The sequence below is a fragment of the Esox lucius genome, chromosome 4 (genome assembly GCF_011004845.1).
Source record: "Esox lucius isolate fEsoLuc1 chromosome 4, fEsoLuc1.pri, whole genome shotgun sequence".
Classification (NCBI taxonomy): Eukaryota; Metazoa; Chordata; class Actinopteri; order Esociformes; family Esocidae; genus Esox; species Esox lucius.
Window position 1 is genome coordinate 6064799 of NC_047572.1, and position 141236 is coordinate 6206034.

Here is a 141236-nt window from a genome sequence, read left to right on the forward strand (position 1 = left end):
CTTCCTTACCTGACTTAAATTCTGTTGAGAACTTGTGGACCCTTCTCAAACGTGAGATTTACAGTCAGGGAAGACAATATCTTTGAAAAGCATTTGAGAGCTGTGGTTGCTGCTTCAGCGATAGTTGATCATGAACAGTTCAAGAAACTGCCAGACTGTGTGTATGGAAGGCTCATGGCAGTTATTGAAAAGAAGGGTGGCTATATTGGTCACTGAATATTTTTGAAAGGCCAGACATTTTATTTAATTTTCATTTTGTGTTACTTATTTGCTGCACATCTCAAAAACAGTAGAATAAACAAGTGAGTTGGAGAAATTATTTTTGTAATTTAATTGTTGCCTAATAATTGTGCACACTTATGTATTCCCCTTTGTTAAACATTAAGGTTTGAGATTCAGTGGTATTTTGCATTGACTGAAAGCATTGTGTTTGTTCAACAATAAAATAAATCTTAACCTTTCACTTATCTGTCTATTTATGTTGAATTGTCTTAACCTTTATTTAAAAATTGCTTTCAAAATGTACATTGTACGAATAAAGTATGTGGAGTTCAGGGGCTTCAGCCAGACCCATTGCTCGCAGGTGCATGAAATCCAGGCATAACCATGAAATCTCCACAGACACACATTGGCAGTACAATGGGTTGCTCTTTTGGTTGACTGGCACAAATTCCCAGAGAGACACTCCAAAATCTTGTGGAAAGCCTTCCCAGAAAAGTGGTGGAATGGGATGTCCAACAAGCTCACCTAGGTGTGATAGTCTGGTGTCCACATACTTTTGGCCATAGAGTGTATTTTGTAAAAATAGCATTATGGGCTCTGAATCTTTAGTTTAAGCTGAAAAACTGGTTGGAATACTGTGTTTTTCTGTACTATAAATCACTAGTCAGTAAAAAACACAAGCGCAGTGAGCAACAATTGTATACTTAGGCCAAATTTTCTAGCAGCACCTTTAGATGTAGACTTTTATATATTTTCCATATACTGATACCAATATTGTTTCTATATCTGATAGAAACAGAATTAGGCTATTTATATTACAACAGATGATTGTAGAGGCTCACAAGGGCTACCAATGAGTGAGATATACAAAGTTTCCTCCAGAATTGTTGGCACTCTTAGTAAAGATAAGCTAAAATGGTGGTGAAAATGTTTAATTGCCTTTTCTTTTTTTCTTTTCTTAAAAACACGATAATTGTTACCCTTGAATTTAGTACTTTAGTAATCTAATACCCCTTGCTAAGATCGGGACACTTTCCTATGTTGGGTTAACCAGGAGAACACAAAGCAGACTTGAAACTATTCAACTATGCAGAATTTACTAAGATTATTCTACCTATGTGAAGTCATCCCTCCACCCAATGGAAAACTTCACAAAATAGGCTCAATCACTAGTGCTCCATTTGTTCTGGTGTGTGCCGTGACATTTTTTGTTTGTGTGGCTATTATTTCGTCAGTATTAAAGAATATTTTGTAAGTCATTCTGAGGACACTCAGTCCCCCAATATGTTTCAAATTCAACCGAAACAGTCACGTTTATTTGTGCTCCGTTTGTGCCGGTTTGTGTTGTTAAAAGTTTTGTTTATCTTTGACATTTTATTATAGGTGATGGCATCACAAGTTCCCCAACCTGCTCCAAATTGAGTCAAAATAGGCTCAGTTGTTTTTGCTGGTACTGTTTTTGGTATATAACCTACTTTAAGGGAAGTGGGAGCCTGTTGGGGGGCTGGTGACGCCATTCCATATATTAAAACATCTAATATTTAAAACACTGAAGTGGCACAAATGAAACTTTTTACGACACAAACCGGCACAAACGAAGCACAAACAAACAAGACTATTTTGGTTGAATTTGGAGCATGTTGGAGTGGGGTGAGTGTCCTCAAAATGACCTATACAATTTATTTTAATATCTAAAAAGTGACAGCAGTGCAAACGAACATTTTAACAGCACAAACCAGCACAAGCAAAGCACAAATGGATGAGCCTATTTTGAGTCCATTTTGAGCATTTTTGGGGCCTGAGCGACATCATCGCCTCCAATGAAATGTCTGTTATTTAAAACACCTAACTAAGCTCATACATTTGAGTGATTCAACTGAGTCCTTGGCCATTGCTGGTGGACTCTCATTAGTCATCCCATAAGTTTTCAATGGGGTTTAGTTGAAAGGACTTGGAGAGCTAGTGCAAAAGCTTGATTCTGTCTTCAGAGAAATTTTTTTGTGGATGTGGAGGAATACTTTGGATAATTGACCTCCTGGAAGATTCACACCAACCCAGTTTTAGCCTCCTGCTAGAGGCAAACAGATATATCCTGGGACTTGACATGACTGCATAATGCCATGTATTCTAACAAGGTTCACAAGTCTTTTGGAAATCAAAACATCTTCACAGCATCTCATATCCACCACCAAAATGTAAGCGAGGCGTATATTTTTTTCTGCTTGACCATCCAACTCTTGATGTCTTGATAAGAGTAAAAGTTTTCTTCAGCCAAGACCTCCAAGTATCTTGTTGGCATTGTGGTTGCATTTATGTATGTAGATTCAAAGACTTAGTGACTTCAAAATTCAACCAGCTTCTGCAGTTCTCCCAGCTGTAATCATTATTTAAAAAAATTAACTGTCTGTGTTTTATAGAAAAATACTGTGGTTTATAATAATTTCTATGTTGCCTTTTTTTTCCATAGAAAAATGTTACCTGCATTTAAGTTCAATTTCTGTCATATGTGTAACATCAAGTTGATGAACAACAATGACATTGTGGTTAACAAATCAAGAAATAATCTTAATGTGGACAAGATCAGAGACGTTATAACTGGGTGTAAATAAATCCTATGTGATCTCAAAGGAGGTTAAGATTGATAGATGAGATGTGGGAGACTGGTGAAAAGGGTTCCCTCTCTTTACTGATGATTGGTTGGACACATGCAGTATACATACCATGGAAATAGAATTTCTGCTTCTGTAACAGTTACGTATTGTGGAATCTCTGCTGTTGGACTGACCACACAGTTGAATTGAGAAAAGAACAAAGAAACAGAACTTGTATGGACACATTACCTTTAATGTGATTGCAGATTAGGTAAAATCATTAGCTGCTTATCTGTAGGAAACCATTTTCTTTCTGGGTCTGTTGTTATGATAGTATTTATTTAGCTGCAATGATTAGTTTGCCCCCGACTTCTCTACACAGAATTGTCAGTGTTTTTCCCTCCAAGGAGAGTCCTGATCATTCTGTTTATTGTAGTTGTAAGCATTGTAGGTAAGACAAACCTTGCCTTGTGTGAAGGGACACCTTGTGTGAAGGGACACACTCCTGTGTCTTGATTCACTGTGCATTTATATCTATATTTAAAGTGCCTGATGCCATTTTTAAGTTATGCATTAAAAACCATGCTTAAAACATTATTTTTGCACAATACTTTTTACAGTGTGTAAACGTGAGAGAGGGAGAGTGGTTTGATAAGCACATATTTATGTGTGTTTGTGTGTGAAGACCTAAAAGGCATTCATTCAAAAGGCAACAGTATTGATCTAAACCATCCCAAGACGCTCCATGGTTGCTCACACATCAGTTTTACTAGTGGCTTCCACTGACATTCTTCTCAGATAAAGTGGGGAAAGCATGTTGATGAAGTGGGGAAAGCATTATTCCCAAGGGGCAAAAGCAAGGGCATGTCTTGACCATTGCTGACCAGGACATCCATCAATCCAACAGCTCTGTCTTCTGCTTACCTGTCCTTTAATGCTAAGGTTCAAGCCTGCTTTTAAAAGAAAACAAAGGGAACTGGTCCACATGGTCATATCCTATTCTTAATTGCCTTGTTGGCCCAAACCGGCTTTTGTCAATGGAATAAAGCAAAAATATGCTTTGCTACAAAAGTAATCAGAGTCAATTGACACCAGGGGCGATGCAACATCGTTAAGCGGATTTTACGTTCAGGCAAATTAGTATTCTAATTTGAAGCCATCATTCCAGTGGACAATTAGGTTATTGATTTGACTGTTAAAGCGCTCAGCAGTTGTGTCTTTACCCATGACACCCATCAGGAGAAAAAACCTATGGGCTACCTTGCCAAGATAAACTCTCACGCTCCTGGGGATTTAGTGCATGATGTTGTCTTACAAATCCCACATGTGAGGTCCATTGGGCTGTCTTACATTGGCATCCATGAGATTATGCTTTATTGGCATCCATTAGAGATGTCTATATCTCAGTTTCCCCCCATTGCTTGTGCAAAAACACCCTCAAGATAAATCTTCCCTTTGGGAGACAGGGATAGAAATAAGACAAGTGGGAGCGATCCACCAAAAAGAACAGGCCTATATTTTTTGCGTGTCAGTCATGGATTTAGCAAAACCTCTTAAACTGACACAAAAGAACTGTTTCCACAAAATTAGACTCTACCTTATGTTATTCGGAGCTGTAATTAAAACAAATTGAGACATTATTTATATAAGGTTGTTATACTCAATGATAGCAATCTTAATTTTGGATCAAGAGCCTTTCCTGTTGCACTTTCTCCCCTATGGGTTTAGACTGCTGTGAAGAAATTGTGGTACAGACCCTCTTTGTTAATGATCAGTCGCCATTCTGGGGGAAATATTCCCATTATTGCACACTAGTCAATCTTTTTGACATTTTGGCTATTGTCCTCAGATTTCCTTCTGAGAAATCTACTTAAGCTGTCAGATACGAGTGCGCAGGGCTTAAGTGAGTGTCAACCCACTATATGTTCAGAAACACTTTAAATCTCTCAGGCGGTATGCCTTCCTCCACTTGCAATATTCAGGAGTATTCAGGAATATTTAGGAATATTCAGGAATACATCATACATCAGGAATTGAGCTCCTGTCAGTAACTTTTAATAATAATAAGTCAGGACATGTTTTTGGACCAGCTTGTATCAACTTTGCAGAATGCATGTAGAAGAGTATACACATTAATTTATCCTTTGGATGTCCCTAAGAAAATCTGATGATATGGAGACTATACGCTGTATGCTTCTCCCAGTCCAATTCAGTTGGACTGGTAGTTCACTGAATTGGTGCTAATAAGTATTTTCGTATGCATCGATTAACAATGATTCATCAAGGGTGCACAGCACAGCCACGTCCACCCACCAAACACCCATTTCTACATAATTTTTAAACCAATTAGTTGATAAAACAATCTCTGATTTAACATTAAAATAACCATGCATTTCCGACTTTATTTGCCCATCACCACACTACAGTAGCCACACTGGGAACACAAACATGAATGGTAGTTTTTCAAACATTTGGCTTAAGGATTCTGTTAGTTATGCGTCAATAGAGAAAAACATCAGAGCGATGCATGTTTTTGCTTGTGACTATTAATGCTCCAGGGTGAAAAAGCCTTGAAAAACTTTTGATGTGAGCTGTTCACTAATTTGCTGTGAGGTCAAATTGTATATTTTGATGAAATAGTGGCATTGCTTTTCTATTTGTATATTTGCCTAATGTAATTTAGGCCACCATTGGTGTAAGACTATAACAGAAAGCAATTCTCTATGATGTAAAACTTTTGGGGAATTTCCTGAGTTGTCAAACTTAAATCTTCTGTGTATTATGACTCGGCATTTCTTTAAAGGAAGCAATTTCTATCTCCCACCAACAACTGATTTAGGGACAAAGGAGTGAAAGCAATTTCGATTTCCTGGCAGAATATCCATTTATTCAAATTTTAGACAAAAAGAAATGCACATTTGTTCTGTGTGTAATCGATGAACAACTCTGTTTATGTACAGTTTATACATTTGAATATATATCTCATCATATGTAGTTAAAACAACATATTACCACCCATTAAATATCCAGAAATATCTAAGACCCAATTCCCTCCCTCACACCCTCTAATTGCTCTGGCAATTTAAAGCTGTAAAAAAGCCATTATAATTTTTTTAATTTTAAAAACATTCGTTCAAAGATGCGTTGTAAGGTTTCAAGTTAGTATTACTCATCCAGCCACGGCTATTATTCCTTTAAGGTCACTGATGCCTTTAGCCATCGTTCAGAGTTCACAAAAAATTTCATGACGAGTGCAATTACAGTACACTTCTCAAAATCCAGTCGAAACAAGATGGGTAAGTAGGGTGGCTAATTTCAGGGACATTTTTATAAATTCCCTGGTGTCCCTAAAAGTCCTGGTTGGAGAATTCATTATATCCTAGTAATTCAGGACTAAAATGGAATTTGAGTAAAACCAGAGAATGTATCAAAGGTTTCTGAAATGTTGCAACCCTATGAGTAAGATAAGAGAATGCATTAACAAACAGCATTTTTAACACCAGTTTGAATCCACATGGATACTGTATCTTTTTCTTCTCTGTTCACACTCTACACATAGCTCTTTTGCTGTGATATCCTGAACACCTACCTGAGCACAGTTTTGAGCATCAATGGCAACGGTAACGAAGCATACGCCTCTTAAACACTACATCCTCTTTTATAAATGTAGATCTGACAGGCAGTTCCGGTTGAAAGAAGAAAAACAAACAGAAAAAGTAGCAAGAAACAATGAGCATGTCGCCGGGGGTAGAGCAGAGAGCTTATTACAAGTTTGCGTGGATGTCCTCATGTCGAAGCACTTTGTATGTAATCCAGTAGAAGATGTTGAAGAAGAGGAAGCTCAGGGGGAAGACTGCCCGGGATACTGTGTCGATGCGCTTGGCCCGGTCCAGGAAGCGCTTGCGGACCATCTCGCCGTCGTACACGGTGGACACGGGCGGAAGTGGTGGGGCGAAAACAGTGGCGCCCTCCACAGCGGTTCCATCCTTGGTCTGCAGGCAGTGACCGAGCCCATAACCACGGAAGTAAAACCCACGGCTGTCTCTCACCAGTTCTTCTTCCTGGAGAATGGAAGACAAGAAAAACAGATTGGTTTCCTTGTGTCAACTGGCCTCTGCTCACATTTTTGCCTTGTCAATAATTGTGAAATATAGGCATTTAGGGTGTAAGGTACTGACTTTTCTACAAAAAACACCAAGCATGCCTGAAACTATAACTTAAAGGGTAGAGCAATCGCCATTCTCTCTTCTTTTGCCTTAGTGTGATAGATATGGAGACTGAATGCTGCTCCCAGACCCATTCAGTTGGAATGGTAGTTCACTGAGTTGGTGCTAATAGGGGTGTCAAACCAAGGAGGGAAATTGTGTTCATCCTCTTTTGCTAACCTACATCTATGACGCCCTCTTGTTGTTGCCAAAGAATCTGGCAATCTCAACATTCAATTTGCAGCCAAAATGATGGTGGAGATGCTCATTTGTTTGTCAATGACAACATGAAAATCCTTGAAAATATATTATAAAAAAAGTTAAAAGTTGCTTTGTTTTGTGGTTGGAATTAAAAATGTTCTCTATTTAGCTTAACTATTTAGAACTGAGCTAGACATTTTTGAAATACCGGTCTTGTCTGGACAAAAAATGCAAAACAATTGGACACCAAGGTGTTCAGTGAAAGAGGAAAATAATATTTTATCAATATTTGCATCATTTGAATTGGAGGATAGCTTGTTATTCATTCAGGATCAAATCGTATGCTCTCCTCAAGCACTCTCTTGAACGAATGTTTATATTTCAAGGCTGAAGAAATGCCAGTCTGTTTGGCACCTGACTTAAGAGTACTGTACATGGAATGTAATAAATTATTAAAAAGTTTGTTTAATCAAGCCAGCGGCCTAAACTCAAGTTGTGATATTATCTGGCAATTCTGGAGTATTTTTTCCCAGAGGAAGGGAGGCGGGAGGGGAACCACATAATTTGAACGAATGACATTTTAAGTACCTTCATTTTGAAAATATACATCCATTGATCTTTGTAGGTTAAATAACCTTCTGAAATTATGGGCCACTCAAGGTGCATAAATGAAATGTGATCTTGAGGAAAAACTCACAATGGGCATTGCCATTTGATGCATAGCAAGGCCCTCTTTTCATGCAGTGTGAGATGCCCTATTCTCCGTCTTTGTGACGATTATTAATAGACATGTAGCTTAAGGCTGGCAGTTCACTGACACCATGAGAGATGCACTTTGGCAGGGGGAAAGTGAAGATATGGGATCTAAATTGGGTGATTAGTAGTAGTCTGTGTGAAGACAGTGAGTGACTTTACCCTCTACGTTTCTCCCTAACACTTTGGTTTCTGAGACTCTGACTAGCTATTGCTATCTCATTGCGGGTTAGTGAAAAACATCTAAACATCTAAGGTCAATAACCACTTCTGATCTAGCTGTACAATGGTTCTGAAGAGAGTTTGCATGAGACATCATAGTACTAGTGGTTTATTTGAAAGCTCTATCTTCTGGAAAAAATCTGGGTATAGGGCAACTGGCAATATTCCCCCATTTAAAGCCCAACCTTTGCTCTACTCCAACTTCCTTTCTGCAGTTACATGCATTGACGTCCCTGCCTAACTTTCCTGCCTTAATTTCTTGGCTATGAGTGATCTCGATGAAGCAAACCGTTTACCGGTTGCACAAAGACAAATATACAGCATACAAAAGAAGGATTTGTCTCTCTTTATGCTCTTAATTATCGCTCTTACTTCCTCTTACACTAGTCAGTACATCATCTTGCATTAAGTTCTGATGATTGGTTTTGACAAAAATAATAGGTACTCATCCTAATTGGCCCTTGCTCACAGTCCCAGTCAGGAAATTTCTGTAAAAACAGATTTTTTGTAGATCTAACCACTGTGAACAACAACATGCCACATTGTGACTTTACAGAACAGGGCTGGACTGGCATCCAAAAGGATAGCCCCTGTGCCAGTCCATTTAGGGTCTGAGTCTATTTAACTTAATTTTAACAGCAGTAAATTAGCCAAAAGATTTTTATTCTGAGCAAAAATCTTAAAATATGCAGACATACTGGCATCAACTGCTACCAGTTTACACCATGTTTTACATTATTGATGTTGGCTTGGGAGGCACTGCCAAAGTAGAAAAGCAAGTAGTTTTTAAGACTTTGAAATCAAAGGTCTCTACAGGGCCGGCCTTGGATGTTCTGCTGCCCTTGGCAAGACAAAAAAATACAGCAGATCAGGGGCGCCGAAGGGTGGCAGTCAAATGCTAACACTGGAGGGAGGCAGCCAATTGTCAAAATGGCGCCTCAAATTCAAGAGCCGCCATAGTTGGCTGTCTAATTTTGCCTAATGGGAGGGTCGGCACTGGGTCTTTAAGAACTAAGCAATCAAACACCCTCTCAGTGCAGGGGACGTCCTGAAAAATATGTTTTTGTGCAGGCAAGACAGGGAAGGTGAAACACATTTCCTCCTCCCTGACAAAGTGATAACAGAAGAGCGAGAAAACACCTGGAGTTAAAGACACACAAAGACATTAGACTTCAAATAAACCTTAGGAATTAGGAGGGAGTGAACAATATGAGCAAAAACCAGTGGGGAGAAGAGTGACTAAGGTCGAAAGGGGCTTGTTTCAGGACAGCACTTGCACTTGGTGGAGCAGGGGTAGAACAAGTTTTGTTTCGGGACCAGAGGTTGTGCTCACTGGTCACAACCCATTCAGTTTAGAGGGAAAGAGGTGACAAGACGTTGGTGTCGGGGGGGGGGGGGGTGTTGGTTTTACCCTGGCACAGGCGCTGCAGTGCTGATTCAGGTTCCCATGGGAGCTGGTGGTGTGGTTTCCAGGCAGGTCATTTACTTTCCTCAGTGACTCTATACTTCCCTGTTGATTTAACAACGCCATGGCCTCCATAGGGAAAGGATCAAGTAAATAGATTGTAATAATGCCATTGAAAACCATACTTCATAATTCTTTAGTGTAATTCAGACATTTGTAAATACAGTGAACTTCTAGCAAATTCATTTCTATAGTTGGTTGATTTTCAACTTGATTTTTGCATGCAGTTGCCCAATGGATCACGCACTTATTTGCCCAGCTTTTGTCCATAGGCTTCTGAGAGAAAAGTTGCACTCAGTTCCAGCAAAACATAATTCCTCAGAAAGGCTAATCTGCTTTTGGTGTAGATTCAAATTCAGCCAAATAACTTTCTTTAAACGAAAAATGACGATGAACGATGTGGTCATAAAACTGATCAAACATGTTGGTGCGTTAATAAAGAAAATCTAAGCTATACTATTTAGCCTTTATTTCAGAGAACCACTCAAGCAAAAAAGTAGAACATATGGTACTGTAGATCATCCACAACTGTAGCCTAGGGAGTAGCTCAAGAAAATGAATTGTAGCTCAAGAGAATGAACAAAAACATGCAGCATTTTAGCACTGTGCCACGTTTTCTTTCCTCTGTGATGCTAGCTGTAGCGTACATCTACACAGGAACATGGGGTCAGAGAGTGAATTCTCTCTGTTGTTTTCCTAAGCTAAGCTGTAGACCATGGATGTACAGCAGATATTGATTAATCCTGGTAAGATATTATGCTTGCAAGGTGTACTCCATCAGCCCAAGGCCTTGCATCGATACTGCCCTAGATGGATAACATGCAAGCCAAAATGCCTAGAAAGGAGTGATTGCACTACAGATGTGGAGAGTCTGAGATTCCTTCTCGTTGTCGCTGAGAATCATCTTATTCTCCCATTATTGATTTGGGTCCAGTAGAGTCCACTAAATCTCTGGGATTTTTCTGGTCTGGACAGTGGGAGCTATGCTACAAGTCTGGGCCTGCAGCCCAACCATTTGGAAGCACCTGTTAAGGCCATTTATTTATGTTGTCCCTACTCTTGATTTAATTCTTTTGCTAAAGGTTCGCCCATGTGTTCATTAGACCTCAGCAGCACTGCTCTCCACAAATGAGTACATGGTGGAGTTGTTGTTTGCCTGGATATAGTATCACACCGGAACTGTAATATTATACTCCCAGTCCCCCCCCCCCCCCACTATGTTGGTCTCCCAGATTTCCTGTGATGTGAGGCCAGAGGACAAGTTGTTGGCCTCTGTTACCTAGCTGGGGAATGGAGTGGGGGGAGGGGGAGAGACGGGAGCACACGGACCTGTGTGCAGGTCAGTGCTTACCATGGAAATGAGCTGAGTCTGAAACGAGCTGATCTCCCTCATGTAATGTGACGGCCAGCTGTAGCGTGTTGCTGTTGTCAGTCCCTGAATATACAGCGACGCACAATAACAAGGGCCGTAAGTCACCTTGATAGGAAGTGACAGGTCTGTGTGTGCATGTGTGTGTGCATGTGTGTGTGTGTGCGTGTGTGTGCGTGTGTGTGATTAATACTAACTATTCTCTGCCGTCGCTGCCTCTTCCTCAGTCTGATGAACTCCTTGTGCTGCCGCGAGACAAAGTTGACCGCTGCATACTCGAGCAGTGCAGCAAACACAAACAGTAGGCACACAGCCATCCAGATGTCGATGGCCTTCACATAGGACACCTGAAGGAGGAGGGGGCACAGAGTCAACAGGTCATTAATGGCCAAAGGTGTTGGTTGACATAATGAGGGGGCGTGGCATAATGCCTCTAACCCAATCCCTCAAACAGGGAGACTAATGACCCTAAAATGTGACAATTATGCTAGCATATGCAACTATAATTGTCTGTGCACAAATTAAGAAAATAATGTACCTAGTCATGCATGAGTGCCTAATTCAATTCCAAAAACTACAGCCAAGATGCTGTTTCATACTACCTTATGCAATTGAAAGGAAGCCCGCACTGTGGAAACTAAGCGCTCATCTGCTCTCGTTATGTGTGATTCACTGACACCATCCCAGCTGCAGTAATGTCATGTAATGAGTTTGTTTTGAATTTATTTTGTATTCATTGTAATACCTTAGTCACAAACCTTTATAGGGTTGCTCTTTTAAGAGTGGGAGTGTTACGGATACAGGTATGTGTGTGTATTTTTGTTTTCCCCCTAGATTTGGTCGCGCTACCAACCACCCTAGACTTTTAAGCCTAGGGGTTCATAATAGTAGCTCACTAAACTATTCTGAAATAAATGCAGTTTCCACGTGTTCTGCCACATGCTTTCATGTTGTGTTACCCTGCAAGTTTCTTGCCCTGTCTGTGGTGCTTGCATTTTATTATCAGCTGATAGGACCTACTGGACTTTAATGTGCGCAATCCATGAACGTTACCTCTGAGCAACAGTTTTACCGGCTACACTGAAAATGTATATTCAGAATATCAATTGGATCTATCTGTTATTTGTGTGAAATATCCGCAGCAGTACACTACATTAATCTATTAAATATTCTATTAATTAATCTATTAAATATTAGATATGCTATTAAAGGACAATTACACTGGAAAAATAAAATGTTCCACTCCTACATTTGTTTTATTCTGATTTAAATTAAACATTCAAATTGAATTAAATTTAATCTCTATGGGAATTTGTAACATTAGTAAATAAGAAACCTTACAAAGGAAAAATACTACTGAGAAAAAAAAAAAGGGACTAGGCAAGTTCTGCCGGTCCCCAATTAGAAGCGATGAATGTTGTTCTATGTGGCAGCCTGTGTCTTTAACTACTATGCTATTTAAACAGCGGGTATTGTTGCGTGTGTTACGTGTGTAGAGATGTGGTGTCTGTTTACTTCTAGCAGTGTCAAACTAATTAGTTGAAACTCCACAGTTCTCCAAACTAGTTCCCTACATTATTAGCTGACATCCAAACCAACAACACGTATATAACAGGGTCGCTACACTGCATTCAATGCGTTCAATTGGAAAGAGATCACTGTAGAATGCTAGCTTTTAGCTATAATGAAAACAATGACAGCTAACAAAATCGAGAGCAATATGTTTGTTGTCGGTGCAGTTCGTCTATCACAATATAACTGTAAACAGTTTTACTTTATACTTAATATAATGTAGCAACTGAGGCTTGTAGCCAGCAATTTTTTATACTGTCCTAAACAAATCCAAATGCCTAATTAGTTTTTTTCACTGCAAGGATAGAACACCGGTCGCCTAGGTCACAGTCCGCGTCTCTAACCACTACGCTATTTAACAAGGGGTAGTCAGACACTTTCTCTTCTTGGCCGACTCCGCTTAGGCGGTCCGGCAAAAATGATTTATAGGGCCCCATTTAAAGTTTTTTATTAACCCAGGTATATTGGCATAAAACATAGTGCAGTACAAGGTAAAGTTGCAGGGGAGAGAAGACTGGGCAAAATATATATATATATTTTTTAAAGAAGCTCTATTCCCAAAATTGTTGAAGATACTTAAAGGAATTTTTTGGAATGTATGTTTTCAGCTCTCTGTTTTTGTCCATAATTGTTGTAGTTAAATTTCAGCAAACAATTAAAACTACATTTATTTGAGAGCATATAAATATTTCAGTTAAGGAACACATGCTCTTTGTAAAACAAGCCAGTGTATAGCCCTGCCATGTTCTTAGAATTCAAACGAAAAATGCTAAAATACATGTAGACATATTAGAGTCGAGGTCACAAAATGCACTGAAAGTCCATGCTCTATTTAGGGAGACACTGAGGTCAAAACAAATGTCAAAAGCTTGTTAAACAAGAACTCCTGTGGAGTTCAATCCATATTGATATCTGTGTGGTGGTTTTCCAGTTGTGAAACACATTGGGGACCAGGAGAAGGGATTTAAAAACACATCCATATTGAAAACAACCCAATGTGCTGGTGGACTCTTATCTACTCACCTTGGGTAGAGAAGCTCGAGACCCGGAGCTCTGGGTAGTCATAGTGAGCACTGTGGTGATACCCAAGCCCACTCTTGCCGGCGCAGCATCCATGTTGATCCAGAAGGAAACCCAGGAAAGTATGACAATTAGCAGGCTGGGGATGTACATCTGGATCAGGTAGTAGCCCATCTGTCTCTCCAGGTGGAACTTAACCTCAATGCAGGTGAATTTACCTGCCACCAGAAATTATAGATTGGACAAATGTCAATTATAGATTGTTCTCAAATTCTGTAATATTTGAATTGTTGTAAGTGTGAACATTCGAAGATGTTCCAACTTTCTTTTTTCTATAAATGTAATTTCATTAATGATTCTGTAGCATAATTGATACATTTCTGTTTGACTTCGAGTGATCAGAAAGGATGTTCATCCACATCAAGCTATGCCCTTAACTTCTATTCAACTTGGAGTAAATCCCCAACCTTTGTACTGTATTTTCTGTTCTTGTCATTAGAACAATGTGCTCTTCCACTAGACTTTCACCCAGCTCCCACCTGTGTTGTAGTGCTTGGTACAGTAACCTAGATCCTGCTCATCCTTCAGGACAAACTGTGGGAGTGTCAGATCATCAGCCACCTGCACTGGGTTCACTGTCAACCACTCGAAGATCAGATCATTCATGGTATACCCAACTGGAGAGAGAGATAGAATGTTAGAAATGCCTTTATTTTTTAACATTTATGCAGTTTACATTTCTGATTTCTGTTAACGATTATACATTTTTCACTTCCTCTGGCAATGTAAATATTTCCCATGCTAATTAAGCACTTTAAACTGAATTGAGAAAAGAAAGCAAGGGATGGAACAAGAATGAGAGAACATTTTCTTCTGTTGGCAACTTAGCTGAGCCATAGAACAGGCTGAACATTTTATAAGATGGTTAACTGAGATCTGTATTAACCACTGATTTACTTAAATCTAACATATACCAAATCTTCTGAGCAAATAATGTCAGACAATATTTAGATATGTAATAAACAGGTATAGCAAAGTTTTGGTATTCATCCTTGTCTTGAAAGTTGGAATTTGCCCCAGAAAGAGTAGTGAGAAGTTAGTAGGAATAAATTCAGGTTTTATTACGTAATTTAGCAGACAGTAATTTAGATTTACAGAAGTTTGTGCATACACTTTTGTACTGATTCTCATAGGAATCATACTCACAACCCTATAACATGAACAGAGTTTTTTTCTCCTCTGAACGAGGAGTACTTTTAGCGGAGCAGTAGGTATAGACATGTCGTAGTGGTGTGAAAAAAACTATCTGAGAGCAATGAGCGGGGTTTCCAACAGCTCATATCTGCTCTCATACACTAGAACGAAAGAAAAATATATTGTTTTCTGATGTCCTTTCTCATGACAAATGTACATCATTAGTATTAACACCGCAGAAATATGTGATTGGATTGCACATGGAACCTTCTAGCGTCAGGTTTAAAAGGGGTTTGCACATAGAAAATGTGATATGAAAAAGAACCACATAAATAGCAACTTCGTAAAAGGATGTTTGACCAAAATGTCAGAAGCTTCTAGTCCCAAGGTCTCAATAGCTATCCCTGCCTCTTTGTCAAGGTAAAGGTCATATGCCAAAGCTTTCAAAGCGGTAGACCGGTGGCTTGAAGGTCGAATGCAAAGGCCATACGTGAGGTGCATTGCATCCTAGACAGCCGGAGATGTTTGAGCACACATTCAGCTGATAGCTTAATGAATGCAGAGTTGCCCTTGCTTTTGCATAAATGTTTTTGCCACACTGAAGAACTGCTAAGCCGGTCGGTTTGGCAAGGTAACTGTATGCAAACATACAGTACCTCACAAAAGTGAGTACTCACTTTATGCAAATACTTGATTATATATTTTTTAACACTGAGGAAATTACACTTTTCTACAATGTAAAGTAGTGAGTGTACAGCTTGTATAACAGTGTACATTTGCTGTCCCCTCAAAATAACTCAGCACACAGCCATTAATGTCTAAACCACTGGCAACAAAAGTGAGTACACCCCTAAGAGAAAATGTCAAATTTTGTCATGTGTCATGTGACTCGTTAGTGTTACAAGGTCTCAGGTGTGAAAGGGGAGCAGGTGTGTTAAATTTGATGTTATCATTCTCACACTCCCTCATACTGGTCACTGGAAGTTCAACATGGCACCTCATGGCAAAGAACTCTCTGAGGATCTAAAAAAAAGAATTGTTGCTCTACATAAAGATGGCCTAAACTTTAAGAAGATTGCCAAGACCCTGACACTGAGCTACATACAGCGGTTTAACAGGACAGGTTCCACTCAGAACAGGCCTCGCCATGGTCGACCAAAGAAGTTGAGTGCACATGCTCAGGCGTCATATCCAGAGGTTGTCTTAGGGAAATAGATGTATGAGTGCTGCCAGCATTGCTGCAGAGGTTGAAGTGGTGGTGGGGGGTCAGCCTGTCAGTGCTCAGACCATATGCCTCACATTGCATCAAATTGGTCGTCCCAGAAGGAAGCCCCTTCTAAAGATGATGCACAAGAAAGCCCGCAAACAGTTGGCTGAAGACAAGCAGACTAAGGATATGGATTACTGGAACCATGTCCTTGTGGTCTGATGTGACCAAGATAAACTTATTTGGTTCAGATGGTGTCAAGTGTGTGTGGCGGCAACCAGGTGAGGAGTACAAATACAAGTGTGTCTTGCCTACAGTCAAGCATGGTGGTGGGACTGTCATGGTCTAGGGCTGCATGAGTGCTACCAGCACTGGGGAGCTACAGTTCATTGAGGGAATCATGAATGCCCCCATGTACTGTGACATACTAAAGCAGAGCATAAACCCTCCCTTCGGAGACTGGGCCGCAGGGCATTATTCCAACATGATAACTACCCCAACACACCTCCAAGATGACAACTGCCTTGCTAAAGAAGCTGAGGGTAAAGGTGATGGACTGGCCAAGCATGTCTCCAGACCTAAACCCTATTGAGCATCTGTGGGGCATCCTTAAATGGAAGGTGGAGGAGCGCAAGGTCTCTAACATCCACCAGCTCTGTGATGTCATCATGGAGGAGTGGAAGAGGACTCTAGTGGCAACCTGTGAAGCTCTGGTGAACTCCATGCCCAAGAGGGTTAAGGCAGTGCTGGAAAATAATGGTGACCACACAAAATATTGACACTTTGGGCTCAATTTGGACATTTTCACTTAGGGGTGTACTCACTTTTGTTGCCAGCGGTTTAGACATTAATGGCTGTGTGTTGTGTTATTTTGAGGGGAAAGCAAATCTGTACACTCATTACTTTACATTGTAGCAAAGTGTTGTTTCTTCAGTGTTGTCAAATATAATCAAATATTTACAAAAATGTGAGGGTTGTACTCACTTTTGTGAGATACTGTACATCAACTTCGACCAAGCAGACATACAGGACCACTCAAGATGAAATGAATTGCTTTGCACACATTCATACGCAGCATATACACCATAAAGACACACACATACTCCGTACAATGACTGATGACAAAGAATGTAATCTACTCAGCCTTGTTCGATGTCTTGCCCAAGAAGCCAATCATGTTACCTAACTGTTGGTCTTGAAGGCTCAATTTCCCCGTAACAGGGACCTGATTACAAGACCACAGAAATATCTACACAAATATATACTTTTTATTGGCCACCTGCTCATTATAGCAGGTGTTGCAGTATCACACCCTCTACTGGATCCGTACCCTCATTCAGCTCACCACCACACCAACCTGTCCAACCACACCCCTCATCACCTGAATACTAGTCACCTGTGTTTGTTACCAACTGCATTCACTCAGTCATATTCTGTTTTCTTTCCACCTTTCAGTTTGTTTGTTTGTTTCGTGCAACATACAGCTCCGGAGAAAACTCAGAGACCACTGCACCTTTCCAAAAAAGCTGAGAAGGAAGGTTTTGAGTGAGGAACAGAAGAGTTAAAATTAAGGGACCACTGCAAATTGAACGAGTCTGTTCCTCACTCAAAACCTTCCTTTTCAACTTTTTGGAAAGGAATGAAAAAGGTGCAGTGGTTTCTTAATTTTTTCCGGAGCTGTACTAAGCCTGTTTTGAGATTCCAAGTTCATATTTATTAACGTGCTCCAGACCTTTAGCTTATTCTTTGTTTTGACCATCTCTCTTAGCATAGCCCTTCTGGCACCTATACTTTGCTATTTTTGTCTTATTGTGTACCGACTTTCTGTGCCTGGCCTTTGACCTTATTTTGGACTTTGGACTTTTGTGTTAATAAACATAAGAATGCTCTGTGCTTTGATCTGCAACCTATTCAGGTGTATTTCTGACATTGTGGTAGACATTTTGTTATTCACTAGTCCAATCAAATCATATTTCTTATTCTAAGTATAATCAAATAATTAAGAAAGGCCATTGTGTGTTTCGGCTCCGCTTACTTTTATAGGGTGTGCCTACAGAAGATAGGTATAGCTTTGGCTAACTTCTCAAGGGCTGTAGACATCTTGTTATGTTGTTGCCGAAGTTCACAACAACGTGCATGGGAGGGGGACACAGTGGCCTGTACTGAATGCACATAGGCCTGAGTTCAACCTTCAACAGGGAGCTCTTGTCCTGACTCTGCTGAGAGTATTGTTAACTGCTCTAGATTTGTATATCTTGAATAAAGCTTTACTTGTGAAAATAATCTACAGTCTCTGTGCCTTTCCCATTTAGGGATTTCTATGACAACATGCAGAGGTGCAGATCCAACAGTTTAACAGATATATGGCCCTGAGGTGATACTTTTTATCAGTGTCTTTGCCCTGGTAATGATCCTCCTGAACGTCTCTGTTTGCTAGGTGGTATCAGCGTGGACAGCGCATGGCCCCGAAGGCTGAGGTCCAACATGACGGGCCTTTCTCTGACACCATGTGGAGTAAATCTCCTGGAGGGAAAGCCATTCGCCTCTGGTGGGGATGACTTCACCACCCTCTGAAGAGCTATGCGATTGCATGCGGTGCAGTTGCCATACTAGGCAATAATGCAGCCTAAGTCTATGCCCTAGATCTTCAGCTGAGTATGGAAGTGTAGTGATACTGGAGTCGAGCAAGGAGTGGAGTGCGTGTAATTTGGCTAGAGGGCAAAGTGGGGTTTACAATTTTTTGGAATGATGGCCATCTGTCCCACTCCCAATTAAACTCTGCTACTGTTCAGCCATGAGCTCTGGGCATGATGTGCCCAGTATAGTCAGTTTCCTTAATAACCCGTTTTTGGCATAGCCTACGACATGCTGTTGAAATGTCAAGTGTACACAACCACAAAAGTAGAAAGGTTATTTACTGATTACTGTTTTTAAACGAAAAATGTATGATGAGTGGGATGAGTGGGATGTTAATGGGAACTTCATTAACATATTCTGATCTTGAGAAGTTATCGAGGGAAATTGGAGGATATATCAATTTCCTTTAGCTGCTTGAGGTTTATGAGGGACTACTGTTCCTTCCTTGCTATGGTGTTGGTGGATACTAGGATAAGTTTGCGTAATATGTAATGGGCACACTGAAGAACCAGACACTTTTTACACTATGAACTGCAGCTTTTTGATGTGTAGGTGTTACCATGCTCTTATCTCTTCAAGCCCACGATCTGCTCTTTTGTTGTTGTGTATTTACATTGACAGAGTTTTTTTTTTTTTACCTTGGTACCATTCCTCCAGGGCTCAAACATCATTCATAGGTTGAAGGTTACCACAGGATGTCATCAGGTGTCGGCCCACCAGGGAGTTGATAATCCACTTGTGCAGGAACCCTGAGGCCACGACTAGGGTTCCCATCCAACTTCCAAGCAATGCTTTGTTGTCCACAGACAACATGTGCCCACATTAACAGCAGTCTTGATTCTATGTTGCCCTCCTCTAATTAGCAATGATGTTGTGTTACTTGTCTGTGACTGAGGCGCTCGTGTCCGTGACACATTCTTCTTATGTCAGAACGATTGAGTTGAGACTCTAATTGCTTCGAATTGCTATGCAAAGGTAATTAATATTGCTTAAAGGTTGTCATGTAATGTGACATGCTTAAAGTTTCGCAATGATGTAGCCATTAATCCAAAGCTTTAGATTTGGCTCCATTTTTACATTTGGTATAAGAATAAACAGCATGACCAAGCTTTTTCTCTAAGCTTGTGCCACAGGAGATGTTTTGGGAGCACCTTCCTTAAATTCTGTTTTGTTAATCTCCAATCACAAGGCCCCTGAGTTTTTGGTTAGAGGTTGACTGAGAATAAAACAAACACTAAAACATTAGTACCTGATGAGTAGCCATTGGCAGATGCACCTTGGAAAGGAAGGAGAATATCAATGTCTTCTTAAGGGGGAAAACATTTGTGATACACTAACAGGAGTCTAAAACAAAACCCTGATCCTCAAAGTGGAATTTATTAGGTGCACTGTCTGGACTTGTTCAATGCAATGACCTAGCTGAGGATAGTATCTGATGTGGTCTGCCCACATTTTTAAAGTGTTTGTTGGTGTGCCACATTTCAAAGCTTGAATTGGTCAAGCCTCTAATGAACTTTCTAACTGTCCCATAGATTTACTTTATGTGTGTCTACTCACTGAGTTAATGATAACAAATTAGGTCACCAGAACGCATGAGGGTGTTAAAAGACTGCAGGAACTAGGGTAGCTACAATGCATGCAGTATATTACTTTGATCTGTCAGAACAAGGGAAATGTTATGATTTGAGAATCTATTTATATCTACTAAAGCTCAAGAATATGGTTAATGAAGAGTGTGGGCCTGGACTTCCTCTCTCAGAAGTCTCAGGCCCTAAAGATTTATTGCTCCTGCGCTTCCACTACATGCTTTTGCTCTTAACTTGGCAGTATTGGCAGTAGGCACAGTTTGTGATAATTAAACCTGCAACAGTGTGGTCACAATGTCTATGCCAGACATCAAAGGTCCTACCCTTGGGCAGTGTACTAACACATGTTGAAACAGAGCTGGCCAGCCACTTAAAAGCCACAGAGACTGACCTCAGGCATTATCTTATTTTAATGAGAAAGTATTAGAACTTCTCTAAAGGTCCTGTAATAACTCCTGGAATAATAAACCTGCTGGCTGGCACTCTTTCTGCAGCTGGCCATCATTTCTGGCCTTACCTACTCTGAACACTTCAGGAGTGTAGATGTAATAGTAGACATGGGGTGGGGGGATTCTTTGAGGTAGACATCTCTGCAGGTCTAATTGGAAAGTCAATTGGTTACTCATAGTAGGCAATGCTGAGTATAGTGACCCCAATAACCAACATTCATCTGAACATTGATTCACACAAATACATACCATGTCTGGCATGGAAAAAAGGAGTCAATGCTCAAAGCCACTTTCCACGAAAGCAAACATATTCCAATCAAAACATAAAGTGAAAAGGCAATATAAATAATATACACAAACCAACACACCATTGATAGGTTTGAAATGCCTACCGCCATTTCTGTGAGAATTTTTCTTTTCTTCCAGATTTACTCCAGTTCTTATCTCATCTTTTCTAAGTTATTTTTTCTGAACTGGCAGAGATGGAATTTAGCTAGCTCAGGGCACAAGGTGAGTCTCATAGTAAACGAGGACATAAAATGAAAGTTTCATTATTGATATCCTGGAAATTGGATGGGGGGGCAGCAGGCAGATGAAATCATTGCTGGGGGCAAAAGGATAGTGAATAGACCCCCCTCCTCCTTCTCCAGATAATAAGGATATGCTATGTCATAGGATTTATTTATATTTTTATAAAGAGATTCCTGCATATTTGATACACCACACAGGAATTCCATTACCTTCATGCGATATTACTGACTAAACCATTCATCTTTTATTTTACGCAGCATGCACAAGCAACTGTCATCAGACAATGTTTGATAGTAGCTGCAACACAAAATCCAGCATGCCACATTCAGGCATTTAATATCAACTCAATCAATGTCACTTGTCGGTGGTGATAATATTGCTTTAGGAATCCACAACGCTCCATCAATAGGTTTGTACCCAGTGTTATAAAATAATAAGAACAAAAGGAGAAAGAGGAAGGACAGAAGGAGACTCACAGCTTTCGAGCTGCATGGTACAGGTCTGAATATCCATAGGGAAATTCTTTAGGTCCATAGGGCAGGACAGGATAAGAGTCAGTCTGAGATAGAAACAGAAGAGAAACAAAGAGAGACAGAAAAGAAAGAACAGCTTTAGGTGAAGGCGAAAGCAGAGTGTGAAAGAAGCGAATTATATCATACTGGGAGAAAATAACAAAGGCATACAGAAGCAAAGGGCAGTTAAGGGAATTCGTAGGGATGTCTGATTCAAAACTTGCCAAATGAGTTGACGGCAACCAGTTTTATGGCTTACCCCAGCATAATGTCTCTATTATACATTATGCAAAGCACTGTGTGTTTTCCCTGGTTATTAGAAAAAGGAAAACTGTGATTCCATGCAATTTGGTTGAAATTCACTGCTGTAATAGAACACTAATTGGGAGACACAACGTTGCTGTAAGTTATTGCGACGTTGATACATTATGCATTCAAGGAGTAGGAGCTGTTAGGGAGTTTGGCTTGTAAGAGAATCGGTGCAATTACCTGCTGTAATGAAACGTCCATTGGAGAGGTGAGACACAATGCAACTCGTAGGAGCCCAACTGCCATTGTTCTCCAATACATGGCCCCAAATATATTGCCCATAAATACAGAGATCAATGAGTCCTTAAAAAAGAGGATCTTGGGACGTTACTGTAAATGCATTCCCCAGGTGTCCCAGGTATAAATCTGTACATTGCGTTGGAGTAAAAAAATAAAATAAAGCTGCGTGTTGTGGAATGCCTTTTGGATTGGAGTGTTATGATTGGTGGCGAACAAATCTGCTCTTCTGTCAACAAGTTTTTTTTTTTATAATTGTTGTTGAAGGAAAGATGGGGCAAGCTTTGCTCACCTGATGCTGTACAATACGCTGCCATCTTGGAAAATCCGCAGTAGTTTGTTGTCAGTGGTAACCTCGTGAAAGTTAGCTCCCTTCTCATTGGCAAAAAACAGGTCAGGCTTCCAGATGGAGTCCAGCATGGAAGGATCTAGGTCCAAGGAATCATCCGGATACTCCTGGTACGCCAATCGGGGATCATTCCATTTTTGCCGTAGGAACACATTGAGTCTGTAATCCTGTGGATGGACTCATGGTTAGTTAGAGATTCTGTGTCATCACATTGCTAAGTTACCAATTCTGATGCAGGTGTACTTCACTGATATAATTAGGTAATTCACTGCAAAGTGGGAAGTCTGATTGAAAATCTAACCAGTCATGTTATTTTTTATAACCAACAAAGATAAAAGGAGGCTTATTATCAATAAGTACTTTGAAGTACTTATAAATACATACAGTAAGGATATACACCGATCAGGCATAACATTATGACCACTGACAGATGAAGTGAATAACACTGATAATCTCATTATCATGGCACCTGTCAGTGGGTGGGATCTGAGTGACTTTCACAAGGGCCAAATTGTGATGGCTAGACAACTGGGTCAGAGCATCTTCAAAACTGCAGCCCTTGTGGGGTGTTCCCGGTCTGCAGTGGCCAGGACCTATCAAAAGTGGTCCAAGGAATGAAAAGCGGTGAACCGGCCAAGGCTCATTGATTCGGGTCAGATCCAACAGACAAGTTACTGTAGCTCAAATTGCTGAAAAGGTTAATGCTGGTACTGATAGAAAGGTGTCAAAACACACAGTGCATCGCAGCACCTACAATGAGCATGTGAGCATCAGAACTGGACCATGGGTCAATGGAGGAAGGTGGCCTGGTCTAATGAATCACGTTTTCTTTCACATCACGTGGATGGCTGGGTGCGTGTGTGTCGCTTACGCGAAGAACGCATGGCACCAGGATGCACTATGGGAAGGAGGCAAGCCAGCGGAGGCAGTGTGTTGCTTTGGCCAAAGTCCTGCTGGGAAAACTGGGGTCCTGCCATTCATGTGGATGTTACTTTGACACGTACCACCTACCTGAGCATTGTAACAGACCATTTGCACCCTTTCATGGCAACGGTATTCCCTGATGGCATTGGCCTCTTTCAGCAGGATAATGAGCCCTGCCACAAAGCAAAAATGGCTCAGGAATGGTTTGAGGAACACAACAATGAGTTCAAGGTTGTCAAAGTTTACCAGATCTCAATCAAATCGAGCAGGATGTGCTGGACAAACAGGTCTGATCAATGGAGGACCCACCTCGCAACTTACAGGACTTAAAGGATCTGCTGCTAACGTCTTGGTGCCAGATACCACAGCACACCTTCAGAGGTCTAGTGGAGTCCAGGCCTAGACGGGTTAGGGGGACCCACACAATATTAGGTAGGTGGTCATAATGTTATAGCTGATGAGTGTATTTGCACTTTGCAAGTGTGTATTCATAAGCTAAGGGTTAAATTAGCAGCAACTCATGTGGCCACCATTTTCATTGAAGTTAACATTTTCCCCTTTTATAAAGACCAACAGTGCCAGCTGAAGTACCATAACCAGGGTTAATCAAAGTTGGGTATAGTGGCTGTTTAAATAAATCACACCAATCAGCTTTCCGGGAAGCAAAATCAATGAATAGCTACTTTGATTTTGGGGCAATTCCAAAGTACACATGCTCATTTAATCACAGGAATTCTTCAAGTAAATAATTCAAGTGTATCCTCCAGGTAATGAGACTCAGGTGTTCCTGGCAGTTCTCAATTGTCATTCTCAGTCCCCATGAGGTATCACAAATAAACAAGGACAGTGCAAAACATTTATCACAATATATGCTGGGCTTTGCCACAGTGTCCAGTGACATTATTAGTGTCCTATCTGGCTATGCTGACCTAAACTGGTGTCAAGCCCTCTGGGCCTATTAACCTTTAACTACTACTGACCAAGCACTTTCACCATGTATAGGATAAGCTTACAGAAGAGATTATTTCTCTCCCTCTTTTTTTCTTCAATCCATTTCACGCGTTTCCACTCTAATTTCTCATTTGAATTGCAGAGCAGACAGTTCATTATCTGAACATCACTGACCCACTGTTTTCTTAAGGTTGTTCAGATAAGCTTGAGGATATTGAAGGGAGCAAGGTGAGGGAATTATTTAAATACTAAGTGGGCCAAAGGAGAGGAATTAATAGGGCATTCAAACTTTTCTTTTGTAAATTTTCAAACTTAGCAAGTGTAAATCTACACTTACCACTATCGAGGTCATTCACAATTATAGAAAAATTACCCTGGCTTAAGGTTATCAGGTCACTATAAATAGCAGGTTGGTATTTTTTTGGTAAGTGAAAAGCAAATAGGTTTTTCATTTCACTTATCTACACATTTGCCTTTTTGAGATCCTACTTTAGGCGATGAATGGTTTCTCAATCCCCAATGTTAATTCACAAGGAAATTGAATTTACTCAGTTGACTTCGCTCAGATGTCTTCTCACCATTGTCGTCTCTGTGATTGACCCAAAGCTGTTAATAAAAATATTGCAGGTGACATTCACAGGCGGACCTGAAAACAAAAAACAAAAACAAAAATCAATCACTGCCTGTGTGGAAGGCAATTTCTTTTACCTGCAGTGAAAAACATTTATAGAAATTATAACTCTAAATGACTCTCGGATGGTTCTTGTACTTGCATGAAACAAGTGTGATATTAAATAAGTACGACACATTCTACAGTAAAGTATAATGATGAGCCAAAACATTATGACCACCTGTCTAAAATGCTGTTTGTCCCGCACGTGCCGTCAATACAGCACCGACTCGCTGAGGCATGAACTCTACAAGACCCCTGAAGATGTCCTGTGGGATCTGGTACCAAGACCAATGCAGTAGATCCTTCAAGTCCTGTAGGATCGAGGTAGAGCTGCGATGGATCAGACTTGGTCCCGCACATCCCACAAATGCTCAATCGGATTGAGATCTGGGGAATTTGGAGGCCAGGGCATCATGTGATGTAAAAGAAAATGGGATTCATCGGACCTGGCGACCTTCTTCATTGCTCCTAGGTCCAGTTCCTCACGCATCGATGAGCCTTGGGCACCCAACACCCTATCGCCTATTTGTGGTTTTTTCCTTCCACTGGTTTTAGGTATTAACCACTGCTGACCAGGAGCACCCCACAAGTCAAAGTTGCTCAGGTTTTACCTCCTGCCCATTTCTCCTGCATCCAACATGTTGACTATGAGAACTGATTGTTCGTATACCATCTAATCTACCCAGACCTTGACATGTGCCCTTGTTAGGAGGTGATCAACGTTATTCGCTGCACCTGTGAGTGGTCATGTTTTGGCTCATCAATGTATATGACACTACTCTTGTGTGTCATAGTCACAGACTTCTTTAGTAGAGTGCACTGACTTTTTAGGGAATACCACTCAGAAGGTTGACATATTGTCCATGAATCACTTTCTTTTTAGTTTTCAACAGAAGTAGAATCAGAAAATGCCTCACATTAGTATATGGGAAGCTGGTCTCAAAACTATTTATTTGAAGCAACAGTGTTGCTAATGATTTGTAAAGGTAGTTGCGTCGACTTTTAAACCTACTTTTCAACATACCTTTAAAATTGGGTCTGATCCGGGCATCGTAGCCAGACTTTTTACCCATGAGCTTGTCCAGGAAGTCTGACGGGGACTGTGAGGGTGGCACTGTCTTACTGGGTGACTTTATCTCGTCCTTACAGGAGCCCGGTCTAAAAAATTACAAAAATGAGTGCAAAAACAGACAAGAGAGAAAGACAGAGTGAGAGAAAGAGGATGAGAGAAAATAGAGTGAAAGTTAATAGATAGTGAGAACCTTTAACAAACAACCACTAAACAAACACCCATGTACTTTCACATGACGTTTGGCGTGTAACACCACGACTACATTAAAATGGCAAAAGGGGAAACGGGCACATCCACATCCAACCCTAGCTGTCTCACTGTGTTCTCCTGCCTGGCTTAGCAGCAGTAAGGCTTGACAGATTGATGGCTCAATTGAAATGCTGTGAATGTCACATCAGGGGAGGAAGGCTTTGATCCCGACTCCAGCATGGCTCAGTCTGCCACTGACAAGCCCGGCAGGCTAAAGAGAGGAGATTGAGAAAGGGAGGGGAGGCTCCGGGACCCCAGGGGACCCTGGCTTGTGTGATGGATCTCCCCTGGATGGTGCAAGGCTGATTTTGCTCCATACTTTAGAGGCAATTGTTAGTGCATCAGTTGTGACCTGGGCTCCATCCTGTGAATTCTATCTCACCCCAATCCCCACCACCCTGTGTGTCGTCTGCCTCGTGTAACCTGTGGGCTGTGAAGTTCCAGACAGACTGATCGCCAGATCTCGGAACTGTACAGATGTCTGCTTCTGCTGAGTCATAGACTATTGGCAGCAGGAAGCTTTTAAGTGCACTGGGTTTTGACTGACCAGTTTGCTAACTCCTGCGTGACACTAGCCTGAAACCAATTGGTCAAGGAGGTAACACAAATCAATTTACCTGAGCCCAGAAGACTCATCAAAAATGCAGTTCATTGGCCCAACATTATTTGATGTTTTGAAATGAGCCATGGTATTACAAAACAAGAGAGCCCAAATTTGACAAAACAGGGTTGTAGATGTACACAGATGAGATTTTTTTTTCACATGCTTGGGATGCTCTGGTGTTTCAAATGACTACAGTTAAACAGGAAATAAAAAAGGGAATATAAGCCTTGAGTAGTAATTAATAATTTGTTTGTTGGACAAATTCTACTTTGTTGTACAGGGTTGGGTACTGTTTGCATTTGAACCGATACCGGTACTTGGAATTCGTTACCGGTACCCAATGGGACCTTTTATCTTTACTTTTTTTCGCATATTTTAGCTGCGGTTGCTGAGGCAAACTTGGCTTTCATGCTATGAAATACATTACACGCTTTAGCTTTAAGAAATATTTTGTGTTTGAGCAGGTGTTTCCATGGACAGCTTTGCATTTTGCATCACAAATATTGCAGCGCGCGTTGTTTCTGTCAAGTAACCACACTTTGGACCACTTTTGGCTCACCATTGCCCTGACTCTGTTGGTGTTGAAAACTGAATAAGCTGTAGGGCTGAGGTAATCTCACTCACGTAGTCTGGCTCTCTCTCTTTCCTTCTACTTTCTCAACCAGATGCGCTCTCAGGTACCAAAATTTGGCACTAATTGATTTTACATGAATCAGTACTTGGTAGTACCGACGCACTTCAGTTGTTACCCTTAAAAGTACCAAGTTCGGTACCCAACCCTAGCCACTAGGATACCAAGTGATATGATGCAGAATGTCTTGGCAAGATGTGCACTGGAGAACATTTATCAATCTTCAACTCTCTCAAACACCCTGGGAATCAGTGAAGCACTTAAGCAAGTCCATAATCAGGTATTTGACATCCTGAAATTGAGGGAAGAAGATCTTTTGAAGAATGGTTATTTGCATTCTGCTTGGATGTAACCTACCTTTATCCCTAATGCCTAAAATGTATATGTCACTAAAGTGGAATTGCACCTTTTTGCCGGACCATGTAAGTGGAGCCGGTCTAGAAGAGGGAATGTCACTGACTGACTGACTGAACGTAAACTTAATAAGAGGCGTTTTTCAGTTTAACACAATGCTTAATGGTGTCTGGTGAAATATTCAAACTTTGAGTGACAGTAATTGGAGACAAAATGATCTACTATCAAGATGGTATACCGACACCAGCTATGCGTGCTGTTTTGTGGTGTAGTGGCTAAAGACATAGCCTCTCATGTGGGTGACCTTGGTTTGAATCCAGTATGGGCAACAATATTCATCACTTTCAATTGTGAGCTGGCTGAACTAGGCTTGCCTGGTTCCTTTTCAGGTTCTAGTGAGGACCAGGTAAAATATCTTTTAAGGGCCTAGATTGTCAGGTTTTGCTATCTTTGCGGTTTGGTCACCATATGTATAATAATCAAATTTATTTCAATCAATCAAATTTATTTATAAAGCCCTTTTTACAACAGCAGTTGTCACAAAGTGCTTTACAGAGACACCTGGCCTTAAACCCCAAGGAGCAAACAACAGTAGTGTTGGATTTCAGTGGCTAGGAAAAACTTCCTAAGAAGGCAGAATTTTAGGAAGAAACCTAGAGAGGACCCAGGCTCAGAGGGGTGACCAGTCCCCTTCTGGCTGTGCCGGGTGAGATATTAAGAGTCCAATTGGAATAATCAATACATTTCTCTGGGCTAAATCCAGGATAACACACACACACTCACCTGTAAATGGATGTTTAATGCCTGTCTGCTTTGAAACCAAGCCCCAAATTAAAGCACAAACAAAAAATTCTCACATTTTCATGGACAAAAGCAATCAGATTGTCTTGACAAGTTTGATACACTTGTTTTCTCTGAGCTGTGGCTTTGTGAATCGATTTTGCCACAAGCCTTCAAAATGAAAATAACAGTGACAGTCATCTCTTTAGGCTTCAATAAATATTGACACATGAGAAACTGGTGTCTTATACAATCCCAAAAGAGTGGGAACACAACTGACAATTAACCTGAGAAATGATAAAATCAATTCAGTCCATGTTATGACTCTCCTGTCAGTTAAGCAGCAAAAGTGTTCAGCCGAGTCAAATAAACTATGATTCATGTTGAGTGCATTCAACATACTTCCTTCCCATGTATCAGCAAGTCAATGTTCTGAAGCCAAAGCCATTAAGCAAAAGTGTCCATCTGACAGGAAGTTCGAGTGAATTTATGCCTAGAATCGTGGCGCTGTCGTCTATGTGTGACTCATTCTGTGTCTGGTGATGCTAATTAGCACTGAAAACATCCTCATCTGATGTTGTTACTGTTACTTTAATTAGCTGTTTTAATTAGCAGTCTCTCTTTTCCTTTCACATTATCTATCACCAATCAGGACTGAGAATATCTCCACACTGGCTGTCTAACCCAACCGTAGCCTACTGACTGCTACTACAATAAGTTATCCTTTAAATTCATTAAAAAGAAACAGTGAGTGGTCCTCCAGTTTGGATCCTAACTAACATTATATTGACTTCTTTTGTCCAGAACAGTTCAGCAGTTCTTAGGTCCTGTTTTTAATTGCCTTCAGCTCTGATGACCACAGCTGAATCTTTACCCATCTTTGCCCTTGAGAAGGCGGTGGGATTCCTTTTCATCCCCACAGGTCTTACATCAACTCTCAATAAACCCTCATGCATTGCTAATAGGTTTCTTGCCTACTCTGGGGCTGTCAAGAGGAGAAAAAAAGGTTCCTTATTTATCCAGAGAAACCTGACCACAACAACAATTAAGCAGCCAAACTAAGCAGCACAGCAAGTAGCATTCTCCAACAAGTTTGGGATTCTCCAACAAGTCCTAAACAAAATATATATTAGGTCTGGTCCTCAACTTAGTAGAGCATTCATGACTGTAAGTTGTTCGGGATAAATTACTCAAATGTAAACATAATAACTGGGACAGCACGAAAATCTTTACAGAGCATGGCATTCTGTAGGATTGAGTGATGGGTCTATCTTCAACCAATCAAAACATGCTCCCAGGCTGAATGTGGTTACTTCAGGTTGTGTATCTAGGGGCTTTTTTTTTGGCTATTGCTTTGGAATCAATCCAATTAAAATGTTAGTTTGTTACAGTTGGACCAATAATTTATAGAAACCAAATAAAATGTAGACTTATCCCATCTTTGCCAAATTGGTGAACTTGAACGCATTTGCATTCCACGTAGTTCTATGGTCACTACATGGCTTTCCTTTTCTTATCAAACAGGACAAAAATGACAAACACATTTGTTTTTGCCTTTCTAAATATTGAGTTTACAGGCACCAATAGCACACTACTTTCATTACACACACATATGCAGGGCTGTAGCTAATGAGGGGAACGGTGTTCCAGGGGCCATGGCGTGGCAGAGCCCACTGACCATAATAACATAAATGTAGTCTATAAGTGTAGAAGCCCAGGCATATACAGCTCCAGAAGAAATTAAGAGACCACTGTTTTCTTTACTTTCCAAAAAAGATGAAAAGGAAGGTTTTGAGTGAGGAACAGAAGGGTTAAAATTAAGAGAACACTGCAAATAGAACACTTCTGTTCCTCATTTAAAACTTTCCTTTTCAACTTTTTTGGAAAGGAAAGAAAAAGGTGCAGTGGTCTCTTAAGTTTTTCCGGAGCACTTTGGATAAAATTGATGGACAACCTCCAAATATTTCTGCCATAGCAGCTAGGTGATAAATGAAAGGTAAATAACCAGCTGGTGCGCAAAAGCTGTACAAAATGGACTGCTGGCTTTAACAGTTTAACATTGACAAAGAAGTAGCGTTACACTAGTGCCGCCTTAACTCCAGCTGAAGATTGAGCCCCTGATGTTAAATGTAAATTGGGCCACTTCTATCTGACATTACGAGTTGCGGCATTCAACAGGGCTTTACTGGTTGTGCCTTTGGAACTGTAATGATAGCTTGACTGTAATGATAGCTTTAAGAGAGGGAGCAAAAGTCAGTTAAATGAAATAGAAGGCCTCTTCCTCATTCAGATGCATGTTGGGGACATATAATGACCTTTTTCTGATCTCTTAATTCACATTGGAGCATCGCTAAGAATCTTTAAAGGGATATTTCCGTAATAAGTCTAATATTCCATATTTTTTGTGTCATATTCTTTGGCTAACTTAGTCACTTGAATGAACCACACGTCTTCACCACATGAAACTCACCCATCTCATGTCTTTGTGGCTATACGCCATATCAAAACATTTGTATATTGGGTGAATAAACGTTTATTACTTAAACTCTTTAACTGAAAGTGTCTAAAACAAAGACTAAAAAGGAAAAACAACCATTCAGAATTAAAAACTTTTGACATAATACATTTTCATTTCTGCAACAATCTCTGAAAAATAAAGGTTAACTGCGTTGCTGAGGAACAGTATGAAATATTTTTCACCTAAGATTTAAACCTTTAACCTTTTAATTACTGGTCAGATGTTCTTATGAGTATGCTTCCATGTTTCCCCTTTATTCCTGTAAAAGTGGTAACAGCCATGAGTTTTTATGTGTGTATACTCCATAAAGACATGACATGTGGCTGTGGAGTTTCTTGTGAGGCATTTTCTGAGCATTTTTTGAATAGTGCAATATGAATACAAAACACAGAACTGTCCAACTCAACAGCTGTACAAAACAACCAAGTCAATGCATTTTACTTGCATAACTTGACTATAAATTAATCTGCTTCCTAATTTGTACATTTCTTTTGGATCAGTTACAGGGATGGATGAACACATAGCGAGAATTTGTCTATCCAAATATCAAGAGGGCTTCATGTGACATGACTAATGATTATTAATGGGGTAAAGTATATAAATCTCCATGTCATGATTGTGAGATTTTGTTGAGCCTCACAAAAGGAATAGCATAATTTGTGAAGAAGGCAATATTTCATTACTAGCAGAAAATCAGGACACATTTTTCACATTTTAATAACAGTGGGACAGTTGCTCATCCTGTGTTGATATAGTGTCAAGCCAATGTAATGTGCTGACAGTCTGTGGTTTGAAAACGAAGTACTGTGTCCACTTTTGTCATCCTTGAAAGGAGGAGTGCACTGTCAGCAGAGCAACAGAATCTGACAGTCCTATAGATATTGGAAGTATCTTCAAATGTCTCTCGTTGTTGCTAGTAAGGCTTTCATCCATTACTGATTTGACATAAAACTAAATAAATCCATTTACTCAGAGAATCACCAGGTCACACAATAAAAGCTTTTGCTCGCAGGCGTAGAAGGATATTTTTAAATCGTCCCAATGACCTAATTTCTTTTCTCACACCCCAAGGCAAATGCAAAACATTTCACATACCACGGCTTGTTGTTAGATTGAAGAGGCCATGTTTACTGTCTTTATTGTTTTGTTGACTATGCAAGTCCGGTAGGGCTGAATATTTCAGCTCATTTGTGGAGTTTATCTCCAGTGAGCTTTGGCATTCAATGTTTGACAATGCTTCCAAGACAGTTCAGCCTTCTGCCTGAGTTTCACTTAGCAAAGGGTTTTCTGACCTTCTACCTAGTACTTCCATACATAATGCAGTTCTCTCTCCCACAAAAAAGGAGCATAGATTTTGGAGGCTAGAATCATTACAAGGAGCAATGAAACAGTGTGGATGAAGAAATAATAACAATAATATCACTAATCAATAATACACTGCGTGCACAATTATTAAGCAAATTGTATTCCTCAAGATTTCTTTTATTTTTGAAAAAACACAATGCTCTCAGTCAATCCAAAATATCATTGAAACTCAAATCTGAAAGTTTAACAAAAGAGAAATATTTTTTCTCTTTCTCAGGAGAATACATAAGTGTGCACAATTATTAGGCAACAATTAGTGTGCAAAAGTATTAGGCAAATACATTTAAAAAAGAATTGTGCAACTCCAATTTTTTCCAACTCCAATTATTTGAAGCAAATAAGTAATACAAAATGAAAATTAAATAACATTTATGGCCTTTCAAAAACATTCAGCGACCGATATAGCCACACTTCTGTTCAATAGGGTGCCACCCTTCTGTCTTTTCTTCTCCATGGATTGGTTGTACCCCAGTTGACTATTCGCAACAAAACGTTTTTGAGTGTCCGGTGGTCACGCCTCAATAGTTTAACTATTTCAAGAATGTTGCATCCATCTGAAAGGCATTTTACACTTTATTACTTTTCAGTGTCAGTTAATTCTCTTTTTGACTCATTTTACCCGAGGACATGAAGCTGCCTATTAATTATGCACACCTTGATATAAGGTGTTATTCACTGTTGCCACACCCTCCCTCCATACAAAAATATATAAAATGTGGATAGAAATAATATAATATTATCAGAATACTCACTTGCCTAATAATTGTGCATGCAGTGTAATAATGTATTGAACAATAACTTTTACAATTAATGCATTTTAGATAAGTAAGATAGGTAACAATTCCGGCACAGCCAGAAGAGGACTGGTCACCCCTCTGAGCCTGGGTCCTCTCTAGGTTTCTTCCTAAAATTCGACCTTAGGGAGATTTTCCTAGCCACTGAAATTCAACACTACTGTTGTTTGCTCCTTGGGGTTTAAGGCCGGGTGTCTCTGTAAAGCACTTTGTGACAACTGCTGTTGTAAAAAGGGCTTTATAAATAAATTTGATTGATTGATTGAATTGATGTTATCACAAAATACTGGCAGACAATTTGCATTCTTCTGTACAAAAGCTGCGCATGGGACGCTCTTGGACTTTCCAGCATGACAATGACCCTAAGAACAAGGCCAAGTTGACCCACCAGTGGTTACAGCAGAAAAAGGTGAAGGTTCTGGAGTGGTCATCACAGTCTCTTGACCTTAATATCATCGAGCCACTCTGGGGAGATCTCAAAGATGCGGTTCATGCAAGACGACCAAAGACTTTGCATGACCTGGAGGCATTTTGCCAATACGAATGGACAGCTATACCACCTGCAAGAATTCGGGGACAACTATTACAAAAGACTGTATGCTGTCATTAATGCTAAAGGGGGCAATACACAGTATTAAGAACTAAGGGTATTTAGACTTTTGAACAGGGGTCAGTTCATTTTTGCCAGACCGTGTAAGCAAATGTCTCTTACTGAGTGAGTGACTGACTGACTACCCTTTGTTAAATAGCTTAGTGGTTAGGGAAGCGGACTTGTGAACTACAGGCCCAGAGTATGTATCTCCTCGCAGGCAAAACAAAGTATGTGTTATGAATTATTCTGTATCAAACTTCGCTGGCATTATAGTAAGCCTGAAATAAAACATTTTACGGTTATATTGAGACTGTTTCTGGTGGATCTTCAAAGTAAGCATCCGTGCATGTGTTTTGGGTCAGGATAGACAAACACATTTGCTGCCTACAACATACAGTACTTACGTTAGGCTTAACTGAAACTGTATACGGTTATATAGCGACTGTTTCTGGCATGGAAAAGTTCATCATCAGTCTCAATTCTCAATTACTCAATTCTTATGATTATTCCTAGGACGTTGGTAGATACTAGTAAGCCTATTACTGGCTAATAAACTGTTAAAACGGCCAGTGGCAAAAGCCCATAGATGCTATGGTGGAGGTAAACGTAATAGGAAACATTAGTCAGTTTAACACAATTCTCAATGGAGTCCAGCAACTACTGGAACTTGTAGTCCCCTGGTGTAGTGGTTAAAGACAGTGCCTTTCATGTGGATGGCCAGAGATCAAATCTACTGAGAGCCACGTCATTTATTTATTATTTCTGGTAGATTCCATTAATCTTATTCATTCTCGTCTTTTCACTCGATGAATAAGTCAGTTATCTTGACCTTTATTGATAATTATTGTATTAATGTCATTCACGAATTGAAGAAAAAAGTATGTTGTTATGCCATGAAAGAAAAAAATATGTTCTTATGCCATGAAATTTAAATAGCTTTGGCAGACTCGCTAGCAATTGCTCAATTCTTATGACTATTCCAGTAAGTTAGTAGATAATAGTAAAGACTATTACTGGCAAATAAAACAGTTAACTTAGTAAGAAACGTTAGTCAGTTTAACTGTATCAATGTCATTCACGAATGGCCAATTAACTGCTAAAACAGCCAGTGGTAAAGGAGGATTTGTTCAAGATAAACACAAGAAGCTATACTGACAGCCCACAAATGTATAGCTCTGTATAACCCGTTTCTTTGTTGCCATGTTTTGTCATATGATTGTGCCATTCTGTTATGACCTACAGTTGAATGTGAATCCCATAAGAAATAAAATAAATGTGTTTTGCCTGCTCACACATGCTTCTTAACAAATGGTACATACATCTCTGGAAAAAATTAAGAGACCACTGAACTTTTTTCTTTGAAAAGGAATGTTTTGAGTGAGGAACAGAAGCATTCAATTTGCAGTGGTCTCTTAATTTTTGCTGGACCACGTAAGCGGAGCCGGCCTAGCAGAGCGAATGTTTCTTACTGAGTGAGTGCCCCTTGTTAAATAGCGTAGTGGTTAGAGATGAGGGCTCGGCATGTCCCGCGTTCGCCTCCTGTAACAGTCAAAATGCATTACGTGTGAGGTTCAGGACAGACAAAAACTTTGCTGTCTACAACCCTACATAGCTATGTAATAGGAAGCCTAAAACAAAACAGTTCTGGTGGATATTAGGATTTCTTCAGGATAGACAAACACTTCCCTGGCTACATGATTCTCGTGTCGTTTCACTTTTTTTTTTCACAAAAAAGTCAGTTATTGTTAGTCATTTGTGTAACGAGGACTCGCGCCCTGACGTGGTATTCGGCGCGCGTCATCGCTGGCCTTCTAGTCACGCCGCTCCTCCTCCCACGGCACTTTTATGTCTTGTTATTTCACACAGCTGGTGTCCATTCCCTCATTATGTTGCCGTTATTAGTTCCTGTGTTTCTGGGTGTCTTTATGTGGTATTGTTCTATGTCTTTCAATTGTGGAGAGAGGCACGTTCGTTTGAGCGCCGTGTTATAGCGCGTGCCTTTGAGTTTGATTATTCAAGAATACAGTTTCGTTATCACCTCCCTGCGTTTGGCTCAAAGTTTTTTCTACAAACTCCACTACACCTGCATCGTGACAGAATACCACACTAGAATGGAGTCAGCGGGAGTGACCTACTCCACCAGGAGGCCATGACCGAGATGGTCCAGTCTATGCGGCGGTTGGAGGCGAGGCTGCCACCTGAGCAGCAACCACCAACACAACCCGGCCGAAGTGCCCCTGCCATCGTCTCCACCGTCGCAGAGTAAGACCATTCAACTGAGCCTTCCCCAGGGATTCGGCGGGGACGCAGCCCAGTGCTCTGGGTTTTTGCTCCAGTTGGAGCTCATGGCCGGGACGCCATGTTGACGTTTGACCAGCTTGTCGACATGGCGATCCAGCTAGACAACCTGCTAGCCTCATCTACTGGGCCCACACCTCCCCTTCCACGGGTCACCCGGGCATAGACCGTACTGTGCGCTGCCTTACCGATAAGTACTGGTGGCCTGGCCTGGCCAAGGATGTGAGGGCGTACGTGTCCTCTTGTTTGGTGTGCGCTCAGTGTAAGGCACCTAGACACCTTCCGGTGGGTAAGTTACTCCCTTTGCCCGCTCCACAACGACCATGGTCTCACCTGTCCATTGATTTTCTGACCGATCTCCCCCCTCACTAGGCAATACCACGGTCCTGGTTGTTGTGGACCGGTTTTCAAAGGCCTGCCAGTTCCTTCCCCTCCCTGGTCTCCCAACGGCTCTGCAGACCGCAGAGGCGCTGTTCACCCATGTCTTCCGGCACTACGGGGTGCCGGAGGACATTGTTTCGGACCGGGACCCTCAGTTCATGTCTCGGGTCTGGAAGGCCTTTATGGGCCGATTGGGGGTCTCGGTCAGCCTCACCTCCGGGTTCCACCCCGAAGCTAATGGGCAAGTGGAGTGTGTGAACCAAGACCTGGGGAGGTTCCGGCGGTCCTATTGCCAGGACCGGCCGGGGGAGTGGTTGGAGTTCCTGCCCTGGGCAGAGTATGCTCAGAATTCACTCCGCCACTCCTCCACGTCCTTGACTCTCTTTCAGTGTGTCCTGGGGTACCAGCCGGTCTTGGCACCCTGGCAGAGCCAGCCCGAGATTGGGGTTCCGGCGGTGGACGACGCGCCGAGGAGGGGACCAGCCACCACTGGGGTTCCGGCGCGGGGTTCACAAGAAGTCCACTGCTGACCACCGGCGTCTACGCTGTGGGCGACCGGGTCTGGCTCTCGACCCGGAACCTCCCTCTGCCTGAAGCTGGGCCCGCGGTTTGTGGGGCCGTTCAAAGTCCTGGGGAGAGTGAATGAGGTAACCTATAAGTTACAACTTCCCCCTGATTACAGGATTAATGCCTCGTTCCATTTGTCTCTCCTCAGGCCGGTGGTGGCTGGTCCCCTCCAGCAGTCTGAGGTGCGGGAGGTCCCTCCGCCCCCTCTGGACATTCTTGATCCTGAGCTCCTGATCGTCCTGCACAGCGTCCTTCGGGTCGGCCTCGGGGCCGGTGGGGGTGCGCTGCCGGAGCCGCGTGTCGGGGGGGGGGTACTGTAACAAGGACACGCGCCACCCCCCCCCCCAACGTGGTATTCGGCGTGCGTCGATGCTTTAGGCCTTCTGGCCACGCCCCTCCTCCTCCTACGGCACTGTCATGTCTTGTTGTTGCACACACCTGGTGTCCTTTCCCTCATTATGTTGCCTATATTAGTTCCTGTGTTTCTGGGTGTCTTTGTGTGGTACTGTTCTGTCTTTCAATTGTGAAGAGAGGCATGTTCGTTTGAGCGCCGTGTTATAGCGTGCCTTTGAGTTTGATTATTCAAGAATACAGTTTCGTTATCACCTCCCTGCCTTTGGCTCCAAGTTTTTTCTACAAACTCCACTACACCTGCATCGTTACAATTTGAGGCTTCAATTTGAGCAGTGCTAACTCAGATTTCTTTCTAAATAAAAGCCATCATTGAAATATATAAGGTAATATAGGTAACAATCTAGTCTGTATATTTTATGTTTAATGTCCGTTCCAATGTTATTCTTGTCTGTTCTTTTTTACAGACTAGATTGTTAACTATATTGCCTTATATATTTCAAATGGTTTTATTGTGATTAAGAAAATCTGAGTGCTGCCAGCATAATATACTGCTGCTAAAATAACGCCAATGAAGCCTCGAATGGCCATCACTAGTCGTCCCCTATATTGATAGATATTGTATATATGACGACAAGCGGCCGCTCTGAGCTGTGGCCGTAAGGTCTCCGGTGCCTGTTGAGGCGGCAATCCCCGAACCCGGTGGTGGACACCGGAAGTAAGGGATGCCGTCAAGCTGAAGAAGGAGTCCTATCAGGCCTGGTTGGCTTGTGGGACTCCTGAGGCAGCTGACGGGTACCGACAGGCCAAGCGGGCTGCAGCCCGGGTGGTTGTGGAGGCAAAAACTCGGGCCTGGGAGGAGTTCGGTGAGGCCATGGAGAAGGACTATCGGCTGGCCTCGAAGAGATTCTGGCAAACCATCCGGCGCCTCAGGAGAGGGAAACAGTGCCCTACCAACGCTGTTTACAGTAGAGGTGGGCGGCTGTTGACCTCAACTGAGGATGTCGTCGGGCGGTGGAAGGAGTACTTCGAGGATCTTAAGTATCTAGGGGTCTTGTTCACGAGTGAGGGAAGGATGGAACGGGAGATTGACAGACGGATCGGTGCAGCTTCTGCAGTAATGCAATCGATGTATCGGTCTGTCGTGGTGAAGAAAGAGCTGAGCCGCAAGGCGAAGCTCTCGATTTACCAGTCAATCTACGTTCCTAGTCTCACCTATGGTCATGAGCTTTGGGTCATGACCGAAAGGACAAGATCCCGGATACAGGCGGCCGAAATGAGCTTTCTCCGCAGGGTGGCTGGGCGATCCCTTAGAGATAGGGTGAGAAGCTCGGTCACCCGGGAGGAGCTCAGAGTAGAGCCGCTGCTCTTCCACATCGAGAGGGGTCAGCTGAGGTGGCTTGGGCATCTTTTTCGGATGCCTCCGGAACGCCTTCCTGGGAAGGTGTTCCGGTCCCGTCCCACCGGGAGGAGACCCCGGGGAAGACCTAGGACACGCTGGAGGGACTATGTCTCCCGGCTGGCCTGGGAACGCCTCGGTGTCCCCCCGGAAGAGCTAGAGGAAGTGTCTGGGGAGAGGGAAGTCTGGGCATCCCTGCTTAGACTGCTGCCCCCGCGACCCGGCCCCGGATAAGCGGAAGAAGATGGATGGATGGATGTATATATGTCATTCACGAATGGCTAATTAGATGTTAAAACGGCCAGTGGCAAAAGAGCATTTGTTCAGGATATACAAAAACCATGCTGGCTACAATCTTGAGTAGCTACGTTATGGGTAGCCTAAAATGAAACTATTTAAAATGAAACTATTTGCTGGCTACATGATTATCTAGACTTCATCTAACGAAAACGTCAGTTATCGTCACCTATATTGATACAGTAGATATTGTATGGAGGTAAACTTGTGGTGGAGGTAAACTTAATAAGAAATGTTACTCAGTTTAACACAATAGTTAATGGTGTCTAACATAATATTTAAACTTGACGTGATGTTAATGAGTGACAAGTGTATACAGTAGATATAAAAAGTCTACACACCCCTTTTAAAATGCCAGGTTCTTATGATGTAAAAGAATGAGACAAAGATAAATCATGTCAGAACTTTTTTACCTTTTGATGTGACCTATAATGTAAACGATTCAATTGAAAAACAAACTGAAATCTTCGAGGGGGAAAAATTAAAAATACAAACCTTACAAATGTGCGCACCCTCTTATAACTGGGGATGTGACTGTGTTCAGAATTAACCAATCTCATTCAAACTCATGTTAAATAGAAGTCATTACACACCTGCCATCATTTAAAGTGACTCTGATTAATCACAAATAAAGTTCAGCTGTTTTAGTACGATTTTCCTGACATTTTCTTAGTTGCTTCTCAGAGCAAAAGCCATAGTCCGCAGAGAGCTTCCAAAGCATCAGAGGGATCTCATTGTTGAAAGATATTAGTCAGCTTCCAAGGGACTTACAGCAACATTAAAGGAACTGCAGGAATTTCAGCCAAGTACTGGCTGTGTGCTCCCGTATTCTTCACATGAATGGGCTATGGGGTAGGGTGGCAAGATTGAAGCCTTTTCCTACAAAGAAAAACATCCAAGCCCGGCTGAGGTTTGTAAAAACTCACATCAAGTCTCCCAAAAGCACATGCGAAAATGTGTTATGGTCTGATGAAACCAAGATTGAATTTTTTGGCCATAATTCCAAAAGGTATGTTTGGCGCAAAAACAACACTGCACATCACGCAAAGAACACCATACCCACAGTGAAGCATGGTGGTGGCATCATACTTTAGGGCTGATTATCTTCAGCTGGAACTAGTCAGGATGGAGGGAATTATGAACAGTTCCAAATACCAGGCAATTTTGGCATAAAACCTTCAGACATCCGTTAGAAAGCAGAAGATGAACTAAGTTCACCTTTCAGCATGACAATAACCCAAAGCACACATCCAAATCCACAAAAGCAATGCTTCGCCAGAAGAAGATTAACGTTTTGGAATGGTCCAGCCAGAGGCCAGACCTGAATCCAACTGAACATCTATGGGGTGATCTGAAGAGGGCTGTGCACAGGAGATGTATTCACCATCTGAAAGATTTGGAGCTCTTTTTCAAAAGAGAGGGCAAATATTGCCACGTCAAGATGTGCCATGCTAATAGACTCGTACCCAAAAAGATTGAGTGAGTGCTGTAATAAAATCAAAAGGTGCTTCAACAAAATATTAGTTTAAGGTGTGTACACTTACAACCAGGTTGTTGTGAGTTTTTTATTTTTCATTTTTCCCCTTCAAAGATATAAGTCTGTTTTTCAATAGAATTGTTAACTTTATAGGTCCGATTAAAGGTGGAAAAGGTTCTGACATGATTTATCATCATCTCATTCTTTTACATCATAAGAACGTGGCATTATAACAATGGTTCAAATATTATGTTAGACACCATTAACTATTGTGTTAAACTGAGTAACGTTTCTTATTAAGTATACCTCCACTACAAGTTTACCTCCATACAATAACTACTGTATCAATATAGGTGACGATAACTGACTTTATCATCAGGTGCATAGATGAGAGACTTTTTAAATCCACTGTAATGTCAAGAGGCTATACTGACAATCTGTGAATGTACAGGTTAGTGGTGTAGTGGTTAACAATGCTACCTTTCACCTGGGCAACCTGGGTTTGATTCTTGAAAGGTCATCCACAATAAACACTTTCTACTGCGGGCTGGCTGAACTAGGCTTGCATGGTTTCTTGTTTCCAGAGCTGTATAATACCAATTCTCCAAGGGTATGCAAACTTTTGAGCACAACTGTAACTTTAGAAGACCCATATAAAGCCAGCCGTTATGGAATATATACCATTCATTGTACATGTACTGTATACTGTATGATACCAACTTGAAAGAGGGTAAAGGGTATCAGGATCAGTGGTTACTTCACCAACTCATGTATTTCCTTTTCTTTCCTTAAATATCAGACTCCAAGGAGTTTAATACACACCCATTTACTACCTTTCCTCACATATCTATAAAGAAAAAAGGCATCCTTCCTGCTGGAACTATTTTAACAATGCAAGTCTCAAAAATATTTCACAAGGGCACTGTTAAAATAGAGTTGTTTGACAACAGAAAGTCTTTGTGCTGGCAATATTTTTATATTCAGCACTGTTGGCACCTTCTCTGTGTAGAATTCACCAAAATAGATTAGTTTCAATTAGCCCAAGCCTGTATTCGGTTCATGGATTATAAACATATGCTGCTAATTGCTTTTAATAAGCGAGCCAAGTGATTAGAAGCATATTAATTCGGAATAGTGGCCCCGTCGCTCCTTGGATTTGGCCCACGTCACATGGAAGTAATTTAGACAGCCATTCATGGAAGTCCAGGTTCTTGTTGTCATTAGCATAATTGGAAATGGAACAAAACAGGTCACACTGCCTACTGGATTAGTTAAACTACTGAATTTCCCCTAGCTGTGGAACTGTCCTTTATTTCTACACAAGCTTTCAATTTAGCTCTGAGACAAAGGCCACTCATTTATGGTAAATTATCAGCCGCCCAGATTGCTTTGGTAGTTCCGCAATACAAAGCTCAACTGACTGCTTAATTTATCATAAATGTTTTATGATCAATTTAACCTTGAACAAAATGAATAGAACCTTAAGAACTGCAGCAGCTGGCTTAGTGTATATTTAGGTTCTACAACTCTATCATAACATAATCAATAAATTGCATTAATTCTTGCTCCGTGTGTCCAATTATTACTTCTAATCATGTTTTTTAGATTTTTCCTCAGTGCAAGTAAAGCAATTTGTTGGTCAGGAGGCCTGTGCCGGAGGACCACTTCTGAATCTTACCAGGGATTCATAAAAACATTCATTATCATTCCTCACTCTATTCCTAGCCTAATTACGACTGTCATTTTTGGTCTAATAATTGTAATACACTGCGAGATCTTGCCGCCTGGCACAAGCATGTCATTTTTCCAACACATGAGCATAATTAGGTCTACTTTATATAATTTCTAGTGAGTAGCAGTAATTAATGCAATTTCAATAACTGCCAAAAAAATTGTGTCCAATGTTAATCAGTGGGTGAAGTTCTCTTTACAATAACAGGCAGCCTGCAGGTAGGTGATGAGAAATTTGCTTATCCACTGATGTTTTGCAAACTAGAACTGTGATCAATGTTCATGTCATCATTCTCTAACTGGTTCTTTGATGCCAGAATGGCACTCTGCCATGTTTTGTTATACGGCATACGCGCCTACAAGCTCCTTTTTATTTCTGATTTGATTATCAGAAAGTTCATTCCTAATAAAAAATAAAAAATAAGCCTTTATTAGCCTGCAACATATCAGAATTTGTGAAACTGGTTCATTTCCTGCATCCCTTTACATTTCAGCCATGCTGCTCAGGTTTGTTCCTCCTGATAACAAAGCTTCTGTGCTACACATTTCTGAACATTAAATAAAAATTAAAACATTTGTTCTTTTTGGACATAAAATAAAACAAACAGCCTAAAATAAACAGCCTATATTGAACATGAGACATGCAAAAGTGTTCTTAAACAAAAAAAGCTTAATTCAGTGTACCAGGCAATTCAGAACAAACAAGTCCACTGTCAAAGTCTGATACCTGGCTTTGGTGTGGCAGCTCTAGTATGCCAACTAGTCTACTTTGTAAATGGTATGTAAAGTACTGAGCAAAAATAAATAAATTAATCCACACATGCAAAGCTGAAAAACAGTGCATGCAAAAAACAGTGCAGCAACTGCTTTATTAAATCGAATCCAGGGAAGGTTCATGTAATTAAATACCAATATTGCTCAACATTTTTGAATATTTTGCACCTCAATGTGTGTGTCCGATGCTTTTCGTTATCCACAATGCTCTGCTATGCGTGCAATGTTAATCGTTTTTCAATATAAATAGAAATTGTGATTCAGTAAACAAAATTAATTTGACTCCTTAAAATTACTTTTTTGTAGGGTATTTCTAGAGTGAAACTTTTTTCAATAGATAGCATTGACAGAGCATTAATTCTGGTAATTATTCTTTTGAGAGTAGAGAAACATTGCTCATTGTCTTCAGTTGTCATATGCATTAGAATGAGGATCTGGAGCAGCTTCAAAGTCTCTGAGAACACCTTCAGCAGGTCATTACCCTGGATAAACTTGAACGGAGCCAGTGCTCTCTTCCAGCATCATAAACTGGGGCTGCCATAGATCAGAGAGCCCCAATGTAGAGCTCCACTATTGTCTTCAACGCTTCAATTGGAAAAGCTCTGGAATGGTCTGGAAAACGCTCCCTTTGCAGCTCCAGTAAAGGTGGTGGGTAAATATGAAGCAGCAATTTGCATTTTGAATGATTGTGTCACAAACCACAAAGATTAATAAAAAGATCAAAATGTGCAAATTGTATATTTTTGATTTCAATCTTTGGATTTAAAAAGCTTGATTTATGTACACAAAGATGGGTGGAAATTTAAGAAAAAAACCTGAATATATGAGTGGAGAAACATAATGAATGCAGATGCTTCCATACAAGTGTACTGCATGATACAATCAAGCAATTAACTATTATGCTCTGTGGCATATATTCAACTACTGAGCAGGCCCAGCTGACCTTGATTTTGAATAAAGATGGCAAGAGGAATAGATGTAAACGACTTTGAAAGAGGGTTTTTGGGTCTCTTCCAGGATGACAATGCCCTCATTCACAGGACACGAGGGGTCACTGAATGGTTTGATGAGTATGACAATTATGTTCTATTGGCTACATAGTCACCAGATCTGAACACAATTAAACACCTATGGGAGATTTGGACCAATGTATAAGACAGCAAGTAATAAGTAATAAAAGTGGTTCAGAATAACTATTGGTATTTGGACAAGGTCAGTAGGTAATGTTTTCAATATTTTTTCATCAAATTAGTTTGGAGTGTTTGGAGATATTCCTAATTTAAACGCTCTTGTATTAACGTGTAGTGTCTTCATACTTGCTGTAGACACTCGCAGTACTATCGGCCCCATCCTAATCAACTCTGGACTAGCTAAGAATTTTCCTGTCTCGTTCAGTAAGGGAAGAGGAGACAAGCTGTGCTAAAGTTTAAATTCAGTCTCGTAAATGTTTGAGGCAGGATTCTACAGTGCCCCTTTAAAACATTTTCTTATTTTAGAAATGTACAGGCGCTTTCAGTCTAGGCTTCCTTATAAAAAGAACAGTTTTACAAAGGGATTACTAGTCCCTGACATTCATCAATGTCATAGTTGATTTCTGTTGCTTGATGTTTGAATAATTTTTGGTAGTACTTTATTTGCAGAGTCCAAAGATTGTCTGTGTAGATAATCTACCGGTTATCAGTAACATTTCAATTAGCAACCTACTAACCCTAACATTTACCCTAAACCTAACCCTAATACTTATTCTAAACGTATCCCTAACTTTAGCAAGTAGATGCTTAGCAAATAGTATTACGATCAACAAACTATCAATAAAATATCTATTATGGAAACCAGGACTCTCATAATAAAGTGTAACCATATTTTCCACTGGGGCCCTAATGAATACATCCCATTATAGCAGATCTACTCCTTTAGTTTTCCTTTTAGCAGATCTACTCCTTCTTCATTTCTTAAAATGTTTGTTCCCTCTAATGTAAAGCTGATATCAGCTGTGTCCGGAATTTGCATCAAGTCTCTGAGCTTTTTTATCACATTGGGATACTTAAACACTTCATTGACACATCTGCTGTCAATTTCAACTGTTGTGCTGTCGCTTGGAGTGCCAACTCACAAAAACCCAGCAGCTGATGCTTTTTTGGCAATAAATCATCATGGCAGTTGTTTCTATTGCCTCTTTCCAGACATTCTGCATTGAACTCACTGACTCTGTAGAATATTGTTTACGCTCATACTGTACATGCAAAACAAATACAACAAAACATTTTACCTTAAATTTAAGGATTTACAAACCCTGTTCAATATTATTAAGTATTTGTAACTATTCTCCCCCCAAGTACATGTGTACATATTGTAGTGTTACAATCTGGAAATCTCTAATTTAATTTGAACCAAAAAGCCAACGATAACTCTGATGTGTTAAAGAGTTGCATGAAGCGGATGGGAAAATCTCTCCGTATGTCCACTAATCCCCATGCGCTCCACAAAGCTTGGCTACGGGGAAGAGTGGTGTAGATACAGCCATTTGCTGAAAATCCATGACAACAACATGGCCAACACAACTGAAGCGTGGAGTCGCGACGTCATACAGCCATGGTTGATACTCCACGCCCCTGACCAGCAGCTGATTGGATGAAGGCGTGATGTGGGTCTGGCTACTCGAGAATTTCAACAGTGTCATGGCGGCTCGTTGAGAATACGATCTCGTATTTTACAAAAATAGTTCACTGAAACGTGTTTCTGAAAACATTTTAAGCGAGAAATAGGCCATGCAGTTGTTGAATCTGTCTTCATTTCAGCTCAACAAAGGTTAGTTTGAAAGATATTCGTCCACTTCTACTGGATACTCTACAACTGTGAAACTTCAATTAATGTTAATATTTGTTTCAATCACTGAATGAAGCCTGCTATATTTGGGACAATAGTCGCGACCTAATATTGCTTGCACAAAACTCTTGATCAGCATTCAAAATGTGTTTATTGTTGTTCATTTTAAACCGTTATTGCGCAGAGAGCGTGAGGGCGAGAGAGAGAAAGTGCTTGAGCGAGCGAGCGTGTGGTCTGCGGTTTTGGTCATCATTTGATTTACTTGTTTTTGTGTAGGTAATACGTTGTCAAATATGTTTAAACTTAACTACTTTTATAGGTAGTCTATTCATGTCTCTTTGTATTAATTTGTCCTGTTATTGACGTAATGCGCGTCATTGACAAAATGCGCATGCGCAACCGGATGTTCGAATAATTCGAATATTATGTGTTTTTTTAGAGGGAATATTCGAACGTCATTTTTGAGGAATTTTGACAGCCCTAGAATGCAATGTGAAGTTCTTGCTCAATCCCCTGTTTAAACATTTACACATTACATAATGAATGTCATTTTGTTTATGGAACTAGGTTAACATACGTAGGATACAGCATCACATCACTAATGCATGCAGAAATTATGTAAAATGTGAGGTTCCTTTCACCCTTGAGATCAGACAGATTATATGAGTGTTAGAAAACAAATTAAAGAACAATTACACTACATACACTTTGGGCAGTAGTCGATTATAAGAAATGGGATGCTATTCAGAAAGCATACTTGGCATACAGTCAGCTCTGCTCAGGCCTAAGTCCTCAGTTCTCTTGTGTTCTCTGTATTCAACAAACCTTCCCACACGTCGCACAGATTTGATATCAGCACAGATTGCTGCCTGTCACCCTCACTGAAACACTGCTAGCCTGGACTTCTGATAGAAAGGGATTGTGCTGGCTATGAAAGATAACTTTGATGAGACTATTTAGAGCTGGACAAATATTGCACAAACAGGTGCATAAACATGCAACATTCTTTCACTGCTTCAATATCTCTTACTATTCTAGGTTTTCATCCACAATGCATTAGATCAGATAATTCAAAGCTGAAGTACATAACGTTCAAGAACAGGAAGAAATCTCACGTAGCTAGAGTGATGTAAGTTCACTCTTAAAGCCCCACACGTTATCTGTTCACTTCATTCGGTTCATCAAAAATAAATGCTTTCATCCGACCAGGTGTGTTGACATGCCATTCTTTAAATTGTATGCACACATTTTAGGGTATTCATATCCAAATTGGAGGAAGGGTTTAGGAATTACAGCACTTAAATATGTTGCTCTTTAAAGCTGTTTTATGGACAGGTTTGGGTTATTCCTTCATTATTTCTTCTTCAGTTCAAGCTAAAGGATGTAACATTCAAAACAGGAAGTATTTCCGCCTAATTTTCCCAGAAATCTTGGCGGTCTCTGGTGTGATGTCAAATCACTCTTCAAGCCCCACACAATATCGGTGCATTTCATTCAGCTCATCTAAAAAAAAATCTTAATCCAAGCAGGTGAGTGGTGTACTGCTGCTAAGTATAAAAGTGGTTGGCTCGCGCAGTGGGAAATGTATTCCTGCGTACAGGAAATTATACGTTTGATGTATCACATAAAGAGATGTGTTAATGTGGCTAGCTATACAGACAGAGCAGACATGGCAATATTTACTGACTTTACATCTAACCAGCAGACATTGTTTGCATTTCTTGCTACTACTACCAGCTTCTTATAACGTCCGCTTGCCAGCAAGGAGAATGTCAGCTGCCTAGAATAACCTCATACTGTTGTTAGTAATTGGCTATAACTAATTACCTGGCAAAAATAACTGGCCAATTTGGTTAACTAGCTAACTTTCTGTGGATAAAGAGGCGAGCAGTCCAGGTAATTATTTAGCAGTCTGTACATGCTGTTTGCTTCGTTCACCAGCCCAGCTAGTAGTATTGTACTTGGAAAATTTTACCAGGGCGAGTTTAGACTAGTAGATAGCTATTCTCACATGTTCTGGAATTAAAATTATATATATATATTTTCAGTTGCCAAATTGAGATACGTTCTAGCAACCGTTTTGGTTAAAAGTAAGATTCCCTAACCACTATGCTACCTGCACCTTGTACACTATACTGTTTTCTAATAGTAGACCACAGACCAAGGTTATACGTTACTGCCATATTTAATATTTGATGTTGATACAAAATTGGCAGGTATGCTTTAACCTGGGTTTTTTAACAGCAGCCTTTTAGGCATCAGTGCCTCCCTGTTACACCTTTGTCAGAGAGGTACCTTTGTAATTTCTGCTCCCAGCACTAACAAGAGGCCTCTGTTTCAAATCCTAATGGGAAATCACAATCTGCAGAATGAGTCCCAAATGGCAGTCTATTCCCTGCACTACCCATTGGGCTCTGATCAGAAGAGAAGCAGTCTGGTTGAGAAATATGATAAATGTCTTCTGTTTGCCACCTGGGCCATCATAAATATGGATGGAGGTGTCAGTCTCATTGATAATCACTTGGCTTGATGAAGGGGTGGTAAGTGTGTTGGCAGTCCTGTTTTTACTGTTTGGTCACAACCAGGCTAAGTCACAGGGTTGTTTGCCTAGCCTTCTTCAAGTGATTGTTTGAAACGGCAGGGTAAAACACAGATGGGTAAACTGAGGTCCCAGAGGGCAGGGGTTAAATTGGGGCGGAGGGGACCAGAACAGTGTTCAGGCACTTTAGAGGGAAAAAACTGTACAGTATGCACAAACTTCTTTAAAATGTATAATCTATTTAGTTAATTTTAACTGTGCTAGAGAAGTACATTTACTGTCCACCTAACCAACTTTTTATAATACATTTTAAATCGTATGGACAATTTTCCCCTCATAATGACCAAGTTGTTTATCAAATTATGTTCAAATGGTGTTTGCTAGCTACAGTAGTTGGTTTGCATGGCATAACATTAGCATGTGGCATGGTGATTAGGTCCATTGCTGTAGCCTACATCAGCCTACAGTTGAACACAACATTTTAATAATAAATATGATCATTCTATCTTTAACAAACAGTGTACTAGCACAATAGCTCATTTAGGCCAACTAACTTATCATTCCCACTTACTGTATCTTACAGAGAAGGGCAGAAGAGCAGCCAAGCAGAATTTGCTGACTGGTTATTTTCAAGGTTATTTCGTTGTGATTTTGTATTATTACTATAAAATAAGAGTGTAAGCTAATTAAATAAATTGGGAAAAACAAATAACATGAAAATATGTTGAGATATTAAATATACAGTATAGGCCTGTACTGTAATTTATTTAAAAAATGTGATTGTAGTTCTGTTTATTCTCTAAAATAAATCTGCTTTTAAATTGAACAGTTGCACAAAATAATATAATGGGTATATTCATGGTATTCTGGCACTGCTCTGGTGCTTAAGTGAAAAGGATTACAGTTCTTAGTGTTAACTTACCAAGTGCCTTAGTTGTTTATTAAACAAATGCAATCCCTTCAGCAAGATGGATGGCGATCTATTTATGGTAAGCTGCTGATCCTCCGCCCCTGTTAAGGGTCAACAGTTCCCTCACCTTCCAAATTCCAAATTATCAGACAGGCAGCTGGAATTGTCAGGTATCGTCTTGATCTGCAACACAGCCAGAAAGACTTTGGACAGTGGCAGCAACAAGTCTTTATAGCCTGGTACTTGGGAGGTGTAGGCCACGACCCTTGTGCCCTCCTCAGTTTGAATGGAGCAGGAAACAACAAAAATTTAGAAAGTGCATGCCTTAGGTTTACAAGGTTTTACAGTGGAGAAGGAGAACTGACCCTACTCCCTCCGGCACATTAATATAGCAGTGTAAAACCTTGGGGCAGAAACGGGGAGTCCAGTGACACTGCCAACAGGCAGGAAGTCAATCCAACTACATTGCCAAGCATTAACCAATGGGACACCAACCAAACGCAACCACCCTGAAATGAGGGCCGAGTACTGTCAGCAGAGTTCACCCCAACTGCACAATGGGCACAACAGAGAGACAACAACAAGCCAGTGACTCCGCCCCGGAATGGCATTGGAGAGAGGGCATCCCAGTGTTGATGAGAGCCCACCCGTCTAGACAGCAAGGGTGGACAGTATCAAGCCTTTCCATTCACCTTCACACCCCTGGGCCAGACTGCACTTAATCATAGACCATGCTGAAGAGAGTCTTTGGTAGACACTTGAAAGTTTGCACTGAGTCTGCATTTCTAACCTTAACACTCAAACCGCCAAGCCTTTCCAACGAACAATAACAGCCAGAGCCGAATGCCGTGTTTTTATCATATGAATCATCCCTACTACCATACACATTCTCCTCCACTGCATCACCATCCAGCCAGAGCATCAGTTAATCTACTGAGTCTTTATCAAACTATATCAGTAGAATAGTCAAAACAATACTGAATTACATTTTGTTTTCTTTTAAAAGGTTAATGAATTTGATAAAATACAAGAATGTGTTTCTATTGAAGGTCTCATCATACTAAAAAAAAAGACTGAAGAATGAAGAATACATACAACGATTATTTCTGAGAACACAAGTTATAGTATTTTTGTTTATTATGCCCTACGAATGTGTAAACACTTAAATTATTCAAAAATAAATCCATGAGAATTTAGTTTTCATTTTGATCTCATTTTGGTGATGTACAAAGTAAAATAACAGACATTATTGGCCAGTTTGCGACAACTAGAGAATATCTGCATCAATAGTCTACATAGGCCTAAAGTACGGTTGCTTGATTTCACTGCCAGTGCATAGCCCTAGTCTCCTAGATTACTGGCATATCTGATTTATCTATAGGTGAAAACAGTGGCATCGATAGGCATGGGCGTCCGGGGTTCAGTGGGGCTAAGCTCCAAACGTATTGTGATCCTAGCAACGCCTGGGTGACTTGAAAGTCTAGTGGTAAAGATTATCGTTGGTATTTTGTTTTGTGAATAATTATTTTGCCTAATACATTTGTAGAATATTAATCTTCAGTAAAATAAGCAGAGAATTTTCAAAGAGAGACGATATGATGTGTGCGATTTAGTTTCTCTTTCCTAAAATAAAAACAGTAACTTGTATGTTGAATTGGTAATTGGTGACAAGTAAATAATATCCTTGGTATTTCATAAGTTTGCATACCCTGGCAGAAATTGTGAAACTTTGGCATTGATTTTGAAAATTTGACTGATCATGCAAAATAAATGTATTTTATTCAAGGATAGTGATCATATGAAGCCATTTATTATCACATAGTTGTTTGCCTCCTTTTTAAATCATAATGATAACAGAAGTGACCCTGATCAAAAGTTTACATACCCTTGAATGTTTGGCCTTGTTACAGACACACAAGGTTACACACACAGGTGAAAATGTCAATTACAGGTGAATTTCCCACACCTGTGGCTTTTTAAATTGCAATTAGTGCCTGTGTATGAATAGTCAATGAGTTAGTTAGCTCTCTTGTAGATGCACTGAGCAGGATAGATACTGAGCCATGGGGAGCAGAACAAGGTAATGGATCTTCATAAAGATGGAAAAGGATATAAAAAGATATCCAAAGCCTTGCAAATGCCAGCCAGTCCTGTTCAATCACTTATTAAGAAGTGGGAAATTCAGGGATCTCTTGATACCAAGCCAAGTTCAGGTAGACCAAGAAAGATTTCAGATTGTTTGTATTTTTCGGGATACAAACAAAAACCCACAGGGTACCTCAGGAGAAATACAGGCTGCTCTGGAAAAAGACGGTTTGGTTGTTTCAAGGAGCACAATATGACGATACTTGAACAAAAAAGAGCTGCATGGTCGAGTTGCCAAAAAGAAGCCTGGTTACAATATGCCCGACAACACCCGACATGCCTCACAGCTTCTGGCACACTGTAATTTGGAATGATGAGACCAAAATAGAGCTTTATGGTCATAATTATAAGAATAGAATACCATCCCCACTGTGAAGCATGGTGGTGCCTCACTGTTTTGGGGGTGTGTGAATTTTGGGAATCTTGCGAAAATATATGGCAAGATTAATGCAGCATGTTATCAGAAAATACTGGCAGACAGTTTGCATTCTTCTGCAGAAAAGGTGCGCATGGGATGCTCTTGGACTTTCCAGCATGACAATGACCCTAAGCACAAGGCCAAGTTGACCCTCCAGTGGTTACAGCAGAAAAAGGTGAAGGTTCTGGAGTGGCCATCACAGTCTCCTGACCTTAAAACCTCAAGCCACTCTGGGGAGATCTCAAACATACGGTTCATGTAAGACGACCAAAGACTTTGCATGAACTTGAGGTATTTAATTATTAGAAAAGACTGCACGCTGTCATTGCTGCTAAAGGGGGCAATACACAGTCTTAAGAGCTAAGGGTATGCAGACTTTGGAACAGGCGGATGTAAAAAAAAATCTTTGTTGCCATGTTTTGTTTTATGATTGTGCCATTCTGTTATGACATTGAGTTGAATGTGAATCCCATAAGAAATAAAAGACGTGTTTTGCCTGCTCACTCATGTTTTCTTTACAAATGGTACATATATTACCAATTCTCCAAGGGTATACAAACTTTTGAGCACAACTGTATGAAGACACAATACCAACTGTGTTCAATTTTTTTTTCTCGGTTTTTTTGTTTCCTGAAAAGTTGCGATTTTGGTTTCCGCCCGACCACAACGATTTGAAAATCTCATCTTTGGCCGGTAGGTGGTGCTAGAACCATTGGCCTATTGGCAGGTAGAAGCAGTCCAAGGTCACTGTGGCAACATGATCTGATCATGTTAAACACAGAGCTGTTAGCACTTATCGGAACGTTTATGTCAATTAACCAGATTGGGTGTGTGCTATTCACGTCTTACCTGAGCAGACTTGAGAAATACACTGACTGGCACAAAAAAAGTTGCACACTCTAATATTCCATTGGACCGCCTTTAGCTTTGATTATAGCATGCATTCGCAGTGGCATTTTTTTCTACAACCTTGTGCAACGTCACATCATTGATTTCTGTCGAGAGTTGCATAAAGTCTTCTCCAGCACATCCCACATAATTTCAATGGGGCTAAGGTCAGGACTCTTTGGTGACCAATTCATGTGTTAAAATGATTCCTCTTGCTCCCTGAGACAATCTTGCAAAATTTGAGCCTGATGAATCCTGGATTTGTTGTCCTGGAATATGCCCGTACCATCAAGGAGGAAAAAAATTATTGATGGGATAACCTGGTCATTCAGTACATTGAGGTACTCAGCTGACTTCATTTTATTGCCACATAAAGTTGCTGAGTTTAGACCTGACCAATTGAAGCAACCCCATATCATAACACTGCCACCAGAGGCTTGTACAGTGGGCACCATGCATAATGGGTGCATTTTCATTCGCTTCCCTTCTTTCCCTGATATTCCTCTGGGATCGGGTAAACCCGGACTCATTAGACCACATGACCTTTCTCCATTGCTCCAGAGTCCAATCTTGATATTTCAAAGTTGACGGTTCACCATTATTCTTCCAGGTTTTAATAATGCATTTGACAGTTCTTAACTCAATTCCATTAATTTCAGCAATCTCCTGAGTTTTCTTTGCTTGAAGCAGGCCAAACAGGCCAAACTTCTGAACAACAATAACATTTTCCACAACCACAGGATACATCTTCCGACATGGTTCTAAAGAATGAGAAACTACTCACTGCATAAGTTAGGGCAATGGTTCCCAACCAGAGGTACTAGGACCCCTGGGGGCACTTGGCCTCTCCACAGGGGGTACTTGAAAACACTCATGACACCATAGGCTTACACCCCCTTCATGCAATTAACCTGAGGGGGTACTTCAGGGGTACTCTAAGCAGAGCAAAATCTTTTTGGGGGTACAGTAACTGAAAAAGTTTGGGAGCCACCGAGTTAGGGTAAAAATAATGGTAGCCAGCTGAAACATATTAATTATTACAGTAATAATTAAATCATAGGCTCTTAAGTATCTCCTTTAAATCCAAACAGTGATGTTTTTGGTCAGGTAGTGTAGACTAGAGGTTAGAGGTTTGTGGTAACTTCAAAGTGAGACGAAGTAGCAGTATGAGGCACTCAGAAGTCAAAATGTCTGGACCTGGTTTCGTGTTTGAGTCTGGCATGAAATAGACAATGTACCAGCATACCTTGAAGATGGTGAAATGACATCTGAAGTGAAGCTATATGCATCTGATATTATTGCATCCCTGACAGGTTTATGTCTGATTATTTTGCTTGTTTTAATCCTAGATGAAGTAAAGCGAACTGTGCCAAAGATAATTTACAATGCAATAACTGTTGAAATGAAACCCATGTAAGTATAGGACCCTGACTTTTCATACATTTGTGTATGTTTTATTCTAACATTGTTGTTTTATTAAAATTGCAAAACACGATTTCAGAGTTTTTCTAGCTTGAATGACGATAACGGTGACATTGACCATATGCATTAGGCAATAGACAGTATAATTTCTGTGTTTGCTCCTTTTTACCTCTCTTGAGAATGAGAGTCACAAAAACAAAGGACACTTTTGATACATGTCACAAGGTAGGCTAGTGTTTAGGAGCTGCACATGGAAGGTAGAGATTACTTGTATTGACTGTAAGTAATTGATCCACAAGCGTCAGTGAAATTGATGCGCATTGTTTGCCCCCAAAACAACCCAATGCTTTGTCCACGTTTGCCCACTTAGAGGAAAATATTTGATTATAATTTAACAGCATTAAAAATTTTACTCACTAAAACAAATATTGCTTTCTAAATCATTTTTTTCCCTGCAGTTCAGCGAGTTATGTTCTTTTCCTGTGACTGTCAGATTAACTGTTTTGGCCATCTTGGGGTTTATGCGTTTCATACGTGTCCATGTAACTTCGTACTATGCAGTGAAATGCATATTGGTGATGTTTTTATAAGTTATTGGATCCTAAGATCCAATTTGTTTGTTTAAAAAAAAAGATAATATCTACATGAATTCAAATTTGTATCTGTAATTACAATAGCATATTCTGTGGTTGTTGATTAACTAAAACATTTTAACATTCATTAGAAGAAAAACATTACCTATCCTAATATTACAGATCCATTTATTCTTATATTTTATCGTGATTATTGAAAAAATATGCAAATAATGTATAAACACTCAGAGTGAACGCTAGGGCCATTCTAGTAATATAATTACAGCAGTGTGTCTGTTCATGTCTCAGGTTTTGGCTTTGGGTGTGGAAATGTAGTAATACAATATGGTACCATGCATGTGGGACCATATTTTGAATGTGTCATTACAGTTTTTCTCAATTTCTTAAACACAAAAACGGTTTATGGAGCACAAAAACCCATACCCCTACATCATTCCCAAAAACACACACACATTTCCCATATCAGTAAACACTATTCACCTGTTTCCACATGTTTCAATATTCAAAACTCTTTCTGCAAAAGTGGACAAATAAAATATTTTATTGGACTATTTATTCATTGAGCAAACACATGCTCTCAGTATAATTAACTCAAGTCGTCACAACCTAAACTCAAAGACCACACCTTTCTCCAGGTGCAAACACTAAGCCTCAAATATATAAACACATTAATCAGAATTGCAGGATCAATAAATAGGGCCTAGTGGCATGTCCATGTGCTTTGGAACAATAGATCCTAACAACGCTGAAGTTGCAAGACAACAGAGAGCAAGAGGACTAAGATGAGGCAGTGGAGAGTGTATGACCGCAACCCCTATGCACAGCAAAACCTAAAAGAGGCAATGGTGGACACCTGTGGTGATGTGTTTGTGGAGTCTATCCGGGGTTTTCTATGGCTCACAAGGACATTTTACCCACGCTGCCTGGAAAGAGTAAACAATGTGTGGCATTGATAAGATTTTATGGCCTTACCCAGAGATGAGACGAGAAGATGGGAATACTGATGCTGAGTAACCTGACCGAGACATGAGATGAGATGATGAGAACACTGATGCTGAGTAACCTGACCGAGACATGAAATGAGATGAGGAGAACACTGATGCTGATTAACCTGACCCAGACATGATACGAGATGACGAGAACACTGATACAGAGTAACCTGTATATTTACTGCATTTGGAAATAAAGCTTTTGTAAATTGGGTATTTTAGTTATTATATGTTTTGTCAGTGTGACAGTTCAAATGTCAGGTTTTTGACCAAAACTGCATATGCAGTAGTATTCTCTTATCCAATTATGTCATTTATTACAGTACTGTTTTGAATTGCTGTGTTTTTGAATCTGTGATTAAAATGTTTAAGTTGCAAATTATTTATCTGAAAACCAATTATAAACATTTTATTCTGAATTAATCCCTCCAGTGTATAACAAACAGTCACGTATTCTCTGTTTTTGACAGCGTGTGTGTTTTCTGAGGGCAAAGTTTGTACTGGGACCCAGAAGTTAGATGTTTGTACCATTGTGTGTACGTTTTTCGATTTGTCTGTGAAGAAATGGTGCGTTGTTCCAGGAATAATGTGTAAGCAACTGAGAAAAACTGTAATGTGACAGACATCATCACTGGTTGAAGTAGCAGCCGACCGCCAACATTTTAAAGTTTAAGAGCAATTCCGACCATTGTTGATCATGGGAGTGTCGTTGATTTTGTTATGGTGTTTTCCAATATCTACCAGTTCTAAGTAGCCTGTGCAGGCTGAAATTAATCATTAGAGTCTTGCTTGGCGTTTGACAACCGTCTGGCATGAAATACACAAACTTTAGACCAGCACTACTCAAAGTCCGGACTCCGGTCCGGATCCGGACCCGGAGGGAATTCAATCCGGACCCGCCTCCGTTTCGTATTTCAACCATAGACTGTAAAAAAATATGGACTTGGTGTCCGTGACGTCACCCGTCGGTTTGTGAAGAGCAGTTTTGAAGCCAAAAGTGGGCGGAGCCAACCGTTGCCATTTTGGCAGCGCGTCAACGCACGTCACTCCCGGATAAACAGAAATGGGCAAAGAGGCGGGAAGAGCTCAGCGAGGAGCCTGGATGCTGAAACCTGAAACCTCGACGTGAACGAGTTTGCTCAGGCTAAGCTAATGCTATATGCTACTGGCCTCTCACTAAGTGACTAACAACAGCTGACTTGAAGTAAAGCCAAAAGTTAAAGTTCATGTTTTTGCCCTTCGAAATACTATTAAGACATAGCTAAAAGTGAGACTGTGTATCGTGATGCTGTATTATTCTACTAGTTAAAGTGTATTAACTTACAGTATTGCTGTGAGCTTGTGTTTCATGCACAAACATGTCATATCAGCCAGCGCGGCATTGCACATCAAGTTCATAGAGAGCTTTATTCAGTCCATTTTAAAATGTTATTTTGGCTGCCTCTCAAATCGGTCAAACCATATTTATTACCTAAGAAGTTCAAGTAAATGAGCTAGAAATCCGTGCTCATTCAGGTGTGCATTAGTTTATTGCATGGACGGAAAGCACTGACACCTCCAGGAATTTGCATCTGACGGTACATAAGCATATCTAACGTGTCTGTTCAGTGAGAGCAACGGTACCGCAGAACGAGTGTAGCCTCTATATCTATAGACGTTTTACACGTTTTTAAATCTGGAATCCACACACAAAAGCAACAAAATTGTCAGACATCCATGAGTACATGTTCACAGAGGAAAACAACAGAAAAACAGCCCTGGATGTTCTCTTGGTACTCGACAACGACGGAATACAAAGGCGTGGGCGAAGGTATAATGCGTGTATTAAATTGTATGAAATAATCCAGAAAAAAAAGCAAGAACATGGCCGATATGTCCAGTTCAGCAGCTTGAATTAGCTGAGGAAGAAACATGACAGCTGGCTAACAGCTAACAGCAGACAAACAGCTAGTGAGAGCGAGTGAGAGACCAACAGCATCGGCAATCCACCTGTCAGTTAACGGAGTTGACCACACCCTTAATTACGCAGAAATTTAAATATTAACTAAACAGATGAGTTATAAATAAATTCACCCCCCTCATAGTTGTCATGAAGGGGAAAATTTGTTGTATAGACCAAAACAACATACTGACTGCTCTGTATTTTGCACCATGCATGTTACTTTTGTGGTGTTTTGTTAAGAAAAATCCAGACACTTAAATTAATTGTTTTGCCACTTTTGCACTTGTTATCCATGTATTTTGAATGCAAAAGGCACCTTATTTTTTTTCATAAAATGAATGTTAATTTGTTATACATGTTTATTAAAAACACATTTTGTAATTACCAATAGTTCCGGACCTTTGTCATTGATGAAAATTCAGATTTGGACCTTTGAATGTAGACTTTGAGAACCCCTGATATAGACGAACAGCCTACATTGATGGGTGCAATGACATCAGAAATGCTAATTTAACTATATGCTTAAAGAGTACATGTATTTATCACATTTGCACTTTTGTACTGCCTGTTTTTGTCCTTGCACTATACAGCTCCGTAAAAATGTATGAGACCACTGCACCTTTATCTTTTCTTTCCAAAAAAGTCAGGAAGGTTTTGATTGAGGAACAGAAGGGTTAAAATTAAGAAACCACTGCAAATTGAACGGTCCTGCTCCTCACTCAAGAATTTCCTTTTCAACTTTTTAGGAAAGGAAATAAAAAGGTGCAGTGGTCTCTTAATTTTTTCGGGAGCTGTATGTTTATCAGACCAAAGCAAATTCCTTGTATGTGAATTACTACTTGGTAATAAATCTGTTTCTGATTCTTTGTGCTATTCTGCTTGAAGTGATACACAAGGTAATTATTATTAGAGAGTTATTCTACAGATAAGAGATTATACAGTTGGTCTATGTCTCTAGACATTTATGGATCACATACAGCCTGTCTCCAACACATGCACATGTTGTGTAATTAGAATATGATACATATTTTGAAATACATTTGTTGACTGTAGGTCAAATGTGTTCAAAGATATGGTAATTTCAAAATCTCAAATTTAATGATGCACTGGAGCACCTCTCAAACAATATAGCTAATTTTCAGGTCAAAGCATTACTGCCACAATGCGATTTTAGCCCTAATCTCTCATTCATAAGAACGGACACATACTTAGTAAGCTATTAGAGATGTAGGCATATCGCTGTGTATGAGGTGATGTTAAGGTATCAGAAAGTGGCATAAAGGCTTAATAGGCCTTTTAGCCTCTTTAAGTTGTTAAATGCCTTTCAGGTCTCATATGCCCTTTGAACCATTTTGTTGTATAGGCCTGATTTTATGGGCTGTGAGAGCCTTTAAGATTTAAAAACCCTTTAGGTCTCATGGACCTTCTGTCAATTAAGCCTTCAAACTGTCATCTACAGAGCTCATAGATGACAACAGCAATTTTGTTTTTACTCATTATTGGGGGCCTATACTGATCAAGTTGGATGGCCATCAAGCATTTCTAAAGCCTTTTATTCATAGCTTGAATTTCATTGGCCTATGGCGTTCACATGGTTTGCACTACCAACTTCCGATTTATTGCAGTAAAATAACCTGATGCACTCATGCAACAGACAAAGTTTGCTTGAAATATCTGTTTGCATTCAGGAGTAATGAGCCTTTAAAGTTACAACCTGGTATAGCAACCCTGCAAGACCGATTCATGCCAAACATTGAACGCCTCCTCTACTCCTTCTTCCACCATGGATACCAAGTTTGGTGACTATGAGACAAAAACGGTTAAAGAGATAATCTGTGCCATGTTTCATGAAGATTGCACAAAATGTGTGGCTTGTGAAAAATGTCTAAACATTTTCAGAAAATGTAAAATGGTGGAAAACCCAATATGGCGGAAATGAAAACAGCCTCTGGCAAAGTTGTTCATCACTTGCCCATGCATCATATGATACCTATACAGTGGGGAGAACAAGTATTTGATACACTGCCAATTTTGCAGATTTCCTACTTACAAAGCATGTAGAGGTCTGTAATTTATATCATAGGTACACTTCAACTGTGAGAGACGGAATCTAAAACAAAAATCCAGAAAATCACATTGTATGATTTTGTTATAATTAATTTGCATTTTATTGCATGACATAAATATTTGATCACCTACCAACCAGTAAGAATTCCAGCTCTCACAGACCTGATCGTTTTTCTTTAAGAACCCCTCCTGTTCTCCAATCATTACCTGTATTAACTGCACCTGTTTGAACTCGTTACCTGTATAAAAGACACCTGTCCACACACTCAATCAAACAGACTCCAACCTCTCCACAATGGCCAAGACCAGAGAGCTGTGTAAGGACATCAGGGACAAAATTGTAGACCTGCACAGGCTGGGATGGGCTACAGGACAATAGGCAAGCAGCTTGGTGAGAAGGCAACCTCCGTTGGTGCAATTATTAGAAAATGGAAGAAGTTCAAGATGACGGTCAATCTCCCTCGGTTTGGGGCTCCATGCAAGATCTCACCTCGTGGGGCATCAATGATCATGAGGAAGGTGAGGGATCAGCCCAGAACTACACGGCAATACCTGGTCAATGACCTGAAGAGAGTTGGGACCACAGTCTCAAAGAAAACCATTAGTAACACACTACGCCGTCATGGATTGAAATCCTGCAGCGCACGCAATGTCCCCCTGCTCAAGCCAGCGCATGTCCAGGCCCGTCTGAAGTTTGCCAATGACCATCTGGATGATCCAGAGGAGGAATGAGAGAAAGTCATGTGGTCTGATGAGACAAAAATAGAGCATTTAGTCTAAACTCCACTCGCCGTGTTTGGAGGAAGAAGAAGGATGAGTACAACCCCAAGAACACCATCCCAACCGTGAAGCATGGAGGTGGAAACATCATTCTTTGGGGATGCTTTTCTGTAAAGGGTACAGGACAACTGCATCGTATTGAGGGGAGGATGGATGGGGCCATGTATCACGAGATCTTGGCCAACAACCTCCTTCCCTCAGTAAGAGCATTGAAGATGGCTCGTGGCTGGGTCTTCCAGCATGACAACGACCCGAAACACACAGCCAGGACAACTAAGGAGTGGCTTAGTAAGAAGCATCTCAAGGTCCAAAATTCCGGGTGAGAGGTGTAAGAAGCTTATTGATGGTTAAAGGAAGTGATTGATTTCAGTAATTCTTTCCAAAGGGTGTGCAACCAAATATTAAGTTAAGGGTGCCAATAATTTTGTTCAGCCCATTTTTGGGGTTTGTGTGCAATTATGTCCAATTTGTTTTTTTTCCTTCTTATTCCCACACAAAGGGAATAAACATGTGTATAGCAAAAAATGTGTTAATACAATACTTTTCTGTGAGTGCCACAGGGGTGCCAACACTTTTGTCCATGACTGTATGTCATGCAATAAAATGCAAATTAATTACATATATTTTAGTACAAACACTCACCCGCCTGTGTGGCGGATTGCCTTCTGAAATTTACTAGCCAAATGGATCTACAGAAGCTTAGCGGGTGTCAATTTTGGACCCTGACACATAAGCAACAGTCTATTTACCGATCCAAAGGTATGTAGCCTCTCCAAGTAAAAACTTTGCAGTGTATTATTCATTTTATTTGTACATTTGATTAGCAGAGTATAAGGATGATCAAAGGATGATTTACAGTAGCCTACACTGTCACAGTGCCTCCTGTGATCACCTCCCTCCGGGGAAGCTTGACTATATTGCACCCTGTCGCCCACCTATTAGCCACCACTCTCCATTCTTCCCGCTGCTAGCACCGTATTCACGGAACACCCCAGACTCTCCACTATTACGCACACCTGTTCCTCATCACATCACCCCAGACTCCCCATCATCATGCACACTAACTGCCCTTCTTCACTGCCCTTGTTTCACCGTTCATCCTGCACCTGGGCTCCTTGCTTAACCTACCACACCATGACATACATGGATAACAACATTTGAAAATATAAATTTGATGAGCAGAGCAAAAGGATGATCAAAGGATAACATACAGTAGTGTCTTGCAGTGGCATTTGCAGTCACAGTTGGCTTGTATGTTTTATTTTTGCTCATTATCAGTATCAGATGAAGACCCGACATCCGAGATGTCAATTTCAGGATCTATTCCTATCTGACTCCATCTCATAAACATTATGCAGAACCTGCAATGCTGTCATGGTGTCGACTGGTCAGGATCTGCTGGGCCATTGTAAACGAAACACTGTAAAAAGCAGAGCGCATGTGGCGAAAGACAAAACTTGTAGTCCATTACAACATCTATAAAGACACCATCCATGCTTTCAACATGGAATTAGGCAAAGCTAGACAGATTTTTTTCTAAAATATTATAAACAGAAATCTAAATAATACACACATTCTTTTCGCTACTGTCAATAGACTAACAAATCTCCCAAGCCAGATTCCCAGTAAAATGCTCTCAGACAGCAAGTGCAGTGAGTTTGCATTCTTTTTCTCTGAGAAAATCAATAATATCAGAAAGGTGATCAGCACATCCTCGAGTAGTGCTGGGGTCAGACAGATCCAACCACAACCTGAGAAAGTAGTTACTATGTCTGATTTCGAAGAAATTGATTGCAAAGTTTTGGAAGAAACTGTTCAACACCTTAAAACATCAACATGTGCCCTTGACGCACTTCCCACATCTTTTTTCAAAAGTGTGTTAAACTGTTTAGAAGTAGATCTCATAAAAGTGGTAAATGCCTCACTTCTCTCTGGAAGTTTCCCAAACTCCCTGAAAACTGGTGTTGTCAAACCCCTCCTGAAAAAGAGCAATCTGGATAAGACCATATTAAACAACTATAGACCGATCTCAAATCTTCCTTTCATAGGCAAGATCATTGAAAAAGTTGTCTTCAATCAGCTGAACAAATTCTTAGCTCAAACGGATACTTTGACAATTTTCAATCTGGTTTCCGACCGCATCACAGCACAGAGACAGCGCTCATTAAGATAATAAACGATATTCGCTTAAATACTGACTCAGGCAAATTATCAGTGCTGATACTACATGATCTCAGTGCTGCATTTGACACTGTCGATCACAACATACTTCTAGACAGGCTGGAAAACTGGGTGGGGCTCTCTGGGATAGTCCTAAAATGGTTCAGGTCATACTTAGAAGCAAGAGGGTATTATGTGAGTATAGGAGACCATAGGTCTGAGTGGACGTCCATGACATGCGGAGTTCCTCAAGGCTCAATTCTTGCGCCACTCCTATTCAACCTGTACATGCTCCCAATGAGCCAAATAATGAGAAAGAACCAAATCTCTTATCACAGCTATGCAGATGACACACAGATCTACTTAGCCCTATCGCCTAACGATTACAGCCCAATTGACTCCCTGCTCCAATGCATTGATGAAATAAATAGTTGGATGTGCCAAAACTTTCTTCAGTTAAACAAAGATAAAACTGAAGTTATTGCGTTTGGAAATAAAGATGAAGTTCTCAAGGTGAACACGTACCTTCACTCTAAAGGTCAAACAACTAAAAATCAAGTCAGGAATCTCGGTGTGTCTCTAGAGTCAGACCTTAACTTCAGTAGTCATGTCAAAGCAATAACTAAATCAGCATACTATCATCTGAAAAATATTGCAAGAATTAGATGCTTTGTTTCTAGTCAAGACTTAGAAAAACTAGTGCATGCTTTCATCACCAGCAGGGTGGATTATTGTAATGGACTCCTCACTGGCCTTCCCAAAAAGACCATAAGACAGTTGCAGCTCGTACAGAACGCCGCGGCCAGGATTCTCAGCAGAACCAGAAAATATGATCATATCACACCAGTCCTCAGGTCTTTACACTGGCTGCCAGTTACATATAGGATCGATTTTAAAGTATTATTACTGGTATATAAATCGTTCAAAGGCCTAGGACCTCAATACATTGCAGATATGCTCAATGAATATAAACCCAAACGAACACTCAGATCATTAGGATCACATCAGCTAGAAATACCAAGTGTTCACTCTAAGCAAGGAGAGTCTGCTTTTAGCTATTATGCCAGTCGCAGCTGGAACCAGCTTCCAGAAGAGATCAGATGTGCTCCTACAGTAGTCACATTCAAATCCAGACTCAAAACACATCTATTTTACTTTGCATTTAATGAATGAGCACTGTGCCACTGTCCGTCCGACTGTTTTCACTGTCCTTTATTTTATTATATTTTTTATTCTAAACTGTATTTGACTTTATATTAACGGTTTTAATTTTTCTTATTTCTTCACTGTTCTGTATTTGATTTTATATTCTTAATGGTTTTTATTTTTTCTTATTTCTGTAACAGTACCTCTGTCAAATGGATATTTAAATTGTTTTTATGTAAAGCACTTTGAATGACCATTGTGTATGAAATGTGCTGTATAAATAAAATTGCCTTGCCTTGCCTTGCCTAAATTGTGTTGTGTCTGACTTGCTCACCGAGTTCAGATTATATAGAATTTCTACCCTCATCATTACACTTTAGTCACATGCATATGTTTGTCTGGCTTGATCAGGGTTATTGCCCACTCATCCATTGACGTCATTGATATTTCATTGCTATTCATTAGATTAGATTCAACTTTATTGTCACTGAACAAGTACAAGTACAGAATTACAGGTTATTGTAATCGAGGTGGGATTTGAGTAGAGCAGTGATTTCTCGCTCAAGGATTTTGGACAGAAAGGGGATGTTGGAGATTGTTAGGGGTTTCAAGGTCAAGTCTAGTTTTTTTTAGTATGGGGGTGACAGCAGTGAGCTTGAGGGCGGGAAGGACGAGGCCAGTGGACAGGGAGGAGTGTACATTACATTGGTGATGAGAGGGGGCCTTAACTTTTCACTTTTATAGGGTCAAAATTACAGATTGAGGACTTGATGCTGGTGATTATGGAGGATAAATCGGTTTCTGTGATTTCACTAAAGGCTGAAAATGAGTGACTTGGAAGTTGGGAGGTTGGGTTGAGGGCCAGTGAGGGTGGTGGAAGAGGAAGAAGCCAGCTAATTGTGTCAATATCGATTTTGAAAAATGATATAAATTAATTGCATTTGCTGGGGTTGAAGGAATTAGAGGTGGTGACCATGGGTTTAAGGAGTATGTTGACAGTGGAGAAAAGCATTTTATAGTTGGTAAAGCTAGTTTGGATGATCGAAGAGTAGTGAGAAGAGCGTTCATTGTTGAAGGCGTTTATATATTGTCTTCAAGGGAGTGCTCCTAATCTCATCTTGTTACCTGTGTAAAAGACACCTGTCCACAGAAGCAATCAATCAATCAGATTCCAAACTCTCCACCATGGCCAAGACCATAATGTTGTCCAAGAATGTCAGGGACAAGATTGTAGACCTACACAAAGCTGGAAAGGGCTACAAGACCATCGCCAAGCAGCTTGGTGAGAAGGTGATAACAGTTGGTGCAATTATTCGCAAATGGAAGACAAAAGAACAGTTAATCTCCCTCGGTCTGGGGCTCCATGCAAGATCTCACCTTGTGGAGTTGCAATGATCATGAGAACAGTGAAGAATCTGCCCAGAACTACACGGGAACTACACATGGTCACCAAGAAAACAATTGGTAACACACTACGCCATGAAGGACTGAAATCCTGCAGTGCCCCCTGCTCAAGAAAGCACATATACAGACCCCATCTGAAGTTTACCAATAAACATCTGAATGATTCAGATGAGACCAAAATCAAGCTCTTTGGCATCAACTCAACTCACTGTGTTTGGAGGAGGAGAAATGCTGGATTTTGCCCCAAGAACACCATCCCCACCATCAAACATGGAGTCGAAACATTGCTTTTGGGGTGTTTTTCTGCTAAGGGGACAGGACAACTGTGTGTGGTTGACATAAATATATAGTTACAGATCCCATTGACCAGATCTTTAACCTGAGACTCAGGTTCCCCAATGGTAAGAGAGATAATTCATGGAATACAGACAAGGGAGACCATATTTTCCTCTCAAACTATAGTTTATCTCTGGGAACTCAGTCAAGTTCCCAGAGTATCCTACTACAATTGTCATCAAAACTACAACTGTAACAAGAATCTTTATCAACCAGCATCCACTGACAAAGATTTAGTCTACCTCACATCTTTAGAGCATGCAGGCACGTAAAAAAAGTATTACTATTTGGTTTGCACTTGATGCGTTTAGAAATGTATTATAAGAACTATACAAATTGACGTGATCAAAGACAGTTTTTCACAAAAGGACATTTATATACTTCAATAAAAAAGTGCTACTTGCAGAAGTGTGTTGGTGTACGTTTTGTAACAAGATAGTTCAGATGTACAAGACAATTGTATATTTTAATGTAGAGAACACATTTATAGTAAAAGCACCCGTTTCAAATGAAACTTTGAATTACCAACAAGAAACACTTGTCTACCACAGGTTACAATTAGGAACTTTAAAAATGACTAATAATAGCTATGACTAAAATACAGAAACCTCTTTGTTGTTAATAGTTCCTTATGGTGTTATAACTTATGTTAAAACATAAAATCCCTTCAGAAAGTATTTAGACCCCTTTACTTTCTCCTGAGTTTTGTTGAGCTATAGACTTAATTTATAACTGATTACATAATTTATTTTGCAAACAATCTGCACACAATACCCCATAATGACAAAGCAAAAACATACTTTTTGAAATGTGCCAAAATATTACAATATTTAAAGTAAAAAACTAAAATCTCGAAAGAATCTCACATAAAAAAATAAAAGAAAGAGACACCATATTCAGTACATTGTTGCACTCACAGCTTAAGATTTTCTTAGGTATGCTGCTTCACTCTAAAAAGAAAAGGTTTTTGGAATATAATTTAATTTGAAACTGTGGGGGAACACCTATGTTAATAATGGAAAAATGCCAATGGGTGTTGTAACGAACTATTTATTCTTGGAACCATACTGTAAAGAACCCCATAAAAATAACATCAGAATGAGGACAGTATGGTTCATCTATAGTGTGAAGTGGGCAAATTAATGGATAGTATTTGGATCTGTTCCTGGACAGTTTAATTTGAACATGCAGGTTAAACTCCAGCAGAGAAAACTCTTGCCCTCTTATAGTTTTCCAGAGAACACTTTTTCTTGTTGAGAGGCTTCTGTTTGCAAACTGGCACCACCTAAGTGTTGGACACACACAAATGCACATGGACACACACAAGTGCACACAAATACACAAACATATTGCAGAATTGCCAAGCCACAGACAACTAGCAAAGAGACAGAGACATTCGTAATTCAAGGACAGATAGGTAAAGTGAAGGACATTTACATAAACCTAATGCCACTGGAAATATATATGTGTACGTACGTGTTTTCCTCATGGCCTCCTATCACGTTTGATTGGCCAGTAGTCTTATAGAATTCTGTTTTCAGAGCATGGACAAGACTTAGATTTAGCCCCTGATGGCTATGTGACCCTACACTGCCAGAAGAAAATGAATAACAACTCTTTAAACTGAAAAAAAACAACTCCTTAATCTTTTAGACAAATTCACTTTTTGTAGATTGATATCTCTGGGGATTGTTGCGGTACCTCCACACAGTGCCATCAGTTAATGTCAATGAGATGTTTCTCCAACAATCTAATGATTACGCCCCCTTGAAAAAAACGAAATCAAAATGCGAGACACTCGCAGAAGCCTGCGATTGGGCCGCATGTCTCCAGCATAACGATGTGGGTGACTGGGCATATTACAGGGTTGGGGGGTGGTTAGACAAAGGAATAGATGGATCCTCAGACAGTGGACAAGCAAGGATAGAGCAAAAACAAGGTTTGCATCTTAAAGAGCACCCGATTTCCAATATAGTGCACTACTTTGGAGCAGAGACCTATGGGATTTGGTCAAACTAGTGCACTATATACAGAACAGGGTGCCATTTGGAATGTAACCAAGGACACATGCCGATCTGCATAATAAAAGAGATACAGAGTTGGATGTGTAATGGATGGATAGGAGGTTGTGAGGCCCGGTGTGCTATGCTCAGATAAACATGAAGACAACATGCATGCCTAATACCATCAGGTAGACTTGTACCACTGTGCCTAGCAGGCTTATGATGACCACAAGCCTCTGTTGTTCTAAACTTGGAAAGGCACCTCTGTAATTTTCTCTATATTTACTAAAACCTGTACTATCACAAACATAATGGATAATGGACAATAAACACAGAACATATCAATAAATCAAACGGCAATGGCCACAGATTACTGGAAATCTCCAATAATCAGAATAGCATTGTAGTAGTTCAATTCACTAGAAAGGTCAGTGTAGAAGACAGCCAATAGTACGTCACGTTACCATGGATGTGATTGGGGCTATTGGAGTGAATCGATTGGAGTGAATTGTCCACAATGTGGATCGGTCTCTATACTCTGTACGTAAATGCATCACATACAATATACAATATCTCATTGGTTCAGTTTTGATTTGGATCCACAGTGCGTCCGGCCATAGAGATCATTGCAAAATGACACTGATCAGTCATGGTTAATTGTGTATCATATGTGGGGGACAACATTTGCTCTTTCGTTGGTCTCATGTGTTGTGGATATTTGCCCTGACACCAGCCCTGCTAATTTATGCAGTGTTGTGAGGAATTACACAGGCTGTGCGTGAGCCGGCAAAAGCTTGCTCTCATTTAATGCTGGTGGAGAGGAGCGGAACCCAACCACCCACCGCTCGCTGCTGTTGTGTTATCTGACAAATGCAGTTGTAATCCCAACCCCCCTACCACAAACCAACCCCTCCTCCCTCCCTCATCTCAAGACTGCTTCGCTAGCCATGCGTGACACAGGCTAGGAAAAACCCAGAGAGAGAACAAGAAAGGAGGGGAGTTGTTTGTTGTTGTTGTCTAATATACATACTTGTTTGTTCTTGTCCTTTATGTAAGTGACCTCGACATCATGCAATATGCCTTCTCAGATAACATCCCTTATCCCAGATGAACCATTCAGTGAACACCTAATGCACACAAAGTGTGCTAATGTTTTCATTCCGTACCACAAACACTGCATATATAGGCCATATGTACAGCTCTGGAAAAAATAAAGAGACCATGACACCTTTTTCTTTCCTTTCGAAAAAGCTGAAAAGTAAGGTTTTGAGTGAGGAACAGAGGGGTTAAAATGAAGATGAGACCACTGCAAATTGAACAATTCTGTTCCTCACTCAAAACCTTCTTTTTTTACTTTTTTGAAAAGGAAACAAAATCTGTATTTCAGTATACATGTACTTTTTTTTTTGTGTGATGTGTTTAATTTGCCTCCTCTGAAAAAGAGACCCACCCATTGCAAATTTCTATTTCTGATTGGTTGAACATGTCATTCCAAAAAAATCGAGTTTGTGTAATGAAAATGACATCACTGTTATGGAATTTATGTAAACCCTGATTCCCCCCCCAAAAAAAATACATAATGTAACAGAATGAAACAGAAAATAAAGAAAATGGCCCTCATTCATGAAACGTGCGTATGATCAAATTTGATTATTGTAGGATTGTAGGATGCAACGTGGTCTCAGGACATCACGCAGACTATTTTACGTAAATCCATTGCACCCGATTTCGTATGATATGTTAAGTTACATTACGCTATCAAAACGTATGATACATTACGAATTCACTGAGGTAGTCAAACAACTCCCTAGTGGCAAAGCTCCAGGGATTGATGAGATCCATCCAGAAATGTTGAAAGATTTGGGTGTAGAGGGGATGTCTTGGATGTCACGCCTCTTCAACATTTGGTGGGAGTCGGGGACAGTGCCAAAGGAGTGGCGGACTGGGGTGGTGGTTCCCCTGTTCAAAAAAGGGGACCAGAGGATGTGTGCCAATTACAGGGGTATCACACTTCTCAGCCTCTCTGGGAAAGTCTACTCAAAGGTACTGGAAAGGAGGGTTCGGCAGATAGTCAAACCTCAGATTGAAGAGGAACAATGCGGATTCCGCCCTGGTTGCAGAACAACCGACCAGCTCTTTACTCTTGCAAGGATCCTGGAGGGGGCCTGGGAATATTCCCATCCAGTCTACATGTGTTTTGTGGACCCGTTCCAGGTGGGGGTTGGCCTCCGCCAGGGCTGTGCTTTGTCATGGGCTGCGCTTTGTCACCAATCCTGTTTGTAACTTTTATGGACAGGATATCGAGGCGTAGTCGGGGTGGGGAGGGGTTGCAGTTCGGTGGGCTAGGGTTCTCATCGCTTCTTTTTGATGATGTGGTCCTGATGGCATCATCGGTCTGTGACCTTCAGCACTCACTGGACCGGTTCAGAGCCGAGTGCGAAGCGGTTGGGATGAGGATTAGCACCTCTAAATCTGAGGCCATGGTTCTCAGCAGGAAACTGATGGAGTGCCTCCTCCGGGTAGGGAATGAGGCGTTACCCCAAGTAAAGGAGTTCAAGTATCTCGGGGTCTTGTTCGCGAGATGAGGGGACAATGGAGCGGGAGATTGGCCGGAGAATCGGAGCAGAGGGGGCGGTATTGCATTGGCTTTACTGCACCGTTGTGATGAAAAGAGAGCTGAGCTGGAAGGCAAAGCTCTCGATATACCGGTCAATTTTCGTTCCTACTCTCACCTATGGTCATGAAGGCTGGGTCACCGAAAGAACTAGATCGCGAGTACAAGCGGCTGAAATTGGTTTTCTCAGAAGGGTGGCTAGCTTCTCCCTTAGAGATAGGGTGAGAAGCTCAGTCATCCGTGAGGAACTCGGAGTAGAGCCGCTGCTCCTTTGCATCGAAAGGAACCAACTGAAAAGGTTCAGGCACCTGGTAAGGATGCCCCCAGGACGTCTCCCTAGGGAGGTGTTCCAGGCACGTCCAGCTGGGAGGAGACCTCGGGGTAGGCCCAGGACTAGGTGGAGAGATTATATTTCGACACTGGCTTGGGAACGCCTCGGGATCCCCCAGTCAGAGCTGGCAAATGTGGCTCAGGAAAGGGAGGTTTGGGGTCCCCAGCTGGAGCTGCTGTCCCTGCGACCCAATACCGGATAAGCGGATGAAGATGAGATGAGAAGAGTCTGCGTAATCCTCCTGAGACCAGGTTGGATGATTTTAAAGACAGTGTTGGTATTCATTGATATTACCTTTTTCTTATGCATACGATCAAACTCACGTCTGGTCAGAGACTGTGTAAACCACCGTCAAAAAACAAAAAAATGCTTGATTTTCTAAAATACCACAATTATCATGAAAAACAACAACCGTAACAGCCTCAGTAACAACCACAACAATAATAATGGGTAATAGCCTATAAAATAAGATGATGAGGAACATAACACATACATAAGTACCACAATATTAAATAGTATAAATACCACATTGATGTAGTATTTATTTATATCACTTGAATGTACATTTTCTATCACTTATTTGTGTTGTGCATGTATTTATAGTCAATTGTTTGCTGTTTAGTCCTTGTTTAACCTGTGTGTTTTTGTTTTGTCGCTGTGCCCCTGAAGTCACCCTTCGGCATACACAACCCGTAGGAAAACTTTGTCTAAAAACAATAGTTAGAACTGGACGGACCACCCACTGTATTTTTGTATTGGTTAGAATGTTAGCTAAGCGGTTCTTGAGGCAGGCAAGTTTAGTTTAGGGGTGTTGGACTATATTATTTCATTTCTTGGGTCCAGCTCAGCCCCTTTACCGTGTTTTGTGTTTTATGGTAGCTTTGGTTGTCAGTGTCGTTTGTTCAAACTGTTAATTTACACTACACCACTTTGCACAAGTTTTATGTTACAGGTCTCTGTACCATCCACCCTAGACTGCTTGAGTGACAGAGTTTGTAACAAGCTAACAGGTCTAAAAATGTACTAGTGAGAATAAAGAAAACAGTGGTTCTGGGTCGAGCAGTTACCCTAATGATGGCAGAGCTTGCTCTTCTAAAAGCCTTCAGCTCTGGGCTGAGACACGAGTGTTCTGTAACTGCGCTGATTTTTTCATGGAGAATGACGAGTGGTTAATTAGCCATTTCAGGCTATAAATAAGGCTGAAAGCTGTCAATTCATAGGTTGACGATTGCCACACCCACATACATTCTGGGTGTGTCATATGTAAATGCTGTTGCAGCGCATTCCCATGTCCACAGCTTTATCCAATTTATCATTCTACACTCATTTCGAGGTGCGACAGTTCTGTAAATCACACTTGGACATGATCGTAAGTCTCTCCCCATGTTTGAATCTGAGATCCCTTCTCAGGACCAATGGGCCACATTCATGAAACGTGCGTACGATCAAATATGATCTTAAAATGATCATATGATCATTTCACCTACAGAGCTGGTAATCATCAATATTAAACCATTGTCAAAACCCATGTCAAACTCTATTGTGAAAAAAAACAACATTGTCAATTATTTGAACAAACAATTGGGTTGGAAAATACCTTTTAAATAATGCATGTAAGAAGATGTACTTAACAATGACGTTATAAAATTTACACCATCTCTGTATTAAATCTTACAATTTAGAATTTGTTAAATCATTACAGTTTACTTCAGTCTTAATTGATTGAATTAAATACTGTACATAACATATTTTCATTAGCAAAAATAAACTTTCAACCTCATACTTTACTTGATAGGGACCAGGGGCCTCATGTATCAATCGTGCATACGTTTTTAACTAAATTCTACAATTAATGTGGAAATCCTACAATTAATGTGCGCACAAAATTATTGGGATTTATCAAACTGGAGTACGCAACACAAATCAGACCCATACTATACTTCTGTGTACGTGAACGAGCTTACAGTCTCTGCCCAATGAATGCCTGCAATTACCCATATAAGGTAATATCAAGGTGGAGACCATACATAAAAACTTACAAGAAAAATGTATTTCCCATAATGTGAACTTAAAAAAATATTATCTGATATAGAATCTAAAAACGTAATTTTTCGAATTGTATCAAGAAGCCCAACAAGCAGTTGCAAGACGTGGCTGTAAGAGGCTTGAAAGACTCATTGCTGTCCCTGTCAAAGTCCTCCTGGTTGTATTACAGATCAAGACGATACCTGACGTGTAGCCCACATGCATTTATTAATAATTATAATTTGTACTAATATTAATACTTAATATGTTCACCTGGCACAGCCAGAAGAGGACTGGTCACCCCTCTGAGCCTGGTTCCTCTCTGGGTTTCTTGCTAAATTTCGGCTTTCTTTGGGAGTTTTCCTAGCCACTGAAATTCAACACTACTGTACTACAGTATCTAGTCTGCTCAGTGCATCCATGTGAGAGCTAACAAACTCATTGACTATTTATACACAGACACTCCAGTGTCTCAGTGTCTGAGATACTGAATTTGGGATTTTCATTAGTTGTCAGTTATAATCATCACAATTAAAAGAAATAAACATTTGAAATATATCAGTCTTTGTGTAATGAATGAATATAATATAGTTTCACTTTTTTGAATGGAATTACTGAAATAAATCAACTTTTTGATGATATTCAAATTTTATGACCAGCACCTGTATCTATGTCACCCACACACAGTTGTCCTGTCTCCCCCAAAGCAATGTTTCCACTCCATGTTTGATGGTGGGGATGGTGTTCTTGGGGCAATATGCAGCATTTCTCCTCCTCCAAACACAGTGAGTTGAATTGAGTTGATGCCAAAGAGCTCGATTTTGGTCTCATCTGAATCATTCAGATGTTTATTGGTAAACTTCAGATGGGGTCTTTACATGTGCTTTCTTGAGCAGGGGGACCTTGCGGGCACTTCAGGATTTCAGTCCTTCACGACGTAGTGTGTACCAATTGTTTTCTTGGTGACCATGGTCCCAGCTGCCTTGAGATCTGCCTGACAAGATCCTCCTGTGTAGTTCTGTGCTGATTCCTCACTGTTCTCATGATCATTGCAACTCCACGAGGAGAGATGTTGCATGGAGCCCCAGACCGAGGGAGATTGACAGTTCTTTTGTGTTTCTTCCATTTGGGAATAATGAGAGAGTTTGGAATCTGATTGATTGATTGCTTCTGTGGACAGGTGTCTTTTATACAGGTAACAAGCTGAGATTAGGAGATCTCCCTTTAAGAGTGTGCTCCTAATCTCAGCTCGTTACCTGTATAAAAGACACCTGGGAGCCAGAAATATTTTTGATTGAGAGGGGATCACATACTTATTTCCCTAATTAAAATGCAAATCAATGTGTAGTATTTACATTTTACTTACATAAAATACATATATATTCAAAATCAATGCCAAATTTCTGCCAGGGTTTGCATGCTTATGAGTACAATTGTATTTAGACTATTAGACTATACTTGTCCTTACATCTCAATCATGCTACAAATAAAATACGTTTTTTGTCTGTAAGACAAAATAGAGAAGACATGACAAAAATACTACTCTCTTAGAATTTACTCTGTCGACAATGCGTTACTGACAAGCGTCCCTGGCTTTGTTTGGCGGCTATGGTGTTTGACCTTTCTTTAAATTCCTAATATCCTGACATTATAAACCTGCATTCTTCCAGGGAAGAATACAGAGCACAAGCCATTAAACACACTCCTTTTAGTCAAACACGCACACACTTCAATTAAGTTAACAACGATTCAACTAACAAACATCTTTATCACCTTCGTAGTACCATTTAACATTAGAACTGCCAAGCCTTTCACACAAACATTAACAGCCTGAGCCAAACACTGTTTGTCGTCTCTAGCACAAGAATCAACCATATTAGCATACATATTTTCCTCTGCAGCCATCCAGCCAGAACATCAGTTCATCTACTGAGTCATTTGCAAACTATATAGAATAGTCTAAGAAATTATGAATTACAGAATTTGTTTGTTTTAAATGTTTAATGAGTTTGAAAAAATACAAGATACAAGAATGTTTGTATTGAAGGTTTTATCATATGAAAGAAAGACTAAAAAAAAGAATACACTGAACGATTATTTTCTAATAAGACAAGCTATAGTATTTTCATTTGTTTATTAGGCCCTACAATTGTACAAAATTAAAATGACACAGCCAATCTATAGGTGACATTAATTGTCTACAGACATGAATAAGTTATCGAATAACCAAAAGGAGTTATTAGAAAAAGACGAGGTCCAATATGAATATGCTATGTGAACGGCGTGTCTTTGCAGGTCTCTCCTGGGGGTTTGTAGTGGGGCTATCAAGTTGATTTCAACGCCAATGCATAGCTCTAGTAGTAAAGAATATCGTTGGCATTTCATTTCATGAATAATTATTTAGCCTAATATATTTGAACATTAATCTTCAGTAAAATAAGTAGAGAAAATTCAAAGAGCAAGGATGTGTGTGCAATTTAGTTTTTCATTCACTCCAATTATAAAAACAGTAACATGTAGCCTAATGTAATTGGTAATTGCTTTTACATTTTAGATTTACATTTGAAGAATTAGCCTACACAGGAATGCTGAATCTCCTATTGAAAGTGGTAAAGTGTGATACATTAGTTGAATTGTAAAGTAGCCTATATCGTTTGAATTATGTTTCAATAATAGCCTAATTCAATTGTTGAATCATCATGGAAATCTTGTATTTCATTTGTGCATTCAAATTCAACCAAGACTCTATCAATCATCTGGGAGTATCGCACATTCATCCATTGACGTCATGCATTCAGTGAGTAGTGATTAGCGCCTGGGTACCATTTGGGTACCAACGCTAAGTGCCGTGGGCTACTGGCGATTAAGTCGGAAGAAATAGTACAAAAATCTCTGGTAAATGGTCTCTAAATAGTTTTCCATTTGTGAGTTTAGAATTCTGACAACGGAACAATGTAATGTACGCCTATTTAGGAAAAGTCATGGAAGGAGGAGGGTGTCACTTTCAAAACAGCAGTTTTATTTTAATTACAACTCAAACAGCAATGTTTTGTCGTGATATAGATTGAGATGGCTCTTGAACTTGATTAGACTCAACCTGTGGCAAATTCAAGCTATTGGACATGATTTCAAATGGCACACACCTGTCTATATATGGTCTGACACTTCACAGGTCAAAACAAAACAAGCCATAAAGTCCAAAGAAATCTCAGTAGATCTAGAATATGGAATTGTGTTGAGGTTTAGATCTGGGGAACGTTATAAAACATTGTTTCTGGGAACATTCAATGATACAGTATGGCACAGTGGACTATTTCATTCTTAAATGGAAGAAGTATGGAAGCACCCAGACTAACTTGTGCTAGTTGTCTGGCCAAACAAAGTATCCAGGAAAGAAGGGGCTTGGGTGGTGGCCAAGAATAAAATGGCCACTAGCTGAGCTTCAGAGTTTCTCTAAAGAGATGGGAGAACCTGCCAGAAGGAAAACCATCGCTGCAGTAGTCCGTCATTCAGGCTATTGTTGAGAGTGGCTAGATAGAAGCCTGCGTACAAGGCATAAGATATACCACCTGAAGTACTTTGACAGCAGGAGGAACAAGATTATCTGGTCTGATGAGGCCAAAATCAAACCATTAGGCCTGTCAGGTGAAAATAAGGTGCTGCTCATTACCTTGCTAATACTATCACTATGATGAAGCCTGATAGTGGAATCATCATATAGGATGTTCATCATATGGGGATGGTTCTTAGATGCCAAAACAGGGAGACCAGTCAGGAAAAATACACAGAGGTCCTTAAAGAAAAGCTGATCCTGAGCACACAGGACCTCAGACTGGTGTAAAGATTCATCTTTCAGAACGAAAACAACACAAAGCACACAGCCAAGATACCACTGAATGGCATCAGGAATAGTGCTGGGAATCATATCAATTTCATCGATTCTGATTCTGTTTATCGAATCCGGTTCTTATCGAATCCCGGTTCCGATTCCAAAATATTTGGGAGAGAAAAACATATTTCAAGAAGGAAAATTTGCCTAACTTTTATTCTTTGCACATTTAGGTTACAATCAGTCAACTGTCAGCGGTAGCAGGATTCAGGAAGGTTTCTTTTTTCCTTCAGTTAAAAAAAAAGATATAATCCTTTCTTAAAAGGAATGATCACTACAGTGATAAGTGGGTTTTCTAATTTTAAAGAAAAAGATTACAAGCAAGCTGGGTAGATGACAGTAATTTACCCACAGACCAGTTGGTAGGTTATATATAATAATAAATATGATATAAATTATAGCAAACTAGGTAGCTTGGTGTCTCATGTTAGCTAGCTAGCTAAGTTAGCTTGCCACCAGTCAATACCCTCCACGTTTGCTAGCTTGCTGTGGTTGCTATTGATGTTTACGTGACAGTAAGCTGATGGGCTAAATTTGAGGATTAATATTCAAATAACTCCAATATTAAAAATAATAAGGAATGACATTTTAATAGTATTATAGAGGAAATGGTGTAATAGTATTATAGAGGACCCAAACCCTAACTCGAATTGTATTATACAGGACCCTAACCCTAACCAAGCTCTACTGTGTTTTGTGTACCTGAGCGTGTGACGTTGCTACTGTTAGCTGTATCTGGGACGTTATTGTTGCTGGAACTGGGAAACAAGGTGCATTCCTTCCAATTCACCCCGCGCTGAAGTAAATGCTTCATCATATAGGAAGGGCTTACGTGACATTAGGTAAGCTGCCTGCTGGCAGGTGCTGGCAGATACGTGCAACTTTTATAGATATTATAGATACTGGCAGATATGTGCAAATGAAATGCAAATGTTAGGAACAGAAGCAGAATCAGAATACACGTCTTTTCAAATTCACGGTTCTTGGAAATTTGGAACCGGTTCCAACTTCGACAAGTCTGAGAATGTCCAGGTGTATAAGCAAGGGTATATCCAAGAACTTAAGATGTGATTGCGGTCAAAGGCACTTATACAAAGCACTGAATAAAGGGACAAAATACCTATGTACATGATACATTACATTTTTACTTCCAATACATTGTCACACATTCTTAAAGACTTAAATTCCTAAATTCCTTTCTTTGCCTTTTTGGGGTATTGAGGGTAGATGGATGGTAAAAATAAATAAAAAATGTATCGATAAAGTGTAGGTGTCAGAATTCTTAACAAAGTCACCTTATGACAATTAGGAATAAGAGGATGATTTATAGGCAAGTGGAAATTAGGCCAGATTGGGAATTTAGCCATAGCCTCTTCAATAAGTAAGAAAAGTCAGGACACCTGTTTAATGTTCTAAAGACGACATCCGATGTCTGATCAATGTCCTGGTGAATTGGAATTTGACCTTGAGCCTGAATTTGACCTACTAGGACTTACTCTACTTAACTTCCAAGGCAAAACAGCAATGTGATATGCTGCTGACCATGCAGTCAAGACAGTTCTTCATTCTGGAACTACAAGGAGGGTTTCTCTCCATTATATACTGACCAAACGTTTAGAGCCCTAATTCTGATTCCTCTTTTCTGTTTTGACTGACCAGCTCAGGATAAAGTATATGTTGACATCTTACACAGCCTTGACAACTTCTTTGGCTGTCAACTAAGTTTTAATTCAATTTCATATTAGAGGAATATTTATCCTAAATCTCCTCCAGACTCATAGTATTCACATTACCTCATTAACTCAAATACAGTAACAATAATAAACAAAGGTCACACTCTCTATTGCATTTAAAAATGTGGAATTCGTTTTATTGTTAGGATAATTCTACACACATTAGCCCGTTTAATACTACACTGAAGTTTTGGAGTGCCCCAAAACCCTAACAGCACCTGGCAAATTGTCTTCAATAGTAATTATGAAGTAATTATATGCATAAACACTACTTAATGTATAGTCTTGCTCAAATTGGTAAAAGTTGAAAGCCAGGATAATGTGGACTCTCTTGCGAACACCCACACACCTCCCTCTGTGTATTCCTTTCCTTCTGCCATTCCTCTGGTAATCTATTCTCCAGGTTATATGGTGAAGGCATACTGACATGATGAAGGGCTTTGTAATGGGTCCACTACATGTCCCTAATTGCAGAGAACATAATGACTTGCAGCAATTAACTCATAAGCGGATGGCTAGAGAGTGCTACTCAGCTAATAAAAGGTAATGTTCATAAGTCAGAGCAAGGCAGTGGAGAATGCAGCTCATGTAACCAATACATGGACGTCATCGTCCATGTGATGAGACAGTATGAAATTGGAAAGTGCTCAAACAAGAAAAAAACGGTTTTCAATTGTTCTTTTGTAATTAGGACATGCTTTATTTCTATCAGTGTTGATGCTGTCCAAATTAAAATGGGCAGTCTCAACTTATGACAAATCTCACACTGGGGTAGAAACAAGTATTTATTATACTTCGCATTAGCATTGAACAACCACATTCCAATCATCCTTCTTTTTGTTAATCCAGGACTATCAAGCTGCACAGCAGCTGGTCCAAAAACTGGCCATGGCAACCTGGATTCCATTTTCAGGGGGCATGTGGTGGTTAAATGTTGTAAATGCTTTCTGGCACCTATGGAATCCCTTAGGTTTAGACTTTAGAGCAGAAAAACCAAACAACGCCAATCTGGCTCTGTCAGCCAGATCCAAGATGGAGCAGCCAATGCCAAACCTCAGAGGAGACAGCCTAAATGGCATCACATTTCCTATATAGCACACTACTTTTGAACAGAGCGCTGGGTGATGAGTAGTGCACTTTATTTGGGAAAGGGGGGCAATTTATGACAGACTGTCTTTCCAACTTTCCAACACCCTTTAAAGTAACAAACTGATTATGTCTAACTGACTGCTCTATAAGTTTGCATCCAAAATGGCACCCTTCCATCATCTACATCACTTGAGCATAATGATGTGCAGCAGAGAACATAGACTCTTAGTCACGGTTAGGTTACGCTAGGGAACATTTTGTTTAAAAAATATGGGCAAATGCATGAATGATCAAAGCACTGCTGTGCCATCAGGTACAGAGTACTAACAATGAGTTGCTTCCCATATCGCAGGCAGTACTATAGCTATATTTTGTGTTTATGTCAGTGAGTTAACCATATACAGTATCTCACAAAAGAGAGTACACGCCTCACATTTCTGTAAATATTTGATTATATTCATGTGACAACACTGAAGAAATGACAATTTGCTACAATGTAAGTATTGAGTGTACAGCTTGCATAACAGTGTACATTTGCTGTCCCCACAAAATAACACAACACACAGCCATTAATGTCTAAACCGCTGGCAACAAAAGTGAGTACACCCCTAAGTGAAAATGTCCATACAATATAATTTCAAATAACATGTTCTTCTTGTGTTAACTGGTCAGTTTTGTTCACAATTGTCTGGGGCTCCATGTAAGATCTCACCTTGTGGAGTTGCAACGATCATGAGAACAGTGAGGAATCAGCACAGAACTACACGGGAGGATCTTGTCAATGATCTCAAGGCAGCTGGGACCATGGTCACCAAGAAAACAATTGGTAACACTACGCCGTGAAGGACAGAAATCCTGCAGACCCCACAAGGTCCCCCTCCTCAAGAAAGTACAGGCCCGTCTGAAGTTTGCCAATGAACATATGAATGATTCAAAAGGAGAACTGGGTGAAAGTGTTGTGGTCAGATGAGACCAATATCGAGCATTTTGGCATCAACTCAACTCGCCGTGTTTGGAGGAGGAGGAATACTGCCTATGACCCCAAGAACACCATCCCCACCGTCAAACATGGAGGTGGAAACATTATGCTTTGGGGGTGTTTTTCTGCTAAGGGTACAGGACAACTTCACTGCATCAAAGGGACGATGGACGAGGCCATGTACTGTCAAATCTTGGGTGAGAACCTCCTTCCCTCAGCCAGGGCATTTTTTTCTTATATTATATTGTTCACCAAAATATATTCAAGTTACAGTTAAATAATAAATAATAAGTATTCACAGCCACAACATTATGACGATGGACAGGTGAAGTGAATAACACTGATAATCTCTTTATCATGGCAACTGTCAGTGAGTGGGATATATTAGGCATCAAGTGAACATTCTGTCCTCAAAGTTGATTTGTTAGAAGCAGGAAAAATGGGCAAGCGTAATCTGATCTGAGCGACTTTGACCAAGAGCAAAATGTGATGGCTAGACGACTGGGTCAGAACATCTCCAAAACTGCAGCCCTTGTAGGGTTTTCCCAGTCTGCAGTGGTCAGTACATGCTCACTGATGCATGTGGGGAGTGAAGGCTGGCCCGTGTGGTCTGAACCAACAGACGAGCTACTATAACTCAAATTGCTGGTACTGGTAAGTTAATGCTGGTACTGACAGAAAGGTGTCAGAACACACAGTGCATCACAGTTTGTTGCGAATGGGGCCTTGTAGCTGCAGACCAGTCAGGGTGCCCATGCTGACCCCTGTCCACTGCCGAAAGCACCTACAATGGGCACATGAGCATCATAACTGGCTCATGGAGAAATGAAAAAACGTGGCATGGTCTGATGTATCATGTTTTCTTTTACATCATGTGGATGGCCAGGTGCAAGTGCGTCACTTATCTAGAGAACACATGGCACCAGGATGCACTATGGGAAGAAGGCAAACCGACGGAGGCAGTGTGATGCTTTGGGCAATGTTCTGCTGGGAAACCTTAGGTCCTGCCATTCATGTAGATGTTACTTTGACACATACCACCTACCTGAGCATTGTTGCAAACCATGTGCACCCTTTCACAGCAACGGTAATCCCTGATGGCATTGGCCTCTTTCAGCAGGATAATGCGCCCTACCACAAAGCAAAAAAGTTTGAGGAACACAACAACGAGTTCAAGGTGTTGACTTGGCCACCAAATTCCCCAGATCTCCATCCAATCGAGTATCTATGGGATGTGCTGGACAAACAGGTCTGATCCATGGAGGCCCCAAATTGCAACTTACAGGACAGATACCACAGCACACCTTCAGAGGTCTAGTGGAGTCTCTATGGGTCAGGGCTGTTTTGGTGACAAAAGGTGGACCTACACAATATTAGGCCTGTGGTCATAATGTTATGGCTGATCGGTGTATGTAACCCTGTCTTCTTCAAGGGACCAAAAGTAATTGGACAATTGACTCAAAAGCTGTTTCATGGACAGGTGTGGGCTATTCCTTCGTTATTTCTTTATGTATTAAGCAGGTAAAAGGTCTGGAGTTGATTCCAGGTGTGGAAATTGCATTTAGAAGCTGTTGCTGTGAATCCCACAACATGCGGTCAAAGGAGCTCTTAATGCAAGTGAAACAGGCCATCCGTAGGTTGCAAAAAAAATCCATCAGGAGAGAGCAGGAACATTTGGAGTGGCCAAATCAACAGTTTGGTGCATTTTGAGGAAAAAAGAACGCAATGGTGAGTTCTTCAACACAAAAAGGCCTGGAAGTCCATGGAAGACAACAGTGGTAGATGATCGTAGGATCCTTTCCATGATAAAGAAAAGCCCCTTCACAACATCCAGCCTAGCGAAAAATACTCTCCAGGAGGTAGGAGTATCATTATCCAAGTCTGCCATAAAGAGAAGACATCAAGAGGGCAAATACAGACGGTTCACACCAAGGGTCACACAATTCATAAGCCTCAAGAATAGCCTCTCCAAATCCATTTGGGGCGGAGTCACAGGCTTGTTGTTGCCTCTACGTTGCGCCCACTGTGCAATTGGGGTGAACTCTGCTGGCAACACTCAGCCCTCATTTCAAGGTGGCTGCGGTTGGTTGGTGTTCCTTTGGTTGATGTTTGGCAATGTGGGTGGATTGACTTCCTACCTGTTGGGCCTTCTCTGGGTCCTCCCCCAGATAGGGCCACAGTGTCACAGGACCCACCGTCGCAGCCCCAAGGTTTTATGCCGCAAGATTATTGTGCCGGGGGAGTAGGGTCAGTGGAGGCAGTGTGATGTCATGGACATGCATAGCTTGCATTTATGGGTCACTAGTGTTCATTGAGGACGTGACAGAAGACAGAAGCAGCTGGATGAATTCTGAATTGTATAGGAATATATTGTCTGCTCAGATTCAGCCACATTCAGCAAAGTTTTTTGGACGGCGCTTCACTTTACAGATGGACAATGACCAAGAACATACTGTGAAAACCCATACATTTTTAAGGCAAATAAGTGGAATATTTTGCAATGGCCGAGTCAATCACCTGATCTCAACCCAATCGAGCATGCATTTCACTTGCTCAAGACAAAACTTAAAACAGAAAGACCCATGAACAAACAACAATTGAAGACAGCTGGAGTAAAGGCCTGGCAAAGAAGCACAAAGGAGGAAACCCAGGGTTTTCTGATGTGCATGTGTTCCAGACTTCAAGCAGTCATTGCCTGTAAAGGATTCTCAAAAAGTATTACAACATGTTTTACTTTATTTCTGATTTGTCCAATTACAATTGAGCACCTGAAATAAGGGGACTGTGTATGAAAATTCCTAAACATTTCATGCAATATTATTGTTCAACCCTTTGAATTAAAGCTGAAAGTCTGTACTTCAATTGCATCTTCAATTGTTTCATGTAAAATCCATTGTAGTGGCATACAGAGGCAAAATTATGAAAATTGTGTCAGTGTCCAAATATTTCCAGACCCAACTGTATGACTCTGAATACAAACAGAAACAATACTTATTTCCGGGGGACAGAACCATACTTCTTCAAACGAGAATACACAGAGGATGAATTGACTGAAATAAAGGGTAGGATGGGGAAGATGGTGAATCAGTAAATCCCGAACCCTTGCCCAGAATGTCCGAGGGATGGTGGTATAGCTGAGGATCGTGCAATCTAATACCAACCGAAACTGAATGCTTTTGATGCAATGAGTGGGAACAGTTTATTACAATGTTGGAGAACATGAATGACCCAGTACCTGAAACTCGTTCCAAGATGTGTGGTTGATCATCTGGATTTCAATCCCCTCATTACTCTTGGGGTCTTGGACACTTTCTTTTATTACATTCCAAAAATGTAATGGAAAATATGTTTCAGGCCATAGAGACCCAATGGCCAACCCTCAAAGGTTTATGTAGCTACCTAACATTAGCAAAGTAGGGTATAAGGCACAGCTATTTATTTGGATAGCATATTCCATACACTGTGCAATTAAAAGTGCTTCATATTTTTATGCTTAAAAAGAAAAAAACAATCAGCCATACTAAAAACTACATTTATCATCAAAGTGTTTGTCCAACTTAGCAAGACAAATGCGTAGTTGTTAGCTAACCCCTTTCAAATTAATTTGCTGAGGACGTTTTAGAATGTTTCATGTCGGCTGTAGGTTTTTTTATATTGTCGAGTCCATACCCATCTTTAATATGCTAAACCCTTTGAATGTAAACCTACCATCTGGTCCACTGTTTTTGGTGCACACACGTCGACTCTGAGGCTTTAGCACAAAGCTAAACTTTTCTATTCAAGTGATGTCAATTAAGCTAATCAGACAATTGTAGACACCAAATGTATATGATTTCATTTATTTAACAACTTAAGTAGCTTTTACGATAGTCAATAGACCTGTATATCTAACTAAATCGTATGTCAATAATGGTAGAATGAAGTGTTACATGTCTGGATTCAGGTATGGCAACGAGTAAAACACCAAGTCTCCTCTCCCAGGTCCCTTGTACACTTCTTTGCAAAGAAAACACGATCGCAGCAGTTTCCACAATGATAAAAGTCCACCAACGATATTCACGATAATGGGCCAGATAGAGAAAGTCTCACCTCAAGTAGGTTCTGGAGGTTAAAGTTCACCCCGATGACATCATTGCTGAAGGACAGAAGCAGTGTTGAGTGGCTATAAGAAATAGTTTGCTAATGCCACTTTGTATTGATCAAATTCCGCCAGCTGTTTGTTCAGTGTACAATTTAAAGAATTGTTACGCTGTAGTGGGACGAACGGTTTTCATTCATGAATTTGGATGATGCTAAGAACACTAATTACAGTCTGAGACTGAATAATGGATGATTTAGAAAAATATGATTTTTGGACAAACTATCCTTTTAAAATTTCAGGTGACTTCTAGAAGAATCACCGATTTTGTTCAATCGAGTTTGTGAGACTGACGAAAGATTACTGGTAAAAAGATTAGATTAGGGTATGTAGGCTACTGTCCTTATCAAAATTATATAGGCAATCCCAAATACAGTGTAAAAATTTACAATTAACAAAGTCATTAACAATATAAAAATATGAACATGAAGATGCTGGATCATCTAAAGGAAGTACAGCTGAAGGAAGTCGAGGGAGGGGGATAAATGATGTGGCGTCAAGGCAAAGATAGAGAAAAAACCCAACAAGGATGAAATACATACAGGTCTGATGCATTTTTAATGCAAGACAAATTCAAATTAACATAGTATAACCACGAAAATAGACGACAATAATATTGACTTTAATGAATTATAAAGCTTGAGTGATTTCCAATATTTTATGTGATTCCTACTGAACAAAGAAAAAAAAATCAGGAGGCCCAGATATGATATGCTCTGTATAATAGAAGCCTTGTGGACCCAATGTGTTTGGGGGCGAAGGAAAACAGCTAAGCAGAAACTATTGGCCGGATTAACTTAAATCCAAAAAAATGTCTAATAATCCTGGACATGTAGAGAAGAACAAAAAAATACACAAGGATAAAAACCTACATATGAAAAAAATAATAATAATACGTAACATATTAATAAGTAAAGAGTAGACATATTGCTTGTATTTTCATTGCTATTAGGGAGGACATAGTTGTTGTTTTTTTTTAATTTTTTATTTATCCTTTATTTAACCAGGAAAAGCCCATTGAGATTAAAAATCTCTTTTGCAAGGGAGACCTGGCCAAGATAGGCAGCTGAATTACATCACATCATTACATACATACAAAGACACAACAGAACATATAAATAAAGACAAATAAATTAATAGAAATAATTTGAAAGCCAATTATGCACTAAGGAAATCACAATTAAAAACATTGACATGTAAGGGAGTTCAACTCAAAACACCTCATTCTTATCTTAAAAACACTCAAAGGAATCAATTTACTGAGTTTTAAGTTATTCTGCAGCAAATTCCATGTAAAGGGAGCAGAATAAACAAAGGCCTTTTCACCCAGCTCAGTACTTACATGTGGGACAGAAAGCAAGACAACAGCCTGAGAACGGAGAGAATAATGACCAGCACTTTTTTTCATAAGAAGTGAACATAAATAGGATGGAAGCACACCAAGAATAGCCTTATATATAAATGTGTACCAATGACAAAGCCTCCGTGTGGCCAGAGCAGGCCACCCTACACGAGAGTACAGCTCACAGTGGTGGGTGCGAGCTTTACAATTAGTAATAAATCTCAGCGATGCATGATAGGCTGCGTCAATCATATGAAGGCATTTAACAGATGAATGCATATACAATATATCACCATAGTCCAACACAGATAAAAAAGTGGATGCCACTAGCCGTTTTTTTACATTAAAAGAAAAGCACAGCTTATTTCGAAAATAAAAACCCAATTTTAGCCTTAACTTTCTCACTAGACAGTGAACATGAGGCTTAAATGATAGGCAATCATCAATCACAATACCAAGATACTTATAAGTTGAAACAGCCTGTATTTCACGTCCGTCAAGAGTAGTCACTGAGGGAACATTCAGCGGTCTATTCCGGGGGCCCGTGAAAAGCATACATTTGTTTTTTTCTGCATTGAGCACGTTTCAGCTGTAGCAATGTGTTTTGGACCACAGTAAAGGCATTCTGTAAATGTGCAATGGCTTGTTTAAGAGAGGGTGCACAACAGTAAATAACTGTGTCATCTGCATAAAAATGAAAGTTTGCATCAGACACATGCCGATTAAGGTTATTTATATAAATAGTAAATAAAAAAGGGCCTAACACAGAACCTTGTGGAACCCCTTGAAGGATTGGTAAAATACCAGACTGAACACCATCATACTTAATGCACTGGGTTCTGTCACTAAGATAGTTTGAGAACCAAGAGACAGTATTCTCTGAAAACCCTGAATTAAGAAGCCTAATCTTTAAGACATCATGATCAACCGTGTCAAAGGCTTTTGACAATCAATAAACAGTGATGCACAGTGCTGCTTCTTGTTACGAGCAAACAAGATATCATTTATCACCTTCATTGCAGCTGTGATGGTACTATGTTTTTTCCTAAAACCTGACTGAACTGGGGATAAAATGTCCTGAACGTGCAAGAAGTTTTTCATCTGATCACTCACCAGGGATTCAAGCGTTTTGGCCAAAACAGACAAATTAGAAATCGGCCGGTAATTATTTAAATTTTACGGGTCACCCCCTTTCAATAAAGGACAAACAAATGCAGATTTCCATATTTTGGGAATAGTATTGCTCTCTAAAGTAAGATTAAAAAGGTACGTTAAAGGCTGTGCTACACAGTCTGCAGCTATTTTTAAGAAATAGGGCTCTATAAGATCAGGTCCTAAAGGTTTTTCAGGAGCCAGCCCTTTTAGGGCTTTTTGAACATCAGCCACTAAAAATGGAGTGAGATTGAAGACACTTGTAGAGACTGGTTCATCTCTACAAGGTGTCACAGTATAAGGACAAGCAGTGTCAAACAAAGAACCAGACTGAATAAAATGCTCATTAAAATGGTTCACTATCTCCAGCTTGTCATGAACTACTGCAGACTCTTTCATAATAAAAGAAGGAACATTAATACTATCTTTGTTTAGAGAAAGTCATTTTATAGCCTTCCAAAATTTTCTGGGATCATTTAAGGTGTTAGTAGTGGCTGACAGATAAAAGTCAGATTTTGCTTTCTTAATAAAAGAAGAACATTTATTTCTTAACTGCCTAAAAACAAGCCAATCAGACGAAGATCCCGTTTTTCTTGCTTTGGCCCAAGCTAAATTGCGGTCACGAAGAATATCTCCAAGCTCAGAAGAGAACCACGGATTGTCCCGCCCCTTACTCTAAATCTCTGTAGTGGGGCGTGTCTATTTATTATTTGCAAAAAGCTATCCCGGAAAAAGATCCAGGCTGACTCCACATCGGGAATCAGCTCTATTCTACTCCAATCACAATTAAACAAATCATGGCAAAAGCCCTGTTCATTAAATTTTTTGAGATTCCTCTTACATATTAAGCAAGGTTTACATTTAGGCATCTTAGTATTCCTTACAGCAGCAACAACACAATGGTCACTTAGGTCATTAAAAAAAAACACCAACAGCAGAAAATTTGTGCGGGACATTAGTCAAAATTAAATCAATTAAGGTGGATTTCTCATGGCACTTAAGATTTAAACGAGTGGGAGAATTGATTAACTGTGTAAAATTAACAGAATCACAAAATGACTTAAATTCATCTGAACAAGGTTTCAGCCAATCCCAGTTTAGATCACCTACTAAAATAATTTCAGAGTAGTGTATTTTGGATAAGAGTTGAATAAGAGTCTGCAATGCAGTACTCAGGGCAGAAGGAGGCCTATAACACCCAACAACAGTAACATAAAGGCCCTTGGCCAACTCCACCTTTACTGCCAAAAATTCTAGCTGCTTACCAATTGATTCTGAATAGACTAGCTTCACATTTAATTTAGATTTAACATAAATAGCAACCCCACCACCCTTCCTTGGTCTATCAGCACGAAACACGTTATAACCACCCATTCCAATATCCATGTCAGTGATTGATTTTGTCAGCCAGGTTTCAGATAGCACAACAATATCTGCATCTGTTGAATTCACCCAAATTCTAAGCAGATCCATTTTGGGTAACAAACTGCGAACATTAAGGTGAATTACACTCAAACCAGACATGGATATCACATCAGATGGCAATGAAATACACTGCAACTCAGGGCCTGGATTTGGCTGTACATTGCCGGATAAAAGCAGCAATAAAAATATTAACCATCTCTGTTTACCATCAGTATATTAAGAATCTGTAGAGTTTTTAAAATGAGAGTCCCAGTAATGTCTGCCATCAAATGCAAAATAGTCATTTAAAATCAAAAGACTTTGAAGTTGAAGAATATCTCTGGGTAGCAACCAGGCTAAATTGAAGTCCTCTGCCAACTCTTTTGGCATTTGAGGGAAATGCACAAAGGCTGAGCAGTTAAATCCATATCCAATGTCTGCTATGTCCAAAGAGCCACAAATGTTGCAAGATGTACTCACCCAGTATAAATCATTTGATCTTAGATTCTGCACAAACAATGAACAAAGCAGCATTAAGAGAATAGCCATGTTAGCAGAAGATGTTAGGAGGAGCTGACAGGGCCTCAGTATCCACGTAGCTAGGCTGCTAGGGCCTAGAGTCTAGAGATGGTAGCTGGGCTGCTCGGGCCTGGAGAGGCTAACAAAGCCTCTGGATCCAAATAAAGCCTGAAGATGGCAACTAGGCTACTAGGGCCTAGAGCTGATAGCTGGGCTGGAGCTGGGTTAGAGAAGGAAGATGGTAGCTAGGCTACTAGGGCCTAGAGCCTAAAGATGGTAGCTGGGCTGCTAAGGCCTGGAGAGGCTAACAGAGCCTCAGTATCCAAGTAGAGCCTGAAGATGGAAGCTGGGCTGCAAGGGTCTGGAGAGGCTAGGAGGGCATCAGTATTCAGGCAGAGCCTGGAGATGGTAGCTGGGCTGCTAGGGCCTGGAGCCTAGAGATGGTAGCTGGGCTGCCAGGGCCTGGAGCCTAGAGATGGTAGCTAGACTGCTAGGGCCTGTAGGCTAACAAGGCCTCAGGATCCAAGTAGAGCCTGGAGATGGAAGCTTTTCTGCAGCAAAGTAGTCCATAATCCAATAAAAAATATCTAAAAACCAAAGAGCTCAATCATAGAATCTGCTAAAAAATTTTACTCCATATATGTCCAAATATGTGCATAAAGGCAATCAAATGAGTATAGGTAAGAGGACAAACACACATCAGACCATACATGCCGCCATCTTGGATTCGTCATCATGAGTGCATTAGTTGCGCAAGTGGACATGGACAACTGGGCAGATTTAACACTAAAATAGTTTATTCAAGTGTGTAGCCATATATTATATAAGCTTTAGTTTGCCCGACCTCAACTTGTTGAAGTTGAGGTCAGGCAAACTCCACAACCTCAACTTCAACATCACCACTGACAGTTTCCCAGTCCCTTTGTCTACTCAAGTGAAAAGCCTCAGTGTCACTCTGGATAGTTCCTTTTCATTTGAATAACACAAAAACAATTACCCGGACATAATTTTTTAACCTCCGCAACATGCCAGCACTGAATAATTCGTACATGCCCTTCACACTTCTCTACTCGATTAGAGCAATACTACTCACCGGTGTTCCCCAAAAACTCACCAACAGACTCCAACTGGTTCAGAACTCTGCGGCCTGAATCCTCACTCGTACAAAATCATCTGAACACATTACACTCATTCTTATCAGTCTTCACTGGCTTCCTGTGCTCTACCGAAAGTGAATTTTGATCCTCCTCCTCAACTACAAAGCCCTCCATAATCTTGCACCTACGTACCTCTCCGACTTCCTTCCTGGCTATGTCCCCTTTCATTCCCTCCACTCTGCATCTGCTGGTCTTCTTGTCACCCCCCTTTCCGCCTGTCAACTATGGGTGTGAGGACTTTCACCTGCTCAGCACCTAAGCTCTAGACCGTGCTCCGATTCCAGGTTGTAGTCTTTTTTCCTGTATGTGTAAATGCTGTCTTTACTATGTAAGGTATCCTTGAGTGTTCAGAAAGGAGACAGCCAACCAAATTTTATTATTGTTATAATTATTATTAATGAGTAGGAAGTCCCATACTTGGATACTGTTCAAAACAACAAAATGCAGGCATTTCATTGCAAATGCGGAGATGGCCGAAAAGAAAACGCTGGCTCCTCTTTTATAAAACAACTTTGTATGTAATAAGAGGATATTCCGTCTGCAGTGAAACATTCCTACATGCATACAGGTAAGTCTAACATTTGCTAACTAGCTACAGATAATTCCTTTTCAGAAAGCTATGAATCATTTGCATTGCTAGCTATCTACCTAAAAAAAGAGGGACCACCTTTTAAGAAGGGGGACCGGAGGGTGTGTTCCAACTATAGGGGGATCACTTTTCTCAGCCTCCCCGGGAAAGTCTATGCCAGGGTTCTGGAGAGGAGAATACGGCCGATAGTAGAACCTCGGATTCAGGAGGAACAGTGTGGTTTTCATCCAGGCCGTGGAACACTGGACCAGCTCTATACCCTCTACAGGGTGATGGAGGGTTCATGGGAGTTTGCCCAACCAATCCACATGTGTTTTGTGGATTTGGAGAAGGCATTTGACTGTGTCCCTCGCGGCATCCTGTGGAGGGTGCTTCGGGAATATGGGGTCCTGGGTCCCTTGCTAAGGGCTGTCAGGTCCCTGTACGACCGAAGCAGGAGCTTGGTCCGCATTGCCGGCAGTAATGCGGTTGATGTATCGGTCTGTCGTGGTGAAGAAAGAGCTGAGCCGCAAGGCGAAGCTCTCGATTTACCGGTCAATCTACGTTCCTACTTTCACCTATGCTCTCGGACTTAAGGACTTAGGGTGGGGTTTGGGGGTTGACACATTACATGCTGCGAAAATGCTGCGTGTTGTGCCATTCGAATAGCGATGTGTACAGTTGTGATCATAAGTTTGCATACCCTTGGAGAATTGGTAATATACAGCTCTGGAAAAAATTAAGAACCCACTCCTAGTTTTTCTTAAATCATCATCTCTACATGTATGGCAGCCATTCCATTCAAGTGTCTGTTAAATTCCAACACAGGCACACCTTATTTAAATTAATGAGGTACTGATTAGGTGATTACCTGAACCAAATCTAATTAGTAAAGTATAAAAACCACTGCTGTGGTCATCACAATCCTCTTGCAATAGGACCAACTGGATGGCAAAAACAGTGCAAGTAGTAAATTCAAAGGGAATTTAAATTAAAAAAATTACTATTCAGCATGACAAAAAAGTTGAAAAGAAAAGCTTTGAGTGAGGAAAAGAAGGGTTCAATACTGACTTTACTGGCAGAGGGATACAATGAGTGTCAGCTTGGTGAAAGACTTGTTCCCTGTGCATGTTGGACTCCGGCAGGGCTGCCCTTTGTCACCGGTTCTGTTCGTAATTTTTATGGACAGAATTTCTAGGCGCAGCCAGGGGCCGGAGGGTGTTAGGTTTGGGGACCACCCGATTTCGTCTCTGCTCTTTGCGGATGATGTTGTCGTGTTGGCCCCTTCAAGCCAGGACCTTCAGCATGCACTTGGACGGTTTGCAGCCGAGTGTGAAGCGGTGGGGATGAAAATCAGTACCTCCAAATCCGAGGCCATGGTCCTCAGTCGGAAAAGGGTGGCTTGCCCACTTCAGGTTGGTGGAGAGTGCCTGCCTCAAGTGGAGGAGTTTAAGTATCTAGGGGTCCTGTTCACGAGTGAGGGAAGGAAGGAACGGGAGATTGACAGACGGATCGGTGCAGCTTCTGCAGTAATGCGGTTGATGTATCGGTCTGTCGTGGTGAAGAAAGAGCTGAGCTGCAAGGCGAAGCTCTCGATTTACCGGTCAATCTACGTTCCTACTTTCACCTATGGTCATGAGTTTTGGGTCATGACCGAAAGGACAAGATCCCGGATACAGGCGGCCGAAATGAGCTTTCTCCGCAGGGTGGCTGGGCGATCCCTTAGAGATAGGGTGAGAAGCTCGGTCACCCGGGAGGAGCTCAGAGTAGAGCCGCTGCTCCTCCACATCGAGAGGGGTCAGCTGAGGTGGCTTGGGCATCTGTTTCGGATGCCTCCGGAACGCCTTCCTGGGAAGGTGTTCCGGTCCCGTCCCACCGGGAGGAGACCCCGGGGAAAACCTAGGACACGCTGGAGGGACTATGTCTCCCGGCTGGCCTGGGAACGCCTCTGTGTCCTGGAGGAAGTGTCTGGCCCGGCCCCGGATAAGCGGAAGAAGATGGTATGGTATGGTATGGCTATCTACCTATAGCTACTGACTTTACTGTTAACATTAGCTAGCTAGGTAACAACGGTAACTTACCAGCTAGCTAACATTTCCTGATTTCTAGCTTGTTCATTTGGTAGCTAGCTTTTCTTCACAAAAGAGAGAAAGTCACTTAGTTTGATAATAAGCTACCTGATTGACCGGTCATTAATCTAGTTGTGTGTGATTATTCCTAGCTATTATTAGGGGTCCTCCGGTAGAAGAGACCATATTATGTTAGTATATGTTAGTATTATTATTTTTCTTGGTGCCTAAAATGCTTAATAACTCAAGTCCCTGGTAACAACTATACTATGGAGGACCAAACCTGCCAAAATAAATCATCAATCAATAAATATATCAATAAATATATTTATGCATAAAAATATAAATGTATTAATCAAATATTATTTCCCGATTTATTTAATTCCTTGATCATTCATTTCTGTTTTCATTAAAACATATATAAAATTTACATCATCATATTTCTGTATATATTTATTTCTGTGTTCTTTTATTTCTGCATGTATTTATTTCAATATTCTTTTATTTCTATATTTGATTATTACCATATTCTCAAATTTCTGTATTTATTTCTGTGTTCTTTTATTTCTGCATGTATTTACAAACAGTCAGATGTAGCAATCAAGCTTAGAGCAGCAGATAGAATCTGACTGTGAATACAGTTCATTTGAATGTCAGTGTATAGGACAAGACTCGTAATTTAAGCAATCGTATTCTACCAAACTCCTTTCGGTTTGGACCTATGCACTGGTGTTTAAATCAAGACGTTATCCCCATCAGATCCATGCAATGATCTGCAATGTAAGACCAAAGTTAGCTACCACTGAAACGTGCTTTCTCGCTACTATGGGTGAACACTGCCTTGTGTATAGTAGGCTACTCTTGACTCAGTCCGCATTGTACTTTACGTTCAAAGCTTGTCAATTTAAAAGAAAATGAATGAAGTTCATTCAAAAGATTTTTCTATTCACTGCAGTCGGCAGATTCTGGCTTTTCGCTGGTATCAGGTGTAAGTAGTTGTCCGGCAGATGAAAATATCAACAGTCAAAATGTCTATTGGGATATATGCAAAATGAATAAATAAATATATTAATACAATATTAAATAGCCTAATATTGCGTGACCCATATGTATCTTTTGAACCGTTTGAGACTCAAAACAAACTTTGTTTCACACGTTTAAGGTATCCCCACTGCAAATTATGAAACGCTTATTGATTTTACCCATGCTAATTAGTGTAGTTAGCGTTAATTAACTGTTAGGCTGTATCTTTGAAACAGTTCAAGCTACAGGCAGGAAACAAACTTTGTTTCACCAGTTTAGATATCCCCACTTCAAATTAGGCAACGTTTATTGATTTTACGAATGCCGATTAGCGTAACTAGCGTAAATAAATTACTAGGCTGTATCTTTTCAACCGTTCGAGCTACAGACAAAAAAAAACTACTTTGGCTCACATGTTTAGGCTTTCCTCAGTTCAAATGATGAAACATTTATTGATTTTACATATACTAGTTAGCATAATTAGCAGTAATTAACTATTAGGCTGTATATTTTGAACCATTCGAGCTACAGACATGAGACCTGTCATTGGTAACAATTTTATGAACTTATGCTAATTTATGCTAATAACCCCCACCAACAGAATCTGTTGAACCTATAGAGATTCCTGACTTGGAAAAGTAAACACTATTTTCAACCATACCTTTTTTAACAGCCCGCAAGCACATTGAATTTTTTTCAGTAAATGTACTGCTCTAGTTTCATGTTGCCTTTTTATATTGTATGTTTACCAACATCTTACTTTTGCTTAATTACTTACATCCACTTTATCTGGGGGTTACTCTGCAGATGCTGTTTATTCTTCCTGTTGTTTCTTTTTTTGCCCTATAATAGTTTTTCCACTGACTTCTCTACTTCAATTCGCCCCTTACACTATAACCTATTTATTATTTAACTACTTCTCTATGTTGTGTACTATATTTTCATTCCAGTTGTTTTTATTTTGTTTCATCCTTAGATTTTTTGTCATTTTCATACAGTTTCTACGGTGTTCTACTTCCTGTTGTTTTTATTATATTGTAATAAATATATAAATATCTTCTTCCCTCTATGCTCATTGTCCTTTGCCTCATACATCTCCCAATATAGTGTGATCCGGATGAATATGTTGAACAATGACATCAATAACAAAATGTTTCACAAAAACATCTTGCCCTCAATGCATATATGACATAGTCTCATTCTGTTACCTGTGGCTCAAAATACCATTGCCTCCCATACATCCACTTGCAACAATAACCCATAGATTTAGCACTGTCTTACCACTGCCTCTTTCACTCTCAATGCTTGTCTGTCCATTGTCTTAGGCAGTAATCTGTTGTCTCAGAGGTCACACAGGGAAACACATATTTTTTCATATATACTATATTGACACTATGGCAGTATTTTGTATATACTCAATATGCTTCTATGCTGTCTTTCCCTTTGACACATACACAGGCCCACACACATCTCAGATGGTGGACTGTTTAGTCAGAGGTCTATATGACTATACAAAGATATACAGTATGCGTGTACCCTACCAGACAATCTTCCTATACTCACCATATTGGAGGACCTTGTCCATTGTTGCTAGGCAACTATATTTTTCACACTGTCTTCACAAAAGTGGGCAAGTCACGTCTTGTTTCCACTGGTGTAAAACACTGGTGTTTTACCATAAAGTCCAGAATTGTTTCTATTCGACTGACACAGGCCAGCGCCAGTTGGCCACTAGGCCGTGGCTGAGTAGCCTTGCTCTCGGACTTAAGGACTTAGGGTGGGGGTTGGGGGTTGACACATTACATGCTGCGAAAATGCTGCGTGTTGTGCCATTCGAATAGCGATGTGTACAGTTGTGATCATAAGTTTGCATACCCTTGGAGAATTGGTAATATACAGCTCTGGAAAAAATTAAGAACCCACTCCTAGTTTTTCTTAAATCATCATCTCTACATGTATGGCAGCCATTCCATTCAAGTGTCTGTTAAATTCCAACACAGGCACACCTTATTTAAATTAATGAGGTACTGATTAGGTGATTACCTGAACCAAATCTAATTAGTAAAGTATAAAAACCACTGCTGTGGTCATCACAATCCTCTTGCAATAGGACCAACTGGATGGCAAAAACAGTGCAAGTAGTAAATTCAAAGGGAATTTAAATTTAAAAAATTACTATTCAGCATGACAAAAAAGTTGAAAAGAAAAGCTTTGAGTGAGGAAAAGAAGGGTTCAATACTGACTTTACTGGCAGAGGGATACAATGAGTGTCAGCTTGCTTCCATCCTGAAAATTCCAAAAATGCTGGTTCATAAGAACAAGGTAAAGCAACAGACATTGGGGATAACAAAGCTACAGAATGGCAGAGGGTGAAAACGACTGTTCACTGGCCGAGATGACCGTCAACTCCTTCAAATGTCACTCAACAACCGTAGGATGACATCAACTGAACTACAAAAAGAATGCAAAACAGCAGCTGGGGTGAAGTGCACGACGAGGACGATTCGAAACAGGCTCCTAAGGGCAGGGCTGAAGTCATGCAAAGCTAGAAAAAAGCCCTTCATCAATGAGAAGCAAACAAGAGCCAGGCTGAAGTTAGCAAAACACCATAAGGATTGGACCGTAGAGGAATGGAGTAAGGTAATCTTCTCTGACAAGTAAAATGTTTAGCTTCACCCAACACTTGGTCTTCTAATGGTTAGACAGAGACCTGGAGAGGCCTAGAAGCCACAGTGTCTTGCACCCACTGTGAAATTTGGTGGAGGATTGGTGATGATCTGTGGATGCTTCAGCAAGGCAGGAATCAAGCAAAGTACAAGTTTATCCTGGAAGAACACCTGCCCCCTTCTGCTCTGACAATGTTCCCCAACTCTGAGAATTGTTTTTTACAGCAGGACAATGCTCCATGCCACACAGCCAGGTCAATCAAGGTGTGGATGGAGGACCACCAGATCAAGACCCTGTCATGGCCAGCACAATCTCCAGACCTGAACCCCATTGAAAACCTCTGGAATTTGATCAAGAGGAAGAGGGATGGTCACAAGCCATCAAACAAAGCCGAGCTACTTACATTTTTGTGCCAGGAGTGGGATAAAGTCACCCAACAGCAATGTGACAGACAGGTGGAGAGCATGCAAAGATGCATGAAAGCTGTGTTATTCCACCAAATATTGATTTCTGAACTCTTCCTAAGTTATAACATTAGTATTTTGTTGTATATATTTTTTTTCTTTGCATTATTTGAGGTCTGAAAACAATGCATCATATATTGGTTATTTTGAAGAGTTGTTATTTTCTATAAATAAATACGCTAAGTGACAATATTTGTATTTGTAATGTTTGTAGTTTATAGAATAAAACAAAACTGTTCGTTTTACTCAAACACATACCTATGAATAGTAAAACCAGAGAAACTGATAATTAAGCAGTGGTCTCTTAATGTTTTCCAGGGCTGTATGCACAATTTGTAAAGAGTGAGCAGGCAAAACACGTCTTTTATTTCTTATGGGATTCACATTAAACTGTCGGTCATAACAGATGGGCACAATCATAAAACAAAACATGGCCACAAAAAAAAAAATAACTGACCCCTGATCAAAAGTCTGCATAACCTTCGTTCTTAATACTGTGTATTCCCCCCTTTAGCATCAATGACAGCGTCTTTTGTAACAGTTGTCTATGAGGCCCCGAATTTTTGCAGGTGGTATAGCTGCCCATTCGTCTTGGCAAAATGCCTCCAGGTCATGCAATATCTTTGGTCGTCTTGCATGAACCGCACGTTTGAGTTCTCCCCAGAGTGGCTCGATGATATTAAGGTCAGGAGACTGTGATGGCCACTCCAGAGCCTTCACCTTTTTCTGCAGTAACCACTGGAGGGTACAAGTTGGTCTTGTGCTTAGGAAAGTTCAAGAGCTTCCCATGCGCAGCTTTCATGCAGAAGAATGCAAATTGTCTGCCAGTATGTTTATGATAACATGCCTCATTCATCTTCACATCAACTTTCACAAGATTTCCTGTGCGTTTAGAGCTCACACACCCCCAAAACATAAGTGAGACACCACCATGCTTCACAGTGGGGATGGTAGTCTGTTTACTATAGACCTTGTTGACCCCTCTCCAAACATTGCTCTATTTTGGTCTTGTCACTCCAAATTATTGTGCCAGATGCTGTGAGGCGTGTCAAGGTGTTGTCAGACATATTGTAACTGGGCTTTTTTTGTGGCATTGGCGCAGTAAAGCCTTCTATCTGACAACTCTACCATGCAGCAAATTTTTGTTTAAGTATCGCTCCTTGAAACAACCACACCGTTTTTTTCCAGAGCAACCTGAATTTCTCCTGAGGTTACCTGTGTGTTCTGTGTTTCTGTGTGCTGAACAATTCTTCTGGTAGTTTTGGCTGAAATCTTTCTTGGTCTACCTGACCTTGGGTTGGTATCAAGAGATCCCTGAATTTACCACTTCTTAATAAGTGATTGAACAGTACTGATTTGTAAGGCTTTAGATATCTTTTTATATCCTTTTCCATCTTTATAAAGTTCCATTACCTTGTTATGCAGGTCTTTTGACAGTTATTTTCTGCTCCCAATGGCTCAGTATCTAACCAGCTCAGTGCATCCACTTGGGTGCTAGCAAACTTATTTACTATTTATACACAGTTACTCATTGCCATTTAGAAAAGCCACAGGTGTGGGAAATTCACCTTTAATTGCCATTTTAACCTGTGTGTGTCTTACCTTGTGTCTGTAACAAACATTCAAAGGTATGTAAACTTTTGATCAGGGCCACTTGGGTGATTTCTGTTATCATTATGATTTAAAAAGGAGCCAGACAACTATGTGATAATAAATGGCTTCATATGATCACTATCCTTAAATAAAAGCATACATAACATCCCAGAGGTTCTCAACTGGATCCAGGACTGGGGGACGTGAGGGCCAGTCAATGGCATCAATGTCTTCGTCATCCAGGAACTGCCTACACACTCTGGCCACATGAGGCTGGGCATTGTCCTGCACAATGAGGGCTCACTGCACCAGCATAAGGTCTAATGCAGGGTCTGAGGATTTCATCCCTGGCTAGCACGTGGAGGTCTATGCGACTCTTTTTGCATTTAAGGTGATACTTAAAAATTAGAAGGCAAAATTGGCATGTTTCCCTTTGTTACAAGTTGAAACCTGAGGATTTAAGTACAATGATTTTTGTGTTACAGGACTACGTTTCCCAAGTTCTACTGCTTTTTTAATCCGTTATTTAATAAGATGGTTCCCATTATATAAAATTCTAGTCTTTGACAGTTTATAGCAAAAGTGGCATTGTTTGTTGGCAACAGCGAAATGGTGGTGCTGTTGCTGTTTTTCTCATGGCACAAATCCATGTGAACCTCTATAGCACTCACAACAAGATGCTCCTGGATTGGATTAGTCTTGGCCAGAAAGCTTTATCCTTCACCCTGAGATGAGCCCAAGCAATCAATCAATCTGCAATCAAATCGCTCTTCTTGATTTGTTCTGGTACTGTGGTGTATTGCAAGGCAAACTAGGCTAGTTAGCAGGCTAAATAGCAAACATTACTACATAAAATGTTTGTTAGATGGTTTTCCGTTATTTTCCAATTTCCTATTGCAGCTTCTATAAATTAGAAAGCTAGCAATGTGTTAAATGGCTGTCTAGCGTCATGTAGTACTAACAAATAAAGGCTTAGCTAGCAAGCAAGCTAGCTAAGTAGATAGCAATCTTGCAAGCAGACAAAGAAAATGTATTAAGTATTAGTTTGGCTAAAAAATTTGACACAAAACAGTACTATAGGGAACACTAAAACATTAGGTATGAATATAAGAAAAATATCATTGTTAAATGTAAACAATTACATTTTGTCCAGAGAATTAAATTAAGTTACATTTCTGTATTCATCAGGCATGGATGAGCAAAGTACTCAACCACCCTGCAGTAATTTGGGGTTCTACTGCTTGCATTGCCGTGTGCTACATTTACCAATAACTGAAAAGATTTTTACAAAATCATTGCATGTCCCTTTTTCTGATTATCCCAACTTTTTTGAAACGTGTTGCTGGCACCAATTTAAAATGAGCATATATGTGTTTCCAAAAATAATAAAATGTCCCTGGTTCAACATTTGATATGTTTTCTTCGAACTATCTTCAATAGAATACTGGGATTAAATGATTTGCACATCATTTCATTTTGTTTTTATTTGCATTTTACACAGCGTCTCAACATTTTTGGAAACGGTGTTGTAGTAAATATTATCCTATTTTGTCGACGTTGTCGTATTGCAGTGTAAAGTGGACAAAACAGTTATTAGCCCCAATTTTAAATAATTAGCTCTATTCAATTTCTGGTCATCAATATGGCTGAGGCAACAGTGTACATGCCAGTGATGCAACTCCATGGACTCCATGTACATGTTCTGACATTTTATGCAGAAATCTTGAGTTGGATTTTTTCTTAAAATGTTTGTTAAATGTAATTAACAAATCATTGAAAGAACTTTGTATTCTTTTTAAATATGTTTGTTTTCTTGGTGGGAGGCAATTGTACTCCACCCCACAATATTGTGGTTTTCATTTAACTATATTTCAAGATTTTCTTTCAGTGTTTGCATTTTATGGAAGGGCCTGGTTGTCTTGATTCTCTTGACATTATACAATTTTTTACCTCACAACTTCTGAAACGTTCATGTAATAACTACAAATACTGAGGTGTATAATTCCATTGGAACATTTTATGTGTATTATATGAGTGTATTATATGCTACCTATACATCAATGGAAATCAGCCAAGTTAGGGAAAGAGGAAACTGCAGTGTATGCTTTAATGTGTGGTATGGGTTTGTGTGCCCATTCATTCTGTTTGCTGAAAACTGCCCAGGCAATGAGACAAATATTGACAGAATGGGAAAAAGTCTGTTTGTTCTGTTCGAAATGAGTGTGTAGTGGTTCTGTCTGGTTAGATGAGGGGCTATTGAGCTCTGATAAGTTGATGATAAACAGCCTCAGCAAACTAATGAGGCAACTATGCAAGGGGATAAATGACACAACAGAAAGTCTAGTCAAAGGTTTTCTTGTGTTATGTCTGAAATATGTCTGAATTGTTTTAAAATGTACATGTGGTAATCTCTATTCTTTAGTCAAGGATATAATGTGTGATTTATTGTGCTGTTTTACATGTAAAATCCCAACTATCTATTAACCCTCATGTGCATCCCATCAATCGTTTAGCTCTCCCCTCCCTTTCCTCCTCTCCTCAATATCTCCTCAACTATTTGATTGTCAAGGAAGCAGTGCTTTTATGCTTTTTTGGAAACAATGTGAAAAAGTCTAGTCATGGAAATTTAGGATAATGACAGAAACTCTGCACAACGTTGTTCGTAATACTCCTTAGATCTTACACAAACGTTTTATCATTAATAGACCATTAGACAATTTTGTTTGGTTCTGTCCCCTTGATATTATGACCTTCATTTGTTTTAATCTCTGTACCCTAGCATACGTTTTTAGCACAAACATTGTGATTCCTTCAAAGTCAAATGTCTGATTTCCTTTGTTTACTAGCCCCAAGTCCTGCCCCATCAGAGAAGCTTTCATATCAGCAAAAATAACTATCATAATTTAATTAAAGCCGTAATAGCAGGTCATGTCACTTCTGGATGACTATTTTTCTTTAAAGTTTATGTTGAATCAGTCAGTCGTTAAAAGCATGCCCCAAATCCTAAGCTTCCCTACGAGAAGCTTTTGTCAACCTTGAAAAGGAAATGTCATTTTAAGAACTGTTTTATCAGAAGACAATTCCTTAACACGTGTTGTTAGTGCTTCCTTCAATCATTTGGAATTCAGTGATATGTTTAAACTATTTGATGTGGTTGGCCTCAACCAGCCCAAACAAAACCTTAGTAGTCATATCCAGCCCATTAAGGTTTTTACTCCCCTCATCAAAAGTCTCTGATCTTACTTTCCATCTTTTAACCTAATGAGTCCTCTTTGGATCATGAATAAGAAGAAAATAATGTTAAATCTAAACATGACTAACATCATAAACAAGATCATTGGGTTCTATTGTTTTATATGTTCCACCCACTTGGCCAAGCTAAACCAAGACCCTTCACTTATTAACATAATTATGACCACTGACCCATTCAGGAGGCTGGCATCTCAAAGTTGACTATCCAATGTTGAGTCACTGATCATCCAGTTGAATCACCGCCTCTCTCCCGTTGTGTATGTTAACTACACATTCAGTAATTGTCCCAGTTTGCATTCCTTTTTGTCCCTCACTGCAGCATGTCCTCTTGTCAAAACATGTGTCCATCTAAATAGTGGTCTTTGCACTAACATTGGATAATTTAAAAGAGACATATGTTACAAGCAAACTAGAAGTATAATGATATTTCCCAATTGTCATCATTCTCACAACAAATGGATCCTTAATTTACTGCTGTATGTGCTCATCTCAGTCTCAGTCATTTGGCACCATGTATCTACCGACATGGTAATATTAACTATTCTCGCCAAACCACATGTACATACTCAACTGTCCACACAGCAGACATGAGGAAACGTTAAATACTCCAATTGCCTAATTTTTTTGGCAATTTGTTGTTATTACTGTGGCACGTCAGAAACCCGTCATTGATTACTTTTGCCTGTGTCTAAGTGGGGTGGAGCATCAGAATCAGAGTTTTATTGCCAAGTAAGTTTAACAACAAACTAGGAATCAGTTTGGTCTACTGTACATGTTAATCTCACACCTGCAGGCGAATGGGAATGGGAAGGTGCTCTGACATTAGAGTCATGTTCATTAGAGGAAAATCTTAGAATTACAGTTAATCACTCTCCCCATTTCAGAATGTATTTGTCCGTTTGGTCATTTAGAACACAAACCCAGTTTGCTCTGACTAAATATGGTCCCCTCGCTGGCGATCGGAACAGAGTTCCTAAATGCTGATGTAGGAGTGCTATTTATTGTCTGCCTTTGTCCAATGTACACACAAGTAGTACTTACAATGACAGATGACAAATCATGTAATTTACAAAGCCCTGTTCAATGTCTTGCTCACAAAAAAACAGCCATAAGACTCAGAGGTCCCCCCAAACCCCTTCCCTGATTCCAAAGAACACTTCAAGCGTTAAAAGGTTTCTGCCTTTCTCTCCTCTCACCTGCTCTTATTTTCAGCTATATTATTTTCTCTCAGCTATCCCAACACTCGCTGTCCCCTCCCTATAGTCAATACCATAGTGCACTGCTATTCTCTTTCTCCTGCTCTCTGGCTCAAATAATTTACATACGGAGGTGACGGACATTGTATGTCATTCAAATGAACACCTGATCGATGTGAAGTTAACTACTTAGAAAGAAATTAAGCAGACTAGTCACTATTCCCTTATTCTTTCATTGATCCTGGTGCGTTTTGATCAATCTGAGTGACAAGTGTACAGCCATGTCAACTCACTTCAAGGAGGAAAAAGCTAGGGTGGAGGTCATGGCAACTTGAACTTCACTTGTCATACATGATCATCTAAATGGACTTCACAATAGGCTTAATACAAGCTACTGGGGGATTTGAGTAAAGTTGACTTGTCACATTCACTTGGACAATTAGATTTTAACCACTGGTTCTCTTTCACTCCCATTTTTGAACCCTCTGTCTTCTCAGTCTTAACAGTTCCCTTTCTCCTTTCCCCCAAGCTCTTTCCGCTACTTCTATTGTCTCCTTCTCTTCATACGCTCTCAGGCTAACCCTCCCCCATGCTCTATTCCTGCCTGGTTGGAGGGCTGCAGGGCTGATTTCTCAGAGGATATGCGGTTAGTTCCCCATCTCCCCAGGCTAAAGGGATGCTCTCTCCAGCCCCAAGGGTTACAGAGTGCCAAGCTTGTCGTTGGAATTATGCAGATCTTAATTTCCTCCCCTGATTACACCTGGGGTTGACAGGGCATGAAATAGGGCATGCATTCACGGCAAACGTTTCCGCTATGTAGGGATAGAGATTCAGAATGTGGGGGAGAGTCAGAGAGAGATAAAAAAAAGAGGAGTAAAATAGACTGAATCTCAAACACTAGGCCCCTAAGCCCTTTATCCATAGTTCACTAGCTGAACTGTTTCGGCCAATATGAGAACTAAAACTATGCACGTCAACATCTAAAACGCAATTTCCCAATATTTAAAAATCCATATGGGAAGATTCTCCTATGACATCGTGCTGCTCTACTCACCATCACTTCATTTGAATCAGAGGCGGCGACTCGGGTTTACAGCACTCCTTGTGTACATGACTTACACTGACTATTTGTCTCTATAATAACTACCTAGAAATGTTACATTTCTACAAAAATATATATTTCCCTAAAATTCTAATAAGATTCCCAAATTTGTTGACAATCCTGTTAGTGAGCATCTCTTCTTGGCCAAAAGAATCCATGAGATACACTACAATTCCAAATGTTGGGGTCACATAGAAATGGCCCCACAGTCACCAGATCTCAACCCAACAGAGCATCTTTGGGATGTGGTGGAACGGGAGCTTCATGCCCTGGATGTGCATCCCACAAATCTCCATCAACTGCAAGATGCTATCCTATCAATATGGGCCAACATTTCTAAAGAATGCTTTCAGCACCTTGTTGAATCAATGCCATGTAGAATCCTGTTAGTGAGCATCTCTTCTTAGCCAAAATAATCCATGAGATACAATACAATTCCAAATGTTGGGGTCACATAGAAATATCCTAGTTTGTGAAATAAAAGCAATTTTTTCCCCCATTGAATCATCATCAAATTGATCAGAAATACAGTTTAGACAGTGTTAATGTTGTAAATCACTACTGTAGCTGGAAACTCCGGATTTTCAATGGAATATTCACACAGGCATACAGAGGCCTATTATCAGCAACCACCACTCCTGTGTACCAATGGCATGTTGTCCTTTATAATTTTGAAAGGCTAATTGATCATTAGAAAACACTCTTGTGAAAATGTAAGCACTGCTGAAAACTGTTGTGCTGATTTTAAGAAGCAAAACTGTCGTTCTTTAGAATGGTTCAGTATCTGGAGCATCAGATTCTGGGTTGGCTTACAGGTTCAAAATGGCCAGAAACAAAGACATTTCTTCTGAAACTCATCAGTATATCCTTGTTATGAGAAATGAAGGATATTCCATGCAAGAAATTGACAAGAAACTAAAAAAACAGTGTACTACTCCCTTCACAGAACAGCACAAACTGGCTCTAACCATAATAGAAAGAGGATTAGGAGGCCCCGGTGCACAACTGAGCAAGAGGACAAGTACATTTGTGTTTAGTTTGAGAAACAGACGCCTCACAGATCTTCAGCTGGCAGCATAATAAAATAGTACCCACAAAACACCAGTCTCAATGTCAACAGTGAAAAGGCGACTCCAGGATGCTGGCCTTCTAGGGAGAAGACTGTCAATTCTTCCTCTGTCCAGTGTCTGTGTTCTTTTGCCCATCTTAATCTTGTTTGTATATTGGCCAGTCCGAGGCTTTTTCTTTGCCACTAGAAAGCCAGCATCCCGGAGTCTCCTCTTCAATGTTTACGTTGAGACTGGTGTTTTGCGGGTACTATACACTCACCTAAAGGATTATTAGGAACGCCTGTTCAATGTCTCATTAATGCAATTAACTAATCAACCAATCTCATGGCAGTTGCTTCAATGCATTTAGGGGTGTGGTCCTGGTCAATACAATCTCCTGAACTCCAAACTGAATGTCAGAATGGGAAAGAAAGGTGATTTAAGCAATTTTGAGCGTGGCATGGTTGTTGGTGCCAGACGGGCCGGTCTGAGTATTTCACAAACTGCTCAGTTACTGGGATTTTCACGCACAACCATTTCTAGGGTTTACAAAGAATGGTGTGAAAAGGGAAAAACATCCAGTATGCAGCAGTCCTGTGGGCGAAAATGCCTTGTTGATGCTAGAGGTCAGAGGAGAATGGGCCGACTGATTCAAGCTGATAGAAGAGCAACTTTGACTGAAATAACCACTCGTTACAACCGAGGTATGCAGCAAAGCATTTGTGAAGCCACAACACGCACAACCTTGAGGCGGATGGGCTACAACAGCAGAAGACCCCACCGGGTACCACTCATCTCCAAATAGGAAAAAGAGGCTACAATTTGCACGAGCTCACCAAAATTGGACAGTTGAAGAGATGAGTCTCGATTTCTGTTGAGACATTCAGATGGTAGAGTCAGAATTTGGCGTAAACAGAATGAGAACATGGAGCCATCATGCCTTGTTACCACTGTGCAGGCTGGTGGTGGTGGTGTAATGGTGTGGGGGATGTTTTCTTGGCACACTTTAGGCCCCTTAGTGCCAATTGGGCATTGTTTAAATGCCATGGCCTACCTGAGCATTGTTTCTGACCATGTCCATCCCTTTATGACCACCATGTACCCATCCTTTGATGGATACTTCCAGCAGGATAATGCACCATGTCACAAAGCTCGAATCATTTCAAATTGGTTTCTTGAACATGACAATGAGTTCACTGTACTGAAATGGCCCCCACAGTCACCAGATCTCAACCCAACAGAGCATCTTTGGGATGTGGTGGAACGGGAGCTTCGTGCCCTGGATGTGCATCCCACAAATCTCCATCAACTGCAAGATGCTATCCTATCAATATGGGCCAACATTTCTAAAGAATGCTTTCAGTACCTTGTTGAATCAATGCCACGTAGAATTAAGGCAGTTCTGAAGGCGAAAGGGAAGCTCTTTTTCGTGTTTGTCCTCTCCAGGGTCTTCACCCGACTGCATTTCAGCTTCATTGGCAAGCTGGAGAAATGTGCTCTTCATAGATGGCAGACGTGTGTATGGCAAAACATTAGCATTTTATCTATGGCAGTTTGAATGTAAAGAGACCATGATAAGATCCTGAGGCCCATTGACGTGCCACTCATCCAGTCACATCACCATGTTTCAGCATCATAAAGCCCCATGTCGCAAGGATCTGTACACAATCATGAACGCTGAAAAATAATATTAGTTTGTTCATATCCCCTAATGAGTATATTAGGAAAGCTCTAGAAAGATGTGTGTTCCCGTTCCATCCCATGTCCAGCAACTTTGCACATTGATGAGGAGTGAGATAACATACACAGGAAACAATCAACAGCCCGATCAACTGTGAAGGAGATATGTCAAGCTGCATGAAGTAAAAGTGGTCACACCAGATACTGACAGATTTTCTGGACCACACCCCTAACATTTTTGATGGTATCTTTGACCAACAGACAGGCCTGTATATTTACCCACTCATGTAAAATCTATAGATTAGAACTTAAATTATTTTAAATAATTTATTTCTTTATAAGACCTGTGACTAAATAAAATCTTTGAAACTTTTTTAGTGTAAGATTTAGGATCTGAATTGCATCATGAAAGTCTTTATGATTGTTCATTGCCTTATGGTGGTGGCTTAAAATTCACATTCCCCATTTACCCTAACAACAAAGAACATACAATGCAAAAAAATAGAAATAAAGGGGTGCTTTTGAAAAAAAATCTATACTCCCACTTGTAGGGTTACAGCTACAGCTCATGTAAAAGTGGCATCCCACTCATAATTTCGTTTCAACAGACTGCATTCCTCCATAACATCTAGCATAGACTGTAACTTCATTGTTTAATTGTATGAAAATTAATTTACTGTGGACAGCAGAGCTGCACAAAGTAGGAGTGAAGGACAATTTGACTCTCCAATTGCATTACTAATAGGCTGATGCTAACTGCCATAGCTATGCACAGTTAATCAGTTAAACTGTTAAACATGTAATGTAAGTTAGCGATAAAGGTTAATGTTAGTTTTCATTATAAAAAAACCTATTGTTCTAAAAGCACCTAAGTCAAATTACATTACATTCATCCTTATACGTCAAGATGAGGCAATGTAAAATACTGTTGAAGTTACTCAAGTTTTAGGTCTCGTCCCAGCATAACAATCAATAGCAAAATAATTTCACAGATACTACAGAGCCATTCTTTGTTGGCCAATCCCAGATTATGTTTACAACACACGAATAACTGCTCGCAAATACTACAAGGGTTCCCAAGTGTTTTTTTTCCACACTTGACCTTCACTCTTGAACTTGAGACTAATGTACAAGCTTACTGCAGAAAAAAAAATTCACCTTGAAAATTGCATTTGGAATTTCAGCACAGCAAGCGTTGGATTTGGTCTGGTTCCCCACTCTGGACTAAAGCAAAAAAAGTGGCTTAGACTTAGGTTTTAAAAGTATTATTATGAGGTTTTTGGGTTAGCAGACTTGAGTTAAAGGAAGTAAACTCAAGTTACTGTTAAATGGTGAGACTTTTTTGTTTTGGTTGTGTTACTATTTAATGAAGCTGCCAGTGAGGACCTCTGAGGCATCTGTTTCTCCAACTAAACAATCTAATATATTTGTCCTCCGGCTCAGTTGTGCACCAGGGCCTCCCACTCTTTATGTTCTGGTTAAAGGCAGTTTGGCGCTGTTCTACACAATGTTGTATGAAATCTTCAGCTTCTGGGCAATTTCTAGGGCACGAAGCTCCCGTTCCACCACATCCCAAAGATGCTCTATTGGGTTGAGATCTGGTGACTGTGGGGGCCATTTCAGTACAGTGAACTCATTATCATGTTCAAGAAACCAATTTGAAATGATTCAAGCTTTGTGACATGGTGCATTATCCTGCTGGAAGTAGCCATCAGAGGATGGGTACATGGTGGTCATAAAGGGATGTACATGGTCAGAAACAATGCTCAGGTAAGCCGTGGCATTTAAACGATGCCCAATTGCCACTAAGGGGCCTAAAGTGTGCCAGGAACACATTCCCCACACCATTACACCACCACCACCAGCCTGCACAGTGGTAACAAGGCATGATGGCTCCATGTTCTCATTCTGTTTATGCCAAATTCTGACTCTACCATCTGAATGTCTCAACAGAAATCGAGACTCATCAGACCAGGCAACATTCTTCCAGTCTTCAACTGTCCAATTTTGGTGAGCTTGTGCAAATTGTAACCTCTTTTTCCTATTTGTAGTGGAGATGATTGGTACCCGGTGGGGTCTTCTGCTGTTGTAGCCTATCCGCCTCAAGGATGTGCGTGTTGTGGCTTCACAAATGCTTTGCTGCATACCTCGGTTATAACAAGTGGTTATTTCAGTCAAAGTTGCTCTTCTATCAGCTTGAATCAGTCGGCCCATTCTACTGTGACCTCTAGCATCAACAAGCCATTTTTGCCCACAGGACTGCCCCATACTGGATGTTTTTCCCTTTTCACACCATTCTTTGTAAACCCTAGAAATGGTTGTGCGTGATAATCCCAGTAACTGAGCAAATTGTGAAATACTCAGACCGGCCCGTCTGGCACCAACAACCATGCCACGCTCAAAATTGCTTAAATCACATTCAGTTTGGAGTTCAGGAGATTGTCTTGACCAGGACCACACACCTAAATGCATTGAAGCAACTGCCATGTGATTGGTTGATTAGTTAATTGCATTAATGAGAAATTGAACAGGTGTTCCTAATAATCCTTTAGGTGAGTGTAGTTTTCAGCAGTGCTACCATAATTGCAAAGGTTTTCCAATGATCAATTAGCCTCTTAAAATTATAAACTTGGATTAGCAAACACAACATGCCATTGGAACACAGGAGTGATGGTTGCTGGTAATGGGCCTCTGTACTCCTACAGTGGGGAGAACAAGTATTTGATACACTGACGATTTTGTAGGTTTTCCCACTTACAAAGCATGTAGAAGTCTGTACATTTTTATCATAGGTACTCTTCAACAGTGAGTGACGGAATGTAAAACAAAAATCCAGAAAATTATGTATGATTTTTAAGTAATTAATTTGCATTTTATTGCATGACATAAGTATTTGATCACCTACCAACCAGTAAGAATTACATCTCTCACAGACCTGTTAGTTTTTCTTTAAGAAGCGCTCTTGTTCTCCACTCATTACCTGTAATAACTGCACCTGTTTGAACCATAGACTGTATATAAAATGGACGACGCCCTTTCGCTCTTTTCCATTGGTGAAAAATGAAGCCACCAGTGTCCCGATACGGCGCGGACATCTTGGACTTGCGTCTGCGCAGATAGCGATCTTGGGACCAGTTCTGCACAGTAGTTATGCGCAGTAGCGAGCAGGAAGTAAAGCCGTAAAGCCGCGAAATCAACGGCCCCTCCCCTGTGCCCCGCCCTCACTCTCCCTCGCAGAATGCGCATACCGTAATCAATCGCATGTCCAAGTACAGTACAACCTTTGCTTGTTAATCCTAGACGATATGTTATAGCCTAACTTACATCATGTTTAACCTTAATTTAGAATAGGCCTAATACAAAAATAATTGGTAACTTCTAGCTAACAATCCCCTGCTAGCTATTAACATGGCTATTAACGAGGCTTGTTGTCTTTTAGCTAACGTTAGCTAGCCCATTACATTTATTTACTAATTAAATAGCTTATACATTTAACTTACCGAAAAAAATTCAAAGATCGATTGGAAATGCCAGATCGGTTAGCACAATGTACTGCAGAACAAGCCATTATGTCCGGGTGAAATTATATCAATTATAGAAATTTAGAGATTAAATGTAAAGCTCCAATCTCCTCAGTCCTCCGAAGGAGGATGGCGCTTCAGTGGCTCCTTGGCTCAGATAGCTGTCAATCAAAGCTGTGAATCACGATGTCACACCACCGTTTTTAGAGCATTAAATAACTAACTAAAAACCAAATTATTTTAAAAACAAACTCTTGAATTTACATTAGCGTGATACAAACTACAGTAAATGACAGAAACCAGCTTCGGAAAAAGGATAATTGAAGGGTAATTGAATTGTTTAGTTGGTCTCGCGTCCCATTGAATAACATGGGGAGGGCGGGGTTTATGACCTATACTGGGACCACTCACCAGGGGGCGATCGAGACGTTTTGGCTTCACTTTTCAGGGCTTGTGCGGCACGCTTGGTTTGAACTCGTTACCTGTATAAAAGACACCTGTCCACACACTCAATCAAACGGACTTCAACCTCTTGTTGGGGAAGTTTCTGAAGCCTGATGCATTCTTATTGATTAATGGACTTGAGTCCCATTGTTTAGATAGGTAAAGGAATGTGGGGGATCTGGTATTTGCCAAGGGGGTATCATTGACTGGTATCAGCTGATGAAATACCACTCTTTATCTCCTCATCTGTATAACTCATCAGGGCATCTATTGTCTGTTCGGGTTCGGTTGAAGAAGTTACCTATGGGGGGAAGGAGAGCTTGTCCTTTCTGTGAAGCTTAGGTAGTAACATAACAAAGGGAATGTGTTTTATTGACATAGGACAGCATCTTACCACACCCCTTTTCACTGTAATAAATACGGATTGTGCATGTTTTGAGTTAGAGACTCCTCAGACGATTATGTGTGTGTAAGCAGTTGACGCGTCTCTTATATGTGCATAATAGTTAATAAAATGGTTAGAATGTACAAAGAGAACTTTGTCTCTGTGTTCCTTACTCCGAGTGTCGATACATGGAATTACCATCACACTCTCCACAATGTCCAAGACCAGAGAGCTGTGTAAGGACATCAGGGATAAAATTGTATACCTGCACAAGGCTGGGATTGGCTACAGGACAATAGGCAAGCAGCTTGGTGAGAAGGCAACAACTGTTGGCGCAATTATTAGTAAATGGAAGAAGTTCAAGATGACGGTCAATCTCGTCATAGATTCCGTCTCTCACAGTTGAAATGTACCCATGATAAAAATGATAGACCTCTACATGCTTTGTAAGTAGGAAAACCTGCAAAATCGGCAGTGTATCAAATACTTGTTCTCCCCACTCTATGTAGATATTCCATTGAAAATCAGCCGCTTCCAGCTACGGTAGTCATTTACAACAATGTCCACACTGTATTTCTGATAAATTTTATGCTATTTCAATAGACAATTTTGTTTTACATTTGATCTTTTTTATTTGAAAGACAGCATTACTAATCACCACAGACATATACAGCTGCAACTCATTGCAACATGGTGCTCTGGATATTCAACATTCCAAATTCAGGGTGTATTAATGTTAGTTACCTGACATGTGAGTGATATGTTGTTCAACAATTGTAAGAAACACACATTTTTCTGACACACATTATAACTTGGCTGAGTCCAAATTGAATCCAGATTGAGATTATGCTGAAACTTTGAGATGAACTGTATGTATTCTGTCCATGACACAAGTGTAGGTGATGTCATCACAACATTAGCTTGCTACAGTAAATCCATATGCAAAAACATGTAATAATCATGTTACACCGAACTGCACTGTACAGTTTTGAAACTGCAGTGTAGTAAATGCTGTCAACTGTGATAATATGGACACATTATTTTGTACGTGGCTAAGTTATAATGCAATCTAAATGCTGTAGTGATTTCATTATCTTAACTTAGTTAATTGTAGACTGCCTTCATCTAGCCTATGCTACCTTCCCTAACAAACACAGGAATTTTAACTAGGTAAGGATATGGGGCGCACTAATAGAGCATTGAGCTTGTCACTTTTGACAGTTGGAAAGTTTGCTGATGTAGTTATTTGCTAATGAATGTTTGCTGATGAAGACTTTTGTGAGCAGTCAGTGTGCAATTAAGCACGTTTCCCAGGCGCCAATAAATTTTTTCGATATGTTGTAATGTGCATTAGTTTAGCTGAGTGCACAGCAACTGACAAAATAAATTAATGGACAGTAAAATATGTTGATTGTGCCAAAAATAAAGCTAGCTTATTCCATTTACTCTTACACTATCTGTGGTTAACTTCTTTAGTTACATATAAGATGGTTGGCTAACTAGATAGTTTGTGAGTGCCTTATTAAATGTAAAAAATAACATTCCCTTACACTTTGACAATATAAGGGTAAACAAATTTCACTATGCTATTACTAGGTAACACGCACATTTGTAAGATAAAATATCCGCTAAGGGTGCACAGTACACCTAGAATCTCCACTCAGTAGAGAGGCTTCCAAAGGGCTAGGTAGAGCCCTCAATGACTAGACAATTAGCATTTCAGATGGGCTCATCTGACATGTAAACAAGCATATCCAGTGGCTTGACTGATTTGTCAAAACACAGAGAAAATTGATTGTTTTGTAAATGTGCAAATGGAGTAGGTCAAATGACTCGTGACCTCACATACACTGATCAGCCATAACATTATGACCACTGACAGGTGACATGAATAACATTGATAATCTCGTTATCATTGCACCTGTCAGTGGGAGGGATAAATTAGGCAGCAAGTGAAAATTCTGTCCTAAAAGTTGATGTGTTAGAAACAGGAAAAATGGGCAAGCATAAGCATCTGAGCATCTTTGACAAGGGCCAAATTGTGATGGCTAGTGGTCTGATCCAACAGATGAGCTACTGCAGCTCAAATTGCTGAAAAAGTTAATACTGGTACTGAAAGCACCAGTTTCCACTGGTGCTTTACCCCGGCACCAGGGTCTCACCGGTGATTTATGCTAATGTTGGCTCCAGACTTTCTTGTTTCCAATATACCTGTGGTACTAAGGACTTAAGGAGGGTCTCAGGTGGGGAGGGAGGAGTAAACTATCAATCCGGTTACAAAAAATAAAAGGCAATATTTTTCTGGTAGTAAAATAAAATAAACAATAACACCATGCTCAGTTTGTTTACAATACAGCGTTTGAACTTGAGTAATAAAACTAATTTATTTCTCAAACTCCTGCGACTGGCTCCTGCAAACTATCTACCTTTAATAGAAGGATTTGAGAGAATTCTGAGGTAAATTTGTGTTATAGGGTCTGCAGGCAATGTCTCGGTCTCAGCGCTCCATTTTTCTATTGAGTCAGTGGTATCGTACCACATTCGGTAGTTTCAACTCCTTCCGTTCTGAGTCTTTACTTGCCTCTACTGTTGCTTCATTTTCTTTTAAAGAAACATTTAAGAAACAGGGTCAGGGTCTTAAAGTGCCCATATTTTGGGGTGTTCTTTTGTGTCTCTGGTGCTTCCACACGCATACAAACTTTGAAAGAAAAACATCCATGCTGTTTCAAGTGAGATATGGATTTCTGAATATCCTCTGTCTTCAGTCTCTGGGTGAGCTGTTCGAAAAAAAATTATATTCCCACCCTCCACCCCCTCTCAACAGAGCATACCTAATGTCTCCACCTTCTATAGGCTCCACCCACCAGGTACAGCAGTAACTTCTTCTCTGATATCCTCCATGTTGTTACTGATTCAGAAGCACCATGTCAAAGCACCACTAAAACTGTGCTGTTGTTGGCTGCAAAGAAGAGCACAAAACACTCCATCGCGTCCCAGCCGCAGAGGACAGAAGAGCGACATGGCTTGAATTCATTTTTGAAGGCAATGTCCTTGCTACAGTTGGCAAAAAATTGACGGTTTGTGCTAACCACTTTGAGACGGGCTGTTCCTCCAACTTCAGTCAGTACAAGGCAGGATTAGCCAAGGATTAGCGCACTCTTTTTTTTTGCTAAAAGAGTGCGCAATTCCAACTTTGCGTGGAATACCTGCAGACGAGGGACATGTAAGTAGTTCTATACAATTAGCTGTCTTTATTTTTCAATTCTACACAAACTAACCAAGAAGTGTTTTGCCACATAGTACAAGGTAACGCTAACCGCTAGCTTCTAGCTATTATAATATTATATTTACAAACAGGAATATGTTAGCGTTGTCTAGACCGTTACACCGTTACTACTACGCTCTACCTGCTACCATGGTAACAGTTAGAGTGGGCGTAGGCAAAGGAGCAGCAGCTAATGAATATGCAATGAGCAGCAGAAAACAGAACACTTTGAAAGGGACTGAAACAGAGGGTAATAGAGGGAGAAGAATATTTTCCTACAAGCTATTTCCAGCAAACAACTTCAGAAACATGTTTTATGGAACTTATAGACCTATTTTAACTTGTTGAAAAGCAGTCATAATATAGGCACTTTAAGAAACCCTAAGGTCCGGGGCTTGGCACCAAGTGAGAGACGGGCCACTAGGCCCTGACCCATGTCAGTGGAAACAGAAACTTTAGGGTAAAACACCAGTGTTTGGCACCAAAACTTTAACATCACGAGGATGGCTGGGTGCATGTGCGTCGTTTACCTGGAGAACACCAGGATGCACTATGGAAAGGAGGCAAGCCGTCAGAGGTTGTGTAGATTCTTTGGGCAATGTTCTGCTGGGAAACCTTGGGTCCTGCCATTCATGTGGATGTTACTTGGACACATACCACCTGCGTAAGCATTGTTTCAGACCATTTGCCCCCTTTCATGGCAACGGTATTCCCTGATGGCATTGGCCTCTTTTAGCAGGATAATGCACTCTGCCACAAAGCAATAATGGTTCAGGAATGGTTTGAGGAACACAATGAGTTCAAGGTCTTGATATTGGCCTCTCAATTCCCCAGATCTCAATCCAATCAAGCATCTATGGGATGTGCTGGCAAAAACAGGTCTGATCCATGGAGGCCCCACCTCGTAACTTACCGGACTTAAAGTATCTCCTGCTAATGTTAACATTTTTAATTCTATGTATATTTACACATTCAATGATTCTTCATTATTTATATGTGTACCAATTTACTTAATTTTTATTCTAGTAGGCTGTCATTGGAATGTTTATGGTTAACAGTTGTTTCTGCAGGGAGCGAATGCAGAGACAAAAGGGCTTTTAATTGCCTAGCTTGCGTGATCCTTGAGATAACACCCCTGTGTCATAGGAAGAGCGCCAGGGATTGATAAAGGGTCTATTCTACAGCAGTGGTTCCCAAACCTCTCCTGGGGCTCCCCCAGCTATTCCATCTATTAGATTTATCCCAGAGCTAGCACACCTGAATCAACTTATTAACTAATTAACAAACCCTTACCTGTTGAATCAGGCGAGCTAGCTCTAGGATACATCGAATAGATGGAATGGCTGGGTGGGCCCAAGGAGAGGTTTGGGAAACATTGTTCTACAAGACTGGTTTTGTTTTCTTTAGGTCAGTTAACCAACCCCCACTACTTGAGTTTTAGGATATAACCAGAGTGAGGGTTTGAGGAAGTGCTCTTGCATTTACCTTTCCTGCTGCCTGCATCTTTGCTCCTGCAAACATCTTCAATCTCCAGAGAACTTTCTATCTTTGATACTTTTACTCTAATTGGAATACTCTCTTAACCCTATCTCTTAAGTGTCAATATCCAGTTCCTTCAGTAGGAAAATGACAGAGATTTTGGACTCAAGTGCGACTCAAGTCACATATTCTTTCGACTTGACCTGATAAAAAAAGAAAATACTTGCAACTCAACTACAACACGATGCCTATGACTTGTGACTTTACGTGTATGACTCGAGGGACTTATTTAGATTTTCCAAGCACCTTCCTTTCATTGTCTCTCACCTCAGTTCCACCTCAGGATTGGGTGTGGGTGACAACACAATAATACTCAACTCAAATTGGACTCTTCTCATTGTCCCACAACTAGGTCAAGTAGTCAGCTATCAACATTAGATTGTTAATTCGGACATGATTGAAAACTAGCTATCATAGCATCTGGATCAGTTCTGAAAATCGTTACATTTGGATTTGAGGACAATGTTGTGCTGGGGAGGAAAATTACAGCAGTATGCAAAACAAAATGTATCGGCGTCGATAGCCACAACACCTAACTTCGTAAGACACCTGAAATCTCAAAGACAGGTAAGTTCTGTGCCTAGCTAGCCAGCTATCAGAATGAAATAATGTTATAATAACCATAGTGAAATGTTGAGATTGGATTATTTTAGCTAAGTATTTCTGGTAATATTTTCAAATGTATTATCATGCATTGGCTCCCCCTAGCAATGGTTAGCTTTTTTAACATTCTTACATAGGCTTCATGTTACTATTTTTTTTAATCAAAATACATAAACACAATTGTCAACATATAAATACGTAAAGGCAACCTGCTAAATAATATTAGGTTATTTAAGCTACTTCAAGAATTCAACAACAAAAATATATTGGATTATCTCATAATATTAAAAAAAGGCTTAACCATTGACTTTTATTAGGGACTTGTGACTTGACTCGATCTGAGCTGTGGAACTTGGGACTTAATTGCTTGAGACTTGCTCAATATTATTTGGGACTTATAAATGTGACTTGGAAAATAATGTCTTTCCTGTTAGTCAACCCAGAAGACAGCAACATGCCACTTGTTTCCTGTGATATTAAAGCCTCACGCACGTGTTATGCACATTCCCTTACTTCTATTTATCAATTTTTTTTCCCCGAAATCATTTGTAATAAAAAAGGGTTTCGTAGGTTCAGCTGAATGTTATAATTGTATAATGATTACAATATAGACATTTATTTGTGATGTACATGGTTCTACAGGTAGTTAACGTTATAATAGGTTACTTTATCTTATATATAATTGTTAGCTTGAATTTTTTCTGGTTTTGTTGAGATATGGAAGTATACTATTTACAATGCATTGACTAATAGAAGGGTAAAATATCTCACAAATCTGTTACCTCCACATAAAGGTTACAGTAGTACGGTCGATATTTCATTGTTTGCCTGTTATTGCTTACTATTGTTGAGGAAAATGTTTGCCCTCATTACTGACATTGTCGATATCGTTATGAACTATATTTTACGCCTGTTATCTAGATATTCATTTAATTCTGTAGTGGTCAGTATTCTACATTAAAATATTTTTGCCTAGGCTCAAATATACGAAAGTCAGTTGGCTTAGTTTAATAATGACTAGTTTAATCATGTCAATACCCGCAATAGTTTTATCCCGTTCATTTTCAACCTTGCATTAAAGTTGAACACAAAGACAACGATAATCTCCACACCAGATAATATGAAAAGTACAAAAAGAAAGCTTCAAATGCTCGCCGTTAAAAACATATAATTTAAAAGCAAGGCAGCGTTATTGTTCTTACCTGATAAAGCCTCCTTGAAAAAAGTAAAAAGATAAGACATATAGAATCCTTATGACCTGTGGGAGCATTCTCTGGGTCTCACTCTTTCAGTCCCCCCTTTTGGAATAACTTGCAGAAAATAACCTGAACAACTAGCAAACCCACTGCACGGTTTTTGAGACTAAGCAAGAGGAAGGCATCTTGAAGAGTGCAAATCTTGAAGAGTGATCCAAGAGCTTGGTTTTGGGGAAAGAAACTTCTCCCCCTCCCATTAAGTCCAGAAAGCTGTATACATTCCAAATCCCGAATTGTCTTTTTCTTTAAAATGTGTTAACACAATACTGGAGTTACTAGATAGTGTGCCAGTGCGGAGCATGTGTGTTTCTTAGTATGTTTTATGGCAGAATTATTTGTCTCCTTCCTTGCTCTTTTTTTCATGACCAGCTGCTCGCTCCAGAAATTGAAACAGGAAAGTTAAAGCGACAGTAACCCCTTTTTGGATGCCTGCCAAATAAATAGACTGCTCTTGCAATTAGATGTGTGGAGGCAAAAGGGGTGGTAGAGGTTGAATGGGAGGGTTACACCGTTTGGTCATTTGAAAGAGTGTAATTTCTCTTCCTTTTTTCGATGAACATTTCAAGAGGCAGGAGATTTGCAGGAAAAAACATGAGATACACTGGAGACAGAAGAGCAGTGCCGGGTCTTGCATTTTTGGTGGCCCTAAGCAACATTTGATTTGGGTCCCCCTCTCCCATATTGGTTAGGGGCTCCCTAGCGGTTTGAGGCCCCCTAGTGGTCAGGGCCCTGAGCTACCACTTATGTCGCTTATGCCTACAATCGGCCCTGCAGAGGAGCAGTGAAAATAAAAGATGGGGAGTGAATTAAAGACTGAATGATCTAGATAGACGCGGGTTCAACGTGAAAGATATTAGCACTTGAGATGTTTTAAGTCTGCATAAAATTTGACATAACGAAGGGAGTGTAAAATCTATTTCCCAATTACTGTCTACTCCAAAGATATATGTGCAAAAATGCCCTAACGAATATTTAAATCAACCCCTTGGGCATAATTGATTTTTAAGTTATATATACATACATACAGTACAGTGAGGCCTCACTGAACATACATTTTTAGGATTAAATGACTAATACACAACTTGAATAACTCCCAGGCACCTCTGGAGTTAATAGTGTTTTGGTTTATGTGCATTTGTTGTAACATTTTTATGGCATATTTAGTCTATAGTTATTTTTTTAATAGAAGGTAATTTTACAGTAAAAGAGTGATGCTAAGGCATGAACTTCATCTTCAGCTTTCTAATGGACACCTGAATGTTTTGTGCCAAAATTGCCTGGCATTTGGAACTGTTCATAATTCCCTCCACCCTGACTAAGGCCCTGGTTCTAGCTGAAGAAAAACCGCCCCAAAGCATGATGCTGCCACCACCATGCTTCACTGTGGGTATGGTGTTCTTTGGGTGATGTGCAGTGTTGTTTTTGGCCGAACATACCTTTTGGAATTGTGTCAAAAAAGTTCAACCTTAGTTTCATCAGACCATAACACATTTTCCCACATGCTTTTGGGGGACTTGATGTTTGTTTTTGCAAACTTCAGCTAGGCTTGAATGTTTTTCTTTGTAAGAAAATGCTTCCGTCTTGCCACTCTACCCCATAGCCCATTCATATGAGGAATACAGGAGATTCTTGTCACATGTAGCACACAGCCAGTATTTCCCAGAAATTCCTGCAGTTCCTTTAATGTTGCTGTAGGCCTCTTGGAAGCCTCAATGATCAGTTTTCTCCTCGTCTTTTCATACATTTTGGAGGGACGTCTAGTTCTTGGTAATGTCTCCATATTTTCTCCACTTGATGATGACTGTCTTCACCGTGTTCCATGGTTTATCTAATGCTTTGGAAATTATTTTGTACCCTTCTCCTGACTGATATCTTTCAACAATGAGATCCCTCTGATGCGTTGGAAGCACTATGCGGACCATGGCTATTGCTCTGAGATGCAACTAAGAAATGTCAGGAAAATCCTATTAGAACAGCTGAACTTTATTTGTGATTAATCAGAGTCTCTTTAAATGTTGGCAGGTGTGTAATTATTTCTACTTAACATGAGTTTGAATGTTATTGGTTAATTCTGAACACAGCCACATCCCCAGTTATAAGAGGGTGTGCACACTTATGTAACCAGGTTATTGTAAGATTTTTGTTTCAAATGTTTCCCCCTCTAAGATTTCAGTTAGTTTTTCAATTGAATTGTTCACATTATAGGTCACATTAAAAGTGGAAAAAGTTATGACATGATTTATCTTTGTCTCATTCTTTTACATCACAGGGGTGTGTAGACTTTTCTATATCCACTGTATGCACGTTAACCTGTAACAATTACAACCAACTTGTTCAAAAACTGTTTGTAAAATTTCTAAGATGGCTTTTATTGTGATAAAGAAAATCTGAGTGCGGCCAGAATAATATCCTGCTGCTGAAATAACACTAATTGCCCGACTTTCACGCGGGTGACCTGGGTTTGAATCTTGGGTGGGCAACAACGACCAACATTTTTTATTGTTGGCTGGCTGAACTAGGCTTTCTTGATCCATACGGAAATGCATAACTATGAACTTAATTGATGGTGATGTATTCTAAATGGGATATAAAGATGTAGTTCATTACAGTTTTTTTTTACAGAATTTATGTCGCTCTGTAACTGATTTGGTAGCCTAGTGATTTGTTTTGATAACTTAATAATTCAGAAAACCCAACTGTTATCAATTGCAAAGATTACAAGTAATTGGTAGATCTGCCTATTTTACATTTATAAACATCCATCAACCCCCTTCATGATGAAGAGAAATGTAGAAATATCTTAACGGTATAAGGGTTTTCTTGAACTTACAGAAGACAATTTTTTCTGCTACAATATAAATGTTGACGTAGTTGGCAGGAGCCTTTACTTGAAACAAAAAATATAAACGATTGCTAAAACAGTATTTTATAATCATCCAATGTAGAACCTCACAGGAAGGCAAAACAATGGCACAGTCAGGCAGCGTAACACAGATTTTATTGAATCATACAGTTTTGTATTGTGAAGGATACAACAACATGTCAACCCTTATTTGTCACTGATCCTTAGGAATCCCAAGGATCCTAACTGGGAGCAGACTTAGAGCAGGTTAGAGCATCTGTATGTGAAATGTTACTAGATTGAATTCCATAGCCTGAAAGAAGAAAAGTCAAAAAACAGTGTCTGCGAAAATGTTAAACTTACATGATGCTGCCACCACCAAAGAGCAACACTTTTGGGATAATTTTGTCCCAATTTGAGGCCTTAATCACCTCTTTTTTTCTGAAAAGGAGGAACATAAAACAAAGAGTGATAACGGAATCCATTAAAATGTGTTTGCAAACTGGAATATAAAAGGGAAGAGGGCAACCAGAAAAATCACTCATGAGGCCTGACCATCCATCTGCTACTGTTCAACTCTTTCATATTTATTGGGGAACATGCCCCCAACACTAAAAAAGGTTAAGGTGTCTTAATCTATTCACTGTGTGTGAAAATAATGTGCCTGTTCTTTCTGCACTGAAGCCACCGTTTTAAGATGCATTAGATTCCAAACAATGGATGATGGAATATTATGAAGCAACAAATGCCAATATTTTTGCTCTTGTTCTCCTCCTTAGTAGTTCTTTATCTTTCTCTTTTCCTAATTATCACTATTACTTTCTTTCCCCAGATGTCACTTTTCCCCATGTCTCTTTCTCTGAATATGAACATTTCTGAAATAAACAAAAAGCTTGTCTTAATTTATCATACATATTATTGGGAATGTTTCTGACTGAGAAAGAGCTTCTCCCTGGGGTGCTTTGAATCAGCATACAGAGTAGAAACCAGAAAAGTAGTGGAGTAGGAATTGTGAAATTGAGAATGTAAAAATAGACTTTACTGTATGAGTTTGTATATTTACCACTCTGCTGGATTCCATGGTAGCTGAGGTGGTGGGTTTCTTTTGTTTTCATTCCAAACCCTCCCTGACATGCAATGTAGCCAACAGGGTTGATAGAAGGAAGAATAGATGGATGAGGGGGAATGGTGCTGGCTTATAAAATATGTAGGGAAGTGTTGAAAATGGAATGGGACGAGAAGAGGAAATGGTGTAAACTTATTTTGGAGAAATTAGAGCAAATTAAGGAAAAGCAGGAATGTTAAGGAAAGAAAGGAGGATATTGCTGGGTGTACAGGTGCTGGTCATACAATTCGAATATCATCAAAAAGTTGATTGATTTTCAGTAATTCCATTCAAAAAGTGAAACTTGTATATTATATTAATTCCTTACACACAGACTGATATATTTCAAATGTTTATTTCTTTTAATTGTGATGATTATAACTGACAACTAATGAAAATCCCAAAATCAGTATCTCCGAAAATTTGAATATTACTTAAGACCAATACAAAAAAAGGAATTTTATAAATGTTGGCCACCTGAAAAGTATGAACATGAAAAGTATGAGAATGTACAGCACTCAATAGTTAGTTGGGGCTCCTTTTGTCTGAATTACTGCAGCAATGCAGTGCGGCATGGAGTCAATCAGTCTGTGGCACTGCTCAGGTGTTATTAGAGCCCAGGTTGCTCTGATAGTGGCCTTCAGCTCTTCTGCATTGTTGGGTCTGGCGTATTCCATCTTCCTCTTCACAATACCCCATAGATTTTCTATAGGGTTAAGGTCAGGCGAGTTTGCTGGCCAATTAAGAACAGGGATACCATGGTCCTTAAATCAGGTACTGGTAGCTTTGGCACTGTGTGCAGGTGCCAAGTCCTGTTGGAAAATAAAATCTGCATCTCCATAAAGTTGGTCAGCAGCAGGAAGCATGAAGTGCTCTAAAACTTCCTGGTAGACGGCTGTGTTGACCTTGGACCTCAGAAAACACAATGGACCAACACCAGCAGATGACATGGCACCCCAAACCATCACTGACTGTGGAAACGTTACACTGGACTTCAGGCAACGTGGATTCTCTGCCTCTCCTCTCTTCCTCCAGACTCTGGGACCTTGATTTCCAAAGGAAATACAAAATTGACTTTAATCAGAGAACATAACTCAGCAGCAGTCCAGTCATTTTTGTCTTTAGCCCAGGCGAGACGCTTCTGACGCTGTGTCTTGTTCACAAGTTCACAAGGAGTGGCTTGACACAAGGAATGCGACAGCTGAAACCCATGTCTTACATACGTCTGTGCGTGGTGGTTCTTGAAGCACTGACTCCAGCTGCAGTTCACTCTTTGTGAATCTGCCCCACATTTTTGAATGGGTTTTGTTTCACAATCATCTCCAGGGTGCCGTTATCCCTATTGCTTGTACACTTTTTTCTACCACATTTTCCTTCCCTTCGACTCTCTATTAACGTGCTTGGACACAGAGCTCTGTGAACAGCCAGCCTCTTTAACTATGACCTTTTGTGTCTTGCCCTCCTTGTGCAAGGGGTCAATGGTAGTCTTTTGGACAGCTGTCAAGTCAGCAGTCTTCCCCATGATTGTGTAGCCTACAGAACTAGACTGAGAGACCATTTAAAGGCCTTTGCAGGTGTTTTGGCTTAATTAGCTGATTAGAGTGTGGCACCAGGTGTCTTCAATATTGAACCTTTTCACAATATTCAAATTTTCTGAGATACTGAATTTGGGGTTTTCTTAGTTGTCAGTTATAATCAAAGAAATCAACTTTTTGATGATATTCAAATTTTATGACCAGCACCTGTATATGCTCCATTTGGACCTCCGTCTGCAATCCCTTGCGGAAGGCGTCATTGTCCGGAATGACGGCATACTCCGAGGCCGTGCTGTTGTCCCTGCCTAAAGCACAAAAGTCACTCGCCCTCATCCCAACACTCTACAGGATGGTCAGAAATGGCTCAGAATTGCACCATGAATCTGGGAAACACCCTCAGCTCCCCAGACCTGCTGTCCCAAAGCGCTGTTGCCCGTTCGAGGGCGCGCCCAGTGAGAAGGGAGATTATTGCGGTTACCCTCTCGTAGAAATACAATTCACATTGCAGAAGGAAACCGCGACAACCCTCCGGATTGCCGTCTTACATTTCTGGCACGGAGTTCCCACGCCTGGCCATGACTAGACTCCACATGGTGTACTGGGGGAGGTGCCACTGCTCCTGAGTCTATCGTTAACAGATGCTTCCAGCACACGCTGGTGCTATAGTGTGTTTTAGATATTTGGGTAATATTTGTCTATTTGGATGTGATTCATGAGGACGTTGAATATTGCTGGTATGTAACTAGCATTGACTTGTCATCCCTGAGTCATGGGTTTCGAAAAACATTCTGTGGGAACAGGAACACATACCATTTTAATGTTTGGCTTGTGATAAACGACCTACACTTTATAGGCGCTTATGATAACTTACACACCCATACATAAATCGAAGTGAACAGACTTGTCCTCCCTGAGTCCTGTGTTTCTAAACAGTCTAGGTAGACCCAGGAACACATGACATTTTAATGCTCGGCTCGTGATGAAAGGATAAGCTACCTTTACTAAGAACTACCTACATATTATGGTCACTTACGATCAAGTGTATTTACAAACAATATGAAGTCAGATAATTTCTATATTCATCACAAAGGTTATATTCCCTTGCAGTCATTTTCCTAGCTGTCCCCTTAGTAACCTCCTAAGTGGTAAACTTTCAATCACCCCTTCTACGCATACTCAGGAAGGTCTATAAGGAATCACTGCTGAGCATTTTTCAGGCACAATACATTGACATCAATATTTTACCCATGTCTCCAACAGATTTCAATACACATAAAAAATTGGGTCATATTGATTATATTGATATTGATTAGGCAACGAATAAAAAAAACATACTACATATTACATAGACACTCCATATTAAAGTAAACATTTATACATACATATTAATAGAGATATGTAAAAATGGATCAGAATGTGATGGTGCATATTGGCTCAGCACCCTGCAGGGTTGATTTGGTTGGCATCAGACAAGGGCACTCTAGGAACTTGTGTGTTTGGTAGAACAACTGCAAACTCAGCTGTGGCGGTTGGGCAGCAAATGCATTTTCCTCCAAATGTGAAGGCACTGGTGAGGAAACACTATTTTCAAAATGGCTGGTTGATACAATACATAACCTCTAGAATCACCTTCAGAACATATCTTACGGGGACAGTACACTGTACAAATGCTTCATAATGATGGATGCTTAAATCAAAAATAACCCCACATTGTCATCCAATCCATCTCATGCTGGGCAACCTCTATCGTGGTTCCCTTCGCTGCTTCCTGACTTTTCAAACATAATGGAAGCTAGCCACAAAAGGTCAAACTCTTGCTTAGGCAGTCAGTTCTACACTACACCCCCAATGAAATACGTGACAATAATGTAAATAAACACATCTCTTAGCAACCTTAAAATATAATTTCTCTTTTTTATTTAATGTTAGATGGCTCCTTACCCTAATCTTTTTTATTTACCTTAATTTAATCCCGCAAGATATAAATAATATTTTTTAAATAATGGCCTGTACATAAAATACAAATTAAAAAAATACAATAAAATCCATCATAACACATTCAACTTAAATGCATAATAAAACATATAATACTGTATATGCAGTACTCACCCAAAAAATATATAGTCTATGGGCCAAGAAAAACTATAATCAATGTCTCAGTTTCCTTAAACCACCATTGGAGACATTGGCAAATTTTTGCCATCAATAGCTCAAAAAGGATGTTAGTTATGGTGGAATGTGAGCATGTCTGACAAAAATTAAAGAACACCTGAAATCAACTATGTTTGGTTTATATTTCTTAAAGGTGATTTCACCACTTAACAATCCAACATGCTCCTATTCCCCTATTCCGTAGATTTTTAGCTAGCATTGGCTAAGGTTAGCTGGCCGTTTGAAGACAACTTAACAAAGATCCGGAGTGTTCACGGTTTTTGAGTGCCACCTTTGTGGTGCAAATCCAGCAATTCACTTCCTTGAAAATACTAGGTTCACCTCTTTCATTCAGCTTAAAACCAAAATGCACCCAGGGCGTTGCAGTTGGGTTCGGCTTTGTAACTACCACTCAATCAATGTTGTTAATGATTTCTCTTCACAAAACAAAATCGCAAAGCAATGAGAGTTACATTTTCCTGCGCATTGTGATGTTTCACCTCTTGCTCTGCTGCAAATATTATAACCTTGTTATTTGAAATAGCCTTCCTCACCTAGCAAAACATATTTCAATGCTCAGTTAATTAATTCAGTTAAAAATATACATTTCAAATTTACATTATTTTCATTTAATGTTAATATGCAATGGGACAACAGATATTTCTGTCCATGCATTTTAATAAGCATTATCTAATTATGAAATATGGATGGAAATGACAAAAGTCATTAAATATTTTACACACGCTGCGTTAATAGATATATGCTGAATGTTTTTGTCTTTTGTCGATCCGAAATGATGTGACAAATAAAAATGTGTTTGTCCATTACATAATGGTGCAAAATAATTCTAAACTAGGTTTATACAAATACTGATATTTAGAAGCAAATAAGTTTCAGTAAACGATCTGCACCTATAACTTTACACAGAGCTGTCAAACACTCTTCTGTGCCTATGCACTAGACATCCTAACAGTGGCGGATTTAGGCATGGGCGACATGGGCAACAGCCCAGGGTGGCATCTTGCCGGGGGTCCACGCCAAAACATTTAGAATGGTGACATTTGCGTGTTGGTTTTCTATTGCTCATTTGTACGTAACATAAATGATATCATGTCACTGTGTGGGAATGTGAGTCAATTAACCTTGTCGGAGTGTGTGCCCTGATTCTAGCTTGTGAGCTAGGCAGATTACTACCTGGGAACTTCTCTCCAGTGGAAGCCTGAGCAAGGGTGAGGGCATCTATCAAATAGCGCACATCTAACTTTGTACAGTACTAATGCAATTACTAAAGTCAGTCTAAATGCTACCAACTAAACCACAATTAATTAATAATACTGTGATTATACAGTTTCACAGAATATTTTTTTTCTTGTTTGTGCAATATCATTAAGAATAATATAAAATCAGTCTGCACACCACCAAGGTGATTTGGTTTAGTCCTTGACTTTTGGTTGTGTTAAAGTGTATGGATATGTGCTTGTTTATGTTTAGATAACAAAAGAACATCCATTTATCTGTACAAAGGAAGTCACGTTCATTCAAAGCATGACAGTAAGTAGCCAATGGGCTTACAGTAATTCTGTCCAGCGACAACCCAAAGTTCTTTGAGATGAGATTGAGTGAGAGGACATCAAGCATGAAGACCAAGTCTGTAACCTTATGAACAACAGACTATCAAATGCTACAATAAATCATTGTATTACTCTCTCCCTTGACAACCGGGTACACAATCATTCTTTCAACCACTATATGAAATGGCTGATTTCTAACAGCATGGTGCCATGACCCAGATGGAGAAGTTTAACAATTCTACTGAAAATCTATTGGAGAGCTTAGGGGCTCATTTTGCAATCGCGAGGAAGAAGTTGTTTTTCCTGGTTACTGGGAACAAATGAACAGTGAGTCGTAAAACTACACCATATAACGAACTGTCAAGATTGCATGAGCATTTGGTAGTCGAACAAGACCTAGTTACTCCCTGACTAGGCCATTAATAAAATCTTGCAAATCTCTAGGGGTGGATACATTTGAGAGAAGGGTTGCAAGTAAAATAATGCATTTGGATGCGTAACTATGATAGCGCGAATAGGACACCATCAAGAATGAAAAGGATCATTAACAACCAAGCCTCGACTCAAAACGACAGAAAGAAAAATGCATGTTTCTGGCTAAACAAGATGATGAGTCGTGAGTGGAGGACCGATGGAGAGTGTGGTACATATGAAGAGAAAAGACAAAGGAAAGTCAAGATGGCCAAGAGAGGACAACAGTAGTAAGTGAGAAAAAAATGAGAAAATCAAAATTTGATCACTTTCCTCGTTAATATCCAGGCTTATTTTATTGAATCTTACGTTTGAAAAACCCTTTGATGCTATAGAGCATGTTTTAATAGGTACTCAAGAGAGCCTGTTTTGTTCTGTCATGCTTGAACATGTTTTAATAGGTATTCAAGAGAGCCTGTTTTGTTATGTCATGCTTGAACATGTTTTAATAGGCATTCAAGAGAGCCTGTTTTGTTATGTCATGCTTGAACATGTTTTAATAGGCATTCAAGAGAGCATTTTTAGTTCTGTCATGCTTGAACATGTTTTAATAGGTATTCAAGAGAGCCTGTTTTGTTATGTCATGCTTGAACATGTTTTAATAGGCATTCAAGAGAGCCTGTTTTGTTATGTCATGCTTGAACATGTTTTAATAGGCATTCAAGAGAGCATTTTTAGTTCTGTCATGCTTGAACATGTTTTAATAGGTATTCAAGAGAGCCTGTTTAGTTCTGTCATGCTTGAACATGTTTTAATAGGTATTCAAGAAATAGCCTGTTTTGTGTAGATGTAGTGATTGTATAAGTTAGTGAACTGTTGTAAGCTGTTGTAACCAATGTAGATGTATTGATTATATAAGTTAGTGAACTGTTATAAGCTGTTGTAACCAATGAAACAAAATATTAAATGTCTGTAATATGAACCGAAACTGAAGGAGCAAGTAGGAGAATAGGAAACCCTGTTTAAGCAGTTGCCGGGGAGAGAAAGATTTAGTATGTCTGTTTTGTGAGAAACAGGTCACAGGTCAGAGACACACACACACATAGTCGGACAGACAAGACAGAAACCAGAAAGGGGGGCAAGGGGATACTTGCAGTTATCCTATAAGGAATAAAACTGGGATTGGGCCAATGGCACACACTTTGTAAGTTAACGCCTCTATCTTTTTGGGCGTAGTAGAAGTATAAAAATTATGTTTTGACTGTTGATCCTTAGACATTGTGCGGCGACACGTGTCTCCAGAAGCTTCTGTAATAAATGGACGTATAACTACGGTAATTGCCCTGACTCCCTGTGTTTTATTCTCCTTTCCAACAAACCAACTCGGGGAAGTGTTATACTTCAACAATTTGGGGGCTCATCCGGGATTGGAAAGAGGAGAAGGAATTCGATCTTGTCCAGACAACCTACGCGAGATTCACAGGTTCCGAGCCGGCTCATGATAAAGGTAAGCAGAGCCTGTTATATCTAAATCTGCATATTGGCTATGAACTAAATTGTGGACCTGTGGAAAACGTATTGGGAGACTGGTTTAAATTCAGGGGGTCAGAGGAACGGTCTGTGAGTTAGAGTCTCACTGTAAGTCGGGTTAGAGGCCCGTTACCGGTGTGTGAGTTAGAGTCTCACTGTAAGTCGGGTTAGAGGCCCGCTACCGGTGTGTGAGTTAGAGTCTCACTGTAAGTCGGGTTAGAGGCCCGTTAATCGTTCTAGGGTTGACTACCCTACGCCACTTCCCGACGGGGACGGTGGAGAGTTGCGAGTTAGAGTCTCGGCAACCAGTCGGGTTAGAGGCCCGAGGACTTAGGGGCACCTCGAAGTATTTATTGTGTGTAAAGGTTCATCTGGGTTAGAGTCCCGGGGAGTTTTAGAACTCCCCAAATTCTGTATCTGGGTTAGAGGCCCGGGGAGTTTTAGAACTCCCCAAATTCTGTATCTGGGTTAGAGGCCCGGGGAGTTTTAGAACTCCCCAAATTCTGTATCTGGGTTAGAGGCCCGGGGAGTTTTGGAACTCCCCAAATTCTGTATAAGAGAACTGGGTTCAAGTCCCAAAAAGTGTTGGGTCAGGGACCCGTTCAGCTGGGTTAGAGGCCCGGGGAGTTTTGGAACTCCCCAAATTCTTTATAAGAAAACTGGGTTTGAGTCCCAAAAGTGTTGGGTCAGGTACCCGTTAATCATTTGTTAATTATTCTGAGTCTGGGACTCACAGTAACGTAAGTCAGGTTGAAATGGACGGGGAGTGTGAGAGAGAAGTTGATGACGATGGGCGGTGTCCAGGCACGGGAAAGTGGAAACAATTGGGGATACAGGTGGCAAATGTAATGACTGTTGTAGGCAGGATGGACCCAATTCAGAAAGAAAAAGAAGGGATAGAAGAGAAATTGCGACAAGTGGTGAGTGAGGCAGGATTAAGGATGGAGGAAAGGAGACCATTACATGTTATTTTGTGGAATAAGGAGAAGGAGTGTTCCAAAAATCGAGATAGAGTTAGAGACAAGAAGGAAACAGCCAATTTGGTCAAGAGAGGGAGATATAGAGAAAAGGAGAAGGAATGGGAAAAGCACAGAAAAGAATGGTGTAAATTAGCAGTGTGGTGTCAGGGCGTAGACCATTTGAACAAAGAGAAAAAGTGACAGAAAATTAAGGAGGAAAAAGAGGGAGGAGAGATAGAACCCCCAGCATATGAAGATGACCTGGTGGTGCATGGTACCGTGTACCATTATATCCAGCGTTATGTTTAGAGAGTGGGATATTGTCTTTAGACACACAGAACAGCAAGCCCATAACTCAATTCACAGGAAAGCAAGATAAGAGAAAATTAAGTAGGAAGGCGGAGTCAGAGAGCGAGACAGACACTGAGGGGGAGGTGAAACCGTTCAAGGCAAGGGCAGAGAAAGAGGAGCGAGAAGGGGAGACGACTAGGAAAGAATAAACAAGAGGAGATTACTGGGGCCATAAAGAAAAGATCAGGCCGTACTAAAGGCAGGTTAGGTGAGGACTCAAGGTCAGGGTCGGACGATAGTGACACAGTGAGAAGGACCAGAACTAGGCAGAAAAAAGGGAATTCACATAGAGGATGGGTGGTACTCACGGGCAATGCAGTAGGGAGATGGACTGACTCAGACGAAGACCCCGACACAGACAGTAGTGGAGACGGGAGTAAGGGAGACGTAGACGTATACCCTCTGCCGCGTACACCCCCACCAGAACATAAACTACACCATGACACAGTAGAATCAATTCAAAAGACTCAAAATAAAATGTATACGTGGTCACAAGCAGGGGAAGCTGGTTGCGCTGGGTTTCAGCTGCCTCTCTTTAGAGTGGGAGGCGGAGAACCGCGATATAAACCATTGGGGCTGGGAGACGTACAGGCACTGGTAGATAAATTACCCCCGATGGGAGAGGGAGGTGGACTATGGTTGTCACAATTTGATAAACTCACAGCTGGTCAAATGTTGGCACTGGGGGACTGGAGGGCAGTAGCCGCCCGAGCCATGTCCGCCCAGGCTATGACTGAGATAGAAAAAGGGGCCGCCACTAGGCGGAGCCCTGACGACACTCCTTTCAGTCAGGTGGTCGGGCGCATAGCCACGGCCCTGAGGGGACGATTTCCCTTGCCCGCTGGGGCCCCGATGCCCAAGTTACCTTGGGAAAAAGAGCAACACCCTAGACAGTATCTAGAAGCATGTAAGGACACATGGGCCAAACACACAGGGCACCACCCGGGGAAGGGGGGTCTGCAGCAGGAGTGGTTTAGAAGGGCGGTCTTAGAGGGACTTCCAGAGAAAATAAAGGAAGCAATGATGGCAAATCCTGACTTGCCGGGTAGTGAATCACACGTATGGGAAAGACACATAGTACATCATTTACAGAGGGCAAAAGATGAGGAGACAGAGAAAGACAAACAGATACAGGGACTGGAAGAGAACCTGTTGCGCTTACAGCTGGGTGAAGCCAAAGGGAGGCTCAATGAAGGGAAAAAGAAACACAGACAGATGGCAGCCCTAGGCTCGGGAGAACCTGACACACACGATTTATACCCTGTTCCCACATGGGCACCCCAACCTCACGGTGGCCGGGGGGCATTCACCGCGCCCTACCAATCAGGGAGGGGAGGTTATGGTAGGGGGAGGGGGCGGGGTAGAGGCAGAGGGGCTCCAGGAGCCCAAGTCCCATACGGAGTCTGCTTTACGTGTGGTGACCCGAACCACTGGTCCAGAAACTGCCCACAGAACACTGCAGGGGGCAGAGGATACCCAAACCAAGGGGCAGCTCCAGTTCCCAACCCACACGCCGTCCCACCACCTAGCGCACCTGGACAATACCCACTCTCTTATGAGGGAGGGTGGGACCAGGTGTGACGGTCTACAGGGGGGGGAGGGGACAGCGGGGGAAGGGCAGACCCTATGCTGTCCCTGAATGTCGACGGGAAGGACTTCTCCTTTCTGGTTGACACAGGTGCCACTTTTTCCACCATCACCGCCCCTCCCGTCACAGGACTACTATCCTCCAAGACAGTGGAAGTTGTGGGGTTTGAAGGAGTGGGACAGACTTTGCCAGTGACATTTCCTCTTAAAACGATACTGGGTAAACAGGCCCTCAGCCATCCGTATGTGGTGTCGACAAACACACCAGTGAACTTATTGGGGAGAGACTTGTTGATAAAACTGGGGGCTAATATCTTGTGTTCTCCAGATGGTCTAACTGTCACGTTACCAGACGGGACATCGGCGGTGTGCGGACCAGAAACCACACGCAAAGGGCAGTACCTGGTACAACCGGTGAAGGGTGAAATAGCAGATATATACTGGGGACTATTGACACCGGAAAAGCCGGACAAACAGGGTATTTTGTCCCAGTACTTCAAATGGAGGCCGTGGATCTCCCTCCTCGAGCCGTACTTTCCTCCGCCAGACCCCCCACATGTAACCCTATTTTATGATCGGCAGGGCGATGAGGTGTATAGAGAGGGGTTTGGGGATGTAGTGTGTGGGGACACGTGGCAGGTCGGGTCTAAATTCATATATGTAGGCCCTGAAGGGGTAGCGGCAGATGTACAGTTGACAGAGGAGCAGGATCAGTGGTACATGATGGCGGAGGAGTCTGTCCCACATGTGTCACTGGCACTGCATCCTAAACACCAAGCAAAAGACCTGGGGCCCATGGTTAAAAGGGCGGTCAATTGCACTGATTGGACACTCCCTCAGGCGCCAAACGTATGGTACTCACACAGCTGTAAGATGTAAAAATGGTTCACCTGCATTGACCTGGCTAATGTTTTTTCTGTCTCCCACTAGCAGAGGAACTTCATGATATTTTTTCTTTCACACATAGGGGTCGGCAATGGAGGTACACGAGACTACCACAGGGGTTCGCGCTTTCCCCTGTCATATTCAACCAGGTACTGAGAGAAGCGCTGCAGTGATGCTGCCTGCCGACAGGGGTAACTTTGGTCCAGTACGTAGACGACCTGCTGCTGACGGCCCCGACGGTGGCCGCCTGCATCCAAGCTACAATGACGGTCCTCACCAGACTGGCTGAGAAAGGGTTCAAGGTGTCAAAAGAAAAGCTACAGCTGGTAAGGACGCAGGTCTCCTTTCTGGGCAGAGTAATCTTGCAGAAGGGAGCGGGGCTTTCCCCAGCTCACCGCACAACCATTCTCCACCATCCTAAACCCACTACTGTTCAGGAAATGCTATCATTCCTAGGGCTCACGAGGTACAGCCGCAATTACATCCCAAACTATTCAGGGCTCACAGAGCCACTTAGAGCGCTAGTTAAGGAGCAGGGAATGCGTAAACTTAAAGCCACTCTCGATTGGACTTGCCCGGCCGACTACACAAAACCCTTTTTTTCTAGATGTTTCTGAAACAGGACAAGTCATGAATGGGGTCCTGTTTCAGAAAAAAGGGGGAGAAGGCCCTGAGAGAGACGGGCTAGTGAGACATCAAAAAGGGGCTTCCCCACAAGAGAAAACAATTTGGCAACAGAGAGGAGCAACAGAGACGAGCGGGCTCTGGAGAGGGCCAGACGGTAGAGTAATACTTCCACCAGCCATGCGGGGAGATAAATTTGCAGAAGCCCACGGATTGGGCCATGTAGGGCCAGCACAGATGTTGAGGAACCAATTATGGTAGACATGGTACGTAACTACACTAGGACATGCACCATCTGCACACACCACAATCCAAAACCGACAATCAAACCGGAGATGGGGGCGTTCCCCATGACGACGAGACCTGGACAAGAGATAGTGATAGACTTTACGGACATGGGGGAAACTGTACGGGGGTGCCGTTACATGTTAGTGTGTGTGGACATGTTCACAGGGTGGCCAGAAGCCTGGCCGGCAAGAAGGGAGGACAGTCAGACAGTGATCAAGTGTTTAGTGAACCAGTACATTCCCAGATACGGCTTCCCAGAGAAAATTAGGTCAGATAATGGGACTCACTTTAAGAACAGTGATTTACAGAAGGTAGAGAGATTATTGGGCCTAAAACATGCTTTTGGCACTGTGTACCATCCACAGTCCCAGGGAAAGGTAGAAAGGATGAACCAAAACTTAAAAAACAAGTTGGCTAAGATATGTGCACAGACTAAATTGAACTGGGTGGATGCACTGCCACTGGTACTCATGAAGATTCAATGCTCGTTAATTCAGACCACTGGGTTCACCCCATACAACTGCTGACGGGGAGACAGTTTCCAGGACCAGCCGCGGGGCCTGCGGTCCCGGAAGGGGAAAAGTGGCCCAAAGACCATAAAGTGTATTTTGATGAATTGCGAGCTCTCGTTTCAGAATTCACCAACAGAGTCGGAGAACGGAGGGACCTGCACCCGCTGGACCAGAACCTGCCCCAGGCGGAGTGGGTGTTGCTGAAGGTCATCAAGCGAAAGTGGTCGGAGCCAAGGTGGACGGGTCCTCATCAGGTGGTGGAGAGAACGAGTCATGCGGTCCGCCTGAGGGACAAAGGAGAGACGTGGTACCATTGGAGTCAGTGTACACCAGCGCAGGAGCCAGGAAGGTCGTTAAAGGACCTCATCCAAACCGGGAAGGAGGAGCTTTCCCCAGCGGGGACGGAAGAAGGATCAACACCAGCCGGACCGGTGCCAGGAGCGGACCCCAGGACACGGCAGGACCACAAGCGAGTGAAGGAGACAGAGGACGGCGCCAGGGGAATAGACTCTTAGGGGAAAGAACTGAAGAATACTGTAACAAAAGGGGGTATAGGACACCGAGTGGCTCATACCACTCGTACCAAGATGACAGGGTTACAGAGAAAGGTCTGGGGAGATGATAGTAGAATGAAGTAGTATATGGGAATTGGTAGAATAATGATATGTGTGTTGTGTGTTGTTACAGGTTTCCCAGGTTGGCATCGGGTCTTCATTCCCCCAGCGAAGGGGTCAGCAACCCCACCTGATGACACTGATGTTTGAGGAAATTTGGGGGATTGAATTGGACTATGTCAAGGGGTCGCATACGAGCATTCTGGGATAGATAATCCGCTGGAGGAATGGATGACCTCGATGTTCGGCCAGTGGAAAGGTTTGATAATGTCTGTTCTTTTATCGCTTTCTACATTTGGTGCTATAATGGTTACTTGTGGGTTTTGTTGTATCCCATGCATAAGAGGGCTTGCCATGAGAGTGATTTCTACAGCCATTGAGAAGGCTCCAGGATCGCCATCGGGATGCTGATGCCTCTACTGGAGCAGCATGACCTGGGAGAACTGGAGCTTGGCGAATAGGGGTGATCTCTCTGGGGAGAGATCAAAAGGGGGAATTGTAGATGTAGTGATTGTATAAGTTAGTGAACTGTTGTAAGCTGTTGTAACCAATGTAGATGTATTGATTATATAAGTTAGTGAACTGTTATAAGCTGTTGTAACCAATGAAACAAAATATTAAATGTCTGTAATATGAACCGAAACTGAAGGAGCAAGTAGGAGAATAGGAAACCCTGTTTAAGCAGTTGCCGGGGAGAGAAAGATTTAGTATGTCTGTTTTGTGAGAAACAGGTCACAGGTCAGAGACACACACACACATAGTCGGACAGACAAGACAGAAACCAGAAAGGGGGGCAAGGGGATACTTGCAGTTATCCTATAAGGAATAAAACTGGGATTGGGCCAATGGCACACACTTTGTAAGTTAACGCCTCTATCTTTTTGGGCGTAGTAGAAGTATAAAAATGATGTTTTGACTGTTGATCCTTAGACATTGTGCGGCGACACGTGTCTCCAGAAGCTTCTGTAATAAATGGACGTATAACTACGGTAATTGCCCTGACTCCCTGTGTTTTATTCTCCTTTCCAACAAACCAACTCGGGGAAGTGTTATACTTCAACATTTGTTGTGCTTTGTCATGTTAAATGTCATTAAGAGTCAAACACATTTATTGTTTGAAAATGTTTTATTCCGTAATGCCTACACTAAGGCCTTTACCAGGCCTACCGCAAAGGTAACTTTCTGCCGTGTGTTGAGCTAGTACATGTAGGGAAATCTAAACCAGATGGATAGATAGATAGAACTTTATTGATCACGAGGGGAAATTGAGGTGTTGCAGCAGCAAAATTCACACAGATTACAATAAATCACAGACTAGACATTTACACAAACTAAAGTGAGGTTGAAATGTACAAAATGTGCATATTAAAACATATGTTTACAAATCTAAGAGGCGTACATGTGCAACTGTGCACATATTCAGGATGTACAAAATAGTATCCCTTTATCAGTGCTAGTATTGAGAGTGTTGATGTTGATGTATGATGTTAAACTAAGCAATGTAATGCCCTTTGAAATTAACATGTCATTCAGTCTCCTCTCCCTGCCCAGAGGGGAGTTGTTGTGTATTGTAATGGCAGTGGGTAGGAATGACTTGTGTAAAGGCCCTTGCTACAGCAGAGTTGTAGGAGTCTCCAGCTGAATACACTCTGCTGCCCGACCAGCAGGTTGTGCAGCTGATGTGAAGTTTTGTCTAAGATGTTAAACAGTTTGTGTAACATTCTTTTCTCCACAACCAACTCTAGGGGCTCCAGAGCAGACCCCAGCACAGAGCCAGCCCTCTTTATTAGCTTGTTCAGTCTCTGATGCTGCTGCCCAGAGGTGGGGGACTCGAGTCACATGACTTGACTCGAGTCTGACTCGAGTCACAATTTTCAGGACTTGTGACTTGCTTGATTAAAGTATGAAAATGACTTGACTTGACTTTGACTTGAGAACAAGTTACTTGAGACTTGACTTGAAGTGGAAGACTGGACAATGACTTGAACTTATAATAAACAAACAGCAATAGGGCAATTCCACGCAAATGTCAACCTTGCTGTGAAAAATTAAAGTTATCATAAAAAAATCAAAACCCTTTCTAAGTTGTCCATTTGGATCTGTATTTTATTGTATTGATGTGCTGTCATGTAAATTTTAAGGACATTTCTGTTTATTCACCTCAGATAAGGTGTGCACAGATACTAAAATTGCTTTTTTTATACAAACCTATTTCATGCTTTAAAAAGAGGGATCAAAGACTCCTTTAATTATACTTTATGTTGATAGTAAGGATTTTGCAGAAAGATGGGGGCATGACTGAGATATAAATACACTCACTTTTCTTATAACTGCATTTCCCTTTAAATTTATAAAGGCTATATTTAGGAAGTCACGACGCTTAAGTGCTGTGTCCGTAACGATTTAAAGAATAAGTTTAGATTGTATAATCATTATTATTACAATTAATTTGAAACTTTATGTACAAAGCCAAAATATGTCCATTCTAGTTATGATTGACAAATCATCTCACTTAATTGCTCTAAACAACCTAATTATGCGTTACGGACGTGACCGTTATGGACGCTTCACATTAAATCATGCATGATTTGACCAGCTTATATTTGTTTAATTAATTCATTCATTTATTTATTTCAAGCAATATAATGACACAAAACAAAGGCAATCAAGAAGCATTCTGATTAAATCAATACGAAAAGATAAATTCATCAACTTTACAATATAAATCAATCTATTGCTTGAAATGGAGTGGAAAGAAGTCAAACTTATTTAAACTCACCTTGGTCTTTCATCATTTTACTGTTAAAAAAACCCCACACATATATTAAATTGATCTCTATTACTGTACATCAGAACTTTTTAGAAATCAATTAATACTAGTACCATGGAGTGTGCGTGCGCGTGTGTGAGAGAGAGAGAGAAATATGAGACGCGCCTTCTGTGATGACTCACTTTCTTTCCCGCGCACGCCCTCTGTGGTCAAAGGCAGTTATTTCTGTGGTGATTGTAGATCTGCGATTTCTGGACAAAATCTCTACTTTATTTGCAGTAATTGGTAAGTATTTTGGGCGTCTCTTTCACACAGATCGTCTTGATCCTCCTGACATCCAAACCAATATAAACGTGGCAAAAACCCATCGGGCCTAATGAAATGAAGTAATCATTGTGATTTTGACTTAAGACAATAACATTTCAATTATTATTTCAATGCATTGGCTAATTTTGCAATAATGTGGCTATTTTAAAGCACGATTGCGCATTCAACAACGCAAAACGGGTATAAACATTGCGATTAGTTTGACACAAAACATAATATTGCGATCATTGTGACATGATTGCTTTTTTGCATGCAAAAAAAAAACGCTCTCCAGACTGTTTGTTCTATATAGACACAGGCCAACACACTGTTACTATCAGACAGCGTTTCAATTCACTGACGGGACTGAGGGGAAACCGGTGCTCTTAACTCCGGAGAATATCGATATGATAAACTGCATATATAATGATTATGTATCTTAGCATTATCAATTCCATATCTTTCGGGGTCTAAAGTAAACACCTTGATGATAAAAACACATTATCAAGCAAGCAATGTTTTGAACATTCTCACATGCCGGTTAAAGTTTAGCAGCATGCGTGAACTAATCTATAACACGGTGATTTCAGTTTAAATTTGATTAATTGTGCAGACTTACCTTACTGATGTCTCAGATGTTTGTTGTTTCAAATAAAAAGAGACACACAAAAAGGTCTCTGTTCAAGTTTTCCAGCGTCAGCCAAGTGATGATTTCGGAACGGTCACGTCCATAACGGAAAGAAGTCACATCCGTAACGTCCGTTTTTCCTCATAAATGATTTTTTTTAAACAAAAATAAAATAAATAATGTATGTTCTATAGAGAGCCGACACTCATCCATTCGGCTAGTATTATTTATTTTGGCTTGTGCATTTTAATTCACAGAATTTCAACAAAGTATATTGTCTCCCACAAACTCCCGTCTTTTTTTTGTCACGTCCATAACGCATGTGTATTTCCCTTAAATATAAAATGCATGTGTAGATTGAAATTTTTCTAATGTCTGTACTCCTTTATTAAGGGAGTATGGACATATAAACAGACGTTTAAATATATTGGTATTAAATGCATTTTCTGAGAATTTATATTTTATGTTTTGACTGCAAATGTCACGTCCATAACGCTGGAATTGCCCAATACAATTATTTTATATGTTGTGACATCAGCAGCACTAATCAGCGTATGTGCCTTTAACGCTGCACAATTCAAACCGCGCCAAACATGGCAGACAGTAAAGTTAGTCGAGCTCCACAAATTGTATCGTTTGGATACAAGGACTTTGAACTGGACCGTGTGAATAAAAAAAGATTTGCCAGATGCAAAATATGCAACAACGTCAAATTTCATTCGTCATTTTAAGAACCACTAGGAAAGGTAAGAAAGTAATCTCTTTATATTCAGTTTCACTAAGATCTATAACGATTAAGTAATGAATTAATCTTTTGTCATAATTTGGCCTTGGTTGCATATTTTATTTAATTTTTTCTTGTTAGAAATGTGACCATTATCATAACAGAATACGTCTGGTAAATAGATGTAAGGGAATTTGACTATAACAGTGGCATAGCCTGAATTTTAATGTTGATGGGCATCTTAAAATGAGCGGGCATGTATATTATTACACGTAGGCCATAATGTCTGTATTAAATGTGCGCATTTTAAAGTGTTTGTGGACTGCGTGTGGAAACTAAAAAGCATTGTGCTTACACCATAACAGTTAACTTTACTGCATGAAAGGCTAACATGGAGGCGCCGATGTGATTACTAGCACCTAAACATTTCAAAGAGGTTTATTTTTTTTACTCATACAGACAAGAATCATTACAGCGTAATTACATATTAGGCAGTTTTTCAGTCACAATAATTAGTTTATAAGGTTGTTATTATTAGCCCTTATTACATGTATTGGCTGAATTCCAGTGCAGAATACGTGTTATTTCTTCAGACCGTTGCCATGAAAAACAGCGCGTTGCTATGGACGCAGCAGGATTCTAACCAGAGACGGAACAGACTATTTTCTTTAGAGGAAGCAATACAATCGTTTTTAAATCAATAAATTCCTTTTGAAATCAATATTTTGTGTCAAATTATTGATTTATTTGGTAGGTAGCCATGTAATAAGCGGGATAAGGTATAGCGAGGCGGTTGTTATAGCAAATACAACCCCTTCAGGCTGATTCAAGATCCCTCCGCTTCGTCCCCCCAAAAAATGTTACAGCGGAGGAGAAAAATATTTGATTTTGAAATCGAGCTTCGCACCGAGCGCACGTCAGAAACAGAGGACAGTGTGTGTGTGTGTGTTCATCTCTTTAGTACTTTGACTTGACTTGGAACGTATAAGGACTCAACTTGACTTGCTTAGGGTGAACCCTTGACTTGACTTGCTTGATTTATCTGAACTGTGACTTGAGACTTGACTTGAGACTTGATGGTTAAGACTTGAGACTTGCTTGGACTTGACCATGTGTGACTTGTCCCCATCTCTGCTGCTGCCCCAGCAAATGACTGCAAAGAAAATTGCGCTTTCGACAACAGACTGATAGAACATATACAACATCTTGCTGCATACATTAAAGGACCTAAGCTTCCTGAAGAAGTAGAGTTTGCTCTGGCCATTTTTGTAGACGGCCTCAGTGTTGTATTTCCAGTCCAGTCTGTTGTCAAGGTGTACACCCAGGTATTTGTAATTCTCCACCACGTCCACCTCCTCTCCCAGAAGGTGAAAGGTGTTCAGTGTTGTCCTGGACATCCTAAACTCCACCACCATTTCCTTCATCTTGGTCACGTTTAGGAGGAAGTGGTTGCTCCCACATCACAACACAAAGCGGTTAACCAGGGCCCTGTACTCAGTCTCATCTCCACCGCTGATACACCCCACAACTTCAGAATCATCCAAGTATTTCTAGATGACAGGACTCTGAGTCATGCTGGAAATCTGAGGTGTACAACCAAGTGATAAATGAAAAATGTGTACAATGATGATGTTTTTAATCTGGTAAAATAGTCTCATGGTTTTCTTACAAAAGGTTAAAATAGTGTTTTCTCTCTTCTTGTATATTGTATAAGGGGTAGAATGAGGAATCCACATGGTGATAATCTTTAATGTGTCCCACTGAATTTTAATCCAATATACAGTATCTCACAAAAGTGAGTACACCCCTCATGT

The 141236-nt window shown here is 40.5% G+C and overlaps 1 protein-coding gene across 3 annotated transcripts; it reads right to left on the bottom strand.

The window, feature by feature from the left end:
* Window positions 1-5688: 5688 nt before the first annotated feature.
* glra4a (glycine receptor, alpha 4a) lies at window positions 5689-118382 on the bottom strand. 3 transcript variants are annotated; one of them, XM_020044974.2, is made up of 11 exons: window positions 117976-118382; window positions 26204-26337; window positions 25085-25152; window positions 22575-22798; window positions 21701-21783; window positions 14160-14297; window positions 13624-13838; window positions 11226-11375; window positions 11011-11094; window positions 9606-9728; window positions 5689-6874 (listed from the first exon to the last, which is right to left on the bottom strand). In XM_020044974.2, the coding sequence occupies exons 1-11, from the start codon at window positions 118041-118043 to the stop codon at window positions 6578-6580; spliced, it is 1584 nt and encodes a 527-aa protein (XP_019900533.1). In that variant the 5' UTR covers window positions 118044-118382; the 3' UTR covers window positions 5689-6577. The 3 variants fall into 3 exon arrangements, with proteins under 3 accessions (XP_019900533.1, XP_019900534.1, XP_010895073.1); XM_020044975.2 differs by lacking the exon at window positions 11011-11094; XM_010896771.3 differs by lacking the exons at window positions 9606-9728; window positions 11011-11094.
* Between the last annotated feature and the right edge of the window lie 22854 nt (window positions 118383-141236).

Excerpts from the sequence above, each read along its gene's own strand:
- glra4a (XM_020044974.2), bottom strand. The coding sequence starts at position 118,043 with ATGCTCCCACAGGTCATAAGGATTCTATATGTCTTATCTTTTTACTTT. Across the intron at positions 11,095-11,225 it reads GGCAGCGACGGCAGAGAATA|GGACTGACAACAGCAACACG; the intron begins GTTAGTATTAAT and ends CTGTATATTCAG. Across the intron at positions 6,875-9,605 it reads ACTGCAGCGCCTGTGCCAGG|GAAGAAGAACTGGTGAGAGA; the intron begins GTAAAACCAACA and ends TCCATTCTCCAG.